A 144,179-nucleotide genomic window follows, 5' to 3' on the forward strand; every position below is an offset into this window, starting at 1 on the left:
TAGGTTCTACTCCGGAGACTCTGGCTCGGTGGGTCTGTGTGGGCTCTATCAGCTGAACTGTTTAAAAGTGCCATAAGAATTCAAATGCATATTAAATGTTGTGAAGTGTCTCAGCTTCAAAGAATTCCAGTGCTGGCATAGACTAAGTTCGGGGTTGAAAATTTTTAAAGTAGATGGGACTCAGGTATGTGGAAACCACACCATGCTGTCAAACCAAACCATGGCAGTAGTAGTAATGATCTCAATATACCAGTTATTAAACTCTTACCAGGACCAGGCAATGTATTTAGTTACTTAAACTAAATCACAAACCTCCCCAACAATGACATGAGACAGTTTATTTCCATTTCATGAGAAAGGAACTGAGATTTGGAGATAAAACTCTCTTGCTACATGCCAAACCTGTGTCATTACGCTGTTACCTCTGTATCATCTCCTACATGTCTCATGCCGGCTTCGGCATGTGGCTTCCCACCACCTGTAGAATTCAGCATAGACTTCACAGCCACTCATTGGCTCCTGCCCTCTCTTGGGACAAAGCTGCTTAGAAATGTGCTCAGAACTGGAGAACAGACAATTAAATCTGTGTAAATTCCTTGGCTCCTACCAAGAAGACTTATATAAATGCCTCCTTTCTTGGTCTGTAAATCCTTCTGGGTTTTTTTTTTTTTCCCCAGTATGACCATCTTTCTTTCTACAAAATTACTCAAAATCCACCTCTTTAATTGGTTCTCTGCAGACCCCTTGAATCCTTGTCATGAAGACTTCATCTCCATTCATCAGCCTATATTGAACATCAGCTAGGTGTAGTTTGATGATTTATAACACATTTACCAGGTGCAACAAGCTTGCACAGATTTTAGTTCCTAGAACCCTCATAATAACTCTCAAAGGTGGTATTACTACTCCCATCCTTGTGAGGTCCAAAAAAGCTCATTCTGAGTTGGCGAAACTCTTTGTATTAGTCTGTTTTTACACTGCTGTGAAAAACTGTCCAAGACTGGGTAATTCATAAAGAAAAGACGTTTAATTGACTCACAGTTCTGCATGGCTGGAGGGGCCTCAGGAAACTTACAATCATGGTGGAAGGGCAAGCAGGCATGTCTTACACAGCAGCAGGTGAGAGAGAGAGTGAAGAAAGTGAAAGGGGAAGAGCCCCTGAGAAACCATCAGATTTCATGGGAATCACTCCCTATCACAAGAACAGCATGGGGGAAACTGCCCCCATGATCCAGTGACCTCCCATCAGGTCCCTCCCTTGACATGTGGGAATTACAATTTGAGATGAGATTGGGGTAGGGACACAAAGCCAAACCATATTTCTCCTATAGTCAGTAATGGGGACAAGGCGGGTTGGAACCCAGTCTCTCCACGAATCCAATACTTTGTCCATGAACTGCAGGAAAGAATTGTCCAAATGCAAGTATAAAAGTAAGACCTCTGTCATGTACTTCAGGAAAAATGTACATCTTGGGGCATTTATGTACTGAGTAAACTTTTCCTGGCTGTCTACGTGTAGTAGGTCCACTCTTCAATCAAGGATACCTAATGGATGCCCATTGTATTCTGTTCTCACGCTGCTAATAAAGACATACCTGAGACTGGGTAATTTATAAAGGAAAGAGATTTAATCGACTCAGTTCCACATGGCTGGGGAGGCCTCACAATCGTGGCAGAAGGTGAATGAGGAACATCTTACAAGGTGGCAGGCAAGAGAGAGCATGTATAGGGGAACTCCCATTTATAAAAACCATTAAATCTTATGAAACGTATTCACTACCATGAGAACAATATGGGGGAAAGCACCCCCATGATTCAATTATCTCCAGCTGGCCCCACCCTTGACATGTGTGGATTTTTACAATTCAAGGTGAGATTTGGGTGGGGACACAGACGAATCATATCACTCATTAAGTGCCCAGTACTATTCCAGGTGCTGAAAACAATAAAAGTCAGATAAGACTCATCCACTACACTTAAGGGGTTAGCAGTCTACTGGGCGACAGAGACTGGCAACATAGTAGCAGGACAATGCCTCAGTGCAGCCATAGAGACAGGCACGCATTATTATGGGAGCAAAGAGGAACCTGCTCCAGGAGCCAAGAGAGGCTTCCAGGTACAGTGGCCACCGAGAGTGTTTGTAGAAGATGACTAGGAATTAACTGACAGATAGTGACAGAAGAATAATTTGTACAGAAGAAACAACATGGACAAAGTCTTGGAAGTCAAGAAGTAGGACTGCATGTTTGAGTGGATGTGTTTGTGTGTATATGTGTACATGCATAATGTGGGTATGAACATGTGTGTGTACATATGAGATAGCAATAAAGAGCTCCCTGTGGCCTGAGGATTAAGCGTGAGGCAAGGAGAAGGAGACAGGGTTCAGTAGGTAGAGTCTTCTTGCCTTTTTCCAACCTTTCATTATGATGTGTGGACTTCATCCAGGTTGTCATGGGGAGATATAGAAAATGAGAAATAAGCATTTTATTATATTATTTCTCTTTTAGGAAATTTCCGATATTCAGTACATTATAGAATGTATTTATTACTGAGCAATGGGCTCGCTGTCTGATGATATGCATAGAAGTGAATACTATGGCACCAGCTTTTGAGAAAAGAAAGGCTTGACTGCAAGCAGACTGGCCAAGAAACAGGAGGCAGCACTCAAATCTATCTCCTGGAGCTGGAGTCTGGGGGCAGATTTTATAGGCAGAAAGTAACAGTGAGTGATAGGAAAATGCAACGAGGTGTGCTCTGATTGGGTCATGCAGAGGTAGTGCTAGGTCCTTGGCTTTTAAGTTAGTACTACAACAAAGCAGAGTACCCCTCATTTCTTGACTTGGTCTCTGATCCTTGATCCAAGTACTTAGGCTCTGCACGTGGTTGACTTTGTCATTGTGGCTGGCTTGGTGGGGGTCAGGGAGTGCACTGGCTTCCTCTGGACATGCTCAGGTCACTGACTTGCAACCTGGGGATCCATTGCAACTGAAAAACAACTCACCATTTTGTTACTGACAAAATTGAACTGGTTCTGCAGTTACATATTGATGTGACAGTCATATACTCACCACTCAGAATTAACACAGGTTAATATTTTGTCCTCTTTGGCTTAGAACTTTTTAAAAATGTGAAACATCAAAGATAGGGTTGAAGTTCTCTTCTTAAGGCTTCTAATTCCATTCTTGCTCCTTGGGGACAGATACTACTATCAGTGTGCAATTAAGGATGAAGTTTCCTGGGCATACTTTGAACATTGCACTCCATGTGCACATTTCCACCTAGATTGCCTTATGAGTTTTTGAGATTTACTTAAATGATAATATTCTGTATGTTGCATTTTGTCACAAAGTATTTTTCAAATGACATCACGTTTTCCACATCTGTCAATACTGATACCTGTAATCCTAGTTTCCTCATTTTAACTAATAAGTAGTATTTCATGAGCATAAATAGAACACAGCTTAAATATTCTTTTATTGGTAAGAATTTTGGTTGTAATTTTTGTTACAAAGTTTACAATAAGTATTTGGACATGTGTCCCTGTGGTCATGTGTAAGAGTTTCTTTGTGGTATATTTCTAGGTATAGAGACTTGGCAACTAATTATGTGGATTTTCAACTTTACTACATATTGCAAAGTACTTATACCAGTTTACCACTTATTGCAAAGGATTGTACCAATACATACTCTCACCTACTGTAAAATGAAATGGTATCTCATTGTGGGATTTATTTGTATTTTCTATAGAACTGGTGACATTGAGCATCTTTTCAGATTTTTCTTTTTAGTATTTATTGGCCATTGTACCTATTTTTCAAAGATTGGCCTATTCTTTCCTTTTTTGTACTTTTTTCTCTTAGTTATTTTTTTCTTTGTGATTTGTAAATTACTCATTTATTCTGGACATTAACCTTTTGCCCATTACATTGGTTAAATTTTCTCTTTTGGTATGTGCCTTAACAATTTTTTTTTTTCCTGAGACGGAGCCTTTCTCTGTCACCCAGGCTGGAATGTAGAGGTGTGAGCTCTGTTCACTGCAACCTCCGTCTCCTCAGTTCAAGCGAGTCTCCTTCCTCAGCCTCCCATGTAGCTGGGACTACAGGCACATGCCACCAAGCCCGGGTAATTTTTGTATTTTTAGTATAGACAGGGTTTTGCCATGTTGGCCAGGCTGGTCTCGAACTCCTGACCTCAGGTGATCAGCCTGCCTTGGCCTCCCAAAGTGCTAGGATTACAGGCGTGAGCCACTGTGCTCGGCCTTAACTTTTGTTTATGGAGTTTTTGTTGAACAAAAATTTTTACCTGGGATACAAATATGTTCATTGGTATTTTCTATAAACTGGGCTTTTTTGGCTCCTTAAAGAAATCCTACCCAATCCAGATATCACAATATTTTTCTATTATTTTTGCAAGTTATAAGCTTTGCTTTAAACTTGCTTGTGTGTAAGAAGGGATGTAATAATGTGAGGTAGTGATCTAATTTTATTAATTTACACGTAGTTACTCGATTGCTCAACACCATTAATTGCATAATCCTTTCTTGCCCACCGATTAGTAATTTCACTTTATTTTTCAAGTTGATATATATGGGTGGATTTCTTTTTAGGATCTCCTTTCTCTTTCATTGATGTATATGGCAACTTGTTTGGAAAAATGGTCAGAACTTAGTGTGAAAAGAGTGGTAATGGTGGGTTAACAGCATTTGTCATATGATTTTACTCTTGAATCCATCAGTGTGGTAATTTAATTAATGGATTTCTCTAATCAAAGCATTCTTCTATTGTGTGTGTGTGTGTGTGTGTGTGTGTATGTGTGTGTGTGCGCATGTGTGTTTAAATACCTTGCTGGAATGCATTGGTTAATATTAGGATATTTATGTCTTTGTTCAAATGATAGTGCCAATAATTTTTCCTACTATTAGTCTCATTTGTTTGATATTGTTTACACTAGCCTCATAACTTAGATCTTACAATACCCACAGCAACGGTCTTAGTTTCAACCAGACGTTTAGATTCTAGATCTGAGTAGGTCACACCTGGCACCAGGATAAACAGAAGGATGCAGGCATCCCTTTTTGGTGATAGTCCTTGTAACAGCTCACACAGCAGTCTATTGTCTAGTCTCAGATCACACAAATGACAGCTCAGGTGCAAGGGAAAAAGACCACACAAGTGGATTTCAGAGCCATCATGTCTTAAATCTCCCACCTAAAATAAGATCCAGTATAGCTGTAACCGCTCCATGAACCTAGTCTCTAGATCCCCACGAGGGATGTACCAAATTACCACGTGGCTGCACACAGGAAGGTCAAAGCTCTAGCTTCCTGCCAGGTATGTGTGGTCTGTCCACAATCCTCCTGGGAATGATGCAACTTACCCACCATAGAGCTTTCTAGTTTTTTCCTAACCATACGTTATGTTGCCTGGAACAGGGCTGACATTCCACTTTTATCGGGTGCCCAGGATTAATACTCAGCCAAATTTGTCCATCTGGAAAGAGAGGATTTTTTGGCTTTTGACCCTTACCCACAGCTAGTGTACCTTTTTCTAGTTTCTAGAAAAGCTTGCATAAGACAGGAATTGTCTATTCCAAGAAGGTTTGGTAAAATCTGCCTGTGAAATTATCTTATGCTGTTGCTTTTCGGGAGTGAGCAGATTGTTGACTACCAACTTAATTTACTGAATGGTCAATTCAGCCTTTCTATTTTTGTTGATTTTAATTTTTCCAAACATATGAATTCCCTTCAAGTTATCAAAATTATTGTCATAATACCGTTTGCAGCATTGTTTAATGATTGTTACAATTTTTCCTGAACTTCAGTTATATTTTCTTTGTTGGTCTTAGTATTGTTTGATTCGTCTCTTTTTTCTTGAGCCATGTTATCAGAGAGCTGTTTTATCAGTGAACTACTTTTTTAAAAATAAACATCTTTATGATGTCCTTGTTTTCTATTTAACTGCTTTTTGATTTTAACTTTAAGTTTCATTCAGTTAATTCTATTTTTTCCCCAGCTTTTGAGTTAAATATGTAACTTTTAATGGTTTAATTTTTTTTCCAATATATACATTTAAGATAACATATATCCATCTAAGTATCCTTTAAGTTGCATTACTCAAGTTTTAATGCATAACGCCTGCCTTTATCATTCACTTCTAAATTCCCATTATGCTTTCTACTTTAACTCATGAATTATTAATAGTGCTTTTTCAATTTCTAAACATATGTTTTGTTTCTTTGCATAACTCCACTCAAGTAAGGTGTTAGCAGCCTATTCTCTTTTACAGCAATAAAATAAAAGGTTTCCAGAAAAAAAAAGTATGGTGGAGGCCACAAATACATTGGGTTTATCTTACAGAACAAAAAGAAATAACTTTATTTCATAGATCAAGCATACAACTGCATAGAACAATGTTTGTTTACTAAGTTTATTCTACTTTTTTATGGATATGTTATCATTCAGCCAAGGTTTAGTTATTACACAAAATATGTAAGGAATACAGTTGGTTCTGAGGATGCACTTTATTGGAGAAACAAAACAAATATGTGAACAACTCTGTGATGGGTCCAACAGAGTCTGTGGAATAGAAAAGGAATGCCCAGCCCAGAGATGAGTGGGAAATGAGGAGGGTCCACAGCGGCTTCTAGGAGAGGATGGCCAGGCTGCACCTTGAGGAGGAAGCAGGAGTCTACCCAGAGAGTGGAAAATGGTTATCCAGGCACGAGGATTAGCTGGGACAAATGTGTGGAGGAGGACAGAGTGGGTGGACTTGGCCATGATACAATAATGGCTTGAGTTCTGAGTCATTTCTTAGTGTCCAGGAATCATACCAGGAAAACAAGAGGATTAGAGGATTTGGATTAGGGTAGGCTCTTCCAGTGGTGGTTTGTATGTCGCATTTCACTTCTATCGGTAATCCTCCAGCCTGTCTAAGGAGGCACACTGCTCCCTTGCTGGTGGGCCCAGGTGGGTCTTCCTTACCGTCCTCGAAGGGATAACAAGAGCTGGTCAGTTGCAAAGCAGCTAAAATTGTTCAGCCGCCTCACATCTCCACAGGTGGAGAACAGAAACCATAGTGCACAGTGACCGGGCTCTCACAATGTACCAGGCCCCGTGCTTGGCGCCCTACATGTGTTATCTCATTCAATTTTGTAGCGAGCTGGGGGCAAGTCCTGCTACCATGCTTCACATTACAGATGAGGAGATTGAGGGTTCGGGCTGTTAAATATTTGCCCAAGGCCACTGCCATGAGCTGAATCATCCATGGAAAATAATTTCCCAATTTGAGGTGAGAATTGTCCCCCTAGATTCTTGTGTTGAAGCCCTATTACTTCATATGTTGATGGTTTCTGGAGGTGAGTTCTTTGGGAGATTAATAGGCTTAGATGAAGTGGTAAGGGTGGGGCCCTCACGATTGGATTAGGGCCTTTATGAGAAGAGAAACTAGATGGCTTGCTTCCCCTCTTTCTACTTTGTGAGGACATAGTAAGAAGGCAGCCATCTGTCTGCATTCCAGAAAGAGAGCCCTCACTGGGGAAGTGAGTTGGCTGGCAGCTTGATCTTAACCCTCAGGATTGTGAGAAATACATCTCTGTTGTTTCAGTCACACAGTCTAGGTGTTTTGTTGTGGCAGCCTGAGCTGACTAATACATTTTTACAGCTATTAGGTTGGGGCAAAAGTAGTTGCCATCTTTGCCATTGAAAGCAATGGCAAAACCCGTGATTATTTTTTCACTAACCTAATAGAAAGTAGCCGAGATAGGATTCAGTCTCTTCAGGCCCAATACAAGGGCCCATGTCTCCCTCTTTGTCTCACTGGAAAATAAGAGCATGGGCTTGATTTGTGGGCCTCGCACAGGTAATAATGCATGCTCATGAGCAATTCTGAACATTGCCCGAAGCTCTGCAGCAGGTGTGTGTATACAGCATGGTCTCACAGGTGAGCAAAAGCCACAGCCAGCTCACTATGCAATTTGTCAGGTAGGACGCTCTCAGTTAACAGTAACAGAAAAGCCAAAAAAACATGACTTAAACAATAGTGTTTTATTTGCTTTCTTTTTTTTTTTTTTTTTTTCCAACAATAAGCTGCCCAGAAGCAGGTGGTCCCAGTACTGACTCAGCCAGTATTGACTGAGCAGCTTGACAATGTCATCAAGGACTCAAGTATTCTCCTGTCTCGGAGCCATCTTTCCTGGTGTATAAATCATATCACCATACATGGTCCCAAGATAGCAGCGACAAAAGCAAAAGGGAGGCACAAGTGCTTTGGCTTTTTTTGTGTGTGTGTTTTTAAAATATATTTTTATCATGGAGTGAAGAGGAATATTTTCTAGAAGTCTCCTCTAAACACAGGAAACTTCTCTTTATGTCTCATTGGCTCAAACAGATTCACATAGGCAAGCTGTAGAGTAAGGGCCCAGTATTTTCATTTCCATCATTGGAAGAAGGGGGGTCTGCTAGGGACAAAGAAGAGGGAGGAGAATTGCTGTTGGCAACCAACTGCATCTGCCACAGAAGCTCAATTTAATAGACTGTTTTATTGCTGTTTTCTGCTTTCCACTTATTGTCTGTTGATTTATACACATCTGTGATTAATTTAGGAAGCGAAAAAATTACTTATTACTCTTTAAGAAACAAAATTTGTTTGACAGAAACACTCTCAAAGCTGAGAGTCAATCATTTATTTGAAATGCAAAAAAACCATTTACTAAGAACCTACTTTATACCATGCTAGATACTGTAGACAGAGAGATGAAAATAATTTTTCATATAGATAATAATAATAATAATGGGTTCCTTTGTGGTAGAAGAATTACAACAACCTCTTACTTTATTAGTGCTCTTCACCTCTAGGGATGACAGGTCAGTACTTATTCTAAACCATTGCATTCTCCCCATTCTGCCTCAGACAAGACATGAGCTGGAAAGACTAAAATGTGGGGCAATGCATACATGCAGGATTTATCTCCAGGGAATTTATGAGCCAAAGCAGACAAACACCGTGAGGTTGTAATTCTAGGAAACATCACATTTGCTGGTTTATTTCACAGCAAGTCCCAAATTTCATAGGTCATAGCATCCTGGGTTTCCCATGGGAGGATCTACATAATTTTAAGACTTCTCCTTGTCTTCCCAGAGTTTACACTCCGTGCAGGAAGTGGAGTCCCACACCTGTGATCCCCTGACAACAGTCCAGGTCCTAGGTATCACGAGCGATTCCAGCAGAAGGAGTGGTTCCTAGAGGAGCAAGCTGGCCTTGCAAGGCCTGGGAAGGGTGTGGGCAGAGCAGGGGGTCAGGCCCTTTCACCTGAGAGCTGGCTGCAAACAAGGCTTAGAGGGGAGAATGAACAACAGCAACAACAGTAACAGTAAAAACTGCTCTGTAAGAGCACTCAGTATGAGTTCCACACTAAATTATTTAACCCTTACTTCAACCTTGTAAGGCAACTAAGGTACAGAAAGATTTAGAAGCTTACTAGAAAGCAAGAGAAATGGGTTTTAAGCCATCATTTACCTGCCTCCAGAACTTTAACCAACACATTGGGATAACATGAGTGCACCTGTTGGCCCAGAATGGACTGTTCACATACATGTGGTGGAAGTTATGCCAGGAAAAGAATTTGGGCCAGATTGTCATTTATTTGAGGGATGGTCATGAACTTCTTGAGAGCAGATATTGTGTTTCATTCAATGTTTATTTCTAATGCCTGGTATATAACAGGTGACTGATAGGTGTTTATGAATGAATGAATGGACGGAAAGATGTATACGATTCAGATCAATGGAAAGTCAAATTATGGAGTTTGGACTTCAACCTTTGGTTAATAGGGAGTCAGGAAAGTTTCTTGAGCAAGAGACAGGAGAATAGCACTGTTTCAGGATTGAGTTGGCAGTAATGTGTAAAATTTTCATTCCCATGTCCTATAAGGCACAGCTGATTTGATTGCATTCCACGTGGGGAGTCCTGGGTCATCCCAGCCAGCTCTGCCTAGGTTGATGATCTGGGCCTGCAGGTCCAAAGAGGTAAGAGGAATCTGGAATAGGCAATAGGGAAATTTGGGAGGCAAAGAGTGTAGCCAAACTCATCCTCCTCTGATATCTTTCCTGCCTGCCGTACACGAGTCCACACAGACCCCCCTGATGGCATTTACTTGGGGATGCTCTCCTGGTCCCAACTCCCATTTACCACCTGAGTCTCCCATTTGCCACCACTCTCATGCATTTCCTGCCTGCCACGCATGGGTCCATCCACACCCCTCTAATGGTATTGCCTTGGGGACTCTCTCTTGGTCCCAACTCCCATTTGCCATCTGGGTCTAGTGGCTTCACTGTAAATTCCCTTCAGATCTAGCTCTTGCACCCCTGCCTGTTCCCTGGGCTTAGCCCTTTAAACTCCTCCCTATTCCTCACACAATCTTAGCCTCTTCTTCTGAAAGGTTGTCTTTGTTTTGTTCGAAGCATTCCCATAGTTGTGAAATGTGTACCTTCTCCTTTGCCCTGGCCTGGTTGTCAGAAACAATGATAGGACTCTTAATGTCTTGGTGCTTTAAAATGGATATGGATATTTTATTTGCTTGCTTTTTTATATTACCTTTGAAGTCTTGAAAGACAGGTGCCCTCTTCTCACATTTTATTCAGATTGCCATTAGTAATAAAATACAACTTAATTTTATATCTTTGAATGTAATCTATTTTATTCTAATTTTTTGCTTTCTTAAGAGTTTATAGACATTTCTATCACTGGCTTCCATAATAAAGACCCAAATTAGGATGCACTCGTGGAATAGAAACACACACACACACACACACACACACACACACACACGCTTTAATTTATCATTTAGTCCTGATTCTGCAGTTGAGGGCAAAGGAGCATGACTTTTGAGAGTGCCAAGATGTATGTAATTTTTGAAGGCAATGTACAAATTAAAAATAAGTTGCCAGCCTTCATGAGTTTTCACATGTTCAGACACTTTTGATTGTGGGCAGTCAGGTGTATTCGATGTTTCAGTGAGGTATGGAAGATGGATGGAAGAGAAAACATGGGGTTGTTAGCAAGGCCAGTGTTTTAGGAGCTAAGAAAATCCTCATTTTCTTAAATTGGTAAAGTTATTGGCAACATTTTGCTTCCAGAAAAGGAAGATGAGGAAGCTAACATTTCTTGAGCAGGTACTGTGACAAACTAATTTGCCTGCAAATTCAAAGTTCCAGGGAATCTGTCCTATTCATTCTTTTCCTCTCAGAGCCTCCACCCATGTGAAGGCCTCCTTCACAGGGAGCTGGAAGTTATCCTTCTGTAGTATCAGCCCCCTGGCCAGTACCAGAATAGGGTTGCAGGGGCAAAGACAAGCCAGTGTCCTAGAAAGAGGCAGACATCAAAAGCAACTAAGTCAGGTTGGTCCTCATGATCACCCCACCTTCCACCCCACCCACCATCCAGATGTACCTGGCCTTGCCTGAGAAATTTCAGTGCGCCAGGGTCCGAGCAGGGGCAGCTGCTCAGAATCTGATTAAAGACTGGGCTTTGTTCAGCTAATCGAGGTACAGGGTATGTAAATGGTTGAGATATGGAGTAGAGGCGAGGGTTTCAGACAATAGGGTAAGGAGAGAGAGAGAGAGGACAGCTGCTTTAGGAAAGGGAAATTTGAGGAAAAAAATGCTTAAGGAAGAAATTCAGACATTTGGGCATTCATGTATGTGATTTATTGCTATTCTTTGTAACATTAAATAGCCTTCAGGAAGAATATTTTTGAAGAAATCTACCTCTCTCTTCCAGGATTTAGGAGTTGATGTATGATGTGGCAGAAAGGGGGTAGTTTGGAGGATGTGTATGTGTGTGCTTGTGAGTGTGCTGGTTTGTGTTTTGATGCTTATGTATTGAGAACAGACTTAAGTATACACTGGGACAACCCAAGAGGTTTTAGCTAATCCAGGTTACAGCATTTTACAGACCTCAGAGTCCTTTAAAACGGCACAGGATGAAGGTGGTCAATGGAAAGCCATAACTTCCTCATCCTACTGTACCCAATTCTGAGGACTCTGTTCCTAAACACCTTCTTGGATGGGAATCCCAGGGCAACAGTGAAAGTTCCTGACAGGAGGGTATGAGGGTGCTGATAACAAGGTGACCGTAAAGATTCTGACAAATATCTGTCACATGCCTTTAAAAAATGGGGGACAGGACACTCACTAAATAGAGAAAATGCAAGGGATGTTTCTCACATTCTAAGTGAATGATAAGGGATATTGTACAACTGATAACCATTTACCATTTCTTATTCCTAAGTAATTTTTGTTCCCTGGAGCTTGAAAGAGATGCTTGACAAGGTTTTATAAAATGCAGGTTGAAAAAGCACAGCTTGCAGAGTGATTAAAATGTATCTTTATTGTGTTCTCCTGCCATCTCTTTAATATGTATTCAACCTTCTCCTGCCCCTGGATGAAAATAAGGCAAGTCCATGACTTGTCTGGTGACTCAGGTAACTGGTGGTTCTACAGTCATTTTAAGTCTCCACCACTGCCTTGATTCAGTAATTGAGTGCTCAAAGATATTAGCCCAATATCTCAACCAGATTTGATAGTGAGTCTTCCTCCTTTCCCCACATCAGATGTCTTTAGGCTAAAAGCCTGTGGAGGGAATGGTGGAGATTTGGGGATTCACTTCTCTGTTTCTCAATTTTTGCTTCCATAGTCCCCTGAACCCAAGCTTTTCAGCACCTTCTGACTCCTTGAGGATTGGAGGGGAGGGAGAAGAAGTAAGAGAACAGGACAAGTCCCTTGCAGATACCACCATCATCAGTGATCCTAGCACCCGAGGACCTGGTGGAGGCCAGGGCATTCTCGAGCGCTTCATGAATCCTACCATGGGACTCCCCTGACTTTCCCCCAACCCAGATAGAAGCAGCTTGACTTGAGTGGATGCTTCACCTCCTTCTCAGATTCTAGGAATCCAGGTTTTTCATGATGGATCCTACCCCTACTTGGGGCAGCCCTATTAATTGGAATGTCCCCATCCTGGCTTTCTCTCAACTCGTCTCCGTCCCATACTGACTCATTGAAAACATTCCCATGTTCTTTGCTCCAAAAAACAGTGGATCCCCAAGCAGCAGGTGCCCTGGGTTTTACCCCCAAAATGGCACATCAGCCCTCCTCCACCCACTGCATTTCCTGGTTAGGAGTTAGATCTCAATTGCAGGGAACACATTCCAAAGCTATTGGGGTGACCCCACGGAAGACTCACCACACTTGAGGTGACACCCATAAATATAATTGCATCTCTGAGGAAATCTCCTCAGCAATTTTCCTTCTTTCATTCACTTAACAGTCTTTACAACCAAAACAAGGCCCGGGTACGATGGCTCACAGCTGTAGTCCCGGCACTTTGGGAGGCCAAGGTGGGCAGATCACTTGAGGTCAGGAGTTTGAGACCAGCCTGGCCAACATGGTGAAATCCCGTCTCTACTAAAAATTCAAAAATTAGCTGGGTGTGGTGGTGCTTGCCTGTAATCCCAGCTACTTGGGATGCTGAGGCAGAATTGCTTGAACCCGGGAGATGAAGGTTGCAGTGAGTCCAGGTCGCACCACTGCACTCCAGCCTGGGTGACAGAGCGAGACTGCCTAAAAAAAAAAAAAAAAAAAAAAAAAAAAAAAAAGGAAAAGAAAAGAAAAAAAAAAAAAAAAACCACAATGAGGAAGAGGAGCCTACTGCTTGGGCAGGTCCTGTGACATTTCCTTCGTAAATTCCACATGTGGAGACCTGGATTTGAACCTCTCATCTGTTACCTCCTGGTGCTTATCATGAGGCTTACCATGAGCCTTCAGTTTCAACATTCTGTTACAAATTTGATTCAAGATTATTTGTGTGCCAAGAGAAACTTTAATTTTTTCTCTCTTTGGTTTCCCATCCAAATGTTCTGTGCCTTTGTGATTTTATGACTCAGACTCTAAGACACACTAAGTCACAAGATGGAATGACTCACACCTGGTCTGTACTCTCTCTAAAGCTCTAAAAACAGGATGGCTATATTGAACTAAGTCTGAGAATTCTAGAATTCTAGGTAAAAAAGATTTAGAATGGAGGTGGTTTTTTATACTAAGAATTAAAGGAAGAGACCTCTGCATTATTCTGGGAATATGGTAGCTATAACCAGGTAAAAGTACCTAAAAAGTGAAGGTGAGATAGGGTAACATCTATTTGGGCACCTACTATATCCTAAAGTGAATTGCTGTGTGCCTCATGTACTTAATTATCATTTAATTATTAAGATTATCATTTAATCTTTAAAACAAACATGCTTGTCCCCTAGCTAGCCTTCATTAAACACCCCCATCCCCAACCTTATTGCTGAGGATATTTTAAAGAATTAAGGTTAAGTTGTAAATGTTTGCTTTATTTCCTGTGCTTCCTCTTCATCAACCCTCTCCTGATGACCCAGATTTGGGCACCAGAAGAATGGAAGAGCTGTTGGGGTAATGTGGATGTAAGCAATCTCGGAGGAATCCGCTTTCAAATCACAGCATTTGCTCAGCCTGGATCATGGCAGAGACCATTAATTACGTCCCTCTTACCTTTTCCAAATAAAGCATATTTTAAGTTAGTCAAGTGGACAATCTGGAAATCAAGTTACTTTTAACATATTTAATTCTGGCAGCTCTATTGAGTGCCTGCAGTGCTGGCCAGGAGCTGAGTGTCAGGAGGGATTATGGATAGGAGTCTGTTATCTGTAGTCCTGCCCTCCAGGCATTCATCTGAAGGGGAGCAAACAATGTTCACATGGGTCCCTGAGATCCAGGTATGACAAAGGCCCTTGTGAGGGTAGGTGCCTAGAGCAACATGGGCCCAGAGGAGGAAGCTGCTGGGGAGAGGTTGGAAGAGAGATTCACCAAGGGGAGCTTGCAGTTGGAGAAGAGGTGGGGATTCAGAATCCAGGATTGTACATGAGGGTTTGTGTATGAGGGTTCTGTGCTCACTTTCCAATCATTCCTGAACTAGCCAAAGGCACAAAAGGGAAAGGCAGAGAGTTGCCACCAGGGAAACACATCCCCTTGTGTCTCAGGGACTTGGGCATTAATTATCATGGCACAATGGAGAGGGTATGGAGTGTTTAAACACCTTGATCTTAGCTTTTACTCTGATGCCAGTCTGTCTTGTGACCTCACACAAACACATTTTTTACTCTAAGCCTCCATTGTCCCCTGAGCTCTCAGCAACCTGCAAGGCAGGCAAGTCAGGATTTATCCTTCTCATCTTGTGCAGAAAACAAAACTCCGTGTCAGGGAATTGAGGAAGGAATGCTCTGATCTGAGCTTTGCAGTTGCCCTGCAAGGTGAGCTATCATCATCAGCCTCATTTCACAGGTAAAGCAACATACTAGAAAGACTAAATTATTTTCCCCAAACTTGTGCAGCTGGCTTAGGTGAAAGCAGGTGTTTCCAGCCATGCTGGCCTGCCTCCAGACAGTGTGTTCTTCCACTTCTGCTCACACATTTGGAGCACAAAACCTGGGGTGTGATTTTCAGAAAACGTGAAACATCACCTGTTCTAGAACAAAGACTTGTCATGCTTTAAAAAAATCTGTAAGGCATTCTGCCTCCTGTAGCTAATCGCCAGCTCTGAGGCCATGTCAAGAGTGGAGTATCATGGAAAAGACCATTGAACTTTGTGTCCCCATGCCTTTAAGAAACCATTTTTTCCCTTTCTAAAGCAAATTAAATATGCCATCAGTGAAGCCTAATTTAATAACCCTTTGAAAATGAAGCTCTGGCCCTCATTAAAGTGAAAGCCACTCATTACCTTGTCTGTCATCATCTGGGGAAGTGTCCTGTGACCTACCATATCCTGATTCACCCCAAAGCCTACAATCAAAGCCATCTTGTGCTATTATTCTTCCAAACTCTTTCTTCTTCAAATACTATTGCATTTATAAAATCTTGAGTAAAATGACTTTGATCTAGTATCCCAATATAGAAAAACATCATTAATTTAGGTGTCATTAATTCATACAATGTGGAAATCTGAGCTTTAAAGTGAACTGCATTTGCTTTTCTACTTTGTAGTTTTCTAAAAGCCTAATGCTTGCAGTTACATGAACTCGTTTCTTTTCTATCAAGTTCTGCTGGCACTTATTCCCAACTTTCCTTCAGATTGGCCCCTCTTATCTCCCTCTTTATAGTTTCCTCAATAGTTCTGGCCACAATTGTGGTTCAGTTGCCCCAGGCTCTAATTTTTCCAGGCCTGAATCAAGTCTACATAGAACAGTTGGGTGATTTGCAGAAAGACCACATTTGCTCCTCACGCATCTCTGGGACCCTCCACTCTCTGGTATCTACAGGTTGAAGTCTAATCCATCCCCTTTTCCAGGTTTTCAAGACCCTTTATATTTCATACATGCTCCTCTTCTCTATACCCCTAACTCTTCACTATTATCCTTACTTGAACTCTACTCAAAACATATTCACCATCATACTTTCCCAAGATGACTTACTTTTTCTCATCCTGCATATCTGCTCATGTTGTTCCTTTTGACTAAAATGTTTCTTCTCTCCCACCTCTGGGAGACTGCTATTCGTGTTCTGGCTGGCCTCTGTTCATATTCAGGGCAAACTCAGAACTGAACCATAAAATCCTCTAGGAAGATTTGCCTGACCTCTTAGTCCTGAAGAGGAAAGGTTCCTTTGTGTTCTCATGGTGTCTCATACTTCCCTGTTGTTGACCAATCACTCTGAACTATTACTGCCTATTAATTTGTCTATATCCCTTATGAGACCATGAGCCTACGAGATTGGAATCACCCAGGTATCCTCAGAAAAATATCTGGTGCATGCAGGTTCTCAGTCAACATTATATGAATAAACAAACAAACAATTGAAGATAAGCATGTTGATGATGAACACTGCATGCAAGGAAACCACAGCTCAGTTTTAGTGATTTTAGTGATTTAACCCAACCAATTTATATTTTCCCTTCACACCATACTTGATCCATCTCGGTGTCTCCAACTGCACCAGAATAGTGCCTTGGGCACACTAGGTGCTCAATGTGTTTGGATGAATAATAGTGTGGGCCATGCTGGCTCTGGCTATGACCAGGTGGTTTTCTAGGGAACGGAACCCAGTGTGGCCAGGAAGCCGGCAGAGGGAGAGCTCAGTAGTCCCAGTGATCTAAAAGTGAGTCCCACCACGTCCGTTTTTGTCCTCTCCTCTGTAGTCACCTCAAGAAGGATTGGGAGGAAGTAAAAACAGCTGGGTGATCCCATTAACAACCAATAACCTGGGAATGCTGCTGAATTCGTTTGAAACTGAACTAGCAGTAACTCCCTATGGGTCCATTAACCTGCAGCCGAAATTAGATTATGTAGAAATAACATTAAATAAAGAGCCACAGTGCTCAGTTAATTGAGGGGCAAACTTGTAAATTATAAGATCATTCTCTTTGAAAGGCAGACTATTCCATCACCTCAAGACCCTTGGGAGCACTCACAAGTGTCCAGTTTGGGGTTCATTTTAGAGAAAACACATTTTCTGTAGAGGCACTTTAGAAATCTATTTGTTGTAGAAACAGTTTGAAATGAACAAAAAACATTACAAGCTTTGGAGTGAAACCGAGGTGAGGTAGATTTAAATCTTAGCTCTATTACACATTAGCTCTGTGACCTTAGGGAAGAGACTTAATTTCCCTGAGCCCCGACAGCCTTGCCTCTTAACTGGGGGCGATGGTGGTAATAATACGTATCTCCCAGTCTTGTGACGGAGGCAGGCACATCTAAATATCATTGCAATACAAGGAGAGAACACATTGAGGGATGGTGTTATGGAAGCAACAAGGAGAACCTCACCTGACCGAGAGAGCGAAGAATGGTGCCTCAAAGAGATGCCAGCTGAGCTGAATCCTAGAGCATGAGCAGGTGCAACTGGATTAAGGGTGGGCCACTAGTACTTGCCTTGGAGACCATCTAGGTTTTGATCACTAAGAATACAAAGAGATGGAGGTCAATTTACGAATCAGAACTCCTTGAGGGTGGGGAGTTTATCCTGTGTGACTGAAGAAAGAGCGTTAATAATGTACTCACACTGAGGGACAAGTGTGAATAACTATGGCTGGTTTCCAGACTGCCTTGACTTAGTTTTGCACACATTTGAGTCCAGAAGAGACTCACTAGGTCTCGGCATAGTGGAACCAGGGTCTCCTGGTTATTGAATGCCCCTCAGAGATCTCTCTCTCTAAACAAACACTGTACAAATTTGTAAAGAATAACACTGAAAAAGTGCAGTAGCAGTCCTGTGGCCAGGTGCGGTGGCTCACTCCTGTAATCCCAGTACTTTGGGAGGCCGAGGCGGGCGGATCACCTGAGGTCAGGAGTTCGAGACCAGCCTGGCCAACATGGTGAAACACTGTCTCTAATAAAAATACAAAACTTAGCCAGGTGTGGTGACAGGTGCCTGTAATTCCAGCTACTTGGGAGGCTGAGGCTCGATAGTTGCTTGAACCCAGGAGGCGGAGGCTGCAGTGAGCCAAGATCATGCCATTGTACTCCAGCCTGGGTGACAAGATCAAAACTCTATCTCCAAAAAAAAAAAAAAAAAAAAAAAGAGGAAATGAGCCAAACTATTGGTCTGGAGGAAGGTTGCCCAGCTACATGAGAAACAAAAGTTGCAGCTCTCTGGGCTCCGGCCTCTGGAACTGCGATCATGTCCATCGCCACTTCAGGACAGCAACTGGCTCAAGACAGCTGCCTGTCCTTACTGGTGGTCACTTCTACAGCCAAGTGCTCCCAGTCTCTTCAATCATAGGACTTGATTTGGAAACCCGTCACCTCCCTGCCTGCCCTGCTCTGGCTGTCAGGTTATCAGGGCTCCTCTCTCCTCTCTGGCATAGCCCAGAACTGAGTACAGCGGACCCACAGGTGAGACTGGCCCAGAAGAGCATGGGGTATCCCGTGTTTCCAATGGGATGCCGTGCCCCTCTTCATGGTGTCTAACTTTGTAGTTCCCCCAGGACTTCACTCACACTCTGAGTACATAGAGGACCAGAAGGGGAAGTGGCATGTTTTAGTGGAAAAGACCGCTGTGGCTCAGAAAATCCATTTAACCTTGGGTAAGGCACTTGACCGTTCTCAGCCTCAGCCTCCTAACTTTTACTTACCTGTGAAATAAGAGTTGTTGTGGGAATTAAATGACAGAGAGCATGAAAAAACTTGACCTTACCTAATGCACTGGATCAGCTCAAGAAATGGTAGGCTTCTTTCCCTCTTCTCCTTCCTTTCCTGCCTCCCTTCCTCCCACTCCTTCCTTCCTTCCTGTCTTCCTCCAGCCATGTCTCCCTCCCTCCCTCCCTTCCTTCTCTCCCCCAAGCCTCCATATTTATTTCCTTCCTACTAAAATTTTCTTCCACCTTCCCTCTCATCCAGGCCTCAATGAGGCCTGAGGACAGCTCTCAGTGGTCACTCTCTTGGGCTTGAAATGGAACAGATCTTCTTGTTGCATCTCTTTTGGATAGCGCCAGTTCCTGCTGGGTACAGAACATTGTCTTCTTTTCTCCCTGCCTCAGGCAGATGGCAGGGAGTGTTGTGTGTTCCCACAAAGGAGCATGCTGTCCCCGCTCCCGAGTCTCTCAGCGAGCCCTGTCATGGAAGGCGTCCAGGAGAAAGAATGTGGAACTCCGCACCTGCTTTCTCAGGAGCATCTATGACCCTCCGAATCACACCGTTGAGAGGTGCCACAGGAAGGGCCCCATGTTTGAATGGTCTGTGCACTGGGGACCGAAACCCTGACCCTGAGGACAAGCCCGTGGTGGGTGAGAAGTCCTGGATGTTGCACGCTGTGTTTCAGCTGACAGGGGTGGCAGGACTGATTGTCATTTTCCCTACTTTACAGGCAAAAGCTGAAGCTCACATGGGCTTAGCAATTTTCCCCAAATTACACAGTAGTTAGGAGATAGACACAGGTTGCATGCCTGGTCTTGGGAATCCAAGTTCAATGCTCTTTCATTATGATGTTTTGCCTCTGTATATTAAAAAAAATACATGAATTTTCAACTGAATGTAGGTAAATAACCCAAGAATTTAATTATATTTTTCCTTCTGGTTCTGGCTTTGGCTTAGCTTCTACCTGAGAATCAACCTCTACCTACAACAACTGTTTCTTCTTTTCTGACATTCTACATTCTTTTTTTTTTTTTTTTTTTTTTTTTGAGACTGGGTCTCACCGTGTCACCCAGGCTGGAGTGCAATGGCTCACTGCAACCTCTGCCTGCTGGGCTCAAGTGATCCTCCCACCTCAGTGTCCCAAGTAACTGGGACTACAGGCATGCACCACCATGTCTGGCTAATTTTTTCTTTTTGGGTAGAGATGGGGTTTCACTATGTTTCCCAGGCTGGTCTTAAACTCCTAGGATGAAGCAGTCCTCCTGCCTCAGCCTCCCAAAATGCTGAGATTATAGGCACAAGCCATCATACCCAGTCATATTCTACATCTTTGCTGGGGCTGCACTATGGACCCATTATTTATGCAAAATCTGGCAGTCATCCTGAACTCTTGCTACTCCTAACCCGCACCCCACTACCCAACCAACGCTCTCCTTGCCACATACAATCAATGCCAGGACCCGTACCTTTGACTTAACAAATACCTCTTGCATCTGCCCCTCCTCCCTGTACCAACTGCGCCCCCATCCACTGCTCTGCCCCAGGCTCTTCCTCAGCCAGTAAAGTGCAATGACCTCGAACTGTTTGCCTTTTTGAGGTGTTTTCCGTAAATCTATGCTCCATGCATTGGTGGGAAGACCTTTCAATACCACAATGGATATGTTCAATGGCCACTCAGTTCCTCAAGGAAGCAACTGTTTATGAGAAAAATGTTTCTGAGCCAGGCATGGTGCCACAATCTTTGCACACAATAACTCTAAGTCACAAAGTAACTCTACAAAGGAAGCTTTGTTATCCCATTTTCACAGCTGGAAAGTAGCAGAGCTAGACCTCCAACACAGATCTGTCTGACTGCACAACAGTGCTCTCTTCATACCCCACACAGCCTCCCAGATAAAATCTTGTCTCCTTAGTATCAGTTGCAGCCCCAGCCTCCTGCCTCCAGACAACCCTCATGCCCTGCTCTCCAGACACATTCCCCCTTCCTGAATTTCACTCATCTCCCCACAGGGTTTTGTGTTCCATGGCTCCATTTGTGTTCTTCCCTCTGCCTGGGATGCCTTCCTCTGTCCAACTGTCCCTCCAAGCACCACTCAGCCGCAAGGCTAAGGTTAGAACCCAAGATTATGTCACTCCAATCTCTTCTCCTTTCCACTGTGGAGCCCTGCGTCCCACATGGACAATTTTCACTTCATTCTAGGTTACGATGCTGTAATTGGCATGGACCAGGATGGAGAAATGCCGCCGGGGAATGCTTCAGTTGGTAGTTAATATAAAGGGATAGGTCTCTGTTGGCTTCTTGTGGAAAATTATTTCAAGAGTTGATTTTTAAATGTAAAGGAAACAGGACTTTATTCCCTGGTCAGACTAATTACTGCACTCCTGAGTCATACTGATGAGATGGCTTCAGAAAACCAACAGTTCTCTCACTGAGCCACAGGTCAAGGGGTTCTGGGTGTTTTCACAGAAGGTTATTGCTTTCAAGGGGGTTATTGATGGGCTAGAGTGCGCGGTTTCTTGAGGAATAAAACTATCACAATTAATCTGTTGAGAACTTCTATGTGGGGAGGGGTGTTATTTCTCAGCGGTGAATGACTCAAAGTAAAACAGAGTATTTGTGGTACATGTGCTCTGTGCTGTCAGGCTCATCAATACCAAGTTTGAAGACAAAAAATAAAAGAAAATAAACAGGAGAAAAGAAGGATTTTTAAAAAAGTTATTAAGGATGAAAGTGCTGGCTGCTGACCTAGGCCTCTGTGAATTTAGAACCCAAGATGATCCCAGCTGTGTGATGGGGCAGGACCCTGAGTGTGGGAGCTGGGCTCTGTCCCTCACTCGTGGGTAGATTATGAGATCTATATGGAGTCAGGGGACTTGAAGCTGGGTAGGGTCTGCAGCTGAGCTACTGGGAACTTTCTGGTGTCTTTTAGCCTCCCTGGGACCGACATTCATTTTCTGTAAAATGAGGGAATTGAGCCAATTCACTGTCTTCCTAACAATCACTGTTTTCTTATAATCACACACCACAGTTCTCTTAAAGCTTTTCTTTCCAGTTTATTTAAATCAACCCTGTTTTAAGACTTTGTCATTTATGAAAGAATAATATCCATAAAATCATGGCTTTGATTTGCTAATTACATATTTCCTAACTCACACTGTGTCAGTCAGAGGGTCCTTGGTTGAAAACAATTGAAAATCTTCCAGCCATCTTAAGCAGAGGGAGATCTTATTGGAGAGATTCTCAGGGATCAGGTAACTTTAGGAGGCTAGAAGATCAGGCTTGAAGACAGTAGGGATTGAAGTTGTCCTGGTTGACCAGACAGCAAAATCACTGCAGTGGTCCCGTAGCATGAGCACTCTGGTCTTTGCAAAGCACCACTGCCACACCACTGTCACCGCAATGAATGTGGCTGTCAGACACCCATGTCACCATGTCATCTATCTGCTCAGAATTCAAAATCATGGGGACAGTGTCTGGTTGGCCAACCTCAAGTCACTCTTGCACCCTGCCTATCTTGTGACAGGTGTGAGGAGGATGAAAATCTGGTCCATTTGACTTCCATAGATGGCCAATAATCCTCAGGAGGACACAAAATGGGAGATTCTCCAATAGGGAGAACAAGGTGATAATGGGAGACAGATTGAATGGTGGCTAGTAAAATGAAAATAAAGAAAAAACTCCCCAAAACAAAAAATAGGTATTTATTGCACTCATTAAAATAAACACACAATTATGAAAATAAAAAGTTTATCTGTGTACCATAACATCATAAACTTATGTATCAACCCCATATACCACTGTGTAGGAAGCACTGACCCATTGATCTCAAAGGATCCTACAGCTTTGGCCTTTATTGTACACTAGTGAATACTTCCATTTTGGAAAGTATAGACTCATTTGTATCTTTCTGTAAAACACTGACTTTGGCTCTTTTTGTTTGATTTGCTTGGTAGCTATTCTTTACCTGCTGCTTCAGAACCTGTATAGAGTCATTCTTTTTACTGTTTTGGGTTGACCATCCACTTCCACTTTATTTTTGATGTGTTCAGAATATCATGCACCCACACATCTTTGCATTTTACTAGGATAAGTAGCAAGCAGTTGAAAAAAAGAAGAACCTGAACCTTTCAAATGACCTTGATATCCTGCCATCTTTGGATCACAGTGTAGCTTTCTAGAATTCTCCAGGCCAAGTGAGGGAGTGTAAGTTCCCAATGTTCAAGATATAATCTTACACAAGAGTTCTAGAGACAACATGTTCTGCATAGGGCATCAGAAACATCCAACTAAGTCAAAGTTCATTCCACTCTTCCTAAATATGTATTTGGCACTTCCTATTAAACTACCCTAAACCTCATCAAATAAATGTTAGTTTTGGAAGAAATATTAGCAATAATCCTGTTCATTTGTATTGATAATGCAAGTGAGACTTCCAAGAGAAGGGTACACTGGACCTAGAATATTTTGGAATCCCTTCTGAAACCCATTATGGAAGTTCTAGTTCAAATAACAAATTACCTTCTTCTCTAACAGATCCCATTTCTCCTGCCAGGGAAAACCATTCCACAGTTACCTGATACTTTATACAGAAACATGAAATAAGATTCTTTCTGTAGATGGAATTCTGGCTCCACAGAAATTAAAGGCATCTAAATGCATAGTTCCTTATCCATAAATGATAAGTAATCCCCATGCTTGTGTATAAGCATAGCATAAACACATACACATGGTGAAGGGAGAAAATAAATGGCTCCAAATATTTGGATGTTTTGTTACAGAAGTTCATATTAAAGGTGAAAATCCAAAGTATGGTTGGGAAGAGAAAGATTAGCAGCTGATCTGTTAACTATCCTTTTTAAGCTGGATAATTTCAAGGAGAGATGATGAAGAAGAATGAGAAGGAGAGTAGGAAGAAGGAGGAGGAAGAAGAAAAAGAAGAAGAAAAAAGGAAAGAAAGAAAGAAGAAAGAAAAAGAGAGACAGAAAGAAAGAAGAAAAAGAGAGACAGAAAGAAAGAAGAAAGAAAAAGAGAGAAAGAAAGAAGAAAGAAAAAGAGAGATAGAAAGAAAGAAAAAAAGAGAGAAAGAAGACAGAAAAAGAGAGGAAGAGAAAGAAGAAAGAAAGAAAAAGAAGAAAGAAGGAAAGAAAGAAAAAGAAAGAAGAAAGAAAGAAAGACAGAGGAAGAGGAAGGAAAAGAGGAGGAGGAATAAGAAGAGAAAGAAGAGAAGCAGGAGGAAGAGGAGAAGGAGAAATTAGGGGAAAAAAAGGAGTTATCCTGGTCAAATATGGAAATATTCTATTCAAATTTCTGATGGTTTTTACTGATAGAATGATAATAAGAGAGTCCTTATTAATAGAATTCTTTCAGCAGGATATACTTAATCAATTGGTGTGGTAAACAAACCTGAAATTTATAGATTTCTGGGGCATGGCCTGCTAGAAAGTGTCAGTTTGGGGTATTTAATTATCAGAGTATAAAATGGATTTATTTCAGGCTTAAAAGTTCCCCTTGGGTCAGTGATGAACAATATGCATCACTTGGAAGCCCCATGTGTTGTACATCAGGGCACATTCTGATGTGATGCAAAAGGGCCCAAGATGCAGCACTGGTGGTCCAAGACTTCTCGTGCTTGATCTGCATGTTGCATAAAAGCAGAATAGCTTTTTTGTACTATTAGTAAAGTTTGATACTGAATAAGATTTCTAATTCTTATGAGTCTGATTTGATAATTCAACACTTTGTGCAATCCTTTTTTTTTTTTTTTTTTTTTTTGAGACAGAATTTCACTCTTGTTGCCCAGGCTGGAGTGCAATGGTGTGATCTCGGCTCACTGCGACTTCTGCCTCCCAGGTTCAAGCGATTCTCCTACCTCAGCCTCCTGAGTAGCTGGGATTACAGGTGCTCGCTACCACGCCCAGTTAATTTTGTATTTTTAGTACAGCTGGGGTTTCACGATGTTGGTCAGGCTGGTCTCGAACTCCTGACCTCAGGTGATCCGCCCGCCTCGGCCTCCTAAAGTGCTGGGATTACAGGTGTTAGCCACCGCGCCCAACCTCTTTGTGCAATCTTAATAGCAAATGTGGTAGAAGGCAAACATGGTCACAAACTCTTGCCCTTCCTTGATTTCTTTGTCCCTTTTCCCCCACCATATCTTCTCTTCTACCTCTGGGCTCAGCCACATGGCTTGCCTGGGATGTTAGCCATTGTGACACAAGAGAGAACTGAAAAGCACTGTGCAATAGCGATTATTTTCTCTTGCTGCTGTTGGAACCCTGTAACATGTTAACGAAGCTTGACTAACTGGTTGGAGGATGAGAGACCATATGGACAAGAGACAAGTACCTTAACTGAGGCCCCTCTAGACCACCAGCCCTGACAGCTGGTGGAGTCCCAAGAAAAAGGGACTCACTGGTCAATGTGCTAGAAGCCAATACTATGACACCAGATTCTGAGAAAAGAAAAGCTTTTTATTGCAAGTTGACTAACAAGGAGATAGGAATCCAGTTCTAATTGGTCTTCTTGTGCTGGCTTAAAGTCTGTAATTTGATGAGGAAAGGTTTAGGAGGTGGATTCTGAGATTAGTAGGTGATTGGTGGAAGGAAAGAGGAGGTATGGAAAGTCCTTGGGCATGAGCAGATTCTCATGGGTTATGTGCAGATTCGGGGGCAGTTAGTATGAAACATGTGGTGGAATTTCAGGTTGGGATGTCAGCAAGCTTGTTCTGTGCAGACTTCAGCTGGCTACATTGGTTCTAACTGATTTCAGCTAATTTTGTTATCTTACAGGAGGAGGGAGTTTCAGCATTTCGGCAAGTTGTTTCTTTTTCTTTATTTCTTTCTTTTCTTTTCTTTTTTTTTTTTTTTTGTTTAATCTGCCATCCTCTAAACTCAAGAATTTTTGTTACTTACTGGTTTCTTTAACTCTTTGGGGCATGGTTTAAATGGGACATGACAGATGTATGAGTGAGTCAGCCCAGCCCAACTGCTGCCCTGCAGAATCATGAGCTAAATAAATAGTTGCTTTAAGCTATTACATTTTGGGAGTGTTTTGTTACAAAGAAAAAGCCAACTGATATAGTATATTTAAAATCCACTGTGGCCAGATTCTATCCTTCTCACAACCCTCCCACTCCTCCTGCTTGTTCCTCCTCTTTCTATTTGGGTTCAGGGCTCACAAACTGGTGTCTAAGTGTCGGCCACTGTGTCCCATCAAAAAATAATGTTTGAGCCAAGATTCACTGCAAAGACCATACTTGCTGATTATGCTCAGTGTACATCTGATTTTTCAGAGCTCCTGCCATACTAACTGCTGAATATTTTCAGCATCAGCTCTGGTCCTGTGAACAAGTTTTGTTTTATTCACAAAGTATAAATCAGAAGATTTTCCATGGAAATCTGGATTTATGGCTTCTCTAAAAAAGGGAATAGGGAAGGTCTGGGAATGTTGGACTAGGATTGGGCAGGAATGACCTGGAGCTGAGAATAGACTACTCATCATCCAGACAGCACTCGCGCTGCCAGTTCATCACTGTCCCATCATCCCTGGGTGTAGTATGCTTGTCTTGTTTCACCTATGCACGTTACCTGCCTGACCTTAGAGGAAGTTGGTTGTGTGCATGACACATTGGCTAGCATTGCTTTGAGGGTGTAACCATGTACTGTCATGTTTTTACACATTTTGGTCTCATTGTGTGGAATGTGCATCTCCTTCTTGGACACTTTACTGAACCTCTGCAAATTCTTCAAAATTTAACTTAAATGCCTCCTGTTTTATGACATCTGCTATATTTCTCTCAATAAGGCTGGTTCACCTTCCTCTGTGTTCCATATGACTTTGCACATAATCTCTCCTAGAGCATTAACATTTTATCCATCAGCATTGTTTAAAAACTGCTTGAACAACTATCATGTGATCTCCTTGAACACAGGACTACCCTCTTCCCCTACTTACCCCTTGGGTAGGGCATATGGCAGGGCCCCTAATACCTGTGACGGATTAAGGAATCAATAAACTAGACATTCTGGCTGAACTTCAGAGAGTAAATTTAATGCCATTTGCATTTTGTGTAAAACCAAATTTATGATTCTCTATGATACATTCTCTGACGACTTCTTTATAATCAACAATGTTCTGCTTTGATTTTAAAGAGCTTCTTTTTGGCTCCAGGACAAGCAATGTATAAAGGAAATAAAAATTGTTTAAAGTATAAGAAATTCTGAGTCAAGTTTTAAAGAGGTGTGTTTAAAGGAACCAAGAGGCTGTTGGCACCAGAATGATCCTTAATGCTCCTCAGCTTCCTAATAAAAGAGAATCCACATTGACCAATTGGATTACCCGGTTTCTGTCGGGACAGGCTAAACTACACTTTGGTAGCAATCCCCAAGTGGCTTGACAGCAAACACACTGCTTTGCTTATGCTATAGGAACACCATGGTGGGCAGAGTGATCTATTCATCCTGGTCACTCAGGGAACTGTGCCAATTGAGGCTCCATCTCAACTTGTGCTTCCATGATCACTTGGGCAGAGCAAAGAGAAACTGTGGCCCATACACTGGCCTTTAAAAGTGTCACATGGAAGGGACACATACCATTTTTGCTCCTATTTAGTTGGTTAAAGCAGAGCATATTGCCAGGTCTAACTTCAACAGGGCAAGGAACAGCAATTCTTCCACAGGCCAGGAAAGAGAAAGTTGGAATATTTGTGAACAAAAAAGTATGTACCAAAATTCGTGATTTTACAAAGGACCTTCAGTTTTCAAAATGTATCATCATTATCTACCTGCCAATGACTCCCACAGATGGATTTAAAGTAGAATTTGACCTCCATCAGCTGGGCTCAGCTGCTTCTCCACAGTTGTTTCAGAATGCAAGACTCCTTTGTTTGAAACTGCTACGAGTAAACAGAAGATGAGAAGAGACCAGACCCCACCTCCAGATTATACCCACTCTTGCAGACGCATCAGCAGGCCATGGCAGTATGGGGTGGAAAAGGTGGTGGTTGGGTGGATGTTGGGTCTGTGGAGGCACAGAAGAGGGACACCAAACTGGACTGGGGGCAGATGTGCTGCATGAGTGGAATCAAGGAGGAAGCGGGGCTTGGGCAAGGTCTTGAAGGGCACATTGCTGTTTGCACATTGGACAGGGGTAGAGAAGATACGAGGTCCCAGAGGAGAGGGATATAGATGAGGTCCTTAGGGTCATGACTGGTCAACAGGATGCCTGCCCTAGAAGGAAATTTACACACATGACCTTGAGCAAGCGCCTTCCTCTTTCTGATCTGTCTCCTGCTCTACAAAACAGAGGTTATAATCAAAATCCCATTTTTAAAAATAGAACTTGACAACCTGATTCTAAAATTTGCCAAGAGTATAAATTAGTAGAAATAGCTAAGAGTATTTCAAATAAGAAATACAATAAGATCAACTTGTCTTATCACCAGTAAAATCATTATATTCTAGAGATACAGGAATTAATTTTGCTCAAAACCTGGCATTATCTAAAGACTGGCCAAATCAATTAAAAGAACAAAAAAGAGAGTCCAGAATTCAATCTGTGGTTTTGAGAATTTGTGATAAGAGTTTCACTTCAAATCAATTAGAAAAGAAGTAACAGTTTAAGAAATAGTTTTGACAATTTAATAACCATTGAAAAAGTTATCTTTTAAATTCACATTATATATAAGAATAATACACAGATTTATTAAATGTTTTAAAAATAAAATTTAGAAAGCATTATAATAAGTATAAAAAATAGTTTTCTTGGCCGGGCGCGGTGGCTCAAGCCTGTAATCCCAGCACTTTGGGAGGCCGAGACGGGCGGATCACGAGGCCAGGAGATTGAGACCATCCTGGCTAACACGGTGAAACCCCGTCTCTACTAAAAAATACAAAAAACTAGCCGGGCGCGGTGGCAGGCGCCTGTAGTCCCAACTACTCGGGAGGCTGAGGCAGGAGAATGGCGTGAACCCGGGAGGCGGAGCTTGCAGTGAGCTGAGATCCGGCCACTGCACTCCAGCCTGGGCGGCAGAGCGAGACTCCGTCTCAAAAAAAAAAAAAAAAAAAAAAAAAAAAAAAAAAAAAAAAAATTGTTTTCTTACCTTAAGTTGGAAACATTGTCCTATAGAAGGTTTAAAATTCTTGATACCATAAACAAAAGACTTGCATATTTGATTATAAAATTTTTAATATCCTTTTTGTGGAAGAAAACATAACAAATTAAAAGAAAAGTGACAGAGTAATAAAAATATAGAAATATATATAATAAATGATCAACAATCAGAATATACAAAAACTACTTGTGATCAATTATTAAAAATATTCATGGAAAAAATAGGCATAGAATATAAGAGGACAATTAATATGACTTATGTAAAAGGCTAATAAACATGAAAAAATTCTCAATCCCAATCGAGGGCAAATACGTGGAAATAAAAAGATACAAGTTGTATTAAATTGGCAAAAAATAAATAAAATTCTAGCTATTTAAATCCAGTGGTGCCTACATTGCTTGAAAATGGATATTCTCATTAAGTGACAAGAAATTCAAACTGGTAGAAACATGGACTATGAAGCCACACCACCTGGGATTGCATCCTGTACTGTGTGACTTTAGGCAAGTTACTAAACCTCTCTTTGCTCTATTTTTTCTCATCAATAACAGTGCCTATATTATAAAGCTATTGTGAAATTAAATATGATAATCCATGGGAAATGCTGAGAATAGCACCTGGCCCATCGTGAGTGCTCAGTGATAATTAGCTTTTATTTTCCTACTGTCAGTGAGAGTATCAAAATGTCCTATAGAAATAACCAGGCATAAGCATAAATTTAGATCTATAATAGTAACCATTTCGATATTTGTAATGGTAAAATGTTGAAAACAACATAGATATGAATTAAAAGGAAAGGAGTCACATAAATTTTGCCTACCTCCTTTTTATAGTAAGTTGCATTTATTTTATGTAACAGTTTACAAAGAATGAGACAGACTCCTTTTTATTAAGATAGAAGAACCACTAAACATATATTCTTCATAAAAAACAAAATAGACCAGGCATGGTGGCTCATACTTATAATTACAGCACTTTGGGAGGCCAAGGTCTGAGGATTGCTCAAGTCCAGGAGTTCGAGACCAACCTGGGCAACATAGTGAGACTCTCTCTGTACAAAATAAGTAAATAAATAAGTAAATAATTACTTGGGAATGGTAGCAAATGCCTGTTGTCCCACCTACTTGGGAGGCTAAGATGAGAGGACCACTTGATTCCAGGAGGATGAGGCTGCAGTGAGCCCTGATTGAATCACTGCACTACAGCCTGGGCAACAGAAAAAGATCCTGCCTCAAACAGTAAAATAAAATAAATACATAAATCAGAGATAAATTTGAATAATACAATCTTTGGAAATCATTTCAAATATATTTGTGAATACATTGAATTTTTTAAAGAAAGAGTCACATCAGACTCTTAATACTAGCTACTTTTGGGGAAGAGGATGTATTGGATGACGGTGAAGGCAGATTTGAATTTTACCTTCACTAGTATGTGTTTTTTAAATTTTTTTTTTTTAATTTCAGTAGGTTTTGTGGAAAAGGTGGTGTTTGGTTACATGAATAAGTTCTTTAGTGGTGATTTCTGAGATTTTGGTGCACCCATCACCTGAGCAGTGTACATTGTACCCAATGTGTAGTCTTTTATCCTTCGCCACTCCCCACCCTTTCCCCTGAGTCCCCGAAGTCCAATGTATCATTCTTATGCCTTGGTGTCTCATAGCTTAACTCCCACATATGAGTGAGAACATTTGATGTTTGATTTTCCATTCCTGACTTATTTAGAATAAGAGTCCCCAATTCCATCCAGGTTGCTGTGAATACTATTGTTTTGTTCCTTTTTATGGCTGAGTAGTATTTCATAGTAGCTATACACACACACACACACACACACACACACACAATGTGATGCATATACATCACTCATTGATTAATGGGCATTTGGGCTGGTTCCATATTTTTGCAATTGCAAATTGTGCTGTTATAAACTTATGTGTGCCAGTATCTTTTTTGTATAACGACTTCTTTTCCTTTGGGTAGGTGATACCTAGTAGTGGTATTGCTGGCTCAAATGGTAGATCTACTTTCAGTTCTTTAAGGAATCTCCACACTGTTTTCCATAGCGGTTGTATTAGTTTTCATTCCCATCAGCAGTGTAAAAGTGTTCTCTTTTCACCACATCCATGCCAACATCTATTATTTTTTGATTTTTTTGATGACGGCCATTCTTGCAGGAGTGAGGTGGTATTGCATTGTGGATTTGATTTCCATTTCCCTGATAATTAGTGATGTTGAGAATTTTTCCATATGCTGTTGGCCTTTTGATTATCTTCTTTTGAGAATTGTCTGTTTATGTTCTTCACCACTTTTTGATTTTTTTTCTTGATGATTTGTTTGAGTTCTTTATAGATTCTGAATATTAGTCCTTTGTTGGATGTATAGATTGTGAAGATTTTCTCTCACTGTGTGGATTGTCTGCTAACTCTGCTGATTATTTCTTTTACTGTGCAGAAGCTTTTCAGTTTAATTAAATGGTTTACATTTGTTTTTGTTGCATTTGCTTTTGGGTTCTTGGTCATGAAGTCTTTACCTAAGCCAAAGTCTAGAAGGGTTTTTCAGATGATATCTTCTATAATCTTTATGTTTTCAGGTCTTAGATCTAAGTCTTTGATCCATCTTGAGTTGATTTTTGTACAAGGTGAGAGATGAGGATGAGGATTCAATTTCATTCTTCTACATGTGGCTTGCCAATTATGGGTATCCTTTCCCCACTTTATGTTTTGTTTTCTTTGTTGAAAATCAATTGGCTGTAAGTATTTGGCTTTTTTCCTGGGTTCTCTGTTCTGTTTCATTGATCTATGTACCTATTTTATACTAGTACCATGCTGTTTCAGTGACTATGGCCTTATGGTATGGTTTGAAGTCGGGTAATGTGATGCCTCCAGATTTATTCTTTTTGCTTAGTCTTGCTTTGGCTATGTGGGATCTTTTTTCATTCCATATGAATTTTAGGATTGTTTTTTCTAGTTCCATGAAGAATGATGGTGGTATTTTGATGGGAATTGCATTGGATATGTAGATTGCTTTTGGCAGTATGGTCATTTTCACAATATTGATTCTACCTATCCATGAGCCTGGGATGTGTTTCCATTTGTTTGTGTCGTCTATGATTTCTTTCAGCAGTGTTTTGTAGTTTTCCTTATAGAGGTCTATTAGGTTAGGTTTGGTTAGGTTTATTCTCAAGTATTTTCTTTCTTTTTTTTGTTGTTGTTGAAGCTATTGTGAAAGGGGTTGAGTTCTTGATTTGATTCTTAGCTTGGTTGCTGCTGGTGTATAACAGAACTACTGATTTGTGTATATTAATTTTGTATCCTGAAACGTTGCTGAATTCATTTACCGGTTCTCGGAGCCTTTTGGATGAGTCTTTAGGGGTTTCTAGGTACATGATCATATCATTAGCAAACAGTGACAGTTTCACTTCCTCTTTACTTATTTGGTTGCCCTTTATTTCTCTCTTTTGTCTGATTGCTTCGACTAGGACTTCCCATACTTTGTTGAATAGAAGTGTTGAAAGTGGGTATCCTTGTTTTGTTTCAGTTTTCACAGGGAATTTTTTCAACTTTTCCCCATTCGGTATAATGTTGGCTGTGTGTTTGTCATAGATGGCTTTCATTACCTTAAGGTATGTCCCTTCAGTGCTGATTTTGCTGAGAGTTTTAATCATAAAGGGACGCTGGATTTTGTCAAACACTGTTTCATCATCTATTGAGATGATCATGGGATTTCTGTTTTTAATTCTGTTTATGTGGTTTATCGTATGTTTTATTGACTTACGTATGTTAAACTGTCCCTTCATTCCTGGTATTAAACCCACTTGATCATGGTGGATTATCTTTTTGATATGCTGTTGGATTCAATTCACTAGTAATTTTGTCTCTATTTTCATCAGGGATATTGGTCTATAGTTTTCTATTTTTGTTGTGTCCTTCCCTGGTTTTGGTGTTAGGGTGATACTGGCTTCATAGAGTGATTTAGGGAAGATTTCCTCTTTATCTTTTGGAATAGTGTCAATAGGATTGGTACCAGTTCTTCTTTTACTGTCTGATAGAATTCAACTCAACTGTGAATCCATCTGGTCCTGGACTTTTTTTGTTGGCAATTTTTATATTACTATTTCAATCCTGCTGCTTGTTATTGGTCTGTTCAGAGATTCTATATCCTCCTGTTTTAATCTAGGAAGGTTGTGTATTTCCAGGAATTTATCCATCTCCCCTAGGTTTTCTAGTTTATGCACGCAATGGTGTTTATAGTAGCCTTGAATACTCTTTTGTATTTCTGTGGTATCAGTTTCATATCTCCCTTTTCATTTCTAATTGAGCTTATTTGGATCTCCTCTCTTCTTTTCTTGGTTAATCTTACTAATGATCTATCAATTTTATTAATCTTTTTCAAGAACCATTTTTTGGTTTATCTTTTGTATTGTTTTTATTGTTTCAATTTCATTTAGTTCTGCTCTGACCTTTGTTATTTCTTTTCTTCTGCTGGGTTTGGGTTTGGATTGTTCTTGTTTTTCCAGTTTCATGAGGTGTGACCTTACATTGTCTATTTGTGCTCTTTCAGACTTTTTGATGTAGGCATTTAATGCTATGAACTTTCCTCTTAGCACCACTTTTGCTGTATCCCAGAAGTTTTGATAGGTTTTGTCACTATTATCTTTCAGTTCAAATAATTTTTTAATTTCCATCTTGATTTCATTGTTGACCCAATGATTATTCAGGAGCAGGTTATTTAATTTCTAAATATGCATGGTTTTGAGGGTTCTTTTTGGAGTTGATTTCCAATTTGATTCTGCTATGGTCTGAGAGAGTACTTGATATAATTTCAGTTTTCTTAAGTTTACTGAGACTTGTTTGGGGCCTATCATATGGTCCATCTTGGAGAATGTTCCATGTGCTGATGAGTATGTACATTCTGCAGTTGTTGGGTAGAATGTTCTGTAAGTATCTGTTAAGTCCATTTGTTGTAGGGTATGATTTAAGTCCTTTTTTTGTTGTTGACTTTCTATCTGGATGACCTGTCTAGTGCTGTCAGTGAAGTATTGAAGTCCCCTGCTGTTATTGTGTTGCCATCTACCGAATTTTTTAGGTCTAGTAGCAATTGCTTTATAAATTTGGGAGCTCAGTGTTAGTTGCATATATATTTAGAATTGTGATATTTTCCTGTTGGATTAGTCTTTTTATCATTATATAATGTCTCTCTTTTTCTTTTATAACTGCTGTTGCTTTAAAGTTTGTTTTGCCTTATATAAGAATAGCTATTCCTGCTCACTTTTAGTGTCCATTTGCATTAAATATCTTTTTTTACCCCCTTACCTCAAATTTATGTGAATCCTTTTGTGTTAGGTAAGTCTCCTGAAGACAGCAGAAACTTGGTTGGTGAATTCTTATCCATTCTGCCATATCCATTTAAGTGGAGCATTTAGGCCATATACATTCAATGTTAATTTTCAAATGTGGGATACTATTCTATTCATCTTGTATTTCTTGTATATCTGAATACCTTGTTAATTGTCCATTGCGTTATTGTTATATAGAGATTTATGCTTTAAGGAGGTTCTAGGATTTAAAGGATTTGTTTCAAGATTTAGAACTCCTTTTAGCAGTTCTCGTAGTGCTGACTTGGTAGTGGCAAATTCTCTCAGCATTTGTTTGTCTGGAAAAGACTATCTCTTCTTCATTTATGAAGCTTAGTTTTGCTGGATACAGAATTCTTGACTGATCATTGTTTTGCTTAAGGAGGTTAAAAATAGCACTCCAGTCCCTTCTAGCTTGTAGGGTTTTTTCTGAGAAATTGGCTTTAATCTGATAGGTTTTCCTTTAGAGGTTACCTGATGCTTTTGCTTCATACCTCTTAAGATTCTTTCCTTTTTCTTGACTTTAGATAACCTGATGACTGTGTGCCTCAGTGATTATCTTTTTGTGGTGAATTTCACAGGTGTTCTTTGAGCTTCTTATATTTGTATGTCTAGATCTCTAGCATGGCCGGGGAAGTTTTCCTTGATTATTCCCTCAAGTCTGTTTTCCAAACTTTTAGATTTCTCTTCTTCCTCAGGAACACATTTAATATAGTCCCAGACTTCTTGGAGGTATTGTTTATTTTTTAAATTTATTTATTTGTCTTTGATGGATTGGGCTAATTAGAAAGCCTTGTCTTTGAGCTCTGTGTTTTTATTTTTTTCTACTTGTTTGATTTTATTGCTGAGACTTTCCAGTGCATTTTGCATTTCTCTAAGTGTGTCCTTGATTTCCAGAAGTTGTGATTTATGCTATCTATTTCACTGAAGAATTTTCCTTTTATATCCTGTGTTATGTTTTTTATTTCTTTAAACTGAACTTCACCTTTCTCTGGTCTTTGATTAGCTTAATAACTGATATTCTACATGGATGAAGCTGGAAGCCATTATCCTCAGCAAACTAACACAGGAACAGAAAACCAAACACTGTATGTTCTCATTTATAAGTGGAAGCTGAACAATGAGAACACATGGACACAGAGAGGGAAACAACACACATTGGGGCTTGTCCGGGGGGTAGGGAGTGGGAGAGCATCAGGATAAATAGCTAATGCATGAAGGGCTTAATACCTAGGTGAAGGGTTGAGAGGTACAGCGAACCACCATGGCACATATTTACCTATGTAACAAACCTGCATGTCCTGCACATGTATCCTGGAACTTAAAATAAAATAAAAATTTTTAAAAATCGACCTTCTGAATTATCTTTCTGGCAATTCAGAGAATTCATCTTGACTTGGATCCATTGCTGATGAGCTGGTGTGAGCTTTTTAGGGTGTTAAAGAATCTTGTTTTGTCATATTACCAGATTTTTTTTTAGTTCCTTCTCATTTAGGTAGACTATGTCAGAGGTAAGACCTAGAATTCAAAGGTTGCTGTTCAGATTCTGTGGAGTGCTCCCTTGATGTGGTGTTCTCCCTCTTACCCTAGGAATGAGGCTTCCTGAGAGCCAAACTGTAGTGATTGTTTTTGCTCTTCTGGGTCTAGCCACTCAGTGGAGCTACTGGGCTCCAGGCTGGTATTGGGAAGTGTCTGCAAAGAGTCCTGTGATGTGATCCATCTTCAGGTCTTGCAGCCGTGGTCCAGTGGAGGTAGGAGGGGAGTAAAGTGGACTCTGTGAGGGTCCTTGGTTATATTTTTGTTGAGTGTGCTGCTTTTGTGTTGGTAGGCCTCCAGCCAGGGGGTGGCGCTTTCAAAGACACATCAGTTGGGGTCCTATAGGGAGGATGCAAACTTGCCTCCATTGCCTAGTTAAGTATTCAGGTTTCTCAGTCAGTGGGTAGGGCCATAGAGCTCCCAGGAGATTATGACCTTTGTCTTTGGCTACCAGGGCAGGTAGAGATGCAGAGAAGCATGTCTGAGCTCAGCCTCTCCTTGGACAGGGTTTGCTGCAGCTGCTTTGGGGGATGGGGATGTGGTTCCAAGTCCAGTGGACTTATATTCCCAGGGGAATTATGGCTGTGTCTGCTGACTTATACAGGTTGCCAGGAGATGGGGGGAAAGCTGGCAGTCACAGGTCTCATCCCTCTTCCATGCAGCCTGCAGTCCCAGAGACTGGTCTCACTCCCACTGTGCCCCCCTAACAGCACTGAGTCTATTTCCAGACAGCCGGTGACCATGAGTTTCTCCACTGAGAAAGCAAGCAGACTCACTGTTTTTTTTGCATCTTAGGGAGACTGCAGCAGTGATCCAGTTCCTTCAAAGTTTCTGTGGATTCTCTCAGCTTTCCTGGTTTGTCCCTGTGGTAGTTCTTGGAGCAAAAGTTCATGATGTGAGTCTCCACATGCTGCTCTGTGCATCTGAGCGGGAACTGCAAGCTAGTCCTACCTCCTATTCACCATCTTAATCCTAGTATTTATATTTTTGTACAATACGTAGTTCTTTGGGCACTCAAAAAAATATTTTTGGCTGGGCATGGTGGCTCACACCTGTAATCTCAGCTCTTTGGGAGGCCATGGCAGGCGAATCACCTGAGGTTGGGAGTTCGAGACCAGACTGGGTGAAACCCAGTCTCTAACATGGTGAAAACCCTGTCTCTACTAAAAATATAAAATTAGCTGGGCATGGTGGTATGCACCTGTAATCCCAGCTACTCTGGAGGCTGAAGTAGGAGAATCACTTGAACCCAGGAGGCAGAGGTTGCAATGAGCTGAGATCGCACCATTGCACTCCAGCCTAGGCAATAGAGTGAGACTCTGTCTCCCTGCCCCCACCAAAAATAAATTTTAAAAACCCTATATTTTAAAATTAAACAATGTGGATTGAGTCATATATGCACCAGCTAGACATGCTCCTAACTCAAAGATTCCAAGTCTCTGCTTCTGTCCTCCAGCCAGTGGGGAGCTATGGATGGTTTTTGAGGGCATGATTGACCTGGTCACAGTCACAGGAATTCTTAAATAAATAGCTCTTTATTTTGTTGTTTCATTTTCCTCACCTACTCTTTCCAGTGTTTACATGCTTTCTTCATTTTTGTTGCCGGCAATTGGCAGTTTTTCTTTAATTTTTTTTTCTTCACCAAGCCTCCAAGTTTATTTCTCTCTTAAGGTCTTTATTATTTTCCTCTTTTCAGACAAAAATTAGTTGCTGAAGCCATTTCTTCTCTGGTGCTTGATGAGTCTCCAGAGACGTTGCATACAGCCAAAGAGCTTTGTATATGACTCCCCTAAGACAGTAAGAGGTGATGGGAAACAAGCCACAGGGATCAGGAGACAAGGCTTCTGGCCCTATCTCAGCACTGGCCTGGGGGCTCTCCCTCCCCATGCCTCGGATTCCATGCTAACAACAGGGAGAGGTCAGTGCAGAGATCCCTGGAGACCCCATCCTGTCATGACCATCTACAATCCCAAGGCAATGAGTGAACACTGAAGTTCAAAAACATTGGCCGTCGAGAAAGCAGAGAGCCCTGCAGAACAGCTTGAGTCTCTCATATCAAGAGCTCAAAACTTCCAGCCCCCTGCTGCCCACACAGAGAGCTTCTCAGTCACTGGGCAATGACTGGGCAGTGGTTTGTTCTATGGCAGAGACCACGAGGGAACTAACACTGCTGCACTCACCCCAGCATGCAGCCACATCAGCATCACAGAGATCAAATGCCTCCTTTCCTTGATGGGAAAAAGGTTCTTACAGAGATGAAGGTCATGTGCCTTGCCCAATGTCATGTGGCTGGGTTGGGGGTGGGATGACAGTGATACAAACAGGAGACAGGGAAATACTGTGTAGAAGAGGGCATTTCCCCAACAAAGGCCCTGCTCTCAAGCCTGAAGACCTGCTGCCCTAAATGAGGACAGGCATTTTCTGTTTTTGTGCCCAGAAAGTTGCTTTTGGCCTGCCATTCTCCCCATGTTGCCCCCATATGAACCTGAGACCTTAGTGAGCACACACACAAATGACTGAACATTGAGACCAGCAAATCAGCAGACGAGCAGACCAGCAGACCAGCAATGGTGGAAAGATGCAGCAGGGAAAGAAAGAAGAGGAGGGATGACTGGACACCAAGGGGAGTTTGGCTGGGGGCAGTCAGAGAACAGTCTGGCTGCTGGGTGACCCGACTCCAGGAGAAGACCAACTTCCCACTCCATCCCCACTTCCAGCTCCCCATCCATCTCGCTGAGAGCCACCTCCACCACTCAATAAAACTTTGCACTCATCCCTCAAGCTCATGTATGATCCAATTCTTTTAGGACACTGGGCAAGAGTTTGGGATATGGAAGGTTGTCACACTGGCTCTCTGCCCTTGGGATAAGGCAGAGAGTTCATTGAGCTGATTAACACACAAGCTGTCTGCAGATGGCAAATCTGAAAGAGCTTGTAGCACACACCCACTTGGACTTCAGGAGTCGCAGGCACCGACCTCTTGACGTTGCGGTGGGGCAGGAGCCCAAAAGTGCTCACCTCAGCCTCTGCACCTACCTGTCAGCATGCTTCTCCTAGGGGTTTGAGCTGCAGGGCAAACAAGCAGGCAAGCCACACCCCTGTTGCACATCCTGCGAGGGAAATCAGGGAACTCTCCCTTTTCATCAGTTCATTCAATAACAAGCTCTAAGAAATACCACTCCAGTTCTCACCATCTCCCTACTTCTACCTCTCCAGGGAGAGTGGTCTCCACTGAATTGGCATTGGGGTTAAACAGATCTGAGTTTGTCACTGACTAGCTTTGTGATCTGATTTTTAAAAGGCTCATATCTTCACATGGGTTGTTCTCAATTTCAGATGTTCTACTCCTTCTTTTTTGCCTACATCCATTTTATTCTTGTTCTTTAAAATCTCTATCAGGGGACTTCTCCCTGAAGCCCTCCTGCCTCCTCCAGTCATGTTCACTCACCCCTCCTACCCTCTTGGTATGCCCTGGATTTAATTTGTCTCTCCCACTGGATGATGATGCTTTTTCCTTCAGTCTCTCCCATGCGAGATTGTGAGCTCCAGGTAGAAGAGGGCCACACCTATGTATCTCCCAGAAATGGGCACAGAGGACTGTAAAATGTGAGACTTTCACAGCTCAATGCAAAGGGCTGTGAGAGAATAGGGACTAGAATGTAACCATCTCAGGCTCCCTGTAGCTATAAATTCCTTGTGGATGGCAGGTGCTCAGCACAGTGCTCTGTACAGGTTGTTGCTCTCAAAATATAAAACAAAAAGCTTCAGAGATAAGTTGTTTCTATTAGTCACTTACACCATAGTATGAAGTTGACGGTGCATTGCCTGCCTCTTAGGGATGCTGACTTTTAAGTTTCTCTCCTTGAATAATTAAAAACTCAGGATCATACATCAAGAAGCAGCAGAGAAGAGAATGGAGGGGAAAAGAGAGGAGAGAATAAAGCTAAAGGGATGTCAGCTTCTCTGAAAAGACAATTAGCCCTCGTGCCCATGCCTCAGGCTGGCTTCTCTTAGTAACTCAGAAATTTTATTTCCATGAATTCTACCCCTCTTGTGACCCTCCAGGAGAATAAGATCTCAGCAAGGCCCTCTTCTGAGCTGATATCTCCATCCTGGACCTGCCAGAGGCAGTTTGTTTCCTTGTTTACATGCTGAGAGACACAGCCTCTATTTGGCAGGAAGTGTGAACAAACAGACCTGAGGCGATTTCTTTTCATCACCACCTACCTCCTAGAACAACTGTCACTTCCTCCTTCCTTCCTTCCTTCTCTCTCACAGAGCTTTAATGCCGAGAATACCAAATGGAGATCACAGTTCTGGGTGTGAGTCACGATTTCACTACCGGCTAGCACTGTGACATTCTGCCTTGGTTTCTTCATCTGTGAAATGGGACAAAGTCCTTGTCATCTCTTCCACTATGCAGTCAGTTCAGGTAAATGCATCAATGTCATGAATTCAGCAAAATGCATCCCGTCTTTTTTGATGGTAGGTGCAGCATCTGCAGAAATGCCTAAGACAAAGTTTGTGGGAAGGATTAAATGGGGCAGTGTGGAATAACAACCAAGGTGTCAAATTATTTTCCAGAGGATGCTTTGTCCATGTTCATGACCTATGCTTTCCTGATCCGTGGGGTCAGGTTCACTTCCTGGAGAGCACTGTGGTGCAGGGACGGTTGTGGCATGCGTGCCTCTTTGTCCACCAACCCATGGCAGAAATCACTGATCAACCCAATATTATCTCAGGATTCTCCTCAACACAGGTATCTGGGAGTCACTGACCATCAGGCAGTAGCCAAAACCTACATGCTATTACAGGAAAAAGCAGCACGGCTTTGGAGTAAAACTAATGTGATTTGAATCTGGTTCCTCTGAAGCATTGAGCAAGTTTGACAATCTCCTTAAATGAAAGTACTCATCCATATCTGTATAAAGAATATATTTCTGCCTAACTCCCAGGTTTCCTGTGATAATTAAACAAGACTAAATATCATGGAAATACATATACATAGTAGTACTCCCTTCCTTCCTTCCTTCCTTCCTTCCTTCCTTCCTTCCTTCCTTCCTTCCTTCCTTCCTTCCTTCCTTCTTCTTTCCTTCCTTCCTTCCTTCCTTCCTTCCTTCCTTCCTTCCTTCCTTCCTTCCTTCCTTCCTTCCTTTCTTTCTTTCTTTCTTTCTTTCTTTCTTTCTTTCTTTCTTTCTTTCTTTCTTTCTTTCTTCTTTCTTTCTTTCTTTCTTTCTTTCTTTCTTTCTTTCTTTCTTTCTTTCTTTCTTTCTTTCTTTCTTTCTTTCTTTCTTTCTTTCCTTCCCTGCCTCCCTCCCTCCCTCCCTCCCTCCTTCCTTCTTCTTTCTTTCTTTCTTTCTTTCTTTCTTTCTTTCTTTCTTTCTTTCTTTCTTTCTTTCTTTCTTTCTTTCTTTCTTTCTTTCTTTCTTTCCACTATGGAGTCTTGCTCTGTTGCCCAGGCTGGAGTGCAATGGCATGACCTTGGCTCACTGCAACCTCTGCCTCGCAGTTTCAAGCAATTCTCCTGCCTCAGTCTCCCGAGTAGCTGGGATTACAGGCATGCACCACCACCCCTGGCTAATTTTTGTGTTTTTAGTAGGGATGGGGTTTCACCATGTGGCCAGGCTGGTCTCAAACTCCTGACCTCATGATCTGCCCGCCTTGGCCTCCCAAAGTGCTGGGTTACAGGCGTGAGCCACCGCACCTGGCTGGTAGTACTCTTTTTCTACCCTGACCTTCCAATTCTAAACAGGTCTTTCCCCTGATTCTCAGTTTTTACCATCTGTAAAATATTATTAATAGAGCTGTTCTCGCAAGGTTGTTTTGGAGTTTCAAAGTGCTGCCCCTTGCTTTTGACAACTCTCGGTCATATTGAGGTAAGAAGTTAAAAGTCTTGGCTCGGTGTCATGGCTCACATCTATAATCCCAGCATTTTGGGAGGTGGGCAGATCACTTGACGTCGGGAGTTTGAGGTATTTTGTACTCAAAATACAAAAATTAGCTGGGCATGGTGGCGTTCACCTGCAATTCCTGGTACTTGGGAGGCTGAGGCAGGAGATTTGCTTGAACCTGGGAGGCAGAGGTTACAGAGAGCTGAGATCACACCATTGCACTCCAACCTGGGTGACAGAGTGAGACTGTGTATCAAAAAATGAATAAACGAATACAAGTCCTGACTCTCACCCTCATCACTGTCTTCTGTGCACAACTAAACCAATGTGTCCCTAGCCGAAGTTCTATCTTGCCTCAGTTTCCCTTCTATCCTCTCCCTAGTTTTGAGAATCAGTCAGCATAAGTTGGGGAAGGGCCATTATTTCCAAGCAAATAAAAGAGTTAGATCTTGGTCCAGCATGTGTGTGTGTGTGTGTGTGTGTGTGTGTGTGTGTGTGTGTGTTGCGGTAGGGGAGGGTGGAGAGGGGAAAGGTGAGTTAATTCATTCAGTAGCAGCCCTGACTACCTCCTCCTCCCAGTTTGCTTCATCCTGGGGGGTTGGGAAGTGGAGGCCAAAACCTGGATGTTCCTTAGAACTCTTAGGGGTTTGATTTTCCCTCAGCCCCTTCAGGACCTTTAGTACCCCACTATGCACGTTCTTCAGAAGAAAGACAGCTGGTGTGTCTCAAAGATTTCCCCAGCTATTTCCTCTTGCCCAGTGGATTCCACCAGGGCCTTATCAGGGCTCCTAGGACACAAAATTTAAGGGGGACCTCACTTCCAGCATCCTGCAAGTGCCCATCCTGCAACTGAGAGTGAAGGCCTCCTTAAATGTTCCTTGCCTGCCTCATCCAGCTGGGTCCTGAAAGTATAGAAACAATTGAATAAAAGCCTGAAATGTTAGATGGGAATGTTTGAAGGACTGGACTTTAGAGTCGGGCCCTCCAGGTTCAAATTCCAACACTACCACCACTTGAGTTGTGGCACTTCCTGTAATTTAACTATATATATTTTTTCATCTGTAAATTGGAGATAATAATAGTACTTACCTTCGTACTCATGCTGTGAGGATTCCATTAGGGACTGCATTAGCGTAACCGAGGAAGCATTAGTAAGAATAAAAGAACAATTTTTATTAGACTGTATAATACTGAAAATAATAGGGATCCTGGGGAAGTTAAAGAGAACATATACCTACCAGGTGGCTGGTCCTATGCTAGGTGCCTTATATATGTTTTTTCATATTAAGCCTCAAAAATCTTCTCTATATCATGATGTTAAGAAATTAAGGCCACAAAGGATAAGGAACTTGGCCCAAGATGTTCAATTGACATGAAGAGGTTGGAGTCGTTGAGCTCACGTCCCTGAAATTCCAAATTCTCTGCTGTTTCCTTTTGCCCTAAAGCCATCTTAGTGTGGAAATCCACGCACTGGGTACATGGTTCCTCAGCTGGCTCTTCATTAGGATCTTCTGTGTGGCTTTATAAACACACACTTGCCAGAGTTCCAGGCTTGGCTTAGAATCAACTACAAATCTGTGTTTTGAACAGGAAGCCCTGGGATGGGCATGAACTGTCAGGCTCGGCACCATTGCAGGCTGGGTGACCTCTAAACTCTCTCTCCCTCCAATTTTCTATGTTCAGCCTCTTGAGAAAATGAGAGTGAAAGTGATGATTAAACTGTAAGAATAAAGCGTCTTCCTAAGGAAAGGCTGGCACCTTCTAAGGACATATAATTAAAGCCCAATAGATTAAAATTCCTTTAAGAAATGAGTAATACAAAGATTAAGGCACATCTGATATAGCTTCTTGAATGGCTGCTCAAAGATTTACAGGCAAAGGATAAATCAGCTCTTCTGAGAGAGAAGATACATCTTATTGCTCACATCTGGCAGTGGAAGGTAAAGTGTGCAGAAAAGGAGACGTGCCTGGCAATCTTCAAGCAAGGTGCCAGAAATGCTTTTGCAAATATATTCTGGATGAAGAAAAAGAAAATCCCCTTCAAGCGAATGGTTTGGTTGTCAGTCATGAGTCAAGTGACTTGGCATGTCAAATTTCTTTCTTGGGCAGGTTTTTTATCACACACAGAAGATGAGCAAAGGAACTTAGAGTAATTAGGAGGTAATGAAGTTGTCAGAATAAGCTATTGACCAAAGAGCAGACAAGGGAATAGATGAAAAATTTAAACGTTTCTAATTTAGCTGATCTGGAAGCTGCCACATCTTTTGGCCGTAGGGGAATTATCCTCGGTGCCTAATGAATGAGTTTTTCTGGGCAAAGCAGGGAGCATCCCAGAAGACAAAGGAAGAAGGAATTGGAATCAAAGTCCAAAATGGTAATGGTGATTGTAATATAAATTATAATTAGCCCCTTACGTTTTTATCTGTCTTTGCAAAGCACTTGAACATATATTACCTCATTCAATTTGCACAGAAACCTAAGAGGGAAGAGACATCCAAGGATGTAAGTATGGAAACTTGAGGTCAGAAAGTGTGATCACTTGCTTAAGGGCCGCACATTACCCTTACTAGTGCAGGATTGAGACTTGAATTCTGGTCCTTCCAGCCCACAGCAAAGCCCTCTTCATTATACCTTGACATGGGGGAGCATTGAGGGTAATTAAAGAAATTGACAGACTGGTTAAATTAGATCCATGCAATGAAAATTGCCAGACCCTGTGTCCTTTCTTCTTGCATCCTTCCCTTCCTGCTTCCCTGGTCCCTTCTGCCCTGTCTTCATTATTCATTATTCATTATTTTAATCTGATGAGGTGGGTTCCCTGAAAAGAATCTGGGCTTCCTCTGTTTATTCTGGCTGGTGCTGCTAGTGGGGAAAAAGACCAAAGGATAATTATTTACTTAGCACAGTTTCTGTGTTTTGCCCATGATATGGTTAGGCTTTGTGTACCCAGTCAAATCTCATCTTGACTTGTAATCCCCATAGTCCCCATGTGTCAAGACCAGGTAGAGATAATTGAATCATGGGGGCAGTTTCCCCCTTGCTGTTCCCCGTGATAGTGAGTTCTCACAAGATCTGGTGGTTTTATAAGGGGCTCTTCCCCCTTCACTCGGCACTCTTCCTTCCTGCCACCTTGTGAAGAAGGTGCCTTACTTCCCCTTCACCTTCTGCCATAATTGCAAGCTTCCTGAGGCCTCCCCAGACGTGCTGAACTGTAAGTCAATTAAACCTCTTTCCTTTATAAATTACCTAATCTTGGGCAGTTCTTTCTAGCATTATGAAAATGGACTAATGCAACCCACAAGGTCTGTCTTATTCAGTGCTCGAAATCACTCTGCAAGGTAGGTGTAATTACCCGCTCTGTGGCGCATGCAAAACCTAGGACCCAGAAAGACTAGACAACTCATCCTAAAACTCTACTAAATAAGTTGTGCAGCTCCACCCAGTGTCTCCGTCATCAGTATTTATATTCTTGTTACTATTATTTCCACCTGCCAGGTCATGTTAGCTGGAGAATAACAGGCCACAGAGATGACAATTTAGCCATGAAGCTAAAGGCTGAGAGTGAATATGGCTCAACCTGCAAGTCTGCAAAGATCCTTCCCATCATTGGTACATTGTCTGCCCAGGCTCAGCCTGCCCCATAAATGTGCCTCTCCAGAAATCTATGCCCAACTCTGATCTGCTTGACCCACAGGCCTCCCCATTGATCTCTTCCATGTCGTGGCTACAACTGCCCCCTTCTTATCGATAACTTCTCAACATGTGTCTTTCACCAGACTTCTTTCCTGACCTAGAAATTTCCATATGCAACTGTCTGAGCAGCCCACCTGTCTGCTTCACATCCATGTCCTACTCAGCATATGTGAGGCAACAAGATTACACCCCTCTTTAGAGCTAAGTCAAGTCCTAAGTCTTGAAATCCTCCCTCTCCTTTGCACTCCACACTGAATTACTCATCAAGGATGGGGTAATTCTATTTCCCAAAGTTCTCTTGAATCCATGCTTCTCCTTCTGGTCCTAATGCCAGCCTCATGCCAGCCCCCCATCCTCTCCCACCTATACAGTTACAATAGATTGATAGGTGGTCTTTTAACATCTACTCTTTCTCATCTCCAACCAACATTCCACTGTAATGCTGGAATGACCTTTCTAAGAGGAATGAATATCTGGCTGTACCACGCCCCTTCTTGTGGTTCTCTTCAACTTCACATTAAAGTCCAAGCGATGCAGCATGTGATTAAAGGATGTTTGTCACTTGTTTCGGACTTCCTTCCCTTTCTCACCTTCTACGTTTGCTATCTTCGAACTTCAGGCTCCAGAAAGCCCGAACTGTCTGAACCACCCAAGAATTCTAGCCTCTCTCATCTCCTGATGCCTGTGTGTGCTATTTCTTCTGCCTATAGCACCCATCTATTTCTTGTCCTTCAGAAAAATTTCTGTTTATTCATCAAGTCTCGTCTCAAGTTCTAGCTCTTCTGTGAAACATTTTCTTACTCATCCGGGAAAACTTAAGAACCTTGTGACACACCTGTGTCCTGGCTGTTGACATGCCGGGTAGCAACATTTGTAGGAATGACTGCCTTCTCCATTTCACTGGGAACTCTTCAGGGAAAACACCAAATATCTACTTATTTTGGTATCTCCATAAGGGTCAGGAAAAAAAGTTTCTTAAATAGATTTAAGTAATCATCCAATCTGTAAACCTCTGTCTGACCCAAGCATACTACAAAATATATAGGCATAATAAGTCTTTATTAGGCAATTACTAAAGTGTTTTTCCATTTGTTCAGAGGGAAAAAGCTTTATTTCTGATTTTCCTCTAAATTATTGCCAAATGAAATTCTACTTTTTCCTTCTTTTCTCTGTTCTTAAAATTGCTGCCCTTATAAATAAACTTTGCACAGATATTTTGTGTACGGAAATGAAATTGATAGTATACACACCTGTTGGAATGGCTCAAAATGATAATATCAAGGACTAGCAAGGATACAAAGCAACTGAAAATTGTATGCCTTGCTTGTGGGATGCAAAATAATAAGCATTTTGGAAAAGAGTGTGTGGCAATTTTTTATAAATTAAACTTCACTTACAATATGACCCAGCAATCCTACTCCTATTTACCCAAGAAAAAGAAAGACGCGTGTTTACAGAAAAGCTGTACACAAATATTTATGGCAGTTTTATCCATAATTACCAAAAACTAAAAATAAGTCAAATGTACTTCAACTAGTGAATGAGTAAACAAACTATGGTGCATAGTTTGTGCACCATATGCATAAGTTCATAAGCAATGCAGTCATTCTCAGCAATAAAGAGAAACAAACTGCCTAACACATTGTATACACATGCAGCTCAGGGTAGACCATACATGTGGACATACTTCATGAGCGGTGAAGCACGTGAAGGTGATGTCATTATCATTTTCAGTCTGATGAATATTCTAACCTAAACAAATAACTAAAACAGACTTATTTTTCTCCAGTCACTCCCTAGACTTGTGCTTTGCTGAATTTCCCCATCTTGTCCCTTGGTGGCATCCTAGGAAGATTCCATCACTCTCCTGCCACATCAGGAGTGAAGTCCAGGCTGGCTAGTCCAATTGAAGCTGACAGTCTCCTTCCAAATGCTACCCTTGCTTCTTCCCTGACCTGCAGCTCCAAGCTTATGTGTACCTTGAGGCCTTGATGTGGGGAGGCTGGAAGGTGTACACTTTTATTCCTCTTCTCTTTTCTCTTCTTTGTCCCCTCATAGAAAAGGGATGGAGGAGAGGAAAACACCTGTGTAATGGGCCAATTTTTGGTGTACTCCTTAAAGCCCTAACCCCCACGGAGATGGTTTGTGGGGGTGGAGCCTTCAGAGGATGATAGGATTAGCGTTCTTATAAAAAAGGAAGAGAGACCAAAGTGCTCTCTCTGTCTCTATCTCTGTCTGGTCTCTCTCTCCCCCCACACACATACACATGCTAAGAAAAAGCTATGTGAGGACACAATAAGAAAACAGCCATCTACAATCCAGGAAGAGAGCCTGCACTTGGAACTGAACGCCGCTGAACTCTGGTCTTGGGCATTCCAGCCTTCAGAGCTGTGAGAAAAGAAGTGTCTGCTGTTGAAACCACCTAGTCTGTGGTATTTTGTTACGGCAGCCTGAGCTGACTAAGACAGCCTCTAACCAGTGCTGCCAAGCCCCTTGCTTGGCTTCCACTGGCCTTTGTTCTTCCAAAAAGGAGCTTCAGAGATGTATTTTCAACAACTCTCTCTGCTTCCCTCTCATGAGGAATTGCATGTAAGGAGTGGGGAGCTGCATCTGCAAGCTTCTGGTAGGAGGAGCCATGTGAAGTAGAGCTACTGTTGATGTGCATTAGATCAAAGCCACTGCCAACCAGCAGCCAACTGTAGTGCAAGCTAGAAATTATCTATTGTTGGGAGCTGCTGAGATGTAGGAGTCATTTGGTACCTCAGCAAACTAATCCCCTACTTGCCTAAGCAAATCAGCAGGTCCCTACAAAAGCTGAGATCCATCCTTGGAATGTGATGCCTAGCCTAGCATGCACTATTTTGATTGGCCAGGACTGGGTCACCCCTCTTACAGTCACCTGTAACTCCTATGAGAGATTCTCATGGAGTTGCTTTCTTCTGGCTTTGGGACTCAGAGACTCACCTCTTGCTATGTACACTGAATTCCAACCATGTTTCCCTGGGAAAATTCTCCTGATGTGCTAGTCTTCTACTTCTATCGGCTGGAGAGGGGATGGGAGGACAGGGGATGCAGCACAGCCAGCTCAGCTGTGTCTCAATAATTGTTGGAGGCATTGTCTCCTCATTGACCTTGCCATTATTTTTGGTTTTCTATAGATAGACTGTTCTCTCTCTCTCTCTCTCTCTCTCTCTCTCTCTCTCTGTCTGTCTGTCTGTCTCCCCACTCCCTGCCTCAGCATTGAGTTCTAGTGCCCAGTTCCAGGATAACAGAAAACTTCCACTCAATAGTGAGATATTACTTCTATTAACACACACCCTGAGTGATAGTTGGGCAAGACAATCAAGCCATCTCTCCTGAGGTAGAGGGCTGCTAAGGCAGTCCTACATTCTGAAAATATCACTCACTCACAAGATCATTTGCTCGTGCATTCATAACTTTAACCAATCCATATAATATGCCTACTGAACTTACATAGGTGATGCTTGAGAGGCACCTGAGAATAAGCTCTGTAAGGCTTTATTTGTGCAGGAAATGGGCATGACAAAGGCATGGATGAGCACAAAGCCCACAGGGGGTTGCCAGAACTCAGTAGCACTGAAGCATAAGAAGAGAGTTATGACTCATTCTGGTGCCAGTGAGAGAAACCCAGCTCCAACGGCACTGAGAGCAAAGGGAAGTAATGTTTTGGCCCATATAGTTGACAAGCATGGGGATAAGTTGGGTCCAGGTTCACAAGCAAAGCTGCAAGAATCTGCCTCTCTCAGTCTGTGGCTCTCCTTTCTTTCCTGCTGGCCTCACTCTCAAGCACTGTCTCTCCATGTTGTGGCCTCCAGCTGTACTCATTTCCTATTTTCTCAAGTTCAAGACAAGACTCAATTTCACTGGCAGAGTTTGTAGAATTATATCTAATTGGCTCTTGTTTGTGCACTTTGACATTTCTGAACCAATCTCTGCAGCCAGAGGGATGCACTATTTCAATTGGCCAGGACTGGGTCATGTGACTGCTCTGAAGGCACAGATGGAGTTGGTATCACCTAAATCACAGTGATTGAGAGTGGAGGAGAGTGGTCCTCTGAAAAGAATTTGGATATTTTTCAGAAGAAGGGAGAAAGACAACTAGACAAACAGACCACAATATCTACTTTAGAGAGCACCAGAACTGGGAAAAGAGAAGGTTGGAGGGGTGGACAGGGGCCCATCATGACAGAGGGTAAACTCTATCTTGAGGGTAGGCAGGAGCCAGGAGCAGCCAATTTATGTTTTTGAAAAATCCCTCTGATGGCAATAAAAGGATAACTTAGTTGGGTGATGGTGAGGGGTAAGGAGAAATTAGGAAATCAGGGGCTCTTGGAATGCTCCTCTTTAGTTATGAGGCAAAGTCCTGGAGCTGGGAGGGACAGAAGGGATGTAAAATCCTTTTACGTGTAGAATATAATTGGTGTGGAGTCCAGTCGGTCGTAGTGGATGAGGGCATGGGTTCATGTTTGCAGGCTCGGGGTCCCTGGGCTCTGTAGGCTGAGGGGACTCTGTGAGATCCCAGGGAAGCACTGATTTCTCCGGTGCTGGGCCTGCTGAGCTGCTAACAAACAACACTGAAGTAACACACAATCTACCTGCTCAGAGTCATGGTCATGTCAAATTCTGGGCAGTACATTCTGGGTGGAAGTCCCAGGGGAGCTTGTCAGCTTGTCATTTCAAAGCTCTAGAGAGGTTTGGTCACCCAGCCCCAGGAAAATGCAAGCAATTTTGATGTAAGCAAAGATCTGCTAAACAGAGGCCAGTTTTCAGAGCAAGAAAAGGCAAAGCAAACCAAAGGCAATTAGTTTCACGTATTGCAAATGTTACCCTGCTTCTTGGAATTGCAAATCTCCTTCAAATTCTGTCCAAATTATGAAGTTTGACTTAGAAAATTGGAGGAAACGGCAAACACGTAATCCATTTATATTTTTTATTATTGAAAAAACGAAATGTCAGAATTAATAAACATGTACTATAATCACACACTAGTGATACCAAGGTTAGGATTCAGAGAATACTTCAATTTTAAGAGTTTTTTGAGTCAACAAATATTTGTTTTGTTCCTTCTGTATACCGGATACTATATAGATAATTTTGCAACTGGGCTATAATTTTCAAATTACAGTTGATGGAATGGAAGCCCAGAGAACACCCATGACTTATTCAAGGTCAAAGAGGAATAAAATGCATGTTCACCCCACTCAGAGGGATCACATAAAGGTCAGGTGCAGGAATTAATGATAAAATATTTTGTGAACTGCACAGGTTTGTAAAAATAGAGTTGGAGATTTTTATTATTTTTATGGAAGTACTTGCCAACAGACCACTTTACCATGCACATCCCCTGTGCAGGGAAATGCAGTGGAATGCTGGTTTGTCCCCACAGCCCCCTGAGCCCTGAGCTCACCTCTTGGAGATTCAAAACTCAAAGTGCAGTAATTAATTGGTGGAGAAGCTGATTCATTCTCTGGTGTTACTTAGCAAGACGGAAAGTAAAGAAATGAGACTCAGAATCTGGAAGACCCAAGGAAATGAGCCTGAGTACCCTCATGCCTCTTCCTGCACCCCTGGTTAGCCCTAAACTCTGCTGCTGACCAAATGAAGCATAAACCCTCACTTTGTCTGACAAGGTCTTGCATGGCCTGGCCAACTTCCTCCAGAGCTCAACTCATCACTTGCTCACTCCGCAACAGTCACTTGCCTGGCTTTCTCTTCCTGGGACGTGCCATGTTTATTGCCTTCTGGGGGTTTTTGACTTTGTTGCTCCTTTTGCCTGCAATGCAGTTCCCCTCAGTCTTCACCTGGCTTTTTCTTCTCTTTAGGTCTCAGATGGGGTGTTTAGAGAGGCTTTCTCAGCCTGGGTGGTAACACCAGGCCCAGACTTAGCCGTCTCTAATCTATTGCTGTCTAATTGTATTCATAGCACTTACTAAACTTTTCTTGTATATTTATTTGCATAGTTGTTTATTGTATTTCATTCTCATCCCCTCCTACCCACATCTGAGTTTAAAAGTCCTGAGAGCAGGGCAGAATTTGGCCTCATTCAGGGTCACAGTGTACAGAACAGTACCTGCTATGCAGAAGACACCTGATTTTTGTTTTTTACAAAACTGCTCCTTTATCACCAGAAAAAGATCCTGTAAAGTATTGCTGACTTTAAAAGCAAGGTGAGAGGAGACACTAGATGTGCTTGCATTGCAATAGAAACCCAATATCCAATAACTACAGAATTCAAGAACCATGTCTTTGTGGAAACCTAAGGTCTAGAAATTTTCATGTTACCTTTTTCTTTCCTATTCCTTGACATCCATCAAGGAAAGCCCAGGTCTTGTTGATATCACAGGCACCATCCAGCCTCAGCAGGGCCCCTTCAAGATGTGTACCCTCCCTTCACCATGCACAGGGCCAGAAGCTGCCTGTGGTCCCACCTGTGGACCTGCCTGTGGATGGCTACTTGCTCCCAGGAGAAGCTCCAATGGGGTGCTGCCTTCCTAGAGGATGGGGGTGCAGGAGGGCACCTTGTGAGAAGTGCTGAGTGCCTCGAAGGACCCGAGCAAGATTCAGCTTGAACATGAAAGGCCCTGAGGAAGCGGAGGGTTCAGAGAGGCTGGGGGAAAGCCAGGCATGCAACGTGGCCCAAATCTTCTGTTGCCTGAGTCTGGCATCAGCTCCACCCGAGCCCTGTGCCCTGAGAACACAGTTAGGCTCATTCCAACAAGCAAAACCCAGGGTGTAGTGACTGAAATGGGGGACAGAAACAAAAGACATCTAACAGAGGTGGTTTTGGAAACTGCCTTTGAGCCCCAAAGCCTCTCCTCCCAATGCTGTTCCTCTGATCTTGTCCTATACCTGACCTCAGCCTCTCGCACCCCCGGTCATACCATAGAATTTCGCTCCCCCATGTTCTTAATGTTGTGTCTTCCGGCCTCTGACCACCGTCCAGCTCATTCTCACCTGTGCCCCAGCTGCAGCGGTGCTTTGGCAGTAGGAACTCTTGTGTTTAAAGCCATTCCCTACCCCATTAATGTCCTCTCCTCCCTCCTTTCCCCAGGGAAATTCCACAATCACTGTATTGTCTTTTGCATGATTTTAGGTCTCTTTTCTCTCTCTCTCCCTCCCTCCCTCCCTCCCTCTCTCTCTCTCCATTGTATTCATTTGGAAAAACTCTAACTCTAGTAAAATTCAGCTGCCCTTCAATTCATCCCCAGCACCCGGTAGGGTCTGGTAGGAGACAAACCCACAGCCACACTGACTGGTCTCATTTAAATCTATGACCTTAAGCCTTGCACCTCAGATGGCTTTTCACTGCTGCTAGGTAACTGCCCTAAACTTCTGGCCTTTTCATTTCCCCTCTCCTAGACAACTAGCCTCGCCTTTTTACCCCACAAGCCCCAGCACTTTCACCCCACTCTTAGTTCCCAGTGGACAGCATTGCTCCCTGCTTCACTCAGAACAGTGAGGTTAGCGGAAAAAAGAAAAAAAAAAAAAAAGCTTCCATGGATCTCCTACCCTGCATCCTAGCTGCCTCAACTGTCACTGCAACCATACCCACCCACACATGAGCACCTGCACCCACCAGTCTGCCTTCCCATCTGAGCTGCTCCTGGACCCGTCAGTTCTCACATTCTTTTTTTTTTTTTTTTTTTGCCATTCTGCTGTGATGTTCTCTACACAGAGGGGGCCATCCCTGGAGACTGCTTTTCAGGGTCCCACCATGGCTGGTTTCCTGGTACATCTAGCCAAAGAGAAGGACAACAAGAGGTGGAAGGACAGGGGAAGCGAGAAGCCAGGTGGATTCAGCTTTTTCCTGAACTTCCTGTGCTCCAGCCCACACTGCTCTGTCTCCCAGTGGCTCTAATGGCTGCTGAGTGACCCTAGCCTAGGGCATCCAGCATTTCTGCCCTCAGTCCGCAAGCCTGGGGGTAGCAATTGCTTCTTCTTGATCACTTGCTTATCTTCTCATCTCACCCATCACCTATGTAAATAGTTCTCTGCATCAGCCATGCTAGATACATAAGTTCTAGAGATCTACTGCACAACATAGATCATATGATTGACAGCACTGTATTGTACAGTTAGAAATTTGCCGAGAGGGTAGATCTTATATTGTGTTCTTACCACAAAAGGGAAGAACAAACAAAACAAAGAGGTGTGGAGGAAACGTCTGAAGGTGATGGATAAGTTTATGGTGTTGTGGTGGTGATGGCTTCATGGTTTCATACTCATCTCCAAGCACATCAAGTTGCATACATTAAATATCTATAGTTTTGTGTGTCAACCATACCTTCCAAAAGTGGTTTAAACATTCCTACTGTTGCAAATATATAAACTCACCTCCTTTCTTGCCTACTCCCTGAATAATTCGATTCTTGGAAATAGAAGTGAGGTTTATCCTCTGAAGGTCTCACAAAAGTGTCTTACTAAGGCATATGATTAAGTTTATGATAACCTGAAGTTATTCTTGAGGAAGATCCTGCTTCTTAAATCAGGTAAGCATATGAGGAATGTGATATAAATTACCCCTTCCTCCCCATTTTTTCAAGTCATCATCGATGGCATTAATCTTTCTCGCAGAGATGAGGTATTTGCTTCCATCCAGTGACCAATAATTGATCCTATTTTGACTATACAGAAAACATCAGTCTAAGAATCATGGGATGGAGGTGGGAATGGGCCCTCTCACTAGTAATTATATGACCTACTTACAGGGTCTTTTTGTCATGTCCCCTCAACCTTGGTCTCTGCTGGTCTAAAAGTCTTTATTCCCAGGAGAGGACACTTCTCCCAGGGGACACAACACTGGTTAGTTTAACCTGGAAGTTGACAGTACTCCAGGTTAGTTGGGTCTCCTCTTTCCACTAAGCCAACAGGCCAAGAAGGGGCTCACTATACTGGATGGATATCGTGAGGCCCTTGTTGATCCTGATTACCAAGGGGACATTGGGTGTTTGGTACAAAATTGGAGAGGGGAGGGTTATGTCTTTTACCAGGGCATTCACTGGGGCATCTCTTAGAACTTTCATGTCTAACAGTAAACATCAGTGCAAAACTATAGCAACCCAATAAAGGAAGGCTTGCTGAAGACTCTCACATCATCCCCTACTCCCAGAAAACGAAAGACCAGAACAAATAAAAACCAAAATGCTGACTGAGGGCAAGAATGTTTGAGCTGAAAGAAGAAATTACAAGTATCAACCATAACCTCACGACTAGTTATAGAAACGGAGACCTGAGTAGCTGTGCATATCTTTGTTAGGTGTATAACAAGCAATTGGGTATGCTTTTCTTTTTAATTCGCCTACTATTTTGTTGAAGACAGGGGTTGTTGCCTAACTTTACAACTTAGTTCCTAGGTCCCAGACCAGAAAGAGTCTGATCTAGACCTGGGGGAGATCCTGGTCTTGAGAAGGATGTGGTGACAATGGAAATTTGTGTCTCCCCTTGCTAGGGAGAAGGGGAGAATATTCTCTTTTTAATAACAGATCATGCTTCCGCCTAACATGAGAGAACAAAGTTATCATCTCATGGCTGCAAGCAGATAGAAATGAATGTAAAGGAGTGAAATGAATAGATTGTCCCGGCCCTAAAACTGTTTGACATCAAATTCCTTCCTTGCCCCTCCCTTGTGTGGTAAATGTTACTTTGGTGGCTTCCTAGTGAATCATACTCTCCCTCTGAATCTGGGCTGGCTCTTGACTCGCTTTAGCCTGTAGACCACAGTGGATGATATACCATGCAAATTATAGAAATGAGCCTTAAGAAGACCTGGCATTTCTGTCTTCACAATGCTGGAATCCAACTGCCCTGTGAGAAGTCTATCTACCCTGAGACCTCCATGCTGTGAGAAAATCCAAGCTAGCCACTGGGAGGGGCCTCATGGAGGAAAGTCCAGGAACCCAGTGAGGAGGAGAACCAAGGGCCCCAGGCCAACAGTGTTAGCTGAGCTCCCAGCCAACATTCAGCAGCAATCCACCAACCACAGGAGTGAGCTGCCTCAGAGGTGGCTCCTCCAGGGGGCCCTGTGAGCCATCCTAGCTGAGGCCTGCTGGGGCACCAACAAGCAGTGGCAATTAAGCCCTACCCTTGTAGTAGAATAATGAGCAGATACAGCAGGTTTTTGTTTGTTTGTTTGTTTTTGTTTTTAAAGTTTTTTCTTTAACGTTTAGTTTCAGGGGTACATGGGCAGGTTGGTTCTATAGATAAACCGCACATCATGGGGATTTGTGGTACATATTATTTCATCACCCAAGTAATAAGGATAATACCCGGTAGGTAGTTTTTTGATCCTCACCTTCATCCTCCCCTTTTTGATCCTCACCTCCATCCTCCCCTTTTTGATCCTCACCTTCATCCTCCCCTTTACCTTCAAATAGGCCCTGGTGTTTATTGTTTCCTTTTGTGTGTCCATCTGTACTTAATGTTTAGCTCCCACTTTAAGTGAAAACATGCAGTATTTGCTTTTCTGTTCTTGCATTAGTTCACTTAGAATAATGGCTTCCAGCTCCAACTACATTGCTCCAAAGACCATGATCTCATCTTTTTAATGGCTGTTATAGTATCCTACAGTGTATGTGGACCACATTTTCTTTATTCAGTCCACCACTGATGGGCATCTATATTGATTCCATGTCTTTGCTATTGTGAACAGTGCTGAGATGAACACATGTGTGCATATATCTTTATATTAGAATGATTTTTATTTTGGTAGTATATCCCCAACAATGGGATTGCTGTGTCAAATGGCAGTTCTGTTTTAAGTTCTTTGAGATATCACAGGCTACTTTCCACAGTGGCTGAACTAATTTACATTCCACCAGCAGTGTGTGAGCATTCCCTTTTATCCACAGCCTCACTGGCAACAGGTTTTAAGCCACAGGATTGTGGGGTAGTTTGTTACACAACCAGAGATAACTGGAATAACCATTATGCACCATAGGAGAAGGGCTTACCCCTGCAGGTATTGTATCACCAGGCAGAGTTTGGCCAGTGGGAGCCACTGGAAGGAGACTGAAAGGCTAGAGGGAGAGAGGAGCCTCAAGGTGGGGGTCTCTGGCAGAAGCTGCTGCTCTTCTGGTTCAAGCTGTTTCCAGAAAGACCCTCTGTGAGTCTGATTTTGCAAGACAATCCCAGCCCATGCCCCATTGCACTGCCTGTCCCCTTCATCCCTCCAGCCTGGGGTTGGGAGTGGCTTCTGCTGTTGTTCATCGCAGTCCCGTTTTCCTCAATTCTTCCATCAGCTGTGTAATTAAATGCCCACATTAAATTCCCTCTATGAAAAATAAATAATTTCTGTTTTGCTGGTTAGATTCTGACAGACACATCTCCTGTTGCAATAAATAATCCATCCCTGTTGTCTTCTACATCCTCATTCTTTTTCGATGCTCTCGATCTCCCATCAAAATATAAACATGCTCTTACCCTGAAAGCTGGCTCCTTTGGCCTCTCTGATACATCTCTCCTCAGTACTCTGCCTTGCCTTATGGCCTTTGCACTGGCTGCTCTGTCCGCCAAGGAAGCTCTTCTCTCAGATGTGAGTAGGGCTAATTCTCTCACCTCCTCCAATCCTCTGTGCAGGCATCACCTTCTAATAAGATTTCCTCAATCCCTACTTACATGGCAGCCTCTCTGCACCTCCCCTGACCCTCCTAGTCCCCCTTATTATGTTTCTTTTTCTCTCCTTTTTTGCAGCACTTGTCATCTGTGAACATACAATGCAATTTTCTTATTTATCCTGTTTATTTTCTATTGCTTCTCTTCCCCCATCTACATAAAGCTGATTTATCCTACGTGCCTTGAACAGGGCTGGCACATGGCGGACGTTTAGTAAACATTTGCTGAAGACATAGATGAATGTCCGAAGCAGAGAAAAGCTGCACCTTTGTGGATGACGCAGATGAAAGGGCTAACAGCCCAGGCTGCTCACTCTTCCCCTCTCCCTCAGTGATGTTCTTTTTAGGACCTCAACAATGTAGTTTTAAACCCACAGCTACGGAGTCCCTGAAAGCCCTGGATTATTTTGGCATGTATATTTAGTATGGGCTCACAACTTGTTGTCTATTATTTATTACAAAGTTTGTTTTACAAACACATTCACTGAATTTTGACAAGTGATACACCCCAAGATGGTTTGGGAGGGGATTATCTATATAAAAATATAGAAAAGATAGATTGTTTGCTGCAGAATTTCTCACAGCCTTTAATAAGTTCATGATTGTTGTGAATTCCCAAGGGGGACTTAGACTATTTCCCAAATGTATTTGACCACAGAATCCCTTTACTGTGAAAGGTCTGATGGGACACTTCAGGGAATGCAGTTCTGTCTGCTGATATCAATCATCCACTCATTACTATAATCATTTTTCATCACCATAAATATTTAACTCATACTCTTAATCACTAATACAGTTATTAATTCTACATTAACATCAACCCTTCTGTTGTATGATCTTAATGATTAACAATTCATTTTAAATGATCAACTGTGGTTCACTTCTCAGTGCACAGTAATGAAATTCCAGTCCTAAGAAGGGGTCAAGATGGTGGACGGGTAGAATGAGCTCTCTAGCAGAGAGTCAGACAAACTGGATCTGGTCCTGGGTTTATCACATGTGTGTGATGTGGGGCAGGTAACAGAACACCTGTGCCTCAGTTTCTTGTTAACAGAGCTGTCTTGAGTCAATCTAGATGTTGATTCTAAGATTCCTCCCATATGTAGCAACGAGGAAAGTAAGCATATGTTTCTCTGTCCCTACCCAGAGGAACTTTGCTGGCTTTACTTGGTGTAGACCTGCTGCTGTGTATTATTCACTCTCTGTAGCAGGCACTGTCTTAAGAGTCTCTGTCACAATGCCTACAAAAAACAGTGCTACAAATGCTTCAAATAAGAGTAATGAAGGAGAGAATGACTGAGGATACTTTACTCCATGAAGTTTATAGCTCCAATGCTCTGTATAGAGCTACACCCCTACACACTCTTCTCTCTTTATCTATCTATCTATCTATCTATCTATCTATCTATCTATCTATCTATGCATCTATCTATCTCTAATGTGTGCATTAGAACTGAAAAACATTATGTTGCAAGAGTTTAAATGAGTCTGAGACCAGGCAAGCTGGAGGAGTTTAGAGAAAGGAGAGATTATCTTTTCCCAAGGAAGGTTGTGGGGTCAGAGCTTGAGGGTGTTCTCTACTCAGAAAGAGTATTTCCATCTGTAATGAGAAGCAGGTCCCCAAAGGTTGAGTGTGAGTCAACAGCCCAGAGGTAGAATGTCAATTGGATCTGCTTGGTTGTTTAGAGGTTAGACTAGGAAAACGGTAAGAACATTTCCTTCTCCAAACACTGCCGGGAGTCCCTGAGAAATCAGATACTAACAAATCAGACACTTACTTTTTCAGTCCGATCCCTCCATGTGGGACAATCAGTAGTTGAGCCCATCTTTCGAAGGAAAAGAAACAGAGCACTTGAAATAAAGCAGTTCTACCTGCAATATTTCTAAGTCTTTGAGCCTGTTTGACTCCTATAGGTGACATATTAAATTCATGTACAGATGAATCTGACCATAGGCACGTATGCACTTGTACTCATCTGGAAATTATAAAGATTGGCTCCAAAATTAATTAAGTCTGAAGGTGAAGGAAAAAAGTCTCAGATAGAGAATTCGCTTTTCAAAAACCTGAGAGAAGTTCTGACAAAGAAAGATGTTACCCAAGATTGGAGACAGAATAGGCTGTCTTCTCTGAGTTCCAGGACTTGAGCAATCTGAACCCAGGTCCTTAAAACATGCTGCAAATCAAAGCCAAGGAAATCAATCTCAGAGTAATGGGCATCTGCAAGGTCCCAAATCTGAACCCCATGCCAAACATGGATGGGAAAAATAGTGCAAAACAAATCAAGGAGGGTTCTTTAGGCAAGACCTGGCCCTCCCACTAATTCTCCAAGTGACATTCGGCAAGTCTTTCCCACACACTAGGCTTCAGTTTCCCCACTTGTAAAATTAAAGGATTGGTACAAGATCGAATATGGTAGATGCATAGAATAGATTCCAACATTTGTGCTCTTGCAGTGAAGATGGTCATTGTCATTGGGTCAAAGCATTCTCATCCACTAAGCACAGACACTGCCTCAGAACCCTTCTCAACATTGTGTTTGAAAACCTACCAGAGATCGCCTGGGCATTTTTGAATCAATAATGTCAAAAATTCTTTCTGTAGTAAACATGCTTTTTAATTCTATGAAAAGCAGGTTTTTTTACGTCAAAGAATTTTGGCCAGTCTAACTTCTTCTCACTACATTAGTACCACCTCTACAGGTTGCCTTCAAATGTGTAAATAGTTTAAATAATGATTTAAAATTTCTACCCAGAATGTGCATGAGCCATCATTTCAAAGTATTTGCACCTGAAAGCCATTCATAACCTGAAGTCCTTGATGCTGTGGGCAATCTTCCTGATAAAAAATCCATTAGAAAGACAAAGTCATAGGTGCTGGCAGGCATCTTAATGACTAAATCCTGACTGCTTTTACAACCAAACATGTTTTTCATTGGACTTCCTTGGAGACCACCTCCTCTGTGGTGTCTTGAGGAATGTTCTTGCATGGTAACCTTGTGTGAAGGACGCTTCACAAGTTTGAGAGCTAATTATCCTCTGGAGGAAAGAGAAGAGGGACCCTAACCAGAAGCTGATTCCATAATCTAGGTCAACTCTCTGGAGCTGGTCTTTTGTTATTTCAATTTCCTCAAGCTCATTATTAGGAGGAACCTATGAACTCTTGATTAACTGCGCCCCAGTTGAACAGAATGCTCAATTTTCAGTAAGCTTTTCAGAGCTCTCCTATCAAAGAGCAAGAGGCAAATGATGGCACAACAAGTTCATGTGAAGGAACTCAGAACAGCAAAAGATGCTTAGGGAAAAAAGCATGCATGGCCTTACAATATTTGTTGTATTATTATGTAATTTTGTTTGTTTGTTTTAGTTGCTTAAAACAGCAACTTGTTTTTGCTCATGCTTCTTCCATGGGTCAGGAGTTCAGGCTGGGCTCAGCAGAGATGGTTCTTTTGTGTTTCACATGGTATCAGCTCAGTCAGCTCTACTGGGTTACAGGATCTAAGGTGGCCTCACTCACATGCAGTTGAAAGCCTTGCTTCATCTCTACCAAATATCTTTCTCTCCAGATGTTCTTTCATCGGCCAGGAATCTAGACTAAGGCTTTTACATGGCAACTGGATTCTAAGAATACATATTATTTTCAAAGCTTAATTTTTTACTTTCCCTGAAATATTAGTATTTTGGGGAATATCAAGAAGTTGTGGGCACCCATAACTGTGGTAAGGAAAAGGAGTTCTTGGTTCTTACTCCTGCCTTTGGGATCTGCTTACTGTCACATCCTAGGCTACTTCTGATTTGGAGATACAAAGCAACTAAGATGCTTAGACTGGGAAAACATTAGGAAACCTTCAAAACTTGGCTTTCTTTGGTATAAGTTAGAGTAGAAGTCTCTGTGTCTCAGTGTGAGATTTCTCCAAACTTCTCCCTAGTACATAGCATTATGGAGTATAAGCCATTTGTCATCCTTCAAATCCACTGCCCACATGTACTGTCTCTGAGTTTATCTCATTACCCACCTGGCTGCAGACTTCAACAGCTGTTCCATTGCCCCTAAAGAATCCACTTGTACCAAAGCATTAGTGAGCAATGTGGATTAATTGACAATTACAAAATGGAAAAAAATTTACATAGCACAACCCTCAGCAAAATTAAGAAGAAATATATATCCCCTGTTAGACATTTCTCTTTTCTAATTCCCATCTCCTTCACAGAATCTCTGGGATTTTTTTCCCTCTCCAATTTCCTCCAATGACACCCAGTCTCCCTGGATCCTTTCTCACCTCTAACAGATGTTACTAGGTCCTTCAAATTCATCTTGCCTCTATCATCCAGAGTGATTCAGCTTCTTCCTCTTAAATCCTTGACCTTTATATTAAAACTTTTTTCTGTTTTAACAGCTGAGCCTACAAAACCTCCAAAGTAGAACAGAGAGGAGCATTCTGAGCCAATTCTACCCAACTGTTCCATCATCAGTATCACCTCCATCCTCACAATCAAGACAAGAGCAATAAGACATGACTCTAGAGGCTTGTTCAGTGGCCTGGGTCTACTCATTTATTCATTTACTCAATGAACATTTACTGAGAAACCTAATCTATGTCAGATGCTGTGCTATTCAGTAGCACAAGGCTGAACAACACATGTCTACATGAATCTCATCATTCTATTTATGGCACACATAAATAGAATGATGTATAGATGGACTTCAGTGTAGGAGAGAAATATTGTTTTGATAGGAAATAGGAGACACTTTTTTAGACAGGGTGGTTAAGAAAGACCTCCATGAGGATGGGGCAGTTAGGCTGAAATCTGAAGGATGAAGTGAAGCATTAAACCCTTTTATTCATCCTGCCATTTTTTTGCTCTCCAGGAACAATCCCAAAGAATGTTCAGAAAAAGAGAACATCAGCATGAATGACTAAATTGGCAAAGAACTTGGCATGTTCCAGGGAGTGTGGAATATTGTAAGCAAGGGGAAAATGGCTCAGAGTGAGGCTGGAGAGGCAGGTTGAGTCCTGCTTGTGTGGGACTTAGAGGGCCAGGTATTCCTCCCAGGGTTTGGTTGGGAAGTAGAGCCACTGCAAGTATTAGGAAATAAGGGATTTAGTATAGGTGTTGTTCCTCACACACATGTGGGAGGCACTAGGAAGTGGATGTATGGAAGCAGGGAGTTGAAGAATGAGAGCAACAGTCACTAAAACTCCAGCAAGGTGGACAGGTTAGAGCTGGTAGGAACACCCAAATTCACAAGCATGTCAGATGCCTAAAGTAAAACCCTGAAGGGGTGCTCATGATGGGTCTCTGGGAGCTACTGTCTCTGGGTAGCAGTAGAATTTGTGTAAGTGCTACCTATGGAGTTGCAGCCAAGTGTCTGAGTTGTGGTCAGAAGGTAGGAAGTTGAGCTGGATGCAGTGGATTATGAACAAATGGTGCCTAATGGCCTTCTCTGTGCCCGTTCATGACCTTCTATAACCACAGCTACCTTCTGAGAGTTGGAACTCTGCTTTCCTTCCAACCAGCAAGTCCCCTTCTTAGTTAACTCTAAACCAGAACCACACAGGAAATGGGATTTTGGGAAACAGAGCATCCAACTCCCCAGGTGAGGGTTTAGCTTTTATACTCATAGAAAGGAAAGCTCACTCACGTTTACCACTCCAGAGCCTATAATAGAAAATATCAGTTCCTCACTATCTGCCTTAGCTTTCTTTTACTCCTCCAGCCACCATCATTTTCCTATATTTGATTATCACTAACAGAGTTATTAAGTACCAAATTCTTGAAGTCTCCCCTTTTCTGATAGACAACTGAGAGTATCACATATTCTTTTCTTGGACATTTAAGTTCCTCCCTGAGTTTACAGATTTCAGTGCATGCCCCACCCCTTCACAGGCTTAAAGGTCTTGGGGCTGGAGGGAGGACAGGTTTTATAGACTTGACTCAGGATGCCCACGTGGGTACTATCCACTAGATGGTAATCAGGGGCAAGTTACCTATATGTGCTCGTAACTCACCCACCTATAAAAGGGTATGGCAAACCCTACCCCATCGAATTGTTAAGGAAATTAAATTAAATAATGCATTATAAGTGGACAGCTTGTATGCAACATGTTTTATTCACAGAAAGTGCTCAGTTAAGGTTAATTCACTTTTCTTTTCCTCCGCTATGCTGCCTGGACTAACACACAACTTTGGGGTTAGTCGTTGCCCCTTGACATTATTGATTTCTATTTCTCTTCATTGCACACCACCAACGTTGCAGACATTATTAAGCTACAAAGGCTAAACCAATTCTTTCATTTATCACCATTTCTAATACTTCAACACTATATTTAGCTTTCTTAACTGTAAACAGGCATGGTAATAATGGTCCCTAACTCAGATTCCTTATGAGGAGTGAATGAGATAACATGTGGAAAGGGGTTAGAACACAGCTTGACACATAGGAAAGACTGAATGAATGTGAGCTATTCTTGTTACCCCAATCATCATTACTACGTACATTCCTTTTCCAAAGAAGCTGGTCAAGTCCTCTGTGGTGTGGGTGGGAGGAGCCAACAGGGCACTGGACCCTAAAGTTTCCATATCCTCATAAAATGAGTGAGATCCTGGCCAGGCATGGTGGCTCACACCTGTAATCCCAGCACTTTGGGAGGTTGAGGTGGGCAGATCACCTGAGGTCAGGAGTTCGAGAGCAGCCTGGCCAACATGGTGAAACCCCATCTCTACTAAAAATACAAAATTAGCCGGGTGTGGTGGCGTGTGCCTGTAATTCCAGTTACTTGGGAAGCTGAGGCAGGAGAATCACTTGAACCCAGAAGGTGGAGGTTGCAGTGAGTCAAGATCATGCCATTGTACTCCAGCCTGGGCAAAAAGAACGAAACTCCATTTCAAAGAAGAAAAAAAAAGTGAGATCCTGAGACACAGATCAAGGAAAGGCCTTGGTTGTCTGCCTTAGGAGAGCTCTAAGCCCATGGGCATCACAAGAGGTCATGAAGTGAACTTTGTTCTACTTCCCTCTGATGTGAAACTCTGGAGCCTTGTTGCCCAGGACAAATGGGCATGTTAAGCTCCTTGAATGACTTTTTCCAGGAGGTCACTGTCCTTATGTAAAAAGTCCAGAATTGTTATCTGAAGGGAAAGACCCATTTTGTCCCTTTCTAGGATCTTCAACATATTTATAATTACTGTTCTAAATGCTTATATATATTATTTCAATAAAAACAATAATGTCCAACATTTATTGACCACTTAATATATACTTGCCCTTATGTTGAATGCATAAGATCCATTATCTCCACATTGACCACTGAAGTAGAAGCTATTATATCAATTTTATAGAGGATAAGACAGATATACATATATACATACATATATATACATATATATGCACAAACACATACATATAAACACATATATAATATATACTTGTATATACACACACATATATAGAGATATACATATATATAAACATATATTGTGTACAAACATTGTTCTAGTGGTGGTTACTTGGCAGTCTGAAATAACCCAGAACTCTTCCTGCAAACTACATACAACATACAAATAGAAATGGTGGATAAAATGTCATAATTTAAAAGACAAAAAATGCATACACATAGCTTTGTTTTCAAGTAAAGAAAATCAGCAAATACCAGAAACAAAGAAGGAATCAAAAGCTCAAGTGTTAAATATAAAATCTTACAGTGGGGCCACTGAAGGGTAGGGAATAGTATTGGACTCAGAAAAATGCCCAAATGTTTATGGGCCTAGATTTCAATCTCATGTAGACATAGGAGATATTGTCTGAAGTCTGTGATAGGAGGAAAGTTGGAACGTAGGCTGCAGAAAGCTGGAACTGTAAAAAACAAAACAAACATAAAACAACAACAAAAAAACCAAGTCTGAATTCTTGGTGAACATAGAATTAGAAGCTCGGTGTGGTGGCTCATGCCTATAATCCCAGCACTTTGGGAGGCTGAGGTGGAAGGATCACTTGAGCTCAGGAGTTCGAGACCAGCTTAAGCAACATAGTGAGACCCCTTTTCTACAAAAAATTTAAAAAATTAACCAGGCATGGTGGTACACACCTGTAGTCTCAGCTACTCGGACAGCGGAGTCAGGGGGATCACTTGAGCCTGGGAGTTTGAGACTGCAGTGAGCTATGATTGAGCCACTGCACTCCAGCCTGGGGAACAGGGTGTGACTTTGTCTTAATAATAATAATAATAATAATAATAAAATCAGTTTTAGAAAAGAAAAATAAACAATTTTAAAGAAAGTAGACTTAGAAAAACTCTAACTGCCAACCTTGGAAATTTACAAAAACAAAAACAAAAACAAAAAAGCCTCTCTCTGTCCAGGATTCTGTGGGAAATAAAAACCCTAACCTTCATTGCAATTGGGTTTGGAAACTGAACTACACAGTGTGAATAGTTCAGTAATCTCAACCTAACAAATTAATATGAAAAACAATTTGTGCTTTATGGTACCTTTGGAGCCAAAACAAAGTGCTCAAAAACACAAATTTACTCCCCAAAATGCATGAATGTCCCACAAGGCAGAAAATTTAGCTCCTACTAAATATGTATTAACAATAAAAATGTACAAAACATATGAGGAAGTGACTCACCACAGGGAGCGTTAAAGATCACAATCATTAGGTGAACCAATGCTCCCAAGAAGTTGGGACAATAGAACACTCCAAAAGGGATGATAAAATAATAACTTTTAAAAATTATTAAACAAGTAAACTATAGAGGACAATTAGATATTTTTAAAAGGCCAGATTACTTTGAAAGATTGGGAAGTTAAATGACTAGATATTAAAAATTGTTCCTGAAATTCCATATCCAATGGATCAATTGGCTGTCAGACTAGACACAGCTGAAGAGGTAATACATGAATTTGAAGGTCAGTTTGAAGAATGTCACACAGAGAATCAAGACATGAAACATACAAAGGAACCATAAGGAAATCTAGTGGGTAGGATAAGAAAATCCATTGTTTCACTAGTAGGATTTGTAGAAGTAGAAAATAAAGAGATCAAGTAAAGGTGATATTTACTGATAGGACTATAAACTTACCAGAGTGAATAAGATGAAAGTTCTTAGAATATAAGCCCTGAGCAAGAAGGGTTAGATGAATTTTCTCAAGGCAAAATAACCAATAAGCAGTGGAGTCTGATTCAGATAGAATCAATCTGAATGTAAAGTTTTGCATTTTAACCAGCATTCCTATACTGCAAGCAAATCTTTGGTATCTTCCTTGAGAGCTCAAATTGTGACTAACTCATGGAACCCTTAGTTTTGTAACAAGAGTCAATTTCTATCTGGCTCAAATCCAATTACAATCATGAAGCTGTTGAGCCAACATTTTCTAAATGTGTGGTTTTGTAGTTGCTGTTGTTAAATTTGTCCCATCAGAAGACGTTCTTTTGAGGGTGGTGAAAAGTAGCAGTGGGGAGAACTCTCTGATCAAATAAATTTGGAAAACAACTACATATGGCATATCTTTTTGTAGAGGCATAGGAAATATTAGTATATTAAACTTTCTGATATGTCGGGAACAAAGACATCTGTTTGACTCCAGAACCCATTTCTCCCCAAATACCAACAACTATTGACTTTTGGAAGACTGTGTGTCACAGCCCTGAACAATATCACAACAATTTTTCAACTTTGTTTGAATATTTTAATTTTTAGGTAATTCACTACTGGCCAAGGTAGACCTCTCTGTTTTTAGATGACTTTTATTGAAAGTATTTTTTTTTTTAATATTGAAGGAAAGTGTTTCATCTTCTACCCATTGGTATTAATCATACCTTGTAAGGTTACAAAGAAAATGTCTTAACCTGGTTAATTTATGTGCAGAGACAAATGACCACTAAATTTCAGTGATTTACAACAAACTTTTTTTTTTTTTTTTTTTTTGCTCAGGTATGTATCAACTCCAGGTGGGTAGAAGCTCTGCTCTTTGATCTTCTTTATTTCAGGACACACACTGAAGAACTAGCCTCTATCTTGGTTTTGTGGTCAAGGAAAAAATGGATAGAGGAACCACACATGGTTATTAAAGCTTAATTGTGGCAATCACTATGTTCTCTCACATTTCCTTGGTCAAAGCAAGTCATAGGGCCCAGGTGATTATCACAGGATGGGAAGGCATGGTCCTTCCGAGGACAGGACAGCTGATATTTAAGAACTACCGTACAGTCAATCACATAGTCAAATCTCTGTGTCAGAAATATTAGAAGACAGCTGCCATGTGCTCCACAGCCTTGTTTTCCCCAGCTTCTCCCATTTTCAATTCTTCTTCTATTCTTTTATGACCTGATATTGAGCCTCTTGGGATCTTTCTTCCTTGGATATGCTCCTGTTAATATGAATGTTAATAACCAAAATGACTTCTGGTGAATATGCCTGTGGCTATGCTTTGTCCTTTTCTGGCATCATCTCTTATAACCCTCACAACAGTCCTGGGGATAGGTGTTACTATTCCCATTGTACAAATGTTCAGATGGGTACACAGAGGCTCAGTGAACTATATTAATTTAACCAAAGTCACACAGCTGGTACATAGCAGAGGCTTTCTGAAAGTTCAGATTTATAGGCTGTCTATAGAGCTTAGCTCCTAACCTCCAAAGCAGGCACCGTCTCCTTGTGTAGCTCTGTTCCCCAGATATGTAGGAGAAGCCTGAGATGAGTTGCCGCCTTTCTCCTTCTAAGAGCATATGCTGTGGGACATAAATGTCCAAAAGTGAGATAGAAATTCTGTGATACAACAATTGAATCAAGAATAAGAATATGTTGACACATCTTTCAGAAATGCAGTGTCCTCCAAGCACCTGGAGGCCCTCTATGCATTTAGTGTACACTAAAACTGTCTGTACAGTCATCTGTCAACTGTCTGTACAGTTGATGACTGAGTGCAGTCATCAACAGAACAATTTATGGACATGATCTGGATCACAGATGTAAAAAACATTTTGTTCTATATATAAACTGATTTTTTTTTTTTTTTTTTTTTTTTGAGACGGAGTCTCACGCTGTTGCCCAGGCTGGAGTGCAGTGGCGCGATCTCGGCTCACTGCAAGCTCCGCCTCCCGGGTTCCCGCCATTTCCCGCCATTCTCCTGCCTCAGCCTCCTGAGTAGCTGGGACTACAGGCGCCCGCCACCGCGCCCGGCTAATTTTTTGTATTTTTAGTAGAGACGGGGTTTCACTGTGGTCTCGATCTCCTGACCTTGTGATCCGCCCGCCTCGGCCTCCCAAAGTGCTGGGATTACAGGCTTGAGCCACCGCGCCCGGCCTGTTTTATATATAAACTGATATTTTGTAAGTGACCAACTTGAGCCCTGTGTTAAGGAGGATCTGGAGGGATAATCCAGCGGCATAACCCAGAAGCAATGTCTGATAAAAAGAAGGAAGAAGGAAGGTATGCTTTTATATACCAAGCATTTGTCATCCCTGTCCTAGGGAAAGCCACCCCTATGATTTAGAGAATAGATCTTCTTGGAGAAACACTGGACTGATATTTAATTTTATAAAAGGAAGGAGAAAACTAACATTATTTTAGCACCTACCACTGAGCATACACTTCATTTCACTTACTCCTCACAACACAGTGCAAATGGGTACAGTGTTCCCATTTCCCAGTCAAGAAGACCAAGGCTCAGAGCTGCCAGCTAACTCTTTCTGAGACCCACAGTGAGTAAATGGCAGACACAGGACTCAGTCTTAGGTCTGATGGACTCTTGATGCTACACTACGGCACGCCACCTTCTAAAATCCTCAGAGCCCAATAAAAAGTCCCACTGTTCTATGAATTTGCTTTGCCATGATACGGCCCAATTTCAAGATATTTAACACTGCTCTGTTCTTGCTTTTCCTCCTTCTCGCTGGCTGAAGTCTCACTCTTCTCAAAACACAAATGGCTATGAGGCAAGGCACTTTGTTGGACCAGATCGTGCCTCTTAAAGGTGGCAAGTTTGCATCACGACTTTACATAAATGCTCTTGGCACTGACAGCGGGAGGCAGGCAGGAGTGCGGCTCTGCCATGTGACAAATATAGAGCTGCTGTCCTTAAAGCTCTAACAAGAGACTAACCCTCAAGGGAGACGCCATGCAATAAATAATTTTTGCCATAACACATTTCTTCCCTTTGCATAAATTTAACACCCTGCTCTCTGTACAATATGTGATCTTCCTGCTAACTCCCCATAGACAGAAATAGCTCTGGTTAGATGTGATAAAAGACAAGTGGCAGAAAGGAAGGGAGACACGACACATTGGAGAACTTGACTTTAGTGTTGGCTTCTCTACAATGAATATTATCTTTTGCATTCTTCATGATTAACAATATACAAAGAAGGACAGCAGTGGGGCAGGTCATTAGTCCGATGGGGTCCCCAGTGCATCAGATGAACTGTTTTTGGACTGTAAGATGCTGATTCCCTGTTTGCTCTGCCAGGTGTTACCTGGCTTCCAGCCTGTCTTCCTTCTCTTCCCCATAGCAGCGGTCACCAGACCACTTCCCTCACCCTAAACATGAAGGTAGCCCAGGTGCCAGCCTCCAGAGTCAATCCTGCCTCCGATCAAAGGGTTCTGAGAAGGTCTAGCAAAACTCAGATATTTATCTAGCAGATCTCTGGTTTTGTGGCTCAGCTCAGGTTGTTGTGGAACTTTGAATGGGGATATGCAAATATACTTGGGGTCCTTCTTTCCAGAAATCAGAGCACTGACACAAAAGTCTGCCTTAGATGTTTCCAATCTACCTACATAATTTGTCTCATATTTTACATCCCCCAAACAGGGCCTTTTGGTACCTGGAAAATCTTTAATTTGGGAGTAGTATCCTGTGTTCCCTTTGATCTAGAAAGCCTGCAGAATCATGGTGCTCCAATCTCAAGGGAGGAAGCGCACTGTTTAGGAAGTCCTCATTCCTGCAGATAGAGGATACCCTGATTAGGTAAGGGTGCCTGGTCAATACTCCTTTATTGCCAGAACTCTGAGAGCAGCACCTTTTCTCTCACGTTGTCTTTCTCCTATCTCATGTCATTCTGCTGGGAATGCCAATCATAGTCACACATCCTCTGCACCTCCAGGCGTCAGTGTGACCATGTGCTCACAACCCCACCTCTGGAATCAGACAAGCATTTCACAGAACTAAAGTGAGGATAATCAAATCACATGTTCAGAACTGGCCAGAGTTTTTCAGTTTCAAGTGACAAAATCTCCAGCCCCCAAAATAGAACACATGGGCCTATATAAACTGAAAATCGAGAGTAGATTTACTTCCGAAAGAGTCAAATCAAGGACTTTGAGGATGTGGTCAGGTATGCATCTCTCTCCATGGACTCCTTGTCCTTTCCTTCACCCCCATATCCAGGTCTCTGCATTTGTCCGCATTCTTCACTGTCATGTGGCTTCTCCCGATGTGATAGCAAAGGTGCCCGTGGACAGCACCAGGTTGGGTCCATCATGTTGGCAATCTGAAGGAAGCCAAGCACTTTTTTCCAACTGATTCAGTCCCAGGACTGACTCTCACTTGCCAAGCTTGTGCAGGTGAGCCTATGACTAATCCCAAATGTGATGGGTAACATTAGGTGTCAGCTTCACAGGAGCGAGGGATGCCTCAGTGGCTGGTGGAGCGTTGTTCTGGGTATGTCTGTGAGGGTGGTTCCAAAGGAGATTGACGTGTGAGTCGGTGGACTGAAAGAGGAAATCCTGCCCTTAGTGTGGGTGGGCACCATCTAATCAGCTGCCTGCATGGAGCATGGCTGGAACAAAGCAGCCAGCAAAAAGGGAACATTCAGCTTGCAGAGTCTCCTCTCTGTCCCCAGTGGGAGGCTTTTTCTCCTCCTGCCTGTGGACATCAGACTCCAGATTGTTTGGCCTTTGGATTAAGGGACTTGCTCCAGAAGCCTTTTGGGAGCTCTCTTGTCTTCACCCTCAGATTGGTGGCTGCACTATTGGCCTCCCTTGTTTTGAGGCATTCGGACTGGGACTAAGCCACGTTACTGGATTTTTTCGTTTCCCAGCTTGCAGATGGCCTGTTGTGGGGCTTCACCTGTGTAATAATGTGAGCCAGTTCTCCCCAATAAACTCCATTTTATATGTACATATATCCTATTGGTTCTGTCTCTCTGGAGAATCCTCATACACCAACAAATAGCTTAAGCCACCTTTAGATAGAAATCTGTCGTATGCAACTGTGAGAGATGGACTAATATGTTCCTTTCTGAGGGGTCTTTGACTTAGACCCTGGCATATCAAGAACCCATAGGAAGGAGATTAAGGCTAACGGAAGACATACCAGGGCATAAACACATGTGAATTTGGGGAGATGTTAAAAAGACAGAACTCAACCCCAGTTCACCTCTCTCATCTTTTCAGAAACAGTCACTAGCTGCCTAATATTGCATTAGTGGGAAGTTCTGTCAACTGCTGCACTGGCCTGGTATGGTGCATTCCTCCTTGTGTTGGTCAAATGGGCTTGGGGTTTAAACATTCTGTAGAAGTTTACACATGAGCACTGAGATTGATACTACATTGTTTTCTACCACAATTCTAGTTGGCATCAAAAGTCAAAAGAGCCTCCTGATGGCTGGGCATGGTGGCTCACACCTGTAATCCTAGAACTTTGGGAGGTCAAGGCAGGGTGATCACTTGAGTCCAGGAGTTTGAGACAAGCCTGGGCAAGATAGCAAGACCCAGTCTCTACAAAAAGGTAAAAAATAACAATTAGTTGGGCGTGATGACACATGCCTGGAGTGCCTGGGCAGTAAGGCCCCATCTCTAAAAAAAAGTCTCCTGGTTACTCTCAATGATTCAAGAAACATCAAAGATATGGCATGAGAACAGTAAAAACTAGGCTTCTGCTGCATTCCTATGACCCAGGCTTCCATTCTTATCACTCAGTCCCACTCTAGGTCATTTGGCCCAGTGTTTTCAGTTACAGTTTCGGTTCCTGGCCTGACACATAAGTCAGGACTTTGTTCCCCTAGAAATTGAAGCTGTATCCTTGAACCCCCAGCCAGTGCTGGAGAGCTACTGTGTGCTGCCATTCTTGCAGGATGACCATAGTCTGCTGTATCAGTGAAAGTCATCGAGTCCCAAGCTCAGTTACTAAACATATCCATCGATACCACCCCTGCATCAACATGCCCAGAATTAATTGCATGCACCAAATCTTCTTCCCAATCTGCTCTTTCTCCAGTGCTCTCAGTTTTAGTAGATAGCATCAAGATGTCTCCATTTTCCCAATCCAGAAATTCAGAGGCCATGCCTGTCTGTTTTTCCTTACCCCCACCCCTATATCTAATCACCCAGTCCTATTGATTCTACTTCTGATAATTGTTTGTGATCTGATTCTCTCCATCTCCACTGCTAGCTCCTTGGCCCCAGCCACCAGCATCTTTTATCCCAACTGCAGAGTTACCAGTTTCCATTCTTGCCTTGCTCTTGCCAATTTTTCTGATAGCAGGCAAAGTGATCTTTTCAAAATACAAGGTGAATTGTGTCAATCTGACACACGCTGTCCTCCAATCGCTCCTCTTTGTCTCAGTCCCTATTCATCCTGTAGATCTTAGATTAAATACAACTGCAACAGGTCAATTTTCCATGACAACTTTTATAGCATCCTACATCTAGTCTTCATAATGTTTATCACAACTTGAATGTACCAATTATTTGTGTTACCATTTTATGTTTCTTCTCCTAGGTAGATTAAATTCTATAAAAGGTAAACACTGTGTTTAGTTTTCTCCCCATTTCTCCAGAACCAAGTTCCCCATATAGTTAATGCTCAGTGAATATTTAATGAATAAGTTTATAAGTGAATGTCAGAGCACATTCAAGCAGTGTCTAAGCAGAGCCCGAATAGTCATCATTCTGAAATGTTGCAAAGAGAAACCTCTGCTGTGAAGTTTGGACTAGATAATTCTTAAAGCTCTAAGTATTACTTTGATTCCATTTTAGAATCTCATTGTCCCAATGTTAAATACATGTCATCAGTGCTCAGTGTTACAGCTTCAAACGTAGAAGATACAAGAAGTAAATGCTGAGATTTCGCTATTTGTTAACCTATAATGGGAGGTACCGTTTGTTGTTACAGTGTGTTCATTGTCTCATCTCATTTCCATTTTTAAGCCCTTTCTCCCAAATATGGGAGAGAGGGACAAAATTCTATTGACCTGATTTATCATCATCATAAAGATTTAAGCCAACCAATTCAATAAATTAGGGGATGGTTTTAGACCTTACGAAGGGATTCACCAAAGGGGTTCCTTGAAACAGTAAGCTCTCTGATGGCACTTAAAATGGATTTGATTTACAAAAATTTGATTTGCGCATAACTATTCAGGAACATATTGATTGCTTTAAGTGAGGTACACTGGGACATAACTACCTTTAATCTTTTACAACAAAGGCAGCAATTGAAATTGCTTTTGCTAAGCAATTTTTGAAATTGAGGGTTCGATCTCTCTGCCGGCTTTTCCTCACTCAGAAGATTCCCTGTCTCCCCACACACTTTCCTTCTCCTAATTAAATGAGGTAACCATTTTGTATTATTTGTAGACTGCAGTAGCTGACAGAATCGTACTCTCGTCTTAGGGCTACTGAAAAAGCGGCGCTAGGGGCTTAATTTCATTTGCCTCCTTCTTTGTTAATACAGACAGTTCTTATTGTCATTTCTTGGAAGCATTTTAGAGAGCAATCGATTTGTTGGTTATTAAAAAAATGGTCAATTACCACGGCATTAGATGGACCCATATTCCCCAACCACAATGTCATTTTCAGTCCATGAAAAAGTTTGCCCTTTGTGTGTGTATCTGTTTGTTTGCTTTATTTAGCTTGTGGTGTGGAGTGCCTAATAAGGAATCCTGACACTAGTTTGCACCATCTCCAGATTGAATTTCTTTATAGATCACCCTCAGTAATTCATTTCCCAACTGGTTCTGATCAATACAGCTTGACTTGACTTAAGGTTAGAGAAACCAGCACAACTGTGGTGCTCATAGGGTGTCTAAAAGCACCTCCTTCATAAAGGGTCTCTTTGATGGTGACCTGTCAAACTGATCCATGGCCTCTTAGTGGAGTCAGGACCTGAGCTCTACTCAAACCCCAAAGCGTCATTGTCTTGTTCTCTTTGATTCTGTGAATCCAGAGGCCAGAGAGGCTTCTACGAAAACAGCATGGTGTGAAGGCAAAATCAGTAATGGCACATCAGGGTATGTGAGCCCCTGGACCAGTTGTACTAAGAACTGACTGATGAGCTTCAGTGAGTGGCTCACATCCTGAGATTCTGTTTCAGCATCCACAGACTAAGGCAGCCAGACCTGTTGATATCTAAGGCTCCACTGAGCTCTGAAGTACTAAGATTCTGTGTAGAGGCAGAAAGTCCTGCTGTATTTTTAAGTATTTTCCTCAATTTTCAACAGTGTACTCTGAAATGACCACCTTTTGGGTAAAGGGAGGGAAAATCATTGTTTCTAGATCATGGAAAACTGCTTTCCCTCTGCCACAAGGATCCCAAACCAGGCTTTCGTTCTTCCCAGCTGTGTGGCCTTGGCCAAGTCAAGTGATCTCCTCTGGGTTCTGTTTCTTATTTGTAAAATGGTGACACATAGTTCTTCCTTTTACCCATTGAGGGGTGAGGATCAAATGAGGTCACAGATGATGTGAGAAGCACTTTGGAAGCAAAGCAGAATGCATAAAACAGACTGTTTAATCAGGTGGCCATTGCATTTCCAGAGAACAGAGGCATGAATACCCCCCTGGAGCTTCATAAATCTGGCTTCCTCCTGCTCCATGCCCTCCCACCCTCCCCATTGTGGCTGTAGTTCTTCCTGGGCCAGAAATCATGGCTTGTTTACAAGCTATTTGAATGCAGAGACTCATTAATGCAGGCAATGACACCCATCCTTGGGGACTACTGCAGAGATTCAGCCAAATAAACTCAGCCATCATGTTCACCCCACCTGGACAAAAGCCCTAATACCCACTTGGTCAACCAACCAGCCAGCCAGTCAATGCTCTGTCTTACACACTGCAAGCACAGGACTCACAAATGCTCCAGGGCAGGATCAACCTTGAGGATGAGCTGACCTCATATCCTTTTAAGTCAAGAGTGACATTCATAGACTATTCAGTGATGTTCTAACAGGAGGCATGTCTATATATTTTTTTTCCTAAAATATTACTGATTTTTTTCTTAAATGGCACATCTGTAGACCCTAGGATCTGGAAATATAACTATATTCAGCAAAAATATCTATAATGTCCCACATCCTTACTACAAGTTTCTTATTAGACATGTTACACAAACGTTCTCACTTAATATGTTCTTTGCAACATCTCTGTAAAATAGATATTCACTTAGCAACATTACTTGAGTGAATGAACAAATTAAAAAATTAATATAGTTAAATAATGAACACTTGTTGAATGCTTTCTACATGCTAGGCATTTTGTTAAGCAATGGAAATACAGAAATGAGCAACATAGGCAAGGCAGCCATTATCACAGAGCTTACGGTCTAAGTATTATAATCTCCATTTGTATACAAACAAGTTGAGAACACAGACGATGAATTAACTTGCCCAAGGTACACAGTAAGACAATGTTAGGTCAAGGGATCAAAAGTTAGCCCGGCTCTGGTCACCATGAAATGAGTGATACAAATTTCCCTTCCTGACCCAAACAGTGATGAACCTATACAAATTGTGTGAAGCAAATGTTTTCAGGCATTGGACGTCAAGCAGCTCAGGACTATCATCCTGAAGGAGAGAATCACACAAGATGAGCCTCATATTTATCCTGGTTTTCTGCTTCAGAGCACTCTCTCAACTTCAACACAGAGAAGTGGGGCCCAAGTGAAAGAGTATTGCTAATCCAAGGAAGCAGAGATCATGTTTGCTCAAAAGAGTACCCAAGAGGTAGGAGCTGTAAGAGGCACACAGGTGAGACATATGTTTGGGGGTTCCCACTGCATGGGCACCAGGGCAAGACTACACAAAGCCTAACAGAGAGCAGCTGCTGAGAGCAGAAAACCCAAGGGAAGTTGCTGAGGTCATGGGGAGTTGAGATACATTGGAGTTTCAGCCCAGCCAGAGTAGAGACCTCATTGAGCACTTCGAGTATCCAGTTGAGACCTCAAGGACCAACTTCAGAAGGGCCAAACTATAGGAGTAAGGACCCAGCTCTCGATTCAGGATCAGTCCTTAGGATAAGGGCAAAATGAAGACAAACCAGGCTTCAACAAAGTAGAAAACCAATTTTACAAAGGAAGGATTTGAAAAATTCTAAAACTGCAAATTATAATAATTAAATGTGTATAATGACTTAACAGCATATTAGAGATGACAGAAGAAACGATCAATAAACTTGAGATAAAATCAATGGAAATCATCTAAATTGAAGAATAGATGGGAGGAAAGCTTGAAAACAGTAAAAGCACTTCATTGGCACGTGGGATAATATCAAGTGCCTAGCTGATGCATAGCTGAAGCCTCCAAAGGAGAGAATATGCAGGAAAAATATTTCAAGACAATTTCCAGACTGTCCCAAATTTTATAAAAACATCAGCTTATAGATCTAAGAATTTCAGCAAACATAAAGCAAGGTAAATAAAAAGAAACCCTGTAGTAGAAGATGGTATGACAATACTGATCTTAAAGACACCAAAGAGCAGACAAAAAATATTATAATCATAGTTTTACTAATAAACTCAACAACTTAGATAAAATTGAGATACGGACCAATTCTTTGAAAAGCATAATGTAACAAAAGTCACACAAGCCCTTTAAAAATTGAAAATTTATTCTAAAATGTATATGGAAAAGCAAAGGACCTGAAAAACAAAATGGTCTTGGAAAAGGAAAATTTGGAAAACTCATACTGTCTGATTTCTAGATTTACTGTACAGCTACAACAACAAATACAGCGTAGTATTGGCATAAGGATAGACAATTAAATTAATAGAACAGAATGAGGGAATCTACAAATAAATCTAGATATTTGGATCAATTGATTTTTTAAAAAATCACGCTAGCAATTTAACAGGGTAAGAAAGTTCCTTTCAAGAAATAGAAGGAAAATAGAAATTCTAACACTTTCCTAATCAAACATGAAAATTAATTTAAGATGGATCATGGACGTACATGGAAAAACCAGACTTATTAATCTTCTTTAAGATAAGAAAGAATATTTTCAAGCTCTAGATAGAAAGATTTCTTAGAAACTCTAAAAAAAAACCCAAAAGAAAAAAACTGATAAACTGTACTTTATCGAAATTGAAGACTCTTAGACACACACACACACACACACACACACACTCCTGTTAATAAGATGAAAGGGCAAATCATAGACTTGGAGAAATTATTCACAGGACCTATATCTTACAAAAGACTCATATTAATAATAATAAAATAATCTCTGCAAATTAATGATTTAAAAAATGATGTCAGCTGGGCATGGTGGCTCATGCCTGTAATCCTAGCACTTTGGGAGGCCAAGGTGGACAGATTACCTGAGGTCAGGAGTTTGAGACCAGGCTTACCAACATGGAGAAACCCCATCTTTACTAAAAATACAAAATTAGCCGGGCATGGTGATTCATGCTTGTAATCCCAGCTACTCAGGAGGCTGAGGCAGGAGAATCACTTGAACCCAGGAGGCAGAGGTTGCAGTGAGCCGAGATCGCACCATTGCACTCCAGCTTGGGCGATAAGGGTGAGATTCTGTCTCAAAAAAAAAAAAAAAAAAAAAAAAAAGGTGTAATAAAAATAGGCCAATGACTTCAGTAGACACTTCATAAAAGATACATGAATGGTCAATGAGGTTGTAGAAAAAGCTCACTATTTTTAGTCATTAGGAAAATGCAAATTAAAATCACAATAAAATACCACTACATACCTACTAGAATGGCTAAAATTAAAAAAAAAAAAGAAAGAAAATGCGGGTTAGAATGAGAAACAACGGAAACCTTCATACATGCCATGGAAATGTAATGACAGACTTTGGAAAACTCTTTGGAATTTCTCACAAAGTTAAATGTACATCAGTCCTAGACATTTCTACAAAAAGACTTGTCTAAGAATGGTTATAAAGCTAAATTTAATATCCCTAATCTAGAAACAGCCCAAATGTCTACCAATAGGAGAATGTATAAGCATGTAATATATTAATTCAATGAAATGCTAATTAGCAATAAATGCTATGAAGTACTGATATCCACAGCAACATGAATGAATCTTAAGAACATTGTACTGAATGAAGTAGCTAGACAGAGCACAAACTCCATGATTCATTTATATGAAGTTCCAGGACAGGCAAAACTAATCTACAGTGATTGAAATCAGAACACTGGTTGCCTTTAGGGCAGCGAGGATTACCTGAGAAGAACCATGAGATAACTTTCTAGGATGATTAAAACATCCTTTATTTTTATTGGTATTTTTTAAAGGGGGGTATGTATTTGACACAACTCATTAAACAATACCTTTTAAAATCTGTTTCCCTAAGTATAAATTTATCTCAGTTAAGATAATCCAGTCTGTTTGACTCCAAGGGCCACATTTGTTCTACCATGCTATGCTGAATATCAGGCAAAAGTTAACACCTGGAAATTTTGCTATCCTGAAATGAGGCAGTGCATCGTGGAGAAAAAAAGAATGGACTCTTCTATTAAATGAACATAAGTGAGCAAGCTGTTTATAAACTATAAAAGTGACAAATATGTATAATTATATTTAAATGCTATTATTACAAATTGTTAAGGCAGTATTGCACCCTATGGGCTTTGGAAACCATGACCATTTGTATTCATTATCGATTTCCGCATAAAAGTAATCACAAAACTAAGTGCCTTGAAACACCAAATTTTATTCTTTCATTTTCTGTGATCAGGAGTTTGGGAGTGTAAACAGTCGGGCTGTCTGCCAGGGTTGCAGTCATCTGAAGGCAGGAGGGTCTTCTTCCAAGTTTGCCCCATGGTTGTTGACCTGTCTCAGTCCTTCACTGGATGTCTACAGGAGGCTTTAGCCCTCTCCACAGACTGCCACGAGTCCATGCGACATGGCAGCTGGCTTTCCCCAGAGCAAGTAGCCCAAGAGAAAACACGAAACCACAATGGAAGCTGCAGTGTCTTTTACACACTAATCTTGGCAGTGACATGCCATTACTTCTGCAGTATTGTGCTGGCCACACAGCCCTCCCCTGGTGCAAGTGGCAGGAGAGTGTTCCAGCATCACTATTTCAAGAGAAGCAGGGACCAGCACCATCTTGGGAGACTGGCTGCCACAATAATTTTTTAACCTTGAACCACAGCTCATTAGATGTGTGATCTGGGACAAGTTACTTATTCTCTTGAAGCCTCAATTTCTTAATCTATTAAATGAAATGTAACTATATTTACCCTGAAGGGACTAAGCTGCTAATGTTAGAAAGTTCTTAGAAGAGGATCTAGAATAGTTTTCGTTTTCATTAATGTTATACTGAACCACATATAAATTAGTATAGTTCTAGAGAATGTCTAGTATGACTCTCCTGGCCAGGTAGTCTGCCTAAACACTCTTACAGTCTGCCTGTAAATCTGGCTTTTGAAAATGGCGCCTTCTAATTTAGGCACCTGAATCTAGTAAGTTCAATAATCAACCTACATTTCGTAGCTTTTCCCATCACTGCTATATGTACCTCGTGTGTTTATTATCTTTTTCCTTTTCTTTTCCCATTAGACTGTGAGCTCTGTTAAAGAAACTCTGTGCTTTAATCTTCTTTGAAATTTTCATGGGCACTGTTTGAAGTTCACATTGATTTTCACGTAGGCAGGCCTCAAGCAGTGCTCGCTGGTTACAAACATTTTACAAAGCAGAACACCCAGAAAGTAAAGGTAACTGTCATAAGGTATATCAATCAGTTATTGACCCAAGATTAGTGTATAAGAAACCACCTCCAAACTTAAGTCCATGTAGCAACCACTTATTCTCTTGCTCATGGGTCTGTAGGTCAATTGAGAATGGGTTGATCTTGGCTGGACAGCTCCACTTCAGGGTCAGGGTCAGCTGGGCTGTGTTTCTTGCTGCAAGTTAGACTCAGGTCTATGCCACCTGGGCTTATTCTGGAACCCAGGCTGAGGGGCAGTGTCCGCTCTGAGGAAGCTCCTCTCAGGTAATAGCAAAAATGCAAGAGGGGCAATATAACCACGCAGTGCATGTCAAGTCTTCTTGCTTTGTGAAGGCTACCACCCCATTGGCCAAAGCAGATAACATAGATGAGCCTAAAGTCAGGAGTAGGGAAATGCACACTGTTTCCAGCAGAGGGATCTTTAAAGTTACGTAAGAAAGGGCATGAGCAAAGGATTAAAAATTGCGGCCAACAAATCAACTATGTACTGGCACAAAGTTATTAGAGCTATCTAAGAACTAAGTGTTGCTGAGAATATTTGACTTTCTGGAAATAGTTGAGTATTCTTTTCCTTTTAGGACTGAGAAACACTTGAGAAGTGAGTTAAACCTGAAAATCAACATGAGAGTGCTATGATACAAAGCATAGATTTTAGCAATCCTACTTTCCCCCACATACTGGTTGGGGACCCTGTCACAGGTCTTTTAACTTCTGAGTGTTTTTTTGTCCGAAGTAAAGGCAAGATAAAATCTATGCAGGTTGTGAAAATTAACATAAATTAACATATTACATATTTGTACTAGATGTTCTCAATGTCTGTTTCCCCATCTATCTTGCTGGAGAGGCAGGGAGGGTGGAGGGAGCTTTAATTTTCCAGCAAACTTGGGAGCCCTGGACTCAGTCAGGAAAGGACTCAGCTTTCCTGAAATGAAAAGGAGGTAATGACAGAGACTCTATACCACATTCACCCTCGTGTTGCTTAAAGACAAATGCATAATCAACTGTTATTTATCTCAGGTACTGAAACACTAAGTTATTGCCATAGAGACATAATTATGAGTAATTAAATGGAAGTGTTTTCTAAAATCTTTTTGAATTAAAGTCTAAATATCTACCTTTCCACTCAATTCATATAAGCATAAGTTAAACACTGCAGCACATATCTTGTTTTCCTCCAAATCAAATCAGTGAGCTATTTGTGGCAATCTTGTCAGACGCAAGTGAATGAAATCCTCTCTGGCCTTATTCTGAAGGTATAGCTTCCATTCTTCCTTAGGAGTAGAATCTGGCTTACCAAAGCAATCTGCAGTATAACGTTTTGTTTCTACATCTCTATAATGGTCTGCAAGCAGGTCTGTAGCTTTCAAAAAAGCTCTTCCAACAACATTGGAATAAATCGGGGCTCTCTTTGATAGAGAATCCCAGAGAGGAATCCTTCAAGATTTGAAAGAGACCTGTGAGTTCTCATCACCTCTGTCTCTCTTCCTCACATGCTAGAATCAGTCCCCACCAAGCCAAAGTACATTCTGCACCCAAATCACATTTCAAATCCATCCACACAACCCCATCAGCAGCAACCTGGGTTACAACCATAGCCTCTTTTTTTTTTTTTTTGGAAGCCAGAGTCCTACTCTGTCACCAGACTGGAGTGCAGTGGCATGATCTTGGCTCACTGCAACCTCTGCCTCCCAGATTCACCAGGTTCACCAGGTTCAAGCAATTCTCATGGCTCAGCCTCTCAAGTAGCTGTGATTACAGACATGCACCACAATGCCCAGTTAACTTTTTTGTATTTTTAGTAGAGACAGGGTTTCACCGTGTTGCCCAGGATGGTCTTGAACTCCTGACCTCAAGTGATCTGCCTGCCTCAGCCTCCCAAGGTGCTGGGATTACAGGCATGAGCCATCATGCCCGGCCTATAGCCTCTTAAATGCTCTCCCTGCATCTACTCTCATCCACCAACCCAATTCATTTTCACATTGCAACTACAGTGGTGTTTTACAAACCCAGAACCATATCACATGTCTCTCTGAAAAGAAGGCTGAAAAGCTTCCAATGATTTCTCATTGTAGTTAAGACAAAAACTCAAAATTGTTAAGGGGTCATCAGGCGTTCACTTGGGCCTGCTTGCTCTCCTGCTGGTCTGTATATACCTCAACCTCATCTCTAGTTACTTAACCCCACTGTACTGAACTTTCTCCCAGCTCTTTAATATTCTAGTTCTTTTCTTCTAGGGATCTTTGCATAGTTGTTCCCTTATCCTGAAACACCCTTTCCCCTACTCTTTACATGTCTGTTTCCCTCTTATCATGCATCTCGATTTAAATTTCACCTCCACAAAGTGGTCTTCCTTGATTCCAATAGATCTCATCATTCACTGCTACCACTCCATTCATTTCCTTTAGTATTTACCCTAATTTATTATTGTGAATAGATTTGTGATTTGACTTGTTTGGTGTCTGACTCATTCATTGGATGTGTGCTCTACAATGACAGGAGTAAAATCTGTTTGTTCACCATATCATAACAGTGCACAGTCCAGTGCTTGGCCCTGGAAGATGTCCAATAATTACTTCTTTTTTTTTTTTTTTTGGTGGATCTTAAATACATGGATGGATGAATAAATAAATGCATGAGTAAATGAAGGAGGCTAAGTCATCAATATTTACATAGATATCCAAAATATCTTCAAAATCCCATCAGATGGCTCTTCCTGGGGCATTGCCCGTAGGACTAGGAATCTGCTCTGAAGTCAGGCAGTGTCTCCAGGAGGACAAAGCAAAGCTTGGAAGTAAGAGAGCCTGTGTTCTCCTGGACTTTGATCTGTTTCCAATTTCCCACATGACGCTCAGCAAATTTCAGAATCCTTCTGAACCTTAGCTTCCTTGTAGTTAAAATGAGGGTTTGCAACCAACTCAGGGATGCTTAACTACAAGGGCCATGACCCCTATGGATGTCCATCTTATCTTATTGTAGGATAGTTAGCTTTCAAATTTTAAAATGTTTTTTTTACTCCAAAAAAGGTTAAGAAGCATTGCATTAGGCTAACTTTAAAGTCTCATATGCCTCTGACAATCTGTGTTTCTATAAAAGGAAGGCCCATGTACTGGTCAAGGTTAGATATGGTTGCATGTAACAGAGACCCCAAACAACAATGTCTTAAACAAGATTGAGAACCATTTCTGTTTCTGTTCCCTATAGGTCTGGAGGTGAGCATTTCAAGGCTGGTAGGAATTCCAAGCTGCCAGAGACTCCAGCTGCTTCTGTCTCATTCCTCCACCGTCCCTTGGGCAGGGCTCTTATCTGAGTAGATATTTCACCACATGGATCAACGGATATTCCAGCCAACAGAACAGGGATGGGGAGGGTAAGTAAGGGGAATGGCCTCCATCTTTAAAGACAGAAGTGGAAATATCACATAGCACAGCTGCTAACTTCCTATTGACTACACCTGGGTGAAAGAGTGGAAAATGCAGACACTCTTTTGAGTGGCCATGAGCTCAGCTAAAAATCAGAGATTCTAACATTTTGGAAGACCAGGGTAACAAAGAGTCTTAGCCAAAATCAGGGATTCTATGCAAGTCTTGAGAGGTGTCAGAGCTGCCCACTGTCACAGGAGGTGTGCTAAGTAAAGGGGAGTTTGGCTTATAGGCTGCCTTCTGTAACTACAGAATTTACAGAGCTTGGAACATCTAATAGAATGTATGGTTGCAAGGAAACTTAAGAGTTGTATAATTGAGTCTTTTTGGTCTCCATCAATCTTTCTATAGTATCCATTGTGGGTTTCTTCCTGAATTTATTTATATATAGAATTAATTATTTATTGAGCACCTACATCTAGTATGTACACAGACAGTGTTTTGAACTCTATATAAAGTGTCAGGGGAACCAGCGCCCAATATTTCAACATAGGTTCTTTTCTATTTTCCCTAAGTGTCGGCTCGTCTGAGAAATAAAGAGAAAGAGTACAAAGAGAGAAATTTTACATCTGGTTCTCTGGGAGTGACATCACATATTGGTAGGACCATGATGATGGCCCTGAGACACAAAATCAGCAAGTTTTTATTAGGGATTTTAAAAGGGGAGGGGGTGTACGAACAGGGAGTAGGTCACAAGGATCACATGCTTCAAAGTGCGATAAGATTACAAGGCAAAGGCAAAATTAGAATTACTAATGAAGGTCTATGTCCCACTGTGCATGTATTGTCTTGATAAACATCTTAACAGGTAACAGGGTTCAAAAGCAGAGAACCAGTCTGACTAGAATCTACCAGGCTGGAATTTCCCAATCCTAGTAAGCCTGAGGGTACTGAAGGAGACCAGGGCGTATTTCAGTCCTTATCTCAACTGCGTAAGACAGACACTCCCAGAGTGGCCATCTATAGACCTCCCCACAGGAATGCATTCCTTCCCCAGGGTTATTCCTTGCTGGGAAAAGAATTCAGTGATATTTCTCCTACTTGCATATCCATTTATAGGCTTTCTGCAAGAAGAAAAATATGGCTCTATTCTGCCTGACCCCAAAGGCAGTGAGACCTTATGGTTTTCTTCCCTTGTTCCCTGAAAATCGCTGTTATTCTGTTCTTTTTTAAGGTGCACTGATTTCATATTGTTCAAACACACATGTTTTACAATCAATTTGTGCAATAGTGGTCCTGAGGTAATGTACATTCTCAGCTTATGAAGATAACATGATTAAGAGATTAAAGTAAAGACAGGCATAAAAAATTATAAGAGTGTTATTAGGGAAGTGATAAATGTCCATGAAATCTTCACAATTTATGTTTAGAGATTGCAGTGAGACCACTGTTGGAGGCCAGTGTGCATACTGGGGCAGAGGAAATGAAGGTGGCTGGTCATGAAGACCACCACTCAAATATACTTCCTCAAATGCCACAGTCCCTTCTCAGCCCCCCATTAGGTATAATGCTAATAGCTCATGCCTTTCTTATATGGTGCCTATTACCATTTCTAACCACACAATTGAGAAGTAGTGCATGGAGATTAAGAGTGCAGGCCCACTTTCCGGGCACAGATTTGGCCCTGACACTTCTAGCTGTGTGACCTTGGGCAAGTCACTTAAACTCTCTATAAGGTAGTTTTCTCATGTAGAACATGAAAATAAAAGTGTCTATTTCATAGACTTGTTGGAAGGCCTAAATGAAAAATATCACTTAAAGTGATTAGAATAGTGTCTTGATCATTAGTGGTTAGTAAATGTTAGATATTATTAGGTAGATCGATAGATAATAGACAGATAGATTATATTTAGATATAAAGAGACAGATGATAGATGACTAATCTGTGAGATTCGTTGATTAAGGTATATCTACCATACTACAATGTAAGAAAGGGCAAGAACACATCTTACTATTATGGAGGCAGCCTAGCAAAGTGTCTGGAATGGAGAAGGTGCTTAATAAATGTAGACTGAAAGCTACATTTACTGAATGCAAAGATGTGGCTGCAGAGGTAGGAGGAGCCAGATGACATGGGATCTTGTAAGCTGTCCTAAGAAGCCTGAACTTTTCCCTGAGAGTTGGTCCAGGTTCCTGAAGGAACATGAAATGATCTGATTTGCAGTAGCACAGATACTGGACTGGAGAGTCACAGGTGGGGAGGCCCAGAGACCAGCCACTCCAGTTGAGTGAATAATCCAGGCCCTAGCCGATGAGAGTCTGGATTGAGGAAGAGGCAGCACGGAAGGAAAGAAAAGAGTTTTATATTCTCTGACTTTATACAAGTTGTCTCACTCAATCTTAGTTTCCTTGTTGGGAGAGCAGAGCTGAGAACACTATACTCACAGGGTTTCTGTGGGGAATATATAAAATATAGGAAGAGGGATTCACATACACTTGGTGCAGTAGATAATCAGCATGTTACTCCACTTCCCTTACCATTCTCAATCAATAAACACATCCCTCCCCCCAAACACACAGGGTTAACTTTCTTTTCATTGGTCAATAATCAAGAAAATAGAACTTAATCTTCTAATCAGATACTCTTAAGAATGAAACAAACCTTTAAGGTCAATTAGTCCTACTTGGAGATGTTTAGAAATGGAAGAGATCCTAGATCATAATTTCTCCACATACAGATAGACACAAAGGATCAGAAAAGAAAGGTGACTTTCCCAACATTGCACTACTTATAGGCATTAGAACTGGTTGGATTTATACCCAACTGTTGATTCCACAACCACCATTTCTTCCAGCTTGTCTGAAAGGTTGATCAATATGTGATGTGATGTGATTGTTAACATCCAGAAGTATTTATTAACTATGTTCACAAACACCAATGTCAGTTAGCTTAAGGTAAAAAAGAAGCCCTGGAACAATAATATCTATGATTAATAACACAAAAAGTGTGTTCCAGGGATCCAGATACTTTCTTTGTTTACATCTTTCATTTCATCTTCATTACTATTCCTATTTTACAGATTTAAAAAAACAAGTCTCAGAGAAGTATATAATTGCTCCTAAGTGATATAATTAGAACTCAAACACGTTAATACATTAAACAAGCTGCATTAAGTAGCTTGTATGGGAGCATTTATTGTTTGCTAAATACTCTGCTAGATATTAGATCAGTCCAACTCCAAACCGAGCTCTGTCTTTATTCCAAATCAGTGCTCACTCAAGCAAAGGCCCAGTGGAAAACACCAGGTATTACACTCCTGGGTTAATTTTTTCTCTAGGATTCTGATTTTTCTGTATTATTATTTTCAACTACATTTTCATTGTTTTCAACTATATTTTAAGTATGTTTATTTCCTTCCTCTAACATGTCAAATTAAGTCTGTTTAATCCAATGGATGCTTAATTGAGTCATAACTATGTAAACACAATATAATAGAATAGATTTTATGTAAATGTCAAATAAAACAGAATCTTTGCCCAGAAGGAGCTGACAGTTTCACAGTTTTATACTAAGCAGTATAAGGATCCAAAAGAGGTACTAGATTGCAGGGTGGAGGGAGGAGAACAAGATATTTAATGAAGGCCTATCTTGTACCAGATACTGTTGATTGGTGCTTCCCATACATTTTCATGTAAACCCTCATAAGAGTTACTTCTGGTGGAAAACAGAAGAACATTGAGGACTCAGAGAGGCTGACTAACCTACCCAAGTTCACACTGCAAGTGCTAGTGAGTGGCAGAGGAGGGGTTCTGCCCCCAGCCTGACCCCCAAACCTATACCCTATTCATTAGGTCACACTATCCCCAGGAAGCAACCAAATAGTGGAAGAGGAGGAAACCATAATTCTGAGTGGGAAGCCGTATCTCCTTTAACTGGTTTTTTACTCCCATGTTTAAAATCTAGGCATAAAATGTTAAAATGGGAAGGGGATTTTGAGATTATTTGGTTCTAAGAAGGTAAGTAGGTATGTGTGCATGGCCAGTGGAGAAAGGTAATTCCAACCTAACAACTAACTAATCTTACCTTCCAATTTATGAGATGAGCAGTCCAGAGCTCAGAGAGGTAATGTTTTTGCATATGTTGAAGACCATGAATTAATCCCAGGCACATCGATTTCTGTCCCATCCCCACAGCTGTTGATGCAGTGTGACTTGCTGGCATAAGGATGACCCTGTTTAAGTTCAGGTGGCTAGAAACGAGGAAGGATAGGAATGGCTGAAGTATAAAAAAAGCCTTGGAGAAAATAGTTGAGATGGATCTGCACTTCCAGAACCAGATGAAATATTCAGAATGGAGACATATCCAGAGGTTAGAAGAGGATGGTCAAAAAATAGACAGACAAGAAGACCCAGGTACTGGCAACAAAGAGGGCAGTCCTAAGACCTTGGAAACAGCCAAAAGTAGTGAGACAAAACCAGGAGAAGAAGTGGGGCTTGAAATCAATAATGAGGCCATCTCACAGGAGGCAGATCAGTCCCAGAGCTAAGAGGAAAACAAACATTAACTGGACACCATACTGGTTATTTTTGGATGCACTAATTTATTTAATTTTCACAAATGCATTGTGGGCTAGGTATTCTAACCACTGATACGTATATGGAGAAACTGAGGCTCAGAAATGTAAATAACTCATCACACAAGTGAAACAGAAACCCTGATCTTTTATTTCTAGCAAGTTGATCTTTTCTCTAGCCTAAAAATTCTCAATTCTGGGTGATGTTTTCCCTCCCAGGTGTGTTTAGCAATCTTTGGAGATATTTTGCAACTGATGTTTCTACTGGCATATTGTAGGTAGAAGCCAGGGATGCTGCTAAACATCCTGCAAAGCACAGGGCATCCCCCACTAACAGAGAATCAGCCAGCCCCAAATGCCAACCATGTTGTGGTTGAGAAGCCTTGGTCTACACTGCTAGTGTCAAAAACAATATATTTTGAAGCAAGTGCTTTGCATTTGACAGTATGCATTCACTCTCTAGTCACACATGTATTGAATGCTACTACTTCTAGGCACTGTTTTAGACTCTGGTAATACAGAATTGAACCATTCAAATTTTATCACCTTGGAATTGATATTCTAATGAATATACCATCAATAAATACATCAGCCAATAATAATGTCAGCAGGTAGGTAGGCAGTATACAAGCCATAGAACTGAAGGAGCTTATCTAAGGACAGTGGCAAGCACATCCTAATGGAGGAAGAGAAAGAACAGAGTTCTGAGCCCTTAACATTCAGAGATTAGAAAAAGGAATAGCATCCAGCTATGGGGCTGGAGAGGAGCAGCCACGGAATAAGAGGAGAACCAAGAGGTGAGTTTCAAAAAAACCCAGTGAAACGAGTGTTTCCAAATGAAGAGAGCAATCTCTGAGTCAGGAGATGTGGATGCAAATTCTGGCCTCACCACTCCCCTCCAGGGAAATGGATCACTAGCTTCCAGGAACTCAGTTTATCTCCCAGTGGCTTAATTTGTTCTTGTAAAAATAGGACTCCTGAAGTTTGCTGTGAGAATAAAATCAGTGAATGAATATGGAATATCTTTGTAAATTGTTTTATGAATAAAAGAGATCATCATTATACCCTTCAGAAAGCCTGTGTGTCCAGACTTTGGTTTCATGGTTTGTTTGTTTTACTGAAACCATAACGAAGTGAAGCTATTGATGGGAACAAAGGGGGACGTTTTCTGATATGGCATAGCTTACAATGCGCATCGGAAACAACCTGATAAAGGAGTGCAGGGGCGAATTTTTTTCAAATTTGTTAAGAATGCGTTGGCTAAATATTTTTGTGTAATTTATTTTTAATAAGTTTGCTTCATAAGCCATTTGCTTGGCATTAGAGTAGAGCCAGTGCAATCTATAATCACACTCCATTGTTATACAGTGAGAGTATTCGAAGGTATTTCCTCAAAGAATATTTTGGGCTTTGGAAAAGGGAAAATAAAGAAATAAGTGCTGGGTGCGCAGCCAAAAATACTTGCTAAGGTGATAACTTGGCCTTTAAATCTGGAGCAACCTTAAATAGAGATCCTCAGTTTTTAAAAATAACAAATGTTTATATTGCATTACCATGCACCAGACACTGTTGTAAGTACTTTACACAAAAAAATGCATTTAATCTTCACAACAGCTTTATGAGGTAGGTACCACTGTGATCATTTTACAGATCAGAAAACTGAAACTAACAGAGGTCACTTTGCTACTAAAGGGCAGAGCTGGGCATGCACCCAGAGCATCCAGAGTCTGTGCTTGTAACCACACTTCCACATCCCTTCTACGGTGGAGATGAGCTAACAAACACAGAGATGCATAGGGACTTAGCCAGGCTTTCTCACTAGTTAGTGATGGAGCAAGGGCAAGTTTGCAGTTTCTTTGTCTCATTAGTCAAGATGATCAAATAGTCACTTTCTTGGCAAATGAAGATTCTAGGATTTTTAAGGAGATGTATGAAGACAAGAGTGAATAGTGAGAAAGAGGAGGAGGGCAACTGAACAGTCACTACTCATAACTACTGGAAGTTGCAAAATACTGTCCCAACAAGGCCTGACTGATGCTCTTCTGCCTGCTTCATCCCAAGGCCACCAGCTCTGGTGGGCAAAACAGCCCGGATGGCCTATGCTTTGGGGATATCGTCAGTATGGTTTTGATGTTTTCAAAGTCTAAGCACCCATGAGAAGCAAAAGTCTCTGCCTGTGGCAATTCTGCAGCATTAGAATTCCTCAAGTACAGCTTCTCTGGCCATCCTGGGGACATCAGTGACCAAATCAAACAGCCAGATAAGTGTAACTCCCTCTGGAATCCATACAGGCTACAAAAGAATTAACAAGGCCGAATTAAGGGTTGTCAGAACTTGGGAAAGTCAAGCTATTTTCTACCCAGGAGCAATCACTTAAGATCATAGAAATCTGGACAAATAACTAGAAAGCACATCTCAGGGAGCAATTTCAGACCAGGGAGAAATACAGAATGATTGTCCGGCTAAGCTGTGTCCATCCCGATTACCTCCAATCCTATTGTTGGCAGGTCTCTGTGGAACCGTCTACTCAATATCATCTCACCACAAGGCACTACCCTGGATCTGCCTGAGGAGTTAATCCTCTTTCCTTTCTCTGCTTCCTCACTCCTCCCATTCTGTCCAGAACTTCCAGACAAATCCTTCCAAGAGCCACATACTTCATTTCTGATCAATTCTGGTTTATTATAAACAAAGAGGGATATATATATATTTATATTATATATATTATTATATGTATTATATAATGTATTATATATTATAAACAAAGAGGAAGATATATGTATTATTCTTGCACATATATATTTATTTATCCTTAGCATATATGTATACTAAGGCTGACGGGAAAACACAGAAAAGGATAGAATTGTATCTGTATCTTTGACATTGAAAACCTGTTTTTCCTGATTGATCTTGGAGCTTACATTTTTCACTAATCAAGGAGAGAGGGCTTTTTAATACATGTCTCTTTGTGTTTAACAATAGAACAAAGAATATCAGCAGACTCCTTTGCTTAATAAAACAAAACAATTTTTTTCCCTATCATTGAACATTTATCAAAATACACAGATGGATGGATGGTGAGTGTAGGGATATACGCAATGGAGCTTGAGGTCTACAGAGGCATTGAAGTCTGTTACTGAGTCAGAGAAAACAGTATTAGAATATCACTAAACTACAGTTATTTTTAGATATCTTGAGTGTCTGCTATGTGCCAGGGATGGTGTCTGAGGCTTTACAGGACTCTTAATAACCCCTACAAGCTGGTACTATTATTGTACTCTCTTATCAATAAGAAAATATAAACTCAAAGATTGAGTAACACCAAAATTACAAAGCAAGTAAGTGGCAGAGCCAGAATTTAATCTTAGTTTATACCCACCCCACCTCTCCCAGCACAGGCTCTTATCCATAGTCCTACTGTCTTCTACTAAATGATAATAGGTATTTATTTTGCTGAAATACAATAGATCTCATCCATTATGTAATCAGAGCCCTTGGTTTAATGGGGAAAAAAACCATGAAACTCACACTCACGAAACCTTATATTCATATCCCAGCTGTGACATTGATAAGGTTCAGGACCATGGACAAGCCATACCTTTTTGAGATTTGATTCTTCATGAAGTGAAGAAATGGAACTGCAGGTGCTGGGAAAATTGACTAGCCATAAGTAGAAAGCAGAAACTGGATCCTTTCCTTACTCCTTACATGAAAATTAATTCAAGATGGATTAGAGACTTAAATGTTAGACCTAATATCATAAAAACCCTAGAAGAAAACCCAGGTAATACCATTCAGGACATAGGCATGGGCAAGGACTTCATGTCTAAAACGCTAAAAGCAACGGCAACAAAAGCCAAAATTGACAAATGGGATTTAATTAAACTAAAGAGCTTCTGCACAGCAAAAGAAACTACCATCAGAGTGAACAGGCAACCTACAGAATGGGAGAAAATTTTTGCAATCTGCTCATCTGACAAAGGGCTAATATCCAGAACCTACAAAAACTTAAACAAATTTACAAGAAAAAAACAAACAACCCCATCAAAAAGTAGGCAAAGGATATGAACAGACATTTCTCAAAAGAAGACATGCATACAGCCAACAGATATATGAAAAAATGCTCGACATCACTGGCCATCAGAGAAATGCAAATCAAAACCACAATGAGATACCATCTCACACCAGTTAGAATGGCGATCATTAAAAAGTCAGGAAACAACAGGTGCTGGAGAGGATGTGGAGAAATAGGAGCACTTTTACACTGTTGGTGGGATTGTAAACTAGTTCAACCATTATGGAAAACAGTATGGTGATTCCTCAAGGATCTAGAACTAGAAGTATCATATGACCCAGCCATCCCATTACTGGGTATATACCCAAAGGATTATAAATCATGCTGCTATAAAGACACATGCACACGTATGTTCATTGCGGCACTATTCACAATAGCAAAGACTTGGAATCGACCCAAATGTCCATCAATGACAGACTGGATTAAGAAAATGTGGCACATATCCACCATGGAATACTATGCAGCCATAAAAAGGATGAGTTTGTGTCCTTTGTAGGGACATGGATGCAGCTGGAAACCATCATTCTCAGCAAACTATCGCAAGAACAGAAAACCAAACACTGCATATTCTCACTCATAGGTGGGAACTGAACAATGAGATCACTTGGACTCGGGAAGGGGAACATCACACACTGGGGCCTATTATGGGGAGGGGGGAGGGGAGAGGGATTGCATTAGGAGTTATACCTGATGTAAATGACGAGTTGATGGGTGCTGACGAGTTGATGGGTGCAGCACACCAACAAGGCACAAGTATACATATGTAACAAACCTGCACGTTATGCACATGTACCTTAGAACTTAAAGTATAATAATAAAAATAAAAATAATAATAAAAAAATGGAACTGCAATCTCTCTAAGATTTATAAACATCTGTACTGAATCAGATCTCATGCACCACTTCCACTGTCCTTGGCTACATGCCTCTTGGGCTATACTGTAGTTCCCAGGGTCAACTGGTTACTGAGAGCACAGACCCCTACCTCTGCTTTGGCCATTCCCACACAGCCAGTCGGATCAGTTGCACTCATGGGGTTCTGGTTCTGGTTCCTTCCATCATTTCTACACTGGATGAAATGACACCATCCCTTAGGATGAGGGATCTGTCATTTTGAACAGCCACTAAAGAAGTCAGGCCCTACAACTCAGAAGGGTGGGTTAGTTAGCTTCTAGGGCTTTCGTCCAGTAATGGGGTCGGGAGGCATATTTGTGAGTTATACAGTCATCCAGAGAATGAGAAATCCTCGCTTCTTTGCATCTAGGAGCTTTCAGTCTAGTAAGACATTATTAAAGTAGAACTTACCAAAAGCCATGATGAATATAGCCTTATATTAAACTTGAATAAGTTGTGCTAATATGTTTTATATTTTCTGGGACAGTTTTTTAAATTATCCATTCACTGGTACTGTGGGAATTCTAACCCAGTAGGAGGTTGTTGAATTGGACCCTATTAACTCCAATAGGGATGGCACCAGGTTCAGGAGGGTGAAGAAGAGACCTAGAGTTAGCATATAGACAGGGTTTTACTAGTAGGAAACAGACATGCAAAGAAGTCCAGCTGTGGTCAGCTGGGCAGGAGAACCACACCTGCCTACAAAAAACATGCAGTTTATATAGCATTTTCACTTAGCAACTTTCCCTAACGACCTCCACCTGGCAACCTTCATTTAACCCAAAACAAAGGGACTCAATCCCCTGTACTGCCCAGGTTCCATGGGAGGGGCCAGGGGTTCAGATGTTCCTCATAGATAAACATTGGGTATATGAGTTGGCCACTCCTGGATTGCCTAGCTCAGAACTCCAAACACACATTCAGTTGCATCTGCCATACAGGGTCGTTCTCATGGTTTGTTTGTTTGTTTGCTCAAGTAAAGTTATTGCTGTCAAGTCCATCTACCATACAGAGGTAAAAGACAGGGGAAGTATAGCTAATAAACTATCCGTGTATCCTCCTTGCAATAAGCTGCTCCACAGTGGGACTTCTACAAAGCCCATTGTATTAGTTCACTTTACACTGCTATAAAGAAATACTTGAGACTGGATATTTTATAAGAGAAAGAGGCTTAATTGACTCACAGTTATGCATGGCTGAGGAGGCCTCATGAAACTTACAATCATGGCAGAAGCAAAGGAGAAGCAAGCATGTCTTATGTGGTGGCAGGCAAGAGAGAAGAACGAAGGAGGAACTTCCAGACTCTTATAAAACCATCAGTCTCATGAGAACTCACTGACTACCATGAGAACAGCCTGAGGGAAACCACCCCCATGATCCAATTACCTCCCTCCCTCGACACATGGGAATTACAGTCCAAGATGAGATTTGGGTGGAAAAACAGAGCCAAACCATATCATTTCAAAACTAATCATGCATTCTCAACAGTCCCACAAAGTCTCAACTCATTTGAGCATTAACTCTAAAGTCCACAGTCCAAAGTCTCATCTGAGACAAGGCAAGTCCCTTCCACCTAGGAGCCTGTAAAATTAAAAGCAAGTTGGTTACTTCCAAGATACAATGGGGGTACAGGCATTGGATAAATGCTCCTATTCAAAACAGGATAAATTAGTTCAAAACAAAGGGTCCCATGCAAGCCCAAAATCCAGCAGGGCCATCATTAAATATTAAAGCTCTGAAATGATCTTCTTTGACTCCATGTCTCACATCCAGGGCATGCTGATGCAAGTGGTGGGCTCCCACAACCCTGGGCAGCTCTTTCTCAGGCTGACATTGAGTGCCTGTGACTTTTCCAGGCACACAGTGTAAACCGTCAGTGGATCTACCATTCTGAGTTCTGGAAGACAGTGACCCTCTTCTCACAGCTCCACTAGGCAGTGTCCCAGTGGGGACTCTATGTGGGGGTTACAACCCCACATTTCCTGTCGGCATTGCCCTAGTAGAGATTCACCATGTGAGCTCTGCCCCTGCAGCAGACTTCTGCCTGGACAACTAGGCATTTCCATACATGTTCTGAAATCTAGGCAGAGGCTCCCAAAGCTCAGCTCTTGTCTCCTGTGCATCCACAGGCCCAACATCACTTGCAGGCTGCTAAGACTTGGAGCTTACACCCTCTGAAGCAATGGCCTGTGCTGTACCGTGGCCCCTTTAAGCCATGGCTGGAGGTGGAGCATATGGGATGCAGGGCAACAAGTTCTGAGACTGCACAGAGCAGAGGGGGCCCTGGGCCTGGCCCACAAAATCATTTGTCTCTCCTAGGCCTCCAGACCTGTGATGAGAGGGGCTGCTGTGAAGATCTCTGATGTGCCCTGGGGATATTTTCCCCATTTTCCCCACTGTCTTGGTGGCTACCATTAGGCTCCTCATTACTTATGCAAATTTCTGCAGTCAGCCTGAATTTCTTTTTGGAAAACGGTTTTTTCTTTTGTACCACATGGTCAGGCTGTAATTTTTCCAAACTTTTATGCTCTGCTTCAACTTTAAACAAAAGTTCCGATTTCAGATAATCTCTATCATGCTCAAAGTTCCACAGATCTCCAGGGCAGGGGCAAAATGCCACTAGTCTCTTTACTAAATCATAGCAAAAGTTACCTTTAATCTAGTTCCCAAAAGGTTCTTTGTCTCCATCTGAGGCCACCTCAGCCTGGACTTCATTGTCCTTGTCCCCATCGGCATTTCGGTCAAAACCATTGAACAAGTCTCTAGGAAGTTCCAAACTTTCCCACATTTTCCTTTATTCTTCTGAGCCCTCCAAATGGTTCCAACCTCTGCCATTACCCAGTTCTAAACTCACTTCCACATTTTTATATTTTTTATAGCAACATCCCACTCTCAATACCAATTTAATGTATTAGTTTGTTTTCACGTTGCAGTAAAGAAATACATGAGACTGAGTAATTTATAAAGAAAAAAGGTTTAATTGACTCACAGTTCTGCATGGCTGAGGAGGCCTCAGGAAACTTACAATTATGGTGGAAGGTTTATGGTGGAAGGTGAAGGAGAAGCAAGCACATCTTACGTGGCAGCGGGTGAGAGAGAAGAATGAAGGAGGAACTTCCAAACACTTATAAAACCATCAGATTTCACAAGAACTCACTCACCATCATGAGAACAGCATGGGGAAAAATATGCCCATTATCCAATCACCCCCCTCCTTCAATAAGTGGGGATTCCAATTCAAGTTGAGATTTGTGTGGGGGCACAGAGGTAAACCATATCACCCATCATCCCAAGATAACCAACAGGTGGAGCAGATACCCTGCTAAGCAACCTGCTGCACCTCCATACAGATCATTAAATGCAATGGTCCTTATGCTACTGCATGTTTTGCATTGCTTCTATTCTTCCTTCTACCTTTCTGTCCTTGTCCTCAGTGTTACTGCCCTGAATTTACAACTTCCGAATAAAGCATTAATACTTAATCCTCGTCTGTGGCTCTTTTTTCTAGGGAACTCAAGAGTAGATAACAGTCATTGATACTATGTTTATATTTGAATACAGTGTCCATCTGGTTATAACAACCCTACTTCACACTCCCAGTCTGACAGAAATCTTCGGTAAACTCATCCTTCCTTCCACAGTGTGGCTCCATGGGAAGAATAAAGCTCAGTAGTTGGAACATTTTGGTGATACCCCTCATAACTATCAGGGCTTCTTTGAAATATCCTAGTACCAGTGAATTGGAAAATGGCCCTAGAATACACAAAACAGGTCAGTGCAAATTATATAAGTTTAATATAAGGCTATAAATATGTTTTGTTTTGTTTTGCTTTATTTGAGACAGGGTATCTCTCTGTTGTTCAGGCTAGAGTACAGTGGTACAATTATGGCTCACTGCAGCCTCGACCTCCTGGGCTCAAATGATCCTCCCACCTCAGCCTCCTGAGTAGCTGGGACCTCAGGTATGTACCACCATGCCCAGCTAATTTTTGTATTTTTTGTAGAGATGGGGTTTCTTCATGTTGCTCAGGCTGGCACATCATGGTTTATTGTAAGTTCTACTTTATTAATTTCCCACCAGGCTCAAAGCTCCTTGAGAGAATGGACTGAGAATTTCCCATGCTGTGATTGACTATGTATCTCACAAATATTCTCCTCCACTACTGCATACTAGATGGAAGCCCAGTGGCCATGTCTATATCATATAACCTTAAGTCCCAGCCACAGCTTGTTGATCCCAGAGAGATCTAACCCTCTCTCCTGTGAATTTTGAGATTGGAATAGAAAGAATGAAACTAAAGGGACATTCAAAAATTCTCTCTTTATGAATAACTAAGGCAAAGTGTGATTATATAAAACCACTACAACAGCCATGTGGCAAGACAAGGCCAACGATGTAGAACAGTCAGGTGTTCTCCTAGCAGCTGAATGTCTGCAGGCAAGACACAGTCTTGTTCAGTGAGATCAACAAATATCAATGGAAAGGATAAAGAAGTGAATGAATGAACTAGTGATGGCTTCTATGACATTGTGTTAGAGGCAACTTGCCACTTCCCCTCTGCTTCACACTCAAAGTCTTTACTTGAGGAATCTGAACTGTTCCTCAGACCCTGAGGATGAAGGTCTCCCTCTAGCCAGTCCTTGACCTGGGTGTTAGACCCTAACTGGCCCTAAAACATGTGAACAGCTCTCAAAATGCACAAGTGAGCTTAGACTTCTTAATGTTGCCTGGCAGCTTCCTATAGATTTGTCTCCCCTCTCTCTTGCACCTGCCTCCCACCTAATTTTCCACTCCCATTACACTTGCCATCTTCGCCAGCCCAATAAACGACAAGTGCCTGATCATCTGTGGTTAGATATTACATTAAATTGGATTCAGTGCCTGTCTAATGCTCATTCATTCAATAAATATTTATTGAACATCTACTATGTTCCAGGCCACTGCAGATAGAACAGGGAACAAAAAAATAAAAATTATTTTCCTTTTGGGACTTGCATTCTAGTGTGGGAAGACAGGCAATAAACAAATAACCATAACAGTTATGAAGAGAAATGAGGCTGGGTAGGTAGAGCAGGTGAGTCATACCCATTCATTCGATAGAGTTGTGAGCATTGACTGCAAAGGGACTCAGAAGGAATCTGGAACACATCTGAACTTCAAGAGGCTCAGAGTCTGGGAGGAGCAGAGACTAAGGGCTGCAGGAGATATTTGTGCCAGTTCAAGCAAAGGCAAATGAAGGGAGTGGTCACTTCTACTGAGGGGAAGGGGATGGCAAAAGAAGCTAAGGAGGTCTTTGAGAAGCAAAGGGTACTTAAGCTGAGCCTTGAATTCATTCTCTGAGCAAACAAGGAGGAGGCCTATATTCCAGTTTGAAGGATATTCTACTTAATGGCCTTGCCAAACAAAGTGTGGTCTGCGGACCAACTATATCAGCATCACCTGGGAGCTTATTAGAAATTAAGACTCTCAGGCTGACCCCAGGCCCACTGAGTCAGAATCTTTATTTAAATCAGACGCCCAGGTGACGCTGATGCAAACTAAAGTTTGAGAAGCCCTTTCTCAATGAGTGGCTTTCTAATTTTCTGGTACATTAGAATTGCCTGAGTTGGGGAAGGGGCAGAATTTTAAAAATCCTGATGCCTAGGCCACAGCCCCTACCAATTACACCAGAATATCTGAGAGTGGAACCAGACACAATTAAATTTAAAACTCCTCCTGGTTTTTAAAAAAACTCCTACCTGATAAAATTTCTTTCTCACCTCAACCTATGTGCATTGTCCTCAGTAAATACTCAAGGGTCACACAAAGGGACTACTTTGTGAAACATGAGATCTTAACTCTCACTTGAAAAATAGGGCTGCATTGGTCATAAACCCCCAGAACGCTAAATCAGAGAAAGAACTTCCAACTGGTAAGTGGGGGAGGATGCAAAAATTTTCACCAAGTGTGAAATGGATTTCCCTGCCTGGTGACAAGCTGGCAGATCCGGCCTCCTGCAGATGGCTGGGCTGCTGCAGACACAGTGCCGCATAACTGACACATACGTGTTGGGCTTAGTGTTCCTTCCTGTGCCAGAGCAGACGGATTTGGGAAGACAGGACAGCGGTCTTTGGCGGGAAGGAGAGCACGCTGTCCCAAGTCCTCATCAACAACAGGCTTTGTTCTTGAGGAGCAGCCAAAACACGCATTTCTCACCAAAATTGAGTCATACTGAAAAAGCAAGAAGTGGAGCCAAGATGTAAACTTTTCTCAGAAACTTTCTTCCCAGACCTGCATTGGGTACTACTTGCCTATGTGTATCTTTTGAGCCATTCCTCCTCAAACTCTTCTCTCCCAACCCTAAATCTCTAGGAAGTGACCAGAGCTAAAAACATATGGGAGTGGAGTGCTCTGGACTGGAGCATCTGAGACTTTGATGTGAACCTTGGATCTGGCAGTACTTGCCATTACACCTTTAAAAAGTGATGCAAATCTCAAATCTCTTTCCTTAGAAAGCTGTAAAATATATTTTTCCTCACCATTTATACCCCCTGTTCTTTCTCCTGTCCCTTTTACCTCACTGTTTTCAAGGTTGGGGGCCAGAGATCTACTGGCTCTTTCAAGAATACAACGATTTAAAGGCAAAGTCAGAGGCCAGGAATTCCAGAATGCTGGATGGGTTCAGCCCTGAGTCAGTCCATCTCCAACTCTCTAGTTGCTGGTTTCTGCATTCTTACTCTATGCTAGTTGGCTTCATCCACTCTCACGGGTCCATCTATGTCATTATCCCAGTGGCTCACAAATCTGTGTCTCTTGTCCCAGGCTTAAGCTCCTGATTCAGGCTATCCAATTGCCTCATTCAAATGTGCCAAACTAAACACTGTGGTGTCTCTGTTATATATATATATATATATATATATATATATATATATATATACACACACACACACAAGCATATTCACACTCAGCAGAACCTGGGCTTCCTCCAGCATGCCCTTTCAGAGAAAGTCACCACTATTCATCCAGTGACTTGTCAAAACTTGGCTCTCACCCTTGATTCCCTTCCCTTTCTCCCTATAACAAATGGATTACTAGCCCCTATGGATGCCACAGCAGAAATGTCCCTCCATTCCTGTGCATTCTGTTGTCATGATCCTAACCCAGATCAGTGTCCTCTGCCACCTGGAGCACTACCCCAGTCTCCCAGGGATGTCCCAGGCTTGAGTCTCTTCCATCCACTGTTCTCACGGGAGTAGAGTGGTAGCTCTGGAATGCAAATCTGATTACTACCTTCCTTTCTTAGAGACATTCCTATGGCTTCCCACTGTTCCTAGGATCAAGCCCAAGCTTCTCAGCCTGCCTTCAAAGAAGACCCTTCAGGAACAACCACAGGTGCCTCTGAAAGGCTCAGCTCTCACTAGCCCCTCCTCACACCGGCTGCTCTCAGCATAGTAAACGTCTTTCTGTTTCTCAAATGCTCTGCATACCCTTTCTCATCTCTAAATGTGGGTACATTTTCCTTTCTCTTAATGCTTTTTCTCCAGGCTAATTTTTCCTATCTTTCAGGCCTCGCGTTTAGTTCTGCTTTGTATAGGAAGTCTATCCACACAGAAACTGGACTGGGTGCCCTGCTAATTGTTCTCATATGTTTCTGTGTCTTCCATGTCACAGAGCTTAACGGACTACTACCATTTACTGACCAGAGCCTGGATGAGATAGTAATCTCCATGAGAAGAGGAGCCTTGTCTGTAGGGTGATAGCTCTGTTCTCAGCACCAGAACAGACACTTATCAAATATTTACTAAATGACTGAAAGTCCCCTCCTGATCTCTCAATACCACATGAGGACAAAGTCTCGTCAATCCTTAACAGTCCGCAAATCCCACTGCAGCTCAGCTAAGACTCTCGTCTTTTAATCAAGCTCCTATCACAAGACCCTCCCCAAATATTTTTTCTGTCTTGCGTTTGGCCTGTTTTCTACCCAAGAAACATCTTTCTGCTTCCATATCTCTTTGATCATTTCTCTTTCTTGGTTAAAATCTCTCTGTAGATAACCATTGTCTTCAGGATAAAATAGAACCACTTTAACATAGCAAACAGACCCCTCTGAGACCAGACCCACAGAGTCATCACCTCAGCTTCATTGTTCATCAGTTTCTACCTTCTTCACATCTCATTTTTAGGTTTCCAAATACTTCAGGGCTGCAGGGCTTTCTTATGCTTTTAAAAGTATGGTTCTTTCTGCCTGCAGTGGCCTCTGCCTTTCCTTGTTTTCTCTGTCCTGGCTTGTAAACATCACATCGTCTTCAAAGATTTATCTCACCTATTTATTAATCAAGTATTTACTGGCCATCTACTAAATGCCACGGCCTGTACCCAGCACCAGGAGCACATTGTTGAACAAGACTAACATGGGCATTACCCCCGATTATTTGGAATCTCCTGGGGAAAAACCAGAGGCTTGTGGTTGCCTTCCTAAATATCACCTTTTCTGCTATCTCTTCCCTTACTTTATGCCCTGCTGTACTTGTTCACACTTCTATTCTTGTCTCTATTTACTTGGCTTATGTAAACAAAACCACACAGATCATGCAGGAAAGGGACCATGCCTGATTCATCTTATAGCCCCCACACTGAGCTCAACATGGTTGATATTGAATAAATGTTTGTGAGACGAATGAATAAGAAGTTAATAATTTCTTAGTTTTTACCAGTAATTGAGGCTCTGATGAGACACAAAACTGGTAAATGTGATGAATGAGATGGCATAAAAATGTCGTTCCTCAGAAGAGGGATGGTTCAAGTTGGGCATTCCAGTGGCAATAGCTCTATAGCCAAGGGATAGCAGAAAGGCATTACACAGTGAAAATGAAGGTTGTGACTATGGCAGAATGGAGGCCCCTCCATCGAAATCTGTATTTTCCTACTGGACTGTCAATCCACATTCCATCCCCATCTCTTGCATATATTAAGATGGGCTTGGATGTTGCGAGTTCAGAGCAACACTTTCAGTTGTCATGACCTAATAATGACTTAGCAACCTTGAAATATTAAGATTTGACATGCATTTGTCACATGACCTATCAATATTTTGGCAGTGTTGTGCTAATGGGAAGCTGAATCTAACTTAAGTGTGTATTACTAAGGACATGGACTAATATAGTGGATACATCCTTCAAAATTATAATCAGTAGTAAGCATGAACTTGATGGGCTTACAATAACATGGATGGTCTTAAGAACACAGTAGAGAAGTAGTCAGTTTAATAAAAGGAAAAACAAGATTTATAACACAATACAATTTATACACTTAAAATATGTACACTCAAAATGCTATACATTTTTCACAAGGATAGAAGCATAATTAAGGAATAAGTATCACACATTAAGGTGGGTAACTATAACTGTTCAAGAGGAATGAGGAGATTGAGGAACAAGAGGAAAAATAAACTGGAATGGAATCTTAAACTGAATGATGATGTCAATGTAATATGAACTAATATGTTACCTGTCTCTAAGGCTTAATTTAAAACATTATTGCAAATGTAAGGGATTTTGACCTACTATCAATGTGATATAAAGTAGCCTCACACTCTAGGTGTTTGTTGAGCTGATCCCTCTGCCCTTCCCTCTATGCCAGCCACAGTCCCAGATTGTTGAAGGGGACAATTATTCTTGGCTTAGACACAACCTGGCAAAGAAGGTGAATTAAATGTAAAATCTTGCAAGACTCTATCAGAAGATATAGCATAGATTCTAAAAAGAATAAAATCCCCCAGTCGTACAGGACCAAAGCTTTTAAGCCCGAAATGAGTTACTGTCTCCTCAGGAGCATCTAACCAGATCCTCACAATAAAACCTTCTGAGGCACCATGGAGCTCTCCTCGGTGCTGGGGAAAAAAAAAAAAAAAAAAAGCCCCTCTGGTGTCTTTCCTGCCATAGATCCTGATTTTGCGGGCAGAGACCCTCCTGTCTGACCCTACTCTGTGATGGCTCTTAACCACAAGGGTTTATTAAAGGCAGAGGTTGTATCTTAGAAATAAATAGGTGGTCAATCTAGTTTTTATGTATGACTAAAATTGAAAAAAATATGCTAATGATTCTCTGTCTCAGCCTACTGCCTATCTCTGTTGTCTAAGTCTTTGTCTCTGAGTCAAGTCATGTGTAACTTGGGTATGTAACAATGTAATGATATCTCGTACATACGTGTTTCCCATGTTAGACTACCCGTGTCTCTTGGGAAAACAGAAGTGAGAAAATTACAAAAATTGGGCTGAATTGAAAAGGTTTAGGGAGTACATAATTTACCTCATTTCAGCTTTACCTAATCAATGTCCTGAATGAGTTTCTAAATAAATAAATTATTAATCTTCTATCTAGACTATCTGTCTCTTTCCTACCCTAAAGGAAATTCACCTAAATGCTCCTACTATACTCTATCTTGGAACTTTGTTCCAAACAATAAAAACAAGTATAGGCAGGCACTCTTAAAAACAGAATTCTGGGTCAATAAAATGCGGTCTAATTTAAACCAAGGGCACCCTAGAAAAGCAAAGGGTTCTGGTCTGAGAGCAGATTTCACATAGGATAGCACAGAACCTGAATTCTCATTAGAATAACACAGAAAGGCAGATAATAAATATATACTGAATATGTACCACAGTTTATCCTTCGAAGAACTACAAAAAAATAGGTATTTTACTCACATTTTCTAGGTTACAAAACCAAAGTTCAAGAGATCCAGTAGTTTGCACACACTGAAACAAAACTAATTAACAGAATAAGGATTTGAACCCAAGCCTAGTTGATTCTAAAGGTCCTTTAATTTCCTTTATAACAATAAAATGTTTCCTAGTTATTAAGCACTGGCAAGGTTGGCCATGACACTAAACATTTATATGTATGACTTCATTTGTTTCTGCCAAAAGCACTAGAAGGTAGACACTGTCATTATTTACATGACACTAAAAACTTTAAGGAAGAGGCCAATCAAGCTCTTGTCTAAGGTTACACAGTTGATGAGTGGTAGAGATTGGATTCAAATAAGTTCTAGTTTTATCCAAAACCTCTGCTCTCACCATTCCTCAATAGTTCTTTAACCAACCTCAAAACAGATAACTCTAAAGTTCTCTCTTTTATCGTGAAATTGTCTTGATTTTTTTTTTCACTGTCAGCATGATCCTAGGACTGAATGCATGTCTTTATAGACTCTGCTCCAGGAATTCATTGGTGTTTTGTCATTAGTGGATCAATGCCTTCTTTAATAACATATATCTAGGTGTCATGGAATTGAATCAGAGGACACTATTGGAGTTTTTCATCTTAAACTCCTTTCCCATAAGTAGGCCTGCAGGTGAGCACAGAAGAGAGCAGGAGGAAAAAGTGGAAGCTGTGGTTTGCACTGGTATTGGTGGGGGTTGGAGAGAGAGTGACAGGTACATCATTTGATTGATGCAAACTGTAAGCTGCAAATAATAATATCTGGCAAACTACTGGCTTTTAAAGTAATGTCCATACTGTGGAAAATTGAGGAATAAATATTAAAGATGATGTCTCTGAGCATCTTTCCCCCCGGAGGTCACCGACCACAGAAATGATATGGTTGGCTGAATGTTTAGATGAGACGGGGTACCCTACTCAGGTGGCTGAGGCTTGATCCAAGACTCCGTTTATTCCCACATGCCTTTCCTCATCCTAACTTCCTTCAGGGACACAAGGAGAGTTTAGGGAATGATCTCACCCAGAGGTAAAGAAAGTGATTTCCTGACCGATGTGATTTACTACCTAACTTTCCCCACAGTTGCTCCATGAAGTCTAAAATATTGCCATTAGAGGCACAACTTTAGTTGGAAAGATAGCATTGTAAAGTGAAAAGATCATGTTATGTCATTAAATGTTCTTTGTAAATATGACATTTAATAAATGCACAATATTCCATTGAATATTTGTATTAGTGAAAATTAAAGTTATTTCCATTTTCTACTACTTCAATGCTGCATTAATTTAATACTTTTATATATACATCTCTAAAAAAACCTATGATTTACTTAGAAGTGTATTCTAAGAGTAGATTGCTAAGTCAGAAGTTCTGAAGCTGGTGGAGATGTACATTGGTAAAAATTTTCGAAAAACTTTTTTCCAAACTCTACAATTTTGAAACTTTTCAAATACTTTGCATACGGATTGCTGTTAAACCAAGTTCTCCCTACCCCCTACTTGCATCATTGGTTTTTTGTGCCTGTGTTCATTAGCACATTGGGTTACCCTTATTACCCTTGTTAAATGCACTCTTACCAGTGTGAGCCAATCACCATAGTTCCCTTTAGAGTTTTGCTACAGTCTCAAACATATCATTGCCCCCTCCCGACTTTGGGTCAAAACTAAATACGTCTTCTAAGCCTCTAGCTGGATCACAGTTGGGGCACACCACACGAAGCCTCTTTCTAGGTGGAAATGAATCCATTAATAGTCAGAGCACAAACGTTCATCCAGCTCTATATCTATGTCGGTACATTGTGAGTAACAGACTGTTCATAAGGGTGCCCTTGAAAATCATTTCTGACAGCCCCTTGCACACCATTTCAGTGACGGCATCAGTAATGGAAAATTACCTGACACAGAGGGTTGCACTGGCTCCTGGGAATTACTATTTCTTTTGTGTACATTACCACCACCCCCTCCCCCATGTACACACACAAATCTGCAGAATACTATGACATAGCATGTTTCTGGGCAGGAAGTGATGTCCACTCCGAGGGTATGCTAGTTAAACTTAAGACATGAATAATTAGCAGGGTCAGTCACAAGAACATCATGGGGAGAGCAACGTCGAGGTTGAAAACTCGCAGTCTCCCAGGACCAGGGTAGAGGACACTGCAGGACACTAAGTGGTGGGTTTGACAGAGAATGGAAAACAAGGCCTGAAAGCTATGGCAAGAGGAGCCGAGAGAGATACCATCTGGCCAGAGCTGACAAGGAGGGAGAGTGGAAGCAGCAAGCTGTGGGTGGATGCTGTTTTTGTGACATTTTCTTCAAGAGGTTTTGAGTTCTGTTCTAAGATTTTGTTCTCCTTCAATCCAGAAACAAATCAGAATTTGTTTTTCTATTACTGATGATGTTACACGTCATATATTTGTTTATTCCTTTTTAGTTTGTGCCAGAAGGGTTCTTTCCAACTCCAAACATGGGGGAGTATTTGTGTGCACATGCATGTGTTCTTTAAGAACATGTGTATGCCACCCAAGGTCTGGCGGAAGAAGATTTGTAAGTCAATGATGAAGCATTACAGGAGACCAGGGCTGTCCCTGGCACCTCTCTGTGCAAAGGAAGGGTCAAGTGGGGCTTTGCCAGATTTGGCCAAAAGTGCCTCCTACTACTAATGAACAAGAGTTTTGGAGTCAGGAGACAAGTGTTCAAATCCTAGCTCAGCCACTGTGACCTTGACCAGCTTACTCCACCTCTGCCTCATCTATCAAACAAACATTCTCTGGAAGAGTCTAATAAACCCATGCCTATGCCATCCTAGTCAATGAAAGTATATTCTCTGCTATAGCAGAAATTTGAGTCATTGTTCTAAAACTCTTCTCCCACTCATATCCCACCCCTATTTTCATCCTGATGAGACCCTACTTGAGTCCTTCCACCTATTTCTGAGCTCTGGATTTCTTACCCTGTACTGGATGATGCTTCACCATCTTCTTGGTTCTTCCAGGCAGATGCACCAATTTTTCGGAGCTAGGGTGTAGGCACCCCTCTGGCAGAATGCAGCAGGATAAAGGAGCCCTGCCTGTGTGCTAGCTATCACTTGAGCAGAAGTCCAGACTGTGTATGCCAGAAAGTTTTTATATGTTTCCTGGACGGTTTCTGTGTCTTTCTCTCTTGCTCAACTTACTATTTATTGGAGGTTTGGAAGATTCCACTGTGGCTCAGCTGTGCTCTGAGCACAGAAGTGGAGTTCTAGCCAGGCATAAACTAGAGCATTGAAGACAGGACAGCAGTGCCTTGGGACTGGTGGCGGAGGAACATTTACTCCCATTCTTTGAGTTCTACTTTAGGCATTTCTCTGACCCACCCTAAACCTCAACCTCCACCTCTACCTTGAGGAAACTCAGGAGAGAAAGTCAAGGATCCAATGAGTGAGATGGGTCAAGTCCACTGAGTTTCTTGGCAGCCTCAGGACACCCATATTTTCTGCAAATCTATGTGATTAATTAAGAAGAGTACCTGACTCTCTGACCCTGCAGTGGGAAGGCCTGAAGGCTGGGCTGGCCAAGTTAAATTTGGTGGGAGTGGAAAGAGAGGAAACTCAGTTTGTCCCAGCCACAGATTCCAAACCAACCTGTTCATTTACACACCCGATATTTTTATTTTCATTTCTCTGACTCTTGCATGTCATCTCCTGATCTACTCCAAATTTGAAGGATATACAGGTATTACCTGTCATCCTTCTTAGAGTTTCACATGTTAAAGATTTGTGTGGAAGCTTCAGAGATAGTCATTGGAATTATCATTTGAAACCCCAAAGAGTGCAGAGAGACACCATTTCTAGCACAGCCGAGGTGGAAGGCTTTGGTGCTTCAGAAAACCTTGATCTTACACAATTTTCACCTGTGGTTTGCAGCATTTTCTACTATGGTTTTGTGTGTGACTGTTAAATGACACCAGCCATAGACTATTGGTGAACCTTGATCCTGGAGTCTTGCCAGCTGATTCTGACTAGAGTGAGTACCACTGAGGCAAACATCAACTTACAGGAAAAAGAGTCTTTTAGGCTCAGGGAAGGTCTAGCTCAGTGCAGGCAGAGCTTCAGTTTATGGGCTTTTTAGTCAGCAGTGGGAGGAAATATATATATATATATATATATATATATATATGGTTCTTTTACCATGTTTCTCAGCAAGAACTCTAAGCCAGGACTTAAAATTGGAAAAGCTACAAAATTCCACGTGGACAACAGAGGCACTAATAGATGAGGATTAGACCTTAAAATGGAAATGCCGAGGCTAAGTGAATCAGCTGCCCCACGCGTGTTCTGCAAATCAGTTGCACCCTCACACGGATACATCAGCCCAGGCTGTGATTTGGATTTCAGAGTCCTGGATTGTTGCTCCACCCACTAACCAGTGTTGGATTTATCCTTGACGAAAGGAGGAGCAGAGCCCCGTAAGGCATAGGGTTAATGTTAATGTCTCAGGTTGAGTTAGAAGACAATGTAATAACAGTTTCACAAATCTGATAGACAATAAAGATACTAAAAAGTTCTGTGTAGGACCCTTTCCTTCTAAAATCATAGAATAATTCAACTGTTTGATAATAAACACCAGATTTATTGTCAAGCAGGAAAGAAAAATGAAGATGATTGTTTTTCTTTATTGTCAAGCAGGAAAGAAAAATGAGGGTGATGAAAACCCTGGGAAAATGCAGGGGATTTTTGTAGTGTTTGAGATCCGGGTCAAGTCTAGATAGCCAAGAAGGTTAAGTCCCAGAGGACAAGCTGGACAGGTGTGAAAGGAGGCAAAGATGTACCTGGGCCCAGCATTCTTAAAGATGGAGCCAGTGGGAAATAAATGGTTTTGTTGTTACTAGGTCATAGAAAGCAGTAAGGACCAAATAAATCTAATAAAAAGAGAAAGTGTCAAGAACTGAGAGAGAAAACCAGAGTGACTCTTAGGAAAGGACTCTAGGTTCAATAAAATGTTTAGAATATAATTCCCAAAGCTCCAGGTACAGATCACAATTGGGGAAATTTCTTGGACTCCAGGATAGCCATGCCAAGTGGTTACACAGGTCCGAGAGAGGTAAACTGAGGCAGCTGGCAGTACTAAGTAAGCTCAGGGGGAAATGGTGTTGATAAATGTGCCCTGAGGGTGAAAATCAAAATAATTTATGGAATTGGGGTGTAGGGAAGAGGTGATCATTATAGGAATACTGGAAAGTGATCAAAAATTACATCAAGACTTGGGCCACCTGTTGGCCTGATGGAGGAACCTTTTCTAAATTAAATATGTTAAAAGTTCAGCCAATCAATTTTGAAATGAGTTTAGAAACAAGGAGAAAGTGGACCATCAGAGGCACATGCCATAGCTGCAGGGAATGCATGAGAGAGGGCATATTTAGCTGCAACCCTGTCTGATCATCTTAATGGACCTGGAGGGCAAGGAGTCTTCAGTAACTGTTCGAGGGAAAAGCATTCCCCTTTTGGATCAAACATGCACTTCCAGCTGTTCTCCAAGTACTCAGTTTTCTGCCCAAGACAGAAGAGAGATTTATCTAATTGGGGAGACTGGGTGGAGGCAGTGGGCATCTTGTTCCTCTGTTGGGGAACCCTGCCAGGTCAAATGCTGCTCTTGCAACTTGGAATTTTCATGTTCAGTTCAAAGGGAGCTAGATTAAGAAGCCCAGGTATGTTCACACAGCTAATGCCCATTCTTCAATCCTGCTTTTCCATAATAAAACTTTATTTTTAAATCTCCCAATTTACCAGCTGTTGTGAACTGAAGTGATGTTATGGATTCTGCTGTCTCAGACTTCAACAGTAACTTAGTGAGTATCAGGGATAATATCAGAGATTGTGGAGGAACCTCGGGAAAAGTGGAACTCTGGGGATGAGCTAGTGCTGCTTGCCTCACGTGCTTCCACACCCCAAGACTACTTTCCTCCTTCCAGCACTCCAGACGTTCTGTGATCTGATATGCCGAGAGGCATTCCCCTTACACAGAAAGATATCCCGTGATAATTTATCAATATGTCAGGTACAAGACTACATGTTTTGTTTGTGCCATGCTACATGAATCCTATGAGGAGGTTCTATTTTTATCCCCATTTTATAGACAAAGAAACTGGCTCAGAAAAGTCACGTGACCTGTCCATGGTTACAATAATAGCAGGTAGCAGAGTTGAAGATTTAGCCCTGGCACTGTCTGACACAGGGCTTATGCTACTCCATTCCAGGGCCTTTCTTGATGCTTCATAGAGGCAAGGATGAGGTCTATACTCTAACCTCCAAAGTAACTTCCACAGGACTTTCAACCAATATTGAAAAGATGGTAGTGAAATTAAAAACAATGAAGAAACTCCCATGTTGTCCAGGGCGTGGGCAAACAGGAGCTCATATATACTACTGTAGGCATTTAAGCACAATCTTTACAGAACTCAATTTATTGATGTGTAGGAATTTGTTCTAGGAAAATAATTATAGCAGTACATAAAGATATATGTGCAAAGCAGTTCTCTGAAACATTATTTGTAACAGTTAAAAAAATGCTTTAAACAACCTAGATATCCATCTCCAGGAGGACTGGTTAAATGCATTAGAGTAAAACCATCTGATGCACTGCACTGTGACCATTTACAACGATAATATAGATCTATATGTATTGACTCGGAAATATGTTAACTGAAAATGGCAAGTTACACGACAGTATGCATAATAGCATCCCGTTTCTCTGAAAAAATAAAACAGTGTAAGTAGGCCCACATAAAAAAGACTAAGAGGACCCAGAAATCAAACCTCAGCAATGAGGCAGTCTGCTCAGTGGTAAGGAAGGAGGGCTGTAGCCAGGGGACCTAGATCCCACTCAGTTCTTGCTCATGACCATGGACAAGTTCCTGAACCCTCTCAGCCTCCGTCTCCTCATCTGAAAAGTGGAGATTGTTCTTGCTGTTCTCATCTTTTGCTGTTGACTTGAGGATTAGATGAGGTGGTACATGTCAAGTCTCAGCATAGACTATGGCACATGCTAGATACTTAGCACATGGCAGCTGTCTTGATATTTATGGGGTATCCATTCCAGTTATCTAGTGTGGTATAAGGAACTCCCCCAAAACTTAGTGGCTTCAAGCAATAACCACTTTGTTACGTCTCACAAAGTCAATGGGTCCCAAATTTGGGCCAGTACTTGGCTGATTCTTTGCTCTCTATAGCATTGCTGGGGTTACTCAGAAGTGCTTGGCTGATGGATGTGCTGGTTGGAGCATCCAATGTCATTTCACTACCGACTCAGACACCTTGGCATGGATGGCTGGAAGCCTGGGCTCAGCTGAGACTCTTGATTGGAGTACCATCTTTGGCCTCTCTAGTATGATGGCCTCAGGGCAAAAGGACGTTTTACATGGGGGCTGGCTTCTCTTAAAAATACTGTTGCTGTCATCTTTGGAAAATATAATCTGCCACAGAACCTATATCTTACATCTCAGTGTTTTGCAGATATAAAATATACACATCAATAACATAAAGCATATCTCTATAGACAGAGCTTTAGGAACACTTTATATAACTGAACACAAATAGAGACACGTATAAAGATAGGTATACATTCTGTAGCAGAATTGCCTTGGCTGAGGAGGCAGGCCTGTTGCATCTGAAGTCTGAAATGTTTGTGCAGAAAAGCGATGGAAAGAAGAAGGAGACGCTCGCTTGTATATATAGCGTAGGTTTTGCCCTTTACAATAAAATGATGTATTTCACTTTGCTTCCCCTGTTGCTATGGTATCTGTCACTTTATTTATAACTGTGTCTGTTCAGTTGCATCCATATACTTGAGAAGCTTTTCTGCTCTAAGAAAGAATCATAGCAAGTATGGGGGTGCACTGGGGTGGCGTGGGGGGTGTGGTCTGGGTGTTCTTGCCCATGCTGTTTCTCTGCTCTCCCTGAGTTGCCTCTCCAGTTCCCCACAACCCTTAGGCAGAGGGTCTTGCATGCATCTTGCATTCCCCACAACTGGTCATGCATGTCAGAATTGAGGTCTGCCCTGAGCTCTCTATTAACATCGCTAGCTGTGTGACATCGGGCAAGTTACTCGGTCTCTCTGAGCCTCCCTCTTCTCTTCTGTTTTCCCTTGGTAAAACAAGAAACCTTGAGCAAAACTTACTAAGGCCTCTTTCCAATCTACCACCCTCCATGGTTCTCTCAGTTTCTGGAGAAACCTGATCCCTTTCCACTTGATGGCCTTCACCTACCTGCCTTCCTCTGCCTGTTAGACTCTTCCTCTGCTCCTCATCATCCTTAATGTCACTTCTGAAGAGCCTTCCCTGATCTGCCCATCTGTTGCAGATGCACTCAGCATTCCACCCTTAGGCTCCCATTTCCTTAGATCAGATTCTTGGCAATCTTTGGCACACTGGCTTCCTGGGTGTATTCACTTTCATCAGCCGGCACCTGAACCTCTTCAGCCTGTCTGTTCTCTGGTTCCCAGAAGTCAACTTGTCTGAATGCAAGGATGCAAGGGCTTGGGGATGTATGTTCCCAGGGCTGAAGGGCGCTGAAGTGTACCTGCTTCAGCACCCTCATCCGATTGGAAAAACTCTGTCCTATGCTATGTCCAGAGCTCCCCTGTTGATTGACAAGGATTTGGCTCAAATTCACTCACTTGTTTGTTTCCTTCCCGTCTCCATTCTACCCACCATCCCACTTCCCCACTCACCGGGTTGTCCTGAGAAGACTTCATAACACATGGCTCTCACTCACAAGCTCTTCTCCGTGTCGACTTCTGGGAAACCCAGCGTGAATCACTCTCTGAACTAGCTGAACTAGGTCCCTCTGCAGTGCTGCCTAACTCTGCATCCTTTTTGTTTCCAGGACGTCAGGCACATAGACCAATCCATAAGTATTTTTTTAACTTTATAAATCTCTCTCAGCCCCTCTAGGCTGTGTGATTTGTGAAGACAGAGGCTATTTTTATCATGCGCACTATTTTGTGACATGATGTAGTTTTTGGAACAGGAAATATATGCAACAAAAGTGTTAAATGAAAAAAATTAAAGAATCATAGGACAATTATCTTTTTATGATATCCACCTGGGCACGTTCATCTTTGTTCTCGTTGCTGCCTAAGATATCCTCCCTACCATGCTTCCATCTAAATTCCTTTACTAATTACAACCAGTAAATAGATGCTTGGAAAATGTCCAATGTCACTATTAATTTACAGAAGCAAATTAACATTAAACCAAACATATAAAGAGCTCTTACAGCTCAATACGAAAAGGACAACCCAATTAAAAACGGGTAAAGGACATAAGTCGACATTTCTCCAAAGATATACAAATGGCCCATAAGTCTATGAGAAGATGCTCAGCATCACAGTCGTCAGGAACATGCAAACAATACCAGGCCTGTAAAGAAGAATGTTGGGATGTGGGCGCATAGGATGTTCTACTCCGTGCTTCCAAATTTTTTTTGTAATGTTGATATGTTCATTTTATACTTTTAAAAATATCCTGTAACTTCTCAAAGCTCAATGCCAGTCCCAACTTCCATTTGACACCCATCCAGAATAATCCCCCACGCTACATCGTTCTCTCACTTTTCCAAATTTTTAGGTGATTTATGGCTTATATGACATGATCTGGCTTGTGATTAAGAATAACGATATTGATAGCTATCATTTATTAAGTGCTTTCCAGAAGTCAGACACTTGATATAGAGTATCTTACTCAATCTTCTCAATACCCTAAGTATGTAGGTACTTTTATACTCCATTTCTGGATGAAGCAATTAAAGATGAGACAAGTAAAGTAACTCATCCAAGGTCACACATCTCTTAACAGTGGAACTCTGATACGACCCAGGGCTCCCTGGACCCTTCTTCTCTGCAGCCCACCATGGCAGCTCCAACATTTCTACAGAAGAGACAGTAATAGACACCTTTGGGGCCTGTCCACATACTATTAGCACTTGTCTTCCCCATTGGAAACTTTTTGTTCCAAGGGGGTGGGATTCTCTGCCTGAGGGATTCCTCTGGCCTCAGAGCATGGTCCGCCTATGCAGAGGGCAGGCTAGAAGTATGGAGGGTGAAGAATTCCAGGAGAGGCCCTCGACCCGTGTGAATCGGTGTTGGTGGATAAGTACCCCAGCTTCCTCGCCCCTTGGGTAGAACACCTGAGCCATGTTCTGCCCAGTCTCCCAGAAGTCCCCGTGGGATTGGGCTTCGGTTGCCCACAGCAGTGCCCTGCTCGCGGATGTACCATGACAGCTTTCTTTGGTCCCCTCCCCATGACCGCTTCCTTGGATTCACTTCCAAAAAGAAAAAAAACCTACTTGCATCATATCATTGTGTCAAGGTCTGTCTAGGGGAACTCAACTTAGACAAGGGCCATGAGGAGGGACTTACATCTGAAAGGAAAGTGGGTCTAAGAGCCTTGCCCTCATGCAATTTTTTTTTTTTTTTGAGATGGAGTCTCGCTCTGTTGCCCAGGCTGGAGTGCAGTGGCACGATCTCAGCTCACTGCAACCTCCGCCTCCCGGGTTCAAGCGATTCTCCTGCCTCAGCCTCCTGAGTTACAGGCGTGTGCCACCACACCCAACTAATTTTTGTATTTTTAGTAGAGACAGGGTTTCACCCTGTTGGCCAGGATGGTCTCGATCTCTTGACCCTGTGATCCACCTGTCTCAGCCTCCCAAAGTGTTGGGATTATAGGCATGCGCCACCACTCCCAGCTGCATCTTTTATTTAGTTTTAAATGTTATTATTGGTGGTGGCCCCAGGGGAAGGCTAGCAAAGATTGTGGGTGAGGGGCAAGGCAGCCATAAATCTCTCCTGATTATTTGCTGCAAACCAGCCTCAGATACTCACACCATGAGCACCTGGATAAGTCTCTGTTGTTGCCTGACCCTCAGCACCTGGCACAGTTCTGACCACCCAGGAGTTATTAAGCTCATGGTTTTGGGTTTCACATGCTGACCTTATTTCGCTGAACTGCTGGCTACTTTTAGGATAAGAAAGAAGACTGCAAGTTGAGAAATCATATCTCCAAGCCTCAAGGGATCCTGTCATGTGGAAATGCTGATCTGCTCTCCCAGCAAGCCTGGGTGGGCATCCTCAATCTTCTGCTTCCAATCTGTGTGACCTGGGGTAAGTCACTTGGCATCTCTGAGCCTCAAGTCCCCAATTGCATGCTGGGAACATATCAGTGCCTCACTGAGGGGGTGAGTCTGGGGCTGAAGGGGAGATTGACATGAAGGGCGTGCTCAGGATTGGTGTTCGCAGGTAAAGATTAAGTAAACTCTGCTGCTGTGGGTTTCTGGAGTATTCTGCAGCTCTGCCCGCTCTTCCCTGGAGCAGACTCTTGACCTTGAACCCCAGACTTGTGATGGGGGCCTGTACTTCAAGTAACTTCTCACATTGGCTTCTGCCCAGCTGAGCTCCCCTGGAGCCCACTGGTGTCCGATGCCTCCTCGGGGCCTCTTCCCCTAGGGATGCACCTGTCTCCTCTCAGGAGCTGTCCTCCTACGGTGTGTGCTAGATCTCGGCTGATAATTGGGCCACTACAAGATGAAATAATAGTAATAATAATTACTATTATTATTTATAAGCAACTCTGTATTGGGTATTGTACATCTATTCTCTCTGATTCCCTAATTATTATCACTATTTTACAGATGCATACAAAGGCAACGAGTGAGCAAGGGGCTGACCGAGGTCTTCCCAGACCCAGAACTTCACTGCCTCATGGACTCATCAAGCACGTCATCAAGTAAGAAGTAGCTCCAAGAAGTCTTTTTGTCAGAAAGTGTCAGTTCATCGCGGGTCCACCCCGCATGCTTTCTGTGTTGTGACCCCAGGTATGCACACAGGCTTAGGAGAGGTGAGTGAGGCCCTTTGTGCTTTGGAGAAGCCCAGGACCAGAGTGGGTGTGCAGCTCCACAAACATGGAAATGCTTCCCAGTACCAATTGCTCACATTGGACAAATGAGGTCTGAAAACAAATACAAAGCAGTCTACCCATGTAGTGAATTGCAGCCTTGTCTAGGCACTGCCTCCTGGCTAATTGCTTTTCTTAATAGTAGACAATAACTCTGTAAAATCCATTAACAGTTCAGGGTCCTGCTGGGCTCCCCATGCCCTGCGGCCTCTTAGCCAAGCCCCAGCACCTTGTGCAGATAGATAATAGAAGGTGTGGGATGCTATGGAACAGTTTGGGGAAGGTGTCCCCAAATGCTACCCTTCAGAGGTGGGGGGTCCCCTCATTGGAAAGCTCCAGATATGGGATAAGAGGGGATTGGATGGATACTTGGAAAGAGGCTGAGTCCCAGGTAGACTGGGACTGGAACACTGATCATCGTCATTCATGAGCTGTGACACCTGGTTTGCCTTACCTCTTCTTCCGTCCCCATCATAGAATGGGCATGGTACAAGGGCTATTGTGCATCTTTCTGAGGATCCTATCTGAAAATCTGAGAATCTCAGGTACAGGACCCTGCACAGTACCTGGTGCATTGACAAGCTTGGAGCTCCCTGTCCTTCCCTAGCAGTAAACCCTAATTTTGCCTTCAGGCGTAGAATGAGGACTTTTAAAAGGATGGAAAGAGGGAACTAGAGTTGATAGGGGAGAGCATCACAAAGCAGAACCACAGGCGGGTTCTTCTGGAGCGCTTTTCCTTCCCCTTCATCAGTTTCTCCATCAGGAAATGAGACCCCTGGGACCAGGAGGGCCCGTAGTCCTGCCATTGAATGTAGCAGGGATAGGACAGTGATGGAGGCCAATGCTCTGTGTCACCTTGAGAGAGAGCAGGACTAAGGAGGGTAGGTGCTGGGAGGGGACAGAGGAAGCAGAACGGGACTGAGCTGCAGTGCCACAGAAGGAAACCAGGAGCCTAGGGGCCAGGAATCTTGGGGAATCTAGGTACTTGATGGTGCCAGGTTCCCCAAAACAGAGACCCTTCCAGACAGGACCACCAGACTCTGGTGCCTCCCACCCAAGGGGATTGGGACTCCTTCTCCTGCAGCTAGGAAGCATTTTTTCACAAGTACGAACAACGGAAGGACAAACAGCCTCACTGGCTCAGAATTCCTTGGGGGCTGTTAGGGAGGGGATGCACCCAGGAACCCCCTACTCTCAGGACTATCTCCACCCGTTCTCTCCTTCTTTGCCTGCGACTTTCCCTGCCTTTCCCGGTCTGTTTGTGACTGGCTGATGCCAGCTTCATCATTTATCGATACACTCAGAACAGTTCCTGGAGCCCTTGGGAGGCAAAGTACTCCAGAGCCTTGTCAGATCAATACACAAGGGCGAGAAATTGTTAGAGGATTGTAAGTAGTGGTTTACGCTGAACTCTGCCTACTGCAAAAGGAAAGACCAAAAGGGAAATAGTTTACTTTCACTCCTATGTGGCTTTGCCATTTCAAAAGACAACATGAGTTGCTTCTAGCCCATGAGTGGCCCTTGCCTTTCCAACTGCAGACACCTCTTCTAATGGAAAAATTGCACAGGTATGGGGTTCCCACCCCTGCTAACTAAAGAGTAGCTGTTGATCCTGGAAGAGTCACTTATCCTCTCCAAAGATCAGGTGCTGCTTCCATAAGACTTTGATTGTATTAATAACTAAATTACATGGAGGATACCATTTAATTTATTTATTTTTATTTTACTTTAAGTTCTGAGATACATGTGCAGAACATGCAGGTTTGTTACGTAGGTATACATGTGCCATGGTGGTTTGCTGTACCTATCAACCCATCATCTAGATTTTAAGCCCCCCATGCATTAGGTATTTGTCCTAATAATCTCCCTTCCCTTGTCCCTACCACCCGACAGGCCCTGGTGTATGATGTTCCCCTCCCTGCGTCCATGTGTTCTCATGGTTCAACTCTCACTTATGAGTGAGAACATGCGGTGTTTGGTTGTCTGTTCCTGTGTTAGTTTGCTGAGAATGATGGCTTCCAGCTTCATCCATGTCCTTGCAAAGGACATGATCTCATTCTTTTTAGTATTTCATAGTATTCCACGATGTGTATGTGCCACATTTTCTTTATCTAGTCGATGATAGTATTTTAGAACTATTTAGATATTAGTTCCTCCTCTGATTTTTCTGTTATGCTCACTGAACTTTCTGCTTGTCCAGAGACTTTAATCCCCTGATTATTAGTAATACCTTTGTTTTCTAAGCTTCCATCTGGAGAAGAACCAAAAATATCATTGAGAAATATTTGATGACTAAATATATAGATGAAAGCTTCACCAGTTAATCATAACTTATAACATTGATGACGGGAATCCAGAAGTGTACTACTACAAAGCTTCCTTAAAGTTTCAGGACTGCTATGTGCCTGGAGAAACCTCAGCCTTAAATGGAGAGGAGGATGGACATGAAGCCCAGAAGGACAATTTTTAATCTGAAGGTAAGCTAAACAGAGAGATACCTTTCAGAACACAGACAGAGATGGTGGATGAGAAAAGGGGTGGGACTAGAGAAAAGGAGTTGGGGGATAAAACGGAAAGGAGGTGTAAAAGGAAACCAAAGAGCTCAAAGCCAAGGTCCCACACTCAGAGGGGCTGGAGGCAGATACCAGGGATGGCTTAGGCCATGAGGGTGAATTGCAGGGAGGATAATATAGCATCAACCTTCTGCATCCGTAATGGTGGTCCAAGCTTTGATCCCATCATCTGACCTGCTGAGGTGGGATCCTAGGGGGAAAGCATTGACATCTCAAGTCCTTTTTAGAATAAGCTGGGATGGACAATATTAAAATAAAAGTAATAAACAACAAAGGAGATAGAAGCTCTGATTCTGTAAGGTTGAAATCCATCGTCTGAACCATGGTAGGCTGTCCCCGGCAGTCCCTGCCTGCCCCCTTTACTAGATGACAGTAAAGCCTTAGGCAGAGCTAGGACCTTCTGTCTGTCAGCAGGTGTCAGGCACCAGCAGTGTGAGCACTAGTCCATCCCAGTGAGGGAAACAGGAATAGAAAGCCTGGCCCAGCCCTCACAGGACTTCTGGCCTAACATGGCATCAAACACAGCAGGTACAGAACAATCCAGAGAGTGTGGGCACCAGGAAATGCTGTAGGAGTCTCACTCAACAAACATACCAACTGCTTGAGGATTCCATGCATGTGCAGAGAATCTCTGCTGCTGTGCTCTCCTTCCTCTACCAGTGGACAGAGGCTACTCACCCTTCATGTTCAGATGGCAGAGCCGGCCTCCAGGAACCGCTATACCCACTCCCTCTGATGGAGTGATGTAGTTGTGGTCTCAACTGTCGAGCATGGGGGCTTCCTGAGGACAGAAACTTGAGCATACGTGGCTAAATAGTTGTTGGATGAATGAATAAGCAATGGGTTTTGGAGCCAGCAGTTACTATCCATGAAATGCTCAATGTGGTTGCCTCTCCTAGTCCGAGTATCCTCATCTATAAAGTAAGAAAGTGGATAGAATTTATGATTTTTTTAACCCTTGCCTCACCAGTCACAAAACTTTATCCAGATTTGCTTTTGCTGTGGCTTGTACTGTCCTCCCAAATTATGTTAACTTCATAAAGTTATATGATAATATTTAGTATGATTTTATAAACTATATATTCCGCTCCCCACCCCACCATCCTTCCCCTCTTGAGAATTGCAGGTCACTCATGGCTTCATCCTCTCAATCTCAGGGTGTCTCCAGTTCTCAGGGGTTATTTTCACCAGTTTCCTTATTCAACACAAGTTCATTAAGCGTCTATTATGTGCTCTGTATTGGGACAGTCTGTGAGCAGAGTGTCCCTGCTTTCATGGAGCTTATCAGCCAGCAAAGAAAGTAAGCAATGAGCAGGCGGTGAGGAAAGGGTTGCACAGCTGTGGCTGTGATGGAACCAACATAGATTGAAAGCTTATGCGAAGCTAGGCGCCGTGCCAAGGGCCCTACGTGGAGCATTTCATTGCAACCTCACAAGGGCTGTGCAAAAACAAATACTACCATCCTTTCTTGTCTTATTATTGTTCAAATTGAGACTCAGAAGGGTCAGGTCATCAGTGTAAGGCAACAGCTAATCAGTGGTGGTCTTGCCATTGCACCTGGGATTGAACCTGTGTGGTCTCTCTTCTGTCTACGTTCTTAAAACCTAGACTAGATTGAGTCCTATGTTGGAGAAGTCCAAGAAGCTATGGGAGCCAGAGCAAAAGCAAAAGCCTTGCAACAGCATGTACAATGTCCCAAGGCACAAGACCAAAGTCTATCTGAGGAAGTTCACTACACTACAGTGGCAGGGAAGTCAAGTGCAAGGAGAAGAAAGGCCAGATACTGGACAGTCAGCTCTTCTCTGCTCCTCCTCCTGGGTTTGGGGATCCTCAAGCCCCAGGTAGAGATAAATCTTTTCTGGTCAGGCACAGTGAGTTGGGCCCAGAGCCATCCTAACTAATTGCCTAGAAGTGCTGTTTTATTTTTACCTCCTGCCTTCTGATCCCAAGACCACTCTTAGCTTAGTAATTTTCCTCTTTTTTTTTTTTTTTCATTTTTTATTAACCAGACCTGACAGGCACAAGGATGGAGCCACTACTTGTTTCCATAATCGTTTGACGAGCACATAATGAGAATTGCTTATCAGATAAATATGCTGCAATTAGCTTGGAACCACAATGCCATCTGTGTTTTTTTAACACCCAAATGTGGTTGAAGTTGATGGCAGGAGCTCTTCTGATGATGCAGAGACAGGCAGGATGACACCTGAGGGGGATCCCAGGAAATGACATGGCCAGGTGTTGGAGATAGAAGGCTGAAGAGTCTGGGACCTTTCCTGGTGACTCAGGGCTATAGGGTCAACTCTGGCTGGGGATCTGAAAAGAAACTGTCACTTCTTAAGGTTCTGAGCTCTGGAGGAGAGAGAGGTGGGCCAAACACATCTGTTCCTTTCTTTCATCACTTTGCTAATTGGCTCGTGAAGGGAATGAGTCTTTCCTGACGGAGAACACAGTGTATTATTCATAGCAGGCAACGAATACATCTCTACAGGATTGAACTGCATAAAGGTTTCTGTTAAGTCCAGACTGACTCTCTAGAAGTCTTGGGCAAGATGCTCGAGCTCAGAGAGTTCCTCCAAGTTTATCACCTGGAGGTGAGTGGTGGGAAGGATCCACATGTCACAAGTAAAACAGATCCAGACTTGGAGAGCATAGTTTTGTTAGGTTTGCTTTTGAACAATTAACTATGACATGGGATTGTAAGATTTCTTAGCATCCCTGGGCAAAACTGTGGAGCTGATTAAGTTTGTCCTTCAAGGCACCCACTCCTTTTATCTTCATCTCCACTTTCTCTCTTTTTGAGCTCACAAGGCAATTCCTGGAAAGCTAGTTAACACTGGTCCAAAATGCTAGCCTCTGTTAGGGCTGATGTTTGGCTGCATGAAATAAGAACCCAGCCAGGGTGACATAAACAAATGAGCATCTGAAAAGAAGTACACCCTACTAGACATCAGAGAAATAATATTAAAGCAACAAGAATCTACTTTTCTCACTTAGCAGACTAGTAAAGAGCTAATATTTGTGAGAATGTGGAGAAAAAATAACTTTATACATCACTGGCAGTGACACAAACTAGGAAACCACCTAGGAAAGCAGAAAGATGATATCTGGTGATGCTGAAATAAGCCTGCTCCACTGTCCTGAAACTCCAGTGCTAACAGTGCCCTGGGGGAACACCACAGGTGTGTCCAAGCTCATGCCCAGGGTGGCCAAGCCAGCATTGTCTGCAACAAGTGAAAAAGAAGAAAAGTTGGGGGAGAGAGGGAAGAAAAGGGAGGGGAGAGGAGGGAAGAGGAGGGGAGGGGAGGGGAGGGGAGGGAAGACTAAGAAAGGAAAATAAATCTATTTATTTATCAATAGAGAAATGAATAAATTGATACAGTTGTGAAATGCAATACCTAGCCATTAATGAACTAGACATATATTTATCAACATGATATTGAATGAGAAAAGCAAATTGCAAGATCCATAAGGATAAAACTATAAAAATATATATGCAAATATTTTAACATACACAAAACTATGTATTGCTTCCAGAACCACACATGTATAGTAAAAACATGAAGCCACAGTTCAATAGGAGGGGCACAAGTTTTAGAACCTGATTACCGCCAAAGATAAGAGCTGAATGGAGGGGCTTCCGTTTTATTTATATTTATTTATTTTACCTTTTAGTAGTATATGAAGAAAATATCTGATTGGAGAATCTTTGTTTATCATTTGCTTTACTTTTTAGTGTAATTTTATAATTTAGGCAATTAAAGATGACCAGATGCTTGCATATGTGGCTGTCAGAGCCTGGGTAGTGGGAGGAGTGGTCCTCAGCTGGCTAAGACAGGAGGTAGTGAAGCCACTGGTCCTCAGCTGGCTAAGACAGGAGGTCTCCACCCTTTTCTAAGGAGTGAGGTTTGGCCTCTCCTCCTGGTTCACCATATCTCACTTTCTTGGGTTTCATCTTTGAGATTTAAAACATAATCAGCACCTCCACTTCAAACTCCAGATATTTCTGGCCATCTCTTACTTAATAGATCCAAGATTGCCTCTGGCTTTTAAGGATATTATTTTATTTACTTTTATATACCAGGTAGACTGGATTTTTAGCCAGGACCTTAAAAGGCTATTTACAAACAAAATGAGGAAGTGCAACAGAGGTGTTCTATAGCAATTTTGTGGAAGATAAAAGAGAAAACAAAGGAACGTTCTTATGCAAGTGTCTGGTCCCCTAAACCTATTCTGCCTTTAAATGAAGTCAAATAGGGACAAGGAGGAAGAGAGTCCTAAATACTTCCTGCCTATCTGCATAGCTTAATTTATTCTGTTTGAATACTAAACTTTCATAAGCCTAATATCCTCAGGACAGCTGATCTCATTTTGCAGATAAACTGATTCGCATTAATATTGATAATAACAACAATGAATAGAGTCCTTTCCACTTGCCAGGCACTGTGCTAGGCATTACTGTCCTGTTTAATTATGTATCATCCCATTTAATCTCCACAACTGCCGTAGGGGAGGGGATGCATGTGCTTGTTTTTATGGTATGTCTGCAAAGAGGTGAAGAAATGTGTCCAAGGGCACATGACTGGTAAGTGGCAGAGCTGGAACTCAACACAGCAGCGTAGCTTTGTGTGTGTGTGTGTGTGTTTATACATTCCTTACTGAATAGTGCCTGTTTATGCCACTCATACACTGTAACAAATTGTACCTCTGGTCCTTCCCACCCGCTCTGCTCCGCACTGCCTACCTACCATCCTCACTGGGATGTCTAATACACATGTTGAATTTAATATGGATTCCAGCAGTGTTTTCCTTCACAAACTGTTTCTCCCCAAGTCTTTCCAGTTTCAGTAAATGGCATCAGCATCCACCCAACAACCCAGACCAAAAGCTTAGAAGATGCCTTAGGTTTTCTCTGTTCCTCAAGCTCCTTCCCATCCATCAGCAAGTCCTGATGTCTTTACCTCCAAATAATGATATGGATCTGGCCACTCACTGCCCCACTACTACATCCCATTCCAAGCCACCATTGCCTCTTCCTCAGAGGACAGCAACACCCTCCAAGCTGGTCTCCGTGCTTCCATCCCTCCCTACCACAGCCCCTACAACTCACTCCTCCAGAGCAGTCAGTGATTTAAGTGAAATTACTCATTGTATCCCCTGATTTCTACCCCACAGTGGCTTCTTACCAAGGAGACTACATGGTAAGTACTGGCTTACCCAGCCCTATACACAGTCAGCTTTGCAGGGTGCGATCTGTATAGCTATGCTCACAAGGGCCCCTTGGTTTAATGCTGTGCTGTCACTGTCCTGAAGTTCTTAGTAATATTTGAACAAAGGGCCCTGCATTTTCATTTTGCATTGGGCACTATGAGTCATGTAGCTGGGACTGTCTACACACTAGTGTGAAAGTTGACATTTTTTTCATTCTCTCTCTGTCTCCATCTGCTCCAGTGACACTGGTCTCCTTGCTGTTCTTCAAACACACCAGGCTTATGCCCTCAGCTATTGGTTCATCCCAAAATGCTATTCCTCAAGGTGTGTGTATAGTTCCCTTCTTCCCGTCATTCAAGCATTGGCCCAAAGGCCACTGCCTCAGAGAGGACTTCTCTGATCACCCCAGTGAGGAAAGCCTATTTGTATGCCCAGTTACTCTCTATCTACTAGAAGCAAGTAGGCTCAAGGGCTTGGTATTTTTTAACCAGCACTGAGTAGGCACTTGGTGAACATTGGGGGAGTGACGAGGGAGGAGAATGGACCAGCCCAGGCCATGCTGACTCCAGAACCCTCACTCTTGTCCCTTTAGGAGATATAGAATCTCCTAAACAACCCTGCTTGCTCCCCACAATCTGGCCCCAGCTTCTGGAGATAAAGCATCAGAGTAACAATTTCCACATTTTGCAGGTCTTCACCAGCACACAAATTAAAAAATCTGCCCTTTCAATGATCCTACTGAGAATTGGACTGTCTGCAGCCCACCTGACTATGAAATTCTACCCGTAGTCATTCTTGCAGCCATAGCTCATTCCTTACGTAACGATGTGCTGGGATGGGTAACATTTCCCACAGATGCTACAATCCATACAGGTCCCATCAAAAGTTATTAAACCACTAGGAGAACTCCCATTACACAACACTTTCCCCATTGAATGTGTGTTCCGATTCCTCCCACAAAACTGGCAGATGATGAGGCTTACTGATATCATCCCGGGCAATTCAGCTTGCTTTTCAACAACTATTTAGAGCATAGCCAAGGCGTAGAACACAGAGTCCAGTAAATGTTTGCTTTGTAAATAAATGACCACCCACTATATGTCAGGCACTATGTTACGTATGGGAAGCATATATTAATGGAACATGGAAAGAGCCAGAATCAAAGTGAGAATTACATTCAGCAGGACACAGGAAAGGACTGATGCATTGTTGCTATGAGGAATGTGAATTGGGCCTAAAGGATGTGTAGTTTCTACCAAGCAGAAGGGCAGACATCCCTGGTAGAGGGAAGGTGCATGTAAAAATCTGAGAGCTCAAACTGCCCAAGAATCTCTGCAAGCATTTTCATAAGCCCCTGCAGTTGGTAGCAATTAGAATCATCCCCAGTGTACACATGAGAATACTGAGACTCAAAGAAGCCAAATAACCTCCTGAAGGCCATGGAACAGAGCCTAGTTTGCCATCTTTTCATCAAGGTTTTCTCGGGTCTCTTCCATCCTCTGGAATAGGTCTGCACATGTTCCTTAACCTTCCAGATCTCTGTTTGGACGTCCAGAGCTTATAGTGAAATGAGCTGAGTTACAGTGGTGCTACAGCAGAGAGACTTGACAGCTAGAGTTGTGGAATTGATTCATCTAAATAGTCCGCATCTTGAATTGAAATTTATTGAGGAGTTTAAAATCCTGGTTTGAGCCCTGGTTCTGGCACTAGTTTGCAGAGTAATCTTACACATACTAATTGCCTCATTTTCTCATATGAAAAATGGTTTGCTCCCATGAGAGAGTTAATCCAATGAATAAATAGGATACTCCATGTGGTGGTATTCTGTGTGCTCTAAAGAGCCGTCTACATGTTGAATTTATTATTGTATTTTATTATTATATATCATAGTATATATTATGTTATAATATGCTAACGTCATATTATTATATGTATCATTAATAAAATATTTTCACGAGGAAAATATGTTTTAATAGGGGATTGCTTGGGACAAAATACCGTAGCTTAGGGGAGTTGTTCAAACTTCACGTAACAATCCTATCACAGGTCCTGAAAACAAGTTGGCCTTTTTTTTTAATGTAAGAGAATACAGTTCCTGATACATAATGAATTGTGACATAAAATGTAGTACTGCTGAAGGATCTTGATCATAAAACTCTTAAAAAACTCTACAATCAGAAGAAAAACCTAGCAATGTTAGAGATCAGTAATTAAAACGGATCTTGGAGATGGTCGAGTCCCACCACCTCAGTGACTAGATAGAAATCTGAAACCCAAAGAGAGAGGGTATGATTTGATCAAGGTCTTACAGCTGCCAAATGGCAGAGGCAGCTCTCAAAGCCTGGCCTCTGGATAAGGCACTAACCCAGAAAAAGACGAGCTTAGAAATGAGAGCTCTTGCCTTCTAGGAAATGTATTCAAGTATTTAATATTTATTGAGCAGCTACTCTGTGCCTAGACCCATGCCTAATTTCAAGGATTTGCTAATTTTTTAATGAAAGTTACAAAAATATTAACAAAAAGAGTACACTGAAAAGTAAAAACTATTGCTGGTTGAAATAAATTCAATGAAGGAAGTAAACAAAGGAAGAGATAAAGAAAAGCAGGGTAGAGTCTACTTGAAGGTGGTCAGGGAAACCCTTATCAACAAGTGACACCGAATTCGAAAGCTGACGGATGATGGTGTCTCTGAGCTTGTCTTGGTCTTTTCTTCATGATCGCAGGATGGCTGCTGCATGTGGGGTGACGTGCTCTGTTCAAGTCAGGAAGAAGGGGTAGGAGAGGGAAAAAGATGATGCCATGTGCTTATTTATTTTTAATGAGAAAACAATTATTACCAGAGGAGAAACTTCTGATTAATTTTTTAGATCAATACCTGTGACCTGGCTGTGCCCAGCTGCAATGGATGCTGAGAAAGCAAGGATCTCATTTCAGCTGATCATGTTGCTTCCAAATGACAGTGGGCTTTGATCATCAAAGAAGAAAAAGAAGATGTATATTGGGTAGGTGGCTAACAGTAATTGCTACACATATCATTCTATTACCCATTCCTGTGCATTTGTTCATGGAATTCCTTCTACTCAGCACATGCCTTTTTTTAATCTAATGAAAGAAATTAGCCTGTGGCAACCCTGTTTTCCCTTTCCTCCCCCTTCTTCCTGACTCACACAGAGCACAGCGCCTCACATTATGGCAGCCATCCTGTGATCGTGAAGGAAAGACCAAAATATGATCAGAGACTTTCATTCTGATATTGACAAGCAGTTGAACCAATATGAGCAATAGGCAACTTCCAGATTTCTCTTTATACAACAGAAACAAGGTATATACTTGTGTAAGCCACTGTGTCCAGCTTTCTCTTACTTTCAGCCAAACAGAATCCCAACTGACCTGTGGCAGAGTGAGAAGCAATTTTGTACACCACCCAGGATATCCATGCGTTGCCTTCCTTATGTGATGTGCCTTCACTTACCTGTGCACCCTTGGGGAAGGAGGGCTCCACATCTCCCTGGAATTCATTTCGGCACTGACACTCAGTAAGGTGTCCAATGTGAAATCAGAGCCACCATAGAACCACGGTCTCCAAGACTAATGCCATGCCTGCTGCCCTGCCCACCTGCCTGGCTGAGAGCCACTGACCTCTGATCTTAATCATCCTGCCCCGTGTGATGCTGGGCCACTCTATAGCTTTTAATCTCAAACCCTTAAGTCTGGAACCACCCGCCACCTGCCCAGAGTCTGTTGTCTACCATGTCTCATTCCTCGTCTACTTTAACTGCCCCGGTCTTGGTTTCCAGCTGCCTTAAGAAGGACCCTGGAATGACATGACCATGTCTGATCGTATTTTAATCTATACCCTGTAAGGTAGTGAACTTTGTTTTTCTAATAAGCAGCACATTTCTTGATTCATAATTGATTATACATTATTAGTCCTAGCTTTTCCTTGGCCTGATTGTTTCACAAATTGCAGGCTCCCACTTTTAAATTAATGCTGATTAGGACTTTTCCACCTGCATTATCTTACACTTATCTATATTAAATCTCATCTCATTTGCTTCCAAAAGCTCCCATTCTTCTCTGTTCTCTTAGTCTCTCCGATACTCATTATTGTTTGGAATTTGGTAGCATCTGAAATGTAATCAACTTTTCTTTCTTTCTAAATCATAAATGAGCTTAGAATAAATGTCTCTAACATGTATAAGAGAAGAACTAGGATTTATTGCCTAGTGACTAGGTATCTCAGCTGGGATTTCCCCAAAAGTGCACCCTAAGGTGAGGATTTGATACATGACATTTATGTGGAAGGACAGTGAGGGGATGGAGGAAAGGAAGCAAAGGGTGTGTAATTGAGGGCGTTATTGAGGTTAGCTTCTGGGGCTCAGCCTACTGAAGACCCTCTGGGAGACTTCACAAAGTACTCCTCACTGACTCCTGTTCACCATAACTTGATGGTTACTTGTCATGGGGTGTAGCATGGTTACCTCCTGGCATTTACAACTGAGCCTCAGCCTAGCAAGCTCCTGTAACCAGAAAATGCTTTCAGGCAGAGATGGACACGGATGTTAGAGTAGGAAGGTTCGTCCGCAGGGCTGTGGTGACCTCTATGCTAAGGATATATGAGCGGCTGCTACAGTTCACCCTTTGTACCACTCAGATCCACTCTTGCCACCCTTTAAGAACACTTTTTCTTCTCACTGGGTCTGCAAGGAATACTGAATATTCCTTATCTCCCTCCTCTACCATTCATTCAGGATTGTCCTCTGCCTTAGCAGGTACTTCTGCTGGTGTAAGTTGTTTTTCCAGTGGGGGATGAGAGCTTCATCATTGAGGATTAGGAGCTCCTGACAGTATGACAATGTGGCAATGTCCTTGTTACATCATGGCTGACGCACTGCCCATTTACAGTTATGACCACCGGGCATGGAAGCACCAAGAAGCAGCCCAGTGAATCTGTTGAACTCCACACTTACTCCTCTATGCCCCTATTGTAACCAGCAGCCCCAGCTCTTCCTGATAATCAGTGATTTACCTTTGCAAGTACAGGACCTCTCTGTTTTTGTTTTTATTTTTTGTATTTCTGGTCCACCAGCATGAAGAGTCCAACATAACCAGGAAGCAACAATAACCTTAGGCTTAGTAGGATCCTTAATGTGTTACTTGGAAAAAACGCCCTTGTCCTAGGAAATATGACCTTTAGTCCATCAGGGCCAACAGTTGTAGGTTTGGGAGGTAAAAAAATTTCCCAAGAGATTTACAGGGAGTGATGGTGACAGGCCAACATGACTGAGGCTCTTCATGTCCACTCCGTGGGTCTATCTACATGCTTCTTCCCTGGACTTCTTGGTCTTCAATCCTCCAATCATATGTCTTTAGATTTCATCCAACCAGTGATGCCATTCACCCCTGCGTGTAGCCTTTCCTCAGACCAGTTCTACCTCCACACAAAGTGGAGGCATGCTGAGATGTCCCCTCCCCATCTTCACGGACACTCCTGAGTGGGACTGAGTGTGGCAGCAGACTGTGGTCAGCACAGTAGCAGATCTAGGTGGCCCACTGAATAATTAGGACTGGGATTTTCCTACTCCTTTACTGGTCATAGGAAACCCTATAGCACAGCACAGGTGTGAGTGGTGGGAGAGATTCTGTTGCAACAGAGGATCTGGGTCAGCTGTCTGTGCAATTTATCTGTGCCCTCCAGACTTGCCTGAGCTTGACCAGCATGAGCCATTTTCATCATAGAATGATTGTTGCGCACCTGCCCACCTTCATGACCTGGTAGATCTAACAATACCCAGCTCCTGCTGAGCAGCTCCAACTGCAGGGTTATTTGATGTCCCATGATCAGATATTCATCCTTTATTGAGATCCAGTAACATAGCAGGATCTGCTTTTTGAAGAGTGTATAATTCTCTATGATAGAAACACATCTTTGATCCAGAAACCTAGATGTCTACTCTGAGATTACCCTGTTGAGTTTGTCAGGCTCCCCTTACAGTGTCCTTATTTACCTTGGATGGGTCTGATATCATATGATCTGCCATATTATGTGGCTTCATGGCAGAGAAACTTGCTGTAGCCTGAACCTATTGCAGAGCCCTCTCTTTCTTTTGGCTCCAGTCAAAACTGGCAGACTTCCAAGGCATCCAATAAACTGTTGGAGCAATGCTCCCAAACATGGTCCATGCTGCCTTCCAAATCCAAAGAGGCCCACTAAACACTGTGCCCATCTTTTATCTGTAAGAAGCTCAAAGTGCAATAACTTGACCTGTAGTTTGGAGGGCATGTCCAGACATGCCCCAGATGATTAGACACCTGATTTCACACAATTTCACCAATGTGGCAGTCACCAGACTCCCCATTAGTTTATCTTCCATCCTTTAGCCGTGTCAGGGGTGCAGAAAATGATACCCCAAAGTATGGCACTGTGACATGCTAAATACTTTGAACTGAAGGCTATTGGGAGGGCCTCAGGTACAAGGTCTCTCTGATCTTCCCACCCTCCTTTCTTTCTTCCACACCCCTGTTTTCCCCAAGGAGAATCAGAAACCAGAATTCCTCCTGTCCCCCAGCGCAAGCCTAGAAGCTCACCCTCTGAGCTACCTCCCCTGAAAATGGGTCATATGATCCTCATTATAGGGGGTCCTGCCCCATACCCAGGGTGATATGGTTTGGCTGTGTCCCCACCCAAATCTCATCTTTAATTGTAGCTCCCATAATTCCCATGTGTTTTCAGGGGGACGTGGTGGGAGGTAATGGAATCATGGGGACAGTTTCTCCCATACTATTCTCATCACAGTGAATAAGTCTCATGAGATCTGATGGTTTTATAAAGGGGAGTTTCCCTGCAGAAGCTCTGTTATTCTCTCTTGTCTGCTGCCATGTAAGATGTGCCTTTCACCTTCCACCATGATTGTGAGGCCTCCCCAGCAACGTGGAACTGTGAGTCCATTAAACCTCTTTTTCTTTATAAATTACACAGTCTCAAGTATGTCTTTATCAGCAGCAAGAAAACAGACTAATACACAGGAGGAAGGAATGCTACACAAAGAGGCCAAAAAGAATCTAAACAAGCAGACCTTGCTAGGCTCTCCTCCCAAGTGTATTAACATTAGATCAGACCCTTCTTATCCAATCATGTTTCTCCACAACTGTCCACTTCTTTCTTAAGATTTAGCATAAAAATACATCATTTTTCCCTGGCTCTTTGAATCTTCACTTCTGGAGGCTCCTGCATCACACAAAACGTTGTTAAATAAATTTGTGATGCTTTTCTGTTGCTACACTGTCTTTTGTTATAGGATTGTCAGGCATGACCCTTATGAGGAAAAGGTATTATATCTTTGCGCCTACAACAGGCATGTGAGTTTTGGTGAACACACAGCAATCTCTGCATGTACATGGATATGCATATTTGTGTGTGTGTATATATATATATGTTTAGATTTGTCAAACAGTTCATCCCAAGCTCTGACACAGGGAAGCATGAGCAGAAAAGGGAAGAATGAAGATTATCCTTCTCTTCTGTACAAGCACATTTCACTTCAATTTACCCAGAATTACAGTAACATCTGAGTGTTCAATATTATGGATTCACTGAGGTAAGAATCCATTCACTGAAATTCAGAAATTATGTAGAACTGTACAGACTAAGCAGACTTCAGCACAATTAATGCAGTTAGTAGAGTCACCAACATTCTAGTCATTTGCCAATTCCATATAGGCGTAATAGTATAAAGAATTAAAGGCAACAACAAAAATTAGAAATTGAGGATGACATATGTATTCATATCATAAAGGAGTCAGAGAGAATTTTCTAAGAAAGTTTTAAGCCACCTAGTTTGTGGTGCTTCGTTACAGCAGCCCCAGAAGTTATAAGGAAGGAAAAGAATGTGCATAGACCACAGAATAATTAAATTCTTTTGCATGTCAAGACAGTATAAATCAAAGTCAAAAGACAAAAGATAGATTGGGGAAAATATTTACAACTCTTATGATAGATAAAGGTTAATAGAAAGAGCTCTTACAAATTAACAAAAATACCAAAAACTCAAAAGGAAAAAAATAAATGGATCAAGGATAGGAATGATTGATTCAAAGCAGAGATTATCCAAAATGCCAATAGACATAACACCTCCTAGATAGAAACTTATTCATTTCAGTATAAAGCCTCCTATTCTGCACATTGGAGAATAATTTCATGCCAAATAGAATGAAAATAAACTGGCTAAACCACTTGGAATAGGGACAAAAGGGTTGCACATGTGAGCTCCCTCTGATTTGAGCTCAGTGGAGCAAAACAGAGCTCCCAAGTGAAGGTACCTGGGAGACTTCCAGGCACCAAGAAGTTGCTGGAAGGACTTAGGAAGGCATAGAAAAGCTGTGATCCGTGATTGCCATTTTGGTAAGTAAGTACCCCCTTACTCACACGCAGACTCCATCAAGTTTGGAGAATGGAAAAGAGCCAGATCTATATTTGAGCCCATCACTGACATTTACTAGCTAAATGGCCTTGGCAAGTGTTAGGGATTGAATTGAGTCCCCAAAAAAGATACAGTGAAGTCTGAACTCCCAGTACTTTAGAGTGCCACTTTATTTGGAAATAGGGTCATTGCAGATGTAATTAGTTAAATTAGAATGAGGTAAAAATGGAGTAGGGTGGGGCTTTAACCTATGCGACTAGTGGCCTTATAAGAAATGAAGAAGAAACATGGAGACATATAGGAAAAAGTTGGCCATAGACAGCAGAGGTGGAAGTTGGAGGGATGCATCTAAAATCCAAGGAATCGCAGGGATTGCTGGCAAGCACTGGAAACAGGAAGAGGCAGGGAGGGATTCTTTTCCCTTATAGGTTTCAGAGGGAGCACAGCCCTCCTAACCCCTTGATTTCAGACTTCTCACCTTCAGAACTGTGAGCCAATAAATTCCCGGGTTTTTGTTGTTGTTTGTTTTGTTTTACAATTCCAATTCTTATTTATCAGAAAATAAAAACTCTCTCAAGGGTACAAAATAAAATGCAGCTGAGCATGATATACAGACAACATTTTCCATTATTATATACAGCAGTTTTCCTTGGGACCAGAGCTTTTTTTTTTTTTTTTTTTTTTTTTGAGACGGAGTCTCGCTCTGTCGCCCGGACTGGAGTGCAGTGGCCGGATCTCAGCTCACGGCAAGCTCCGCCTCCCGGGTTTACACCCTTCTCCTGCCTCAGCCTCCCGAGTAGCTGGGACTACAGGCGCCCGCTACCACGCCGGGCTAGTTTTTTGTATTTTTTTAGTAGAGACGTGGTTTCACAGTGTTAGCCAGGATGGTCTGCATCTCCTGACCTCGTGATCCGCCCGTCTCGGCCTCCCAAAGTGCTGGGATTACAGGTTTGAGCCACAGCGCCCGGCCAAAGCATTTCAGAGAGATGTGTTTCTCATTGTGGTCTCTAAGGTATATTTGCATAACCAAAGATCTGGCCAAGGGTGCATCTTTCTGGTCCCTCAAAGGCAGAGTCTTTCTGTTGTTTTAAGCCACACAGTTTGTAGTGCTTTGTTACAGCAGCCCCTGGAAACTAATACAACAAGTGCTGTGAAGGTAGACGCTGTGTTAGGTACAAGTGCCTCCCACAGAGTAGCCTCCCCAAAATCTGTGTCTTCTTGAAGTGTTCATGTGTTCAAAAGGAAGATACAATGCTGACCTTATATTTTCTATTAACGGTATATAGAATACATTTTAGAAATTAAAAGTGCTAGAGTGCAGTTGGGCGCGGTGGCTCATGCCTGTAATCCCAGCACTTTGGGAGGCCAAAGTGGGCAGATCACCTGAGGTCAGGAGTTCCAGACCAGCCTGGACAACATGGTGAAACACTATCTCTACTAAAAATACAAAATTAGCAGGGTGTGGTGACACATGTCTGTAATGCCAGCTACTTAGGAGGCTGAGGTGGGAGAATCACTTGAAACCGAGAGGCGGAGGTTGCAGTGAGCTGAGATCACACCACTGCACTCCAGCCTGGGTGACGAGCAAAACTGCATCTTGAAAATAAACAAATCAAAACAAACAAACAAAAAAATCAAAGTGCTGGAATGATGATTCCCAAATTGGATTTTAAAATAAGAAATTTTAGGGCCCTTCTTTCTTCTTTAGGATCCAAGACTCCACATCTTATTTCAAAGGGCCCAGAAGATCTGACATACAGTCACATTTTGGGAATCACTGTGAGGTGGTAGAGGCTATATAGACATCTGAGGAGTACCAGTAACAGTGGGATAGACCACACAGCAAGAAGTAGCATGTTACCGTAGAAATAATACTAGATTTGGAGTCAAAAGACCTGGGTTCAAGTTCCAGTTCTTCCATTTCCTGGCTGTGTTTCACTGAGTAAGACATTTTCAGTAGTTTCCAAAGTCTGTTGTAAAAAATTAGCACAAATTTGGTGGCTTAAGAGAACACACATTTTATTTCTTGTATTTCTAGAGGTCAGAAATGTGAAACCATTTACTGGGCTGAGATCAAGGTGTCAGCAGGGTTGCTCACCTTCTGAAGGCCAGGGAAGAATCTGTTCATTTGCTTTTTCCAGCTCTAGAACTTAATTCCTTACATTCCTTGGCTCTTGGCCCCTTCTGCTACCTTCTAAGTTGGCAGTGTACCATCTTGCTTCAGTTGTTCCATTGGCTTCTTCTTCTTCTGTGGTCACACTTTCTTCTGAGGTCACACTTTCTTCTGATTCTGTCTTATAAGAACACTTATGATTACATTTGGGACCCACCCAAATAATCCAGGATAATCTCCCCATCTCAAAATCTGTAATTACATTTTCAAAGTCCCAATTGCCGTGTATGGTAACAATCACAGGCTCCAGGGATTACACCTGGATTTCACTGGGCCTACTACAACCTGAACCTCTATGAGCTTCAGTTTCCTTAAAACTGGGAAAATGATGCTTACCTGTTAGGATTGCTGATATGAATACATCGAGCGATGCATTTGAAAGCATCTAGCACAGCGTATGGAAAATAGAAGCTGAACAGTATATGCTAGTTAGCCTCTGGGGATCTTCTTGCATGGCCTGTAGGTCAGGGTTGTGTGAACACACACCCTTGGTGAATCCCCTTGCCATGCTGCTCCTTTTATAGCTGGTACGTCCCCACCTGCTTCAGCCAGGGAAAGATGCTCTTAGGTTAAGAATAGCATTCCATTTCCAACACACACCTAACAGGACTATGTGACAAACTAGATTCTTCTTTCTCTGAGTCTTGTGTGAAATGGATCTTGCAGTTTTATTTTATCAAATAGAAATTGCTTTATCTTTTATTGCTCTTTCAACCTTTAGGGAAACATAGTGCTATTTTTTTTTTTTTTAATTCTCGAAACCTTTTAAGATGAATCTGCCAGCAGACACCCATGGCTTCAAATAACGCTCCAACACCGGGCCTCTATCTTTTAACAGTTTCTATTTTTCCCTTTCTCTCTCTGTCATAAATCTTCATTCCCTTGGTTTATTCTTGATTCATTCAGGTAGACGCACTTTTCATATTGCATTCTTGAGCCAGAGTTGTGTTGTTAACCTGTTTTAATTAGATCCCTGCTTAGACATTTTAGAAGGCACATAAAATACCAATTTTTTTTTCCTTTTTAAATTTTATTTTTCTTGCTTTCAACTGGGATTGTAGCAAATACTCTCTATCTATCAAGGTTGACAGGTCAATTGTGAGAACCTTTCCACCAAGTCTCTATAAAAATACCACGTGTGAAGACTTTCAAAGAGAATTCCTCAAAATTCAAATCAGCTTGATGCACTGGCTAATGCAGCTGAGTAGTGCAGAAGGGGAAAAGGAAGATGCAGCCACAGGGGCCTATGCTTGATTGTTCAATGAAGCTGTGTTCCATGGTTGTTCTGCAGTTTCCTAACTAGCCGTGTGACCTTGGGCAAGTGACTTAGCCTTTCATTTTCTCAAGTTCCACCTCAATAAATGCAGGTAAATTCACTTTCCACCATGCTGTTGTGAAAATTAAATTAAGTAATAGATATAGAGTACCTGGCACAATTCCAGGGATGCACATGTGTGCACATCTCTCTCTCTGTGTCATCTGTCCATCTCTTCATCCATCTATCTGCGTATCTATCCATCCAACCATTTACCCATCTATCTACCCACCTGCCCATCCATCCATCTATCCATCCATCCATCCACCTACCTGCCTACCCATTCATCTATCCATCTTCCTACCTGCCCATCCATCCATCCATCCAGCCAGCCAGCCAGCCAGCCATCTTGGCCCCTTCTGCTACCTTCTAAGTTGGCAGTGTACCATCTTGCTTCAGTTGTTCCATTGGCTTCTTCTTCTTCTGTGATCACACTTTCTTCTGATTCTGTCTTATAAGAACACTTATGATTACATTTGGGACCCACCCAAATAATCCAGGATAATCTCCCCATCTCAAAATCTGTAATTACACCTATTCATCTACCTATTTATGCAGATAGATACATGTAGATATAATATAAATAGCTATGGCTATAGCTATAGACATAAATGTAGGTAAATGTTTTCTTCCACCATAGAAATAGGTAAATCATTACAGGACATATTAATGTACTCATCGATCACTCATTTACTCATTCATTCTCTAAACATTTATTGAGCCTTCATTTTGATCTAGGCTTATGCTCAGGGGTGTAAACATGGGCAACAGTTTTGGCTTTTCTTTTCTGGCAAGCATTGCTAGTTGCCCACTCTAGCAGACGTTGTTAGTGCCACACCCATATCTCATCCCCCTTATCTTTTCTGTTCATGTCAGCCTCCCTTCCAACTGCCAGCATCTGCATCTCTTTTCCAGAGGGATCTTCCTTGCTCCCAGAGCCCATTTTTCTGCTGGCATGGCAGGAAAAGCACCAGGGAATTGACATGCCTCTGGGAGTCATTCTCAACAAATTACTGACAGGAGCTGGTGTATCAATGCCCCAGCTCCGTCGGCACTTGTGTGAGATAACTCTGAGGTGTGTATGTTTAACATGACTTCCAGAGTTTCCCAGAGGGATAACTGCGTTATGCATAGTGGTGGATGAATAGATAACACAGCCTGTATTGCCTGTCTTTCCTTCCCTGTCTCTTTTCCCTACTTCCCTACTATTGATTTCTTAGCAATCAAATTCTGCCCCAAGGTCAGTGCCTGGCTACTTCCCACTAGTTGACCCCTGGTAATTCAGCTTCAGTCATTCAGATGATACCAATGTGCTAGGAGAAAAAGAGTCACAGAATGAAAGGAATCTGGGTGCCTGAACGACCTGGGGACAAGGGCTGCCTGTATGCATGGGCTGCTCATCTCAGAACTGCTATGTGAGAGAGAAACAGAGGTATGGTTCTTTAAAACATATGACATCAGGTCTGTTTGTTATAGCAGCTGATGCTTTTATCCTAATTAGTACATCCTCTAGGAGCTTTCAGTCTAGATGGGGAGAAAAAAAATGATGATAAAAATTGTGCTCAATAAATGCTAAAATAATAGTGTGTATAGGTTGTCAGAAAAGCTTGTGTTTCTTTCTTTCACACATTATCTCAGATAATCATCCTTTAGCTCCATGGGGAGGGTGATTAGCTCCATTTCACAAATATATACTTTCTAAGCCCCTGAGAAACGGAACTTCTTTCTGTCCTTCAATGCACCATTTCCTTTTGTTTCTAGGCCTTCTATCTGCCCTGATCTTCTGTGGCTACTGCTAACTCCACCCCCCATGCAGCCTCTAGCTGACCCCATGGATCCTCAGGTCTCAGTATATTTGAACATCTTAAAGAGTCTTTGCTGATCCCAGGCGAGGTCAGCTTTCCTGATTCAGGATTCACAGAGCAGTTTGGTGACATTCATCATGCTTGTCTTACCTGTTTGACAAATTGTGTCTGTCTTGCTCACTGTTTCTTATACAATTAATATTCAAATTTTTTTTTTATTAATTGAGTTCAGAGAGGCAAAGAGATTTAATGAAGTTACAAGAGGACTTAGAACACTGCCTGGCACACAGGGAGATTGTTAGCTACTATGATATTTTTTGGTATCATCAAAGCTACACCGCCAGAACAGAGCTGGGCCAGAACTCAAATTTCATTTCTCTCCTCCTATTGATTCCAAAACCGAACAGGAGGAAGCTCTCCATTCTGCTTCTCCCATCTCCTCACCTGGCAGTGGTCATATCTGCCTCTCAAGGATGCTGTATGTGTCTGTGTCTTAATTCCTCTGCTAAATGTGAGCTCGGAACAGGGGCTGTGTCTTATTTGTCTTTCTATCCCAGGACAGGTGTTTAGTAAATGTATGTGGAAGGATGAGACAGGGGGAAATAAATTCGTGGGAATTGGAGGAAAAGAAGGAGAAGGAGGTGTTAATGATGGGACATTGGTTCCCTAGGTGCCATTTCTCCAAGTTAATGAAACATTCTCCTTATAGGATTTTCAAATCCTTTCCCACTTTAATTCGACAAACTGCAGTGTTGCTGACAGCATGGCAGAGTGAAAAGGGGAAGGCTTTGGAGCTAGCAGGCCTGGGTTCAAATCTTAGCTATGCTACTTCCAGCTGTGTGACCTCAACCTCTCTATGCCTCAATCCTCACATAGTAAAATGAATAGCCATAGTGTGATTATGGTAGTTAGATGAAATATTTTTGTAAAACACGTAGCTTGGAGCCTGGAACACAGGATGTACTCAATAAATGGCCATAATTAGTACTCTAGTACTTTTTTGAGCCCCCACTATGTGAGTGACACCATGGGAGCTGTAGCATGAACAGGGCTGAGACCCTGGGACAGCAGGCAAGTGGCAAGTGTGTGCCACACTGCAGTCATATCCATTTCCTGTTGCTGCTGTAACAAGTGACCACACACTCAGAGACTTAAAAACCACTCAAATTTGGCTGGACGCAGTGGCTCATGCCTGCAATCCCAGCACTTTGGGAGGCCGAGGCAGGCGGATCACAAGGTCAGGAGTTCAAGACCAGCCTGGCCAACATGGTGAAACCCCGTCTCTACTAAAAATACAAAAACTAGCCAGGCGTGGTGGCACATACCTGTAATCCCAGCTACTCGGGAGGCTGAGGCAGGAGAATTGTTTGAGCCCGGGAGATGGAGGTTGCAGTGAGCCAAGATCGTGCCACCACACTCCAGCCTGGCCGACAGAGCAAGACTCTGTCTCAAAAACAAAACAAAACAAAACAAAACAAAAACACTCAAACGTGGAGGTTAGAAGTCTGATGTGAGCCTAACTGGGCTAAAATCAGGGTGTCAGCAGAGTTGAGTTCCTTTCCAGAAGCTCTAGGGGACAGTCTAGTTTCCCTGCCTTTTCCAGCTTCTAGAGGGAACCCAAATCCCACAGTCAAGCCCAGCAACCCTGCTGCAGCTCTCTATGCCCTCCTAGTGCAGCCGCACCCGCTCTGATCCTCCTGTCCTGCCTCTTTCTGCCACTTGTCAGAACTCTCATGGCTACATTGAACCTGCTCTGATAATCTAGGATAATTTCCCTATTGAAAGGCAGGCTGATTAGTAACCTTACTTCTATCTAGAACCTTAATTCCCTGTTGCCATGTAAGGTATAATAACATACTCACATGTTCTAGAGATTAGGATGTGGACATCTTTGGAAGCCTTTTTTTTGTTTTTTTTGTTTTGTTTTGTTTTGTTTTGTTGTTGTTTTTCGTATTAGCAGATTGCAGTGGTTAAAAGTACTAGCTCTGGAGTAACATGGACGTGGGTTCTGATTCCAGCACTGTCACTTGCCAGCTCTGTGACATACTGCATCAGTAGTCACTTTAACACTAATAAGTTTAGAGGCTTCATTTATCAAACGAGTCTAATAACAACCAGCACCGAGTTATTATTAGAAACAAATGAGATAATGCCCAGTATCAGGTTTTGCTGTATGACAAACCACACACAATTGAATTGTTTAAAACAACATTCATTTATTTATTTCTCAGTCATGCCAGATAGTTCTTTAACCTCAAGGTTGTTAATAGGATTACATGAAATAATGTAAGTCATATAATATAAGACTTTGCAAAAAGTAAATTCTGCATTGGATAGACTGTAGCTATTGAGATGATAACAGAACGAGCCCTAGACTAAGAGTCCAGTCTCTGACACTTATAAGCAGTGTGACCTCGGGCAAATTATCTCAGCTCTCCATGTCTTGGTTGCCTCATGAGTTGAGTGTGAATGAGAAAGCAGTACGTGTCTCACAGGGGTGGGGGACCTAAAGAGGCCATATAAGCAAATGACAACATGATACCAAAGCTTCTATGGTTACAAGGAGAGGCCCAGAGTGGGTCTCAGGAGCCCTGTGTTGGATGCTCTGTCTGCCATCATAAGCTGGTTCACCCTGGGGAAAGCCCTATCTTTTAGAGTCTCAGGGGCCTCTAACAAAATAAGAGGGTTGGACTCAGTGGTCTCTAACTGAACTCCAGATACTCCTCCTATGGAGTTGGCCACACTGTAACCTGCAATGAGAGTGCCCTTGGTCCCATCCCATCTCCATCCTCTCTTCCCACTTCTCAAGGATGAGATGCTATAGTCCTTCTTTGGCAGGGTGACCAACTTGTCTCTCTCTGCCCAGGGCTTTACTGGTTTTAGTAGTGAAAAGTCCTGTATCCTGGGAAACCCCTAGTTCCCAGGCTCCTGGAGTCTGAGGGCATGGAGCACAAGCAATCCCCTTGGAGATGCCCATCCAATTCCGAATCAATGAGGGAAGGCTGAGGGAGACATGAGGCCAAAGCCTGTTCAATGGAGTATGACCCAGGCTGATTCTAAACTTCGTATGGAACACAGTGGAGAATACTGGGCTGAGTCAGCCAGTACCATCCTACTTAGAAGTGACTTCCTGAGACATAGTGCTGTGTTCTGTAAAGAGCCCAAAGTTGGAGTCAGCCAGACCCATGCCCAGGTTAAAGGGGTATTTGTGTGACCCCAGAAGAGCCACAAAACCCCTCTATAAATCAGGAATAATGACTTGCCTCTGCCTGCCTTTCTTGGAGGTTGAAATATGAGGATCAAATGCACAGGAAAATGCTTTGCAAACTGCAAAGAATACAGAAATGATAATATTGACTTATTTTTTAGATAACTCAGGAAACATGTTTAAGTGGGAGTTGGGTGAGAGGTTTCAGAGCTGTTTGTTTGTTACACTATCGACTTTAGTTTAGAAAACATCAACTAAGCCGCATAAGATCAATCAGGAGACAGTAGAAACCTGGTGACAAGAGAGATCCTAATCCCAGAGAGAGGAAAAATCTAAATCCAAATGAGAAACAAATTCCAGTTAATAAAAAGGCTGCCAGTTATTTACTCAGGCTGTCAATGTAGCTTATCCAAGAACCAGGACCAGACACACCTTAGAACAAGGGTACAGGCATTGCTGTGAAACACACTTAAAAACACCTTTGCTATTTATTTACATGGCCAATAAGCAGCGGAGAAATCAATTTTACTCCAACCTGCAAGGACTCACCAATGTTATCCTGAAGTCTTCTCAGAGTGAAATCCGAACAGGCCCTTGGAGATCACCCAGGGCAGGTGTGTGCTGCCATTACCCTGTCATGTGCCACACACAGGACATTTCTGGCCTGCATTGTCCAGACAAGGCCTCAGAATCCTTCTTAACACACCAAGGCTTTCATTTTTTCACATAAGCAAACAGGCCCAGCAAGCTTGTGTGACTTAATCAAGCATTGTTTTCTCTCATGTAAGCTACGAGAAGAAAAGGATCAAAGGAAAACATTAAAAATAACATAATATAGATTTATTTACTTATACTATACAGTTAGTCTAATTAAAACAATTCTGTCAGAAAAGAGTTAACTTTCCATCACTCTTTATAAACATACAAATTTACATTTATGTGACCTAGTTGTAATCAGACTACATTCTATTTACCCTTCTGCTCACTTTACTCGCCATCATTCAATGCATGCAATTGTGTGGTTACTCTAGAGAATTTGTATTTTGACAGCTGTCTATGAGTTCATTACCTTGAGATATCAGACTTGGCTCTATGGTCATCCTCTTCAAAGTCGGCAACTGTAAACTGCATGGCTTGTGAGCAACTTTGTACAAATGGCCCTATATTAGTTTGCTCAGGCTGCCAAAACAAAGTCCAACAGACAGAGGTGACCTAAACAACAGAAATTTTTTCCTCACCATCTTGGAGGCCAGAAGTCTGTGACCCACATGTCAGGAGGGTAGGTTTTCTCAGAAGCGTTTCTGCTTAGCTTGTAGGTGGCCATCAGTTCCCTGTGTCTTCAGGCAGTCTTTCCCCTATACTCACCTGTGTCCAAGTCTCCTCTTCTTATAAGGACACCAGTCATATCGGGTTAGCACCTACCCATATAACCTCACTTTGGCTTAATTGCCTTTTTAGAGACTCTATCTCCAGATAAGGTCACATTCTGAGGTACTGGAGGTCAGGACCTCAATGCACGAATTAGGGATGAGGACAGAATTCCACCTGGAGCAGCTTCTTTTCCATCTGGGCTTCATCCCTGGGTTTCTAGACCTGGAGCAGGCCTCTTCTGCTTCCTGCCTGCAGTCTCTTGCTCTCTGCCTGTCGGCGCCTCTGTGATGTGACCTAGAGATACGTACACCCAGTGGTCAAACCCTGCCCAGGGAGCTATAGGAAACAATGGGAACGTGCCTGTAGAGAAATCTCTTCCTTCCCACCACAGTAGACCATTCTAAGACACAGTGTCCAGGCCGCCTCTCCGGAGGCAGGACTTCTCAATTCTTAGAGGAAGCAAGTGACTTACCTGCAAGGGGGCCTTTCCCATGCAAACCATCCAATCCAGAGCCCACACCCACCACTCCTTCTAATGAGTTCTTACCATTCAGGCTGTTATTCATTCACCTTGCCCTAATTACGCTAGGACCCGGTATCAGACTACTAGAGAGTCCGTATACTCCAGAGCCTGCTGAAATTATTCAACTCAGCCCATCCTAAACCTGTTTACCTTGCTTCACCCATTCCATTCCTTCCCACAGAATCCACAGTGAAGGTGTTTGTCCCCCAACCTTCCCCCACCACCAACTTCATGACCACCCCTGCTGCTTCCCTGTGTGGCCCTACGCAGCATGGCCTGTGCCCTCCTCTTGGGACCTGTAACAGTCTTTTTAACGACAGTCATCTTCTGATCTGTTGGCCTCACTATACCTGAATAATAATCAAACCTACATTGTAAAACAACTACCCCTTACCATCCTAGTATTTTATATCCAAGTAAATGTTAACATACCAGATGTGCCTCAGGCTCCATTTTTCTAGAATGACTGGTCTAAGGTATTACCCAAAGCAAAAAAAGACATAGCTTCCTTGCTGGCCTGCGAAGTTCCAGCCAATGTACTCAGACCATCATTTATTTAATTTCATTTGAAGTAATCCAAAGTAATTTACAAGTCAAAAAAAATCATTTTATAGGTGTCGTTGCCTAGTGCCTTTCTCCAGAAAGATCAAGCAATGTAAAATTCACGTTTCTCTCTATCCCTGATAACATTTGTTTGCTGTTGTTTATTCAATAGAAGTTCAGAAAATTAGAAGTGGTTTTTGTTTAATGTTACTTTAATTGCTAATGAAACTATGCATTTTACATAAGCGTTTTTCATCATTGTTGTTTTACTACAAAGAAATACATTGGGTATAAACTTCCAACCTCGGGCCTGGTGGCACAGAAGACTTACAGGGACTTACCTAGCTGTTTTAGTGGACTCAGTACTGAGAACTTACTGACCCCTCAGAGACTGCCCCTCCCAGGACTTCTCAATTTCTGGAGGCAGCAAGTGACTTACCTGCAAGGGGGCCTTTCCCATACAAACCATCCAATCCAGAGACCACATCCACCACCCCTTCTAATGAGTTCTTACAATGTGACTGAGAACTAGTCTCAGTCAGAAAAGAGTTAACTTTCCATCACTCTTTATAAGCATACTATCTCCACTAGAGATAGTGGAGGCCCAAATTCCCAACCTTCTTGGGAGGGGATATATCAAGCTGTGAGACCCTCTGATTTGGAGGCTGTACAATCAGCTACCAGGCCCTTTGGTGTGGCAAAGCTGCTGCAATCTTACCACTTCTCCTCCTGAGCTGCATCTCTGGACCAGGGTATCCTTTAACCATGCTGACTTTATGCACAACCTGGGACATGAATCCAACTGGGGGCCTTTGAATCTCCCCTTTAGAAAAATAATGCTTGTTGGTAAAGCACTTTGAGATTCTTCTAAGAAACCCACATTCTTGGGACAAGGTGTTATTATTTAGTTGATGAGAAACAAATACCCACCTAATAACCATAATTATGTTGTCAAAACTGTTTAAAATATCCACCCTGCTGAGATGACAGTGATGTCAGGGAGTTTTGCGACTAGTAAATTGGAACATTATCATGAAATTAAAAAAGAAAAGTTACATTACCAAGTAATTCATTGGAATGATTTGATATTTCAAGGATAACCACCAAGCAATTTCAGGAACATGTAATTATTTTTTCACTTGCTATTTTATGATGCATTACACAGTAGCTGTGTGGTTGACTGTGCCTTATAAAATAGAAGAATAAGAAACAAGTCATTAACAGATCAAAGTCTAGGTGGGAATACAGCTTGGATTTTCTTGAGCTT

General features: G+C 42.0%; 1 long non-coding RNA gene across 3 annotated transcripts; it reads right to left on the bottom strand.

The window, feature by feature from the left end:
- Positions 1-8,023: 8,023 nt before the first annotated feature.
- LOC102132593 (uncharacterized) lies at positions 8,024-112,724 on the bottom strand. 3 transcript variants are annotated; one of them, XR_010577505.2, is made up of 5 exons: positions 112,551-112,724; positions 43,118-43,151; positions 40,365-40,647; positions 17,833-17,963; positions 8,024-10,032 (listed from the first exon to the last, which is right to left on the bottom strand). It is a non-coding gene; the product is annotated as an uncharacterized lncRNA (long non-coding RNA). The 3 variants fall into 3 exon arrangements; XR_010577504.2 differs by lacking the exons at positions 40,365-40,647; positions 43,118-43,151; XR_012416959.1 differs by lacking the exons at positions 8,024-10,032; positions 40,365-40,647; positions 43,118-43,151 and adding an exon at positions 10,039-13,615.
- Positions 112,725-144,179: the final 31,455 nt, after the last annotated feature.

This window comes from Macaca fascicularis, chromosome 8 (genome assembly GCF_037993035.2).
Source record: "Macaca fascicularis isolate 582-1 chromosome 8, T2T-MFA8v1.1".
Lineage (NCBI taxonomy): Eukaryota > Metazoa > Chordata > Mammalia > Primates > Cercopithecidae > Macaca > Macaca fascicularis.